Below are 109,801 nucleotides of genomic sequence, written 5' to 3'. Positions count from 1 at the left end.
TCACAACCATCCATAACGAGATCTGACTCCCTCTTCTGGAGTGTCTGAAGACAGCTACAATGTACTTCCATATAATAAATAAATAAATCTTTAAAAAAAAAAAAAGAAAAAAGAAAACAGGACTTAGCAACCCTAGCCGATCTGCCCATGAGTCCAAAATGCTTGAAAAGTATGGAGGATTCAAATTCAGTGCCCCAGTTGTGCCAAGTTCTTTCAATTTTGGAGGCCTGGCACCAGGGATAAATTGAGTTTCCACTTTCTTTCCTGCTGTGTGAGAGTCATGAAGAACTTGTGTTCCTCCCAGTAGTGGTTCCAGAACCGGTTCATGTTATCTACTAACTGATCAATAGAAGGGCAGAAACTCCAGGAGGTGGGAGCTGATTGTGTAAACCTGGCACTGGACGAGAAACTAAAGGGACTGGGGGAGGGGCTAGCTGGGGGGGGGGCTATTTTCTTAATTTTTGAAGAAAGTTAGATCCTGACCAAGAGACACTGTGGAAGCAAACTGCAAAGACCCACAACCAGACATTATGCAGAGAGAGAGTCTAAATTAGGGGTCTCCATCAGGTCCCTCCCCTCAGAGATCTGGAAACTCTGTGGAAGACAGGGAGCGAAGACTGTAGGAGAATATAGCTCACTGAATCAACCAAGCAGGGCTCACAGGGGCTCACAGACACTGAACCGGCAAGCATGGGATCTGCAGAGCTCTGCATCAGGTCCTCTGCTTGTGTGGTACAGCTGTGAGGTTGGTGTTCCTGTGGGACTCCTCACAATGGGAGCAGGAGTGTCTCGGGCTCTGCCTCCTGCTGGGTTGTCTTGTAGGCTTCACCTTGTTTTGTCCTGTCTGACTGTTGTCTCTTGGAGGCCTGCTCTTTTCTGAAGAGGAGAAGGAGGAGTGGGTCTGGGAGAGAAGGGAGGTTGAGGGGAGCTTGGAGGAGAGGAGGGAGAGGAATGTGTGGTTGAGATGTATTGTACAAGAGAAGACCCTGATCCCGGATCTCTCAAAGACCAGTCTGCGCAGGGGAACGCTGGGGCCGCAAGAGTAACACAGCTTCTTGGACAGGGTCCCTTCAGGCCTTCATCTTCAGCCAGGATATGGAGCTGAGCTCCAGATCTCTGTGCACCTTCCCTGCAAGAGGAGAGCTTTTCTGGGACTCAGGAGAGAATTGGACTCCCAGGAGTGCTGACAGAGGCCAACAGAATTACAGGAGGAATAAGCTCCATCCAGAGACAGCTAGAACATCTAACACCAGAGATTACCAGATGGCAAAAGGCAAACTTAAGAATCTTACTAACAGAAGCCAAGACCACTCGGCATCATCAGAACACAGTACTTCCACCACAGCGAGTCCTGGATACCCCAACATACCCAAAAAGCAAGATTCCAATTTAAAATCATATTTCATGATGCTGATAGAGGATTTTAAGAAGGGAATTAATAACTCACTTAAAGAAATACTGACAAAAAAGTAAAAGTCTTTAAAGAGGAAACACAAAAACCCCTTAAAGAATAACAGGAAAACACAACCAAACAGGTGATGGAATTGAACAAACCACCCAAGATCTAAAAATGGAAGCAGAAACAATTAAGAAAACCCAAAGGGAGACAACTCTGGAGATAGCAAAGAAATCAGGAACCATAGATGCGAGCATCAGCAACAGAATACAAGAAATGGAAGAGAGAATCTCAGGTGCAGAAGATTCCATAGAAAACATGGGCACAACAATCAAGGAAAATTCAAAAGCAAAAATAACCTAACTCAAAACATCCAGGAAATCTAGAACACAATGAGAAGACCAAACCTAAGGATAATAGATATAAAGGAGAAGGAAGATTTTTCAACTTAAAGGGCCAGTAAATATCTTCAACAAAATTATAGAAGAAAACTTCCCTAACCTAAAGAAAGAGATGCCCATGAATGTACAAGAAGCCTACAGAACTCCAAATAGACTGGACCAGAAAAGAAATTCCTCCCGACACATAATAATCAGAACAACAAATGCACTAAATAAGGATAGACTATTAAAAGCAGTAAGGGAAAAAGGTCAAGTAACATATAAAGGCAGGCCTATCAGAATTACACCAGACTTCTTACCAGAGACTTGAAAGCCAGAAGATCCTGGACAGATGTTATACACACCCTAAGAGAACACAAATGCCATCCCAGGCTACTATACCCAGCAAAACTTTCAATTACCATAGATGGAGAAACCAAAGTATTCCATGACAAAACCAAATTCACACAATATCTTTACATGAATCCAGCCCTTCAAAGGATAATAAATGGAAAACTCCAACACAAGGAGGGAAATTATGCCCTAGAAAAAGCAAAAAAGTAATCCTTCAACAAACCTAAAGGAAGATAGCTGCAAGAACAGAATCCCAACTCTAACAACAAAAATAACAGGAAGCAACAATTACTTTTCCTTAATATCTCTTAATATCAATGGACTCAATTCGCCAATAAAAAGACATAGACTAACAGACTGGCTACATAAACAGGATCCAACATTTTGCTGCATACAGGAAACCCACCTCAGGGACAAAGACAGAAACTACCTTAGAGTAAAAGGCTGAAAAACAATTTTCCAAGCAAATGATCTGAAGAAACAAGCTGGAGTAGCCATTCTAATATGGAATAAAATTGACTTCTAACCCAAAGTTATCAAAAAAGACAAGGAAGGGCACTCATCAAAGGTACTCATCAAAGGTAAAATCTTCCAAGATGAACTCTCAATTCTGAATATCTATGCTCCAAATGCAAGGGCATCCACATTCATTAAAGAAACTATAGTAAAGCTCAAAGCACACATTGCACCTCACACAATAATAGTGGGAGACTTCAACACCCCACTCTCATCAATGGACAGATCTTGGAAAAAGGAACTAAACTGAGACACAGTGAAACTAACAGAAGTTATGAAACAAATGGATTTAACAGATATCTACAGAACATTTTATCCTAAAACAAGAGGATATACCTTCTTCTCAGCACCTCATGGTACCTTCTCCAAAATTGTCCATATAATTGGTAACGAAACAGGCCTCAGCAAATATTGAAATTATCCCATGTATCCTATCAGATCACCATGGACTAAGGCTGATCTTCAATAACAACATAAATAATAGAAAGCACACATACACGTGGAAGCTGAACAACACTCTACTCAATGATAACTTGGTCAAGGAAGAAATAAAGAAAGAAATTAAAGACTTTTTAGAGTTTAATGAAAATGAAGCTACAACATACCCAAACTTATGGGACACAATGAAAGCAGTCCTAAAAGGAAAACTCATAGCCCTGAGTGCCTCCAAAAAAGAAACTGGAGAGAGCACATACTAGCAGCTTGACAGCATACTTAAAAGCTCTAGAACAAAAGGAAGCAAATTCACCCAAGAGGAGTAGACCATAGGAAATAATCAAACTCAGGGCTGATATCAACCAAGTGGAAACAAAAAGAACTATACAAAGAACAACCAAACCAGGAGCTGTTTTTTTGTTTGTTTGTTTGGTTGGTTGGTTTTCGATTTTGGTAGGTTTTTTTTTTTAAATCAACAAGATAGATAAATCCTTAGCTATAGTAACTAGAGGGCACAGAGACAGTATCCTAATTAACAAAATCAGAAATGAAAAGGGAGACATAACAACAGAACCTGAGGAAATCCAAAACATCATCAGATCCTACTACAAAAGGTTATGCTCAACAAAGCTGGAAAACCTGGAAGAAATGAACGATTTTCTAGATAGATACCAGGTACCAAAGTTAAATCAGGATCAGATTAACGATCTAAACAGTCCCATATCCCCTAAAGAAATAGAAGCAGTTATTAATAGTCTCCCAACCAAAAAAAGCCCATGACCAGATGGGTTTAGTGCAGAGTTCTATCAGACCTTCAAAGAAGATCTAATTCCAATTCTCCAAAAACTATTCCACAAAATAGAAACAGAAGGTTCTCTACCCAACTCATTCTATGAAGCCACAATTACTCTGATACCTAAACCACAAAAGACCCAACAAAAAAGAGAACTTCAGACCAATTTCCCTTATGAATATAGATGCAAAAATACTCAATAAAATTCTTGCAAACTGAATCCAAGAGCACATCAAAACGATCATCCATCATGATCAAGTAGGCTTCATCCCAGGGATGCAGGGATGGTTTAATATATAAAAATCCATCAACGAAATCCACTATATAAACAAACTCAACAACAAAAACCACATGATCATCTTGTTAGATGCAGAGAAAGCATTTGACAAAATCCAACACCCATTCATGATAAAAGTCTTCGAAAGATCAGGAATTCAAGGCCCATACCTAAACATGATAAAAGCAATCTACAGCAAACCAGTAGCCAACATCAAACTAAATGGAGAGAAACTTGAAGCAATCCCGCTAAAAATCACCGAGTAGAAAAGGCTGCACATTTTCTCCCTACCTATTCAATATAGTACTTGAAGTCCTAGCCAGAGCAATTACACAACAAAAGGAGATCAAGGGGATAGAAATTGGAAAGAAAGAAGTCAAAATATCACTATTTGCAGATGATATAATAGTATATATAAGTGACCCTAAAAATTCTACCAGAGAACTCCTAAACCTGATAAACAGGTTAAGTTTAGTAGCTGGATATAAAATTAACTCAAATCAGTGGCCTTTCTCTACACAAAGGATAAACAGGCTGAGAAAGAAATTAGTGAAACAACATCCTTCACAATAGTCACAGATATATCAAATACCTTGGTGTGACTCTAACTAAGGAAGTGAAAGATCTGTATGATAAGAATTTCAAGTCTCTGAAGAAAGAAATGGAAGAAGATCTCAGAAGATGGAAAGATCTCCCATGCTCATGTATTAGCAGGATTAATATAGTCAAAATGGCTATCTTGCCGAAAGCAATCTACCGATTCAATTCAATCCCCATCAAAATTCCAACTCAATTCTTCACCAAGTTAGAAAGGGCAATTTGCAAATTCATCTGGGATAACAACAAAACTAGGATAGCAAAAAATATTCTCAACAATAAAAGAACCTCTGGTGGAATGGTCACCATGCCTGACCTAAAGCTGTACTACAGAGCAATTGTGATAAAAAAACTGCATGGTACTGGTACAGTGACAGACAGGTAGATCAATGGAATAGAATTGAAGACCCAGAAATGAACCCACACACCTATGGTCACTTGATCTTTGACAAAGGAGCTAAAACCATCCAGTGGAAAAAAAGACAGCATTTTCAACAAATAGTGCTGGCTCAACTGGAGGTTATCATGTAAAAGAATGCGAATTGATCCATTCTTATTTCCTTGTACAAAGTGGATCAAGGAACTCCACATAAAACCAGAGACACTGAAACTTATAGAGGAGAAAGTGGGGAAAAGCCTTGAAGATATGGGCACAGGGGAAAAATTCCTGAACAGAACAGCAATGGCTTCTGCTGTAAGATCAAGAATTGACAAATGGGACCTCATAAAATTGCAAAGCTCCTGTAAGGCAAAAGACACTGTCAATAAGACAAAAAGGCCACCAAAGATTGGGAAAGGATTTTTACCAATCCTAAATCCCATAGGGGACTAATATCCAATATATACAAAGAACTCGAGAAGCTGGACTCCAGAAAATCAAATAACCCTATGAAAAAATGGGGTACAGAGTTAAACAAAGAATTCTCAACTGAGGAATACCAAATGGCTGAAAAGCACCTGAAAAAATGTTCAACATCCTTAATCATCAGGGAAATGCAAATCAAAACAACCCTGAGATTCCACCTCACACCAGTCAGAATGATCAGAAATTCAGGTGATAGCAGATGCTTTCGAGGATGTGGAGAAAGAGGAACACTCCACCATTGCTGGTGGGATTGCAAGCTGGTATAACCACTCTGGAAATCAGTATGGCAGTTCCTCAGAAAGTTGGACATAGTACTACCGGAGGATCCAGCAATACCTCTCCTGGGCATATGCCCAGAAGATGTTCCAACTTGTAATAAGGACACATGCTCCACTATGTTCATAGCAGCCTTACTTATAATAGCCAGAAGCTGGAAAGAATCCAGATGTCCCTCAACAGAGGAATGGACACAGAAAATGTGGTACATTTACACAATAGAGTACTATTCATCTATTAAAAACAATGAATTTATGAAATTCTTAGGCAAATGGGTGGATCTGGAGGATATCATCCTAAGTGAGTAACCCAATCACAAAAGAACAAACATGATATGTAACCACTGATAAGTGGATATTAGCCCAGAAACTTAGAATACCCAAGATACAATTTGTAAAACACATGAAACTCAAGAAGAAGGAAGACCAAAGTGTGGGCACTTCGTTCCTTCTTAGAATGGGGAACAATATACCCATGGAAGGAGTTACAGAGAAAGTTTGGAGCTGAGAAAGAAGTAAGGACCATCCAGAGACTGCCCCACCTGGGAATCCATCCCATAAACAACCACCAAACCCAGACACTATTGCATATGCCAGCAAGATTTTGCTGACAGGATCCTGATATAGCTATCTCTTGTGAGGCTATGCCAGTGCCTGGGAAATACAGAAGTGGATGCTCACAGTCATCTATTGGATGGATCACAGGACCCCCAATGGAGGAGCTAGAGAAAGAAGCCAAGGACCTAAAGGGTTCCGAAACCCTATATGAGGAACAACAATATGAACTAACCAGTACCCCCCCCCCCGAGCTTGTGTCTCTAGTTGCATATGTAGCAGAGGTTGGCCTTGTCAGCCATCAATGGGAGGAGGGGCCCTTGGAATTGCAAAGATTATATGCTCTAATACAGGGGAATGCCAGGGCCAGGAAGTGGGAGTGGGTGGGTTGGGGAGCAGGTTTGGGGGAGGGTATAGGGGACTTTCAGAGAGGAAACTAGGAAAGGGGATAACATTTGAAATGTAAATGAAGAAAATATCGAATAAAAAAATTTTTTTTAAAAAGAGAAGAACCTATTTTCAATTAAAACAGATGAAGGGATGACTTCCTCTAGGTCAGAAACCATCGTTAGTTGGCCTCTCCTGGAGCTGGGCAGAAAATGCCATAAACAGAACATCACAGTGAAAACATTTGCATACTCATAGATCTCCGTCCAGACTAGTAAAATGCCATCCCTCCCCCTCCCTCTCTTCCTCCTACTGGTCTCAGACCCACCTTCCAGAACACGGCCATATGACACCACCCCCCTCCTCCAGAACATGGCTGCATTGCGGGAATTATCTCCATTTAATTTAAAACACGCTGTTTATGTCTGGAATGTTCCCGAGCGCTCAAAAGAAATGATTTCAAAGACTTCATCTCATCATTCTAGGAAGTTATGGTATCTGCTTTTACGTTCACGTTTCTGAGAGGGATTCTCTACTCAGTCACAGGCCACAGAACTCCCTCCAAGGGAACACCTGAAAAGCCCTTCTTTTACATCAGGTTCTAACCAGCCCAGGACACTTTGAGCCAGGCTGTCCCCAGCCCAGGACCCCAGGCAACAGAGCATGGCATATCGGAAGTATCTGGGGGAAGAGGAGTCACACAGAGACATTCAATACAGGGTCTCGAATCCAAAGGGCCAGGGAAGCAGGGGATGAATCCAGAGGGCCGGGGAAGCAGGGGATGAATCCAGAGGGCCGGGGAAGCAGGGGACGAACCCAGAGGGTGGAAGCAGGGCACGAATCCGGAGGGTCTGGGAAGCAGGGGATGATTCCGAAGGGTCGGGGAAGCAGCAGGGTGAGGACCATGAACAGAGGGATGGGACCGGCCTGGGAGGAGCAACGAGGTAGGGAAATGGGAGAACGTTGAGAACCAGAGGAGAGGAAGAATAGGAAACTTCTGGTTAATGGGCATATAGTTCCAGTCCAGGATGCTGGAAATTCAATTCAGCCTAATTAGTGTGATTAATAATATTCACAGTATGCACATTTTGCCTGAAAAATAATCCCTAAGCCCCACGATCAGTCATCTCACTGTTTCGTGAACTTTGAGGCACGGTCTCAGCAGGCTGGTGTCAGAGACCTCTTCCTAGGTGCTTCACAGGGCAACATCCAGCGCTCATGTCCTCACTAGGTCTGAGACTCTAGAAACCCTAGCTTTAGAGTTTTAACTCTTGTTAGCCGTCGTCTAGAAGCCTGACAGGTCTTTGTCCTACGGGCCCTCCTCCGACCAATTCAAGACCTCTTAGCCCAAGGACCGTGAAGTCGCTCACAGACTGATGAGATCTGAACCACTGGTGTGAGCTCTACCCAGATCCATTCAAAGTCAGCTGGTTACTAAAGTAAGCACAGACACAAAATCGCGTCACCTTCCTGGTTCTTCCCGAAGTCCCGGGGAGGGTGTGGTACAGGGTGTGACTGCTAGAGAGTGATGAGATCCCTGTCAGAGTTTTACCTGTCTGTCCTGCCTTTCTTTGCCTCTGCAGGAATGGCCTCAATGAATCCAAATGTCCCCCAACTCAGCAGGTGATGGTGGGTGAGCTGACATCTATCTTTGGCTGATAGGACCTCATGAGAAAGAAGAGTCTACAGCGAGATGCAGAAGGAATAAACATGTCTGTTCCAGAGACCCCTGCCTGCTTTAAAGACCTGGGATCCTCCTTGATAAGACACACACAATGGAAAGGGCAGCATGAATCCCTACATCTCTCTGGCAAAGGAGGCTCTTGTGGCTCTCAATTAGGCAACACTTCTCAGCTTAATCGTCGGGCTGCAACTGTTCCTAGACTTGAAAGCCATAAAAGTAGGTCAAGCAAATGATTTCAGGCCTCCAGAGCAGTAACTCCTGCCAATCAGCTCGTTTTCTAGAAGCTGCCGGTGCTTTGAGGATGGGTTAAGTAACAGTTCCCCCACGATGGCTCCCTCTGAGGGACCTGAACCCCAGGTGACCAGACTTGTCACGGCAGACTCTGCAGAGTGGACCAGGTCTTCTCAAAGCGACTCAGCCTATCCTAAGGGACAGCCAAGGTGGAGAAGCAGATAATCATGTGGGGAATAATTTCTACTCGGATAAAAATCATACACGTTGATTTCGCTGAAGGAGCAGTCAGCTTATTAGAGCAAGAAGTACAGCCCTTTGGGGTGGACAAGTGCATCATGGGAGGAAACTGGGTGGATACAGCTGGGGTGGAAACGGCTCATTTCAGGACATCCAGGATCATCCGCTGAGTACTTATAGAGTGTGCCCCTCGAGGACCAGATGCTAGAGGCACAGCCAATTGCACACAAGATGGACAAGGGAACCTGCCTCCAGAAGGCTGCAGTTCCCTGGAAATGTGTTGTCTGATTGGTCCTTAAAGTGCTAAGGGCCTGGAATGTTTCTATGAAGCATAGCTTGGCCATTTTGTATTATTTTTTGGTAAGAAAATCATGCCATGGTTGTGTTAAGGCAGAGTGTTTCCTGACATCCTTTCCTCCTAGAAATTTATGAAATGAAATTGTAGAATTTTCTCTCTCTCCTTGTGTCTCGCTGTATGTCTCGTGTGTGTGTGTGTGTGTGTGTGTGTGTGTGTGTGTGTGTGTGTGTGAGAGAGAGAGAGAGAGAGAGAGAGAGAGAGAGAGGGCGATGTGACTCCCTGAAACTGGGCAGCAGCTGCAGGAGCTTCATATTCCTCTTTCTTAGGCTTAGAATTTTCCATAGTGAAAAGGAACTAACAAAATTAAATTGTAAGGCAATAAGTTAGGAGAGAAAGAAAAAACTTAGTGATCACAAGTTTAAACCTTTACCATGTTTTTATTTATTGCATGGGTGCACATATGTTGTGGCACACACTTGTGTGAGGTGGGAAGCTTGCAGGAATCATTCTTTCCTTCCACCGTGTGGGTCCCAGGGGTTTGATGTCCAGTACTCATGAAACATCTGTCTAGACCACCTCATCTAAGTCATTAGAGGTAGATTAAAAAGAAAAGGCCATCTGTGTTCAGAATGGAGTGAAGGCAGCTGCCAGACACTGAGGCCTTCAGTTAAGCAGTGTATCTGTGAACACGTACAGACAAGAGCACAGACTATTGTGAAACCCAGGTGCTGCCGAAGCCCCACCTCCCTGCAGATGGGGTGTTCATGGAGAGCAAAGCCACCAACGCTAAGCCAAGACTCATGTGCAATTCTCCGTAGAACTTACTGGGGGCGGGGTGAGAAATCGGTGGACATTTACAGAACTGAAATTGACCAACAGGAACACTTGTTCCTCTGTTCTGGAACTGTGAGAGCATCTCCAGAAGTGTGATTGCCCACACTCGGAGAGGACATAAGCATATTGAAAATCTGAAAAGAAAGCCCTTAACCACAGCAAGGAGTGGACATCAGGGGAGCCCAGACAGTCGTGGCTGTAGATGGAGTGTCAATTCTGAAGATACTGAATGGAAGAGATACGGACTATGACCATAGCGGCAAAAGATGGGCGGGACTAGACAGTACGAAGTCCAGAGTGTTATTGCCACAGGTGGAGAGGGAGTCTGCTTTCCAGTCTTTCTGAGAATACAGAATGATGCTGGGCACATAGGCATATATGTCAGAGGGAGAAAATGGAGGAAGGTTGGAGGGGGAAAGTCATTAAGGGAGGAGGTGAATGCAAGTCCCTGGACCATCGTCACTCTACACTTACCAGTACCCACTTCAGGAGGCTCACAACTGCCTGGGTCCACACCCAGGAGATGTGACACTCCTGGCCTCGCAGGCACTGCCATCTCCTGCACAAACCCATATACGTGCACAACCATAATTAAAGCAAACAAAGTAAAACTCCATAAAATGTACCATGTTGGAACATGAAGTTAATCTGAATCTATATTCTTGGGACATGGCCACTCATGTTTGGCTCCAGAACAAACTGCCTCTTTTCTCCATTCAAGTGGGAGTTGACAGGAGGGTGCTGTGTGTTCTCTACAGATCTTCAGAAGAGGACAGGAAACATCTGGGATTTGTACTAAACAAACACATGAGGTTCAAATTGGTCTTGAGAGAGAGAACTGGATCTAGAAGGCTGGAGAAGCACAGGTCAAGCCCCAAATGGCATCAAGGGTGTGTTGTGCAGTCAGTCAGCTTCCTAACTTCCCAGGGCAAGTCTCAGTGTTCATCGGGTCTCTCCAAAAGAGGCCACTAGAGCCCACATCACGAAACAGTCCTAGCATGGTCCTGAGACAGGACTTGGTGGCACAGTGCTGTGGAGGGACTGTACTACATTTCCCAAGAGGTCCCTTTCCCGTGCGGTCTCCTAATGTGGGCAATTGAAGGACGTCTTTTGAGCAATGGAGGAGACATGAGGCATAACATAGGCCTCACATGTTGGCATGGAGTGGCAGCTAGATCTGCCATGGCTGTCATGCTGTCATTCACCCCATTTCTTTGGACTTCAAGTCCAAGTTGTGTGTGTGTGTGTGTGTGTGTGCGCGCGCGTGTGTGCGTGCGTGTGCGCGTGTTTAACTCTAGTATGAAAAGCCCAAGCTTCAGCACATAGCCATCCTCTGAGAAGCTAGTATGACTGCCCTGGAATCCTGGTAAGAGACCTCAGGGCTCTTACTCCTCCTTGACAGCCTGTGCTCCCCAGGCCTGCAGGGGATCCAACTTGTTGAGCAGGTACAGATTGCTTTCTTTAGTAAGGTCACTACAATCCTGTCTTACTGCATATGGCTTCTGCTCCAAAGCTGCTAGCAGGGAGTGGAGCCAGCCCAAGAGAAAGAAGTGTGCTGCAGTCAACAAAGATGGAAGGATTGGAGATCTGGAGAGCATTTTGACAGCAGACACAGAGATGCAGACTTGGGAGACTTCCCAGCTAGGTTTTCAGTCTCACTTTAGTCCAGCCTTTCCTCACTATACTCCCATCCCTATGCTTTGGAGTGGTAATGTGTATCCCGCGCCACAATATGTAGGTATGGCCCCTTTAGATTCATGTGTTTCAATGCTTGGCCCATAGAGAGTGGCACTATTAGGAAGTGTGGCCTTGTTGGAGGGAGTGTGTCACAGTGAGGGCAAGCTTTGTGGTCTATGCTCAAGCTCTGCCCCCTGTGAAACACAGTCCCTCTCTGCTGTAGACCTGTCAAGTCTTCACTCTAGCTTAGACCTTAGCACCCAGCCTGCCCCATGGAAGCCTTTGCCGGCAGTTGGAGCCTGCTGCACTTGGTCTCTGCCTAGTCTTACCCACCAGTAACCCTCACCTCTGCATCCACAGTGGTATCCCCACAGGCTAGCCCTTGTGATACCCACTCCCTAGTTCATGCTTACTCCCCTTAGTCTCCCACTACTCACACAGGGTCCCTGCTGGAAAGTGACACCAAGACGGCAGGACTTATCCTCCTTGATCTTGTCACATGTGTGGGTGTGGCCCTGCTGGCCCCAAGGACTGTCTGCTTTGATTCATTCCGTTTTGTGACCCAGTATCTTGGCACACAGAGATTCTCTGACTGAGTAGAAGTTGGCTGTGTTCTTTCCTACACTTCTGTGGACTTGTCAGGATTCCTCCCTGGTAATAGCAGGTATCATCCAATAGGAAGTTTATCTATCACCTTGGTGGCCCCTGTGTGGATGAGAGACCAGGCTAGTCTTCCAGCCTCAGTGTGGGCCTCAGGAGAGTCAAGCAGGGGAGTGTGGGATATGGGGGGGCATCTCCTGGACTAGTCCCTTAGCAGTTGGAGAGCACTGGGAGCCCCAAAGGCTCTGGGATGCTGATGGAGCATGGTGCGTTTGAGAGGAAGCAGAGGAGAGATGGGAGCCTGGTCCCAGTAGCTGACCAGGAAAGGTAGAGGGGTTGTGCCTTTTCATCAACATGCACTTGGCCCACACAGTATGACAGGAACAAACACTTTTAACTGTGAGCACCTTCACCATAAAAATCAAGTTACAAAGGTCAAATATTTTATTTTTCAAAGGGAAGAACCAGAAGATAAAATCAATCAGATTAAAAACAAAATCCAACAGAGAAAATACCAAAATTTTGCAATTCCTTGTCTGTGACCTGAAATCAACTGGGGTTCAAAGGATGTAGACCCTCCTCCTTTCCCCTTCACTCCCCCCCCCCACCCCCGCCACATGCAAACACTGTGAGCCTCTGCCCCAGCTCTGGCACCTACAGTACACAACTTCTCTTCAGCACAGTCCATGTCTAGTCCATACCTGCAATGTTCCTTGGCGAGCAATTACTGAGTCCTTGTTCTCCTCTGAATCCTCGTGAGCTGGGTCGCAATTGCTCACTTTTCTCAGCATTACTGACTTGCAAGATCTAGTAGCCTGTTAGGTTCTGCTTTCTTTAGCCAATGTACCAAATGCTTCCACATTCTACCCACAAAACAGTTCCAGAGGCTTAGCAGCCATGGGGTAAGGTTTAATCATGGAACAATTTCTGACCTGGCTTTGTTTGTTGCTATGATAAAATACCCCAAAGGGGGCAACTTATCTTTTTATTTCAGCTCACAATTCCAGATTATAGAGCATCACTATGGAGAGGTGATAGTCTAGAACCTGGGGCTGTGAGCAGGATTGTGAAGCAGCTGATCCCATCCTCCTTCAAAAGCAGAGAGAACACAAACAACAGCTTGTGTTCAGTTAGTTTTCTCCTTTCATACAGTCCAGGGAAGGTGGGGTCTTCCTGCATCAACCATCATAAAAGGCAGGGTCTTCCTATACCAACCAGCATAAAAGGTGGGGTCTTCCTATATCAACCAGCATACTCAATACAACCCACCATGGACACCTCTCCCAGTTGAGGCTAGATTGTACCAAACTGACAGGAAACCATTATGAAGACTCACGAGACCTTCATTTCCCTTTGTGCTCACCCCAAAGGGTACATCTTTGAATGGCTTCTCTACTGGCACAATGAGCCAAATTAGGAGTATAAAGACAAGTTTATTGGGGGCAGCTCTGGTGGGTTTCCTGATCTCACAGGAGGTGGTCAGAGAAGTCTGGTGTCCGGGCCTCTTAAAGGGGAGGGAGAGGAGTGGTGACATGATGGTGAGGTACTGTGGTTAGTCTTATTCGGTGACTTTAGGGCCCTACAGAGTAATCTTAGGTCCAGTGGTCACTTTGGAATTAGGTAATATGTGCTGGCTTTGTCCAGTGTTTTGCACAGGCTATCTTCATGGGCTTTTTCAAGTGCAGGCTCCTGGACATAAGAGGACAGGGATGCTCCAGTCCAACCATCTAGGATTTTGTCCCCAAACCTCTGACCTAACAATCTTTACATTAGTTTGGTGGTTGCCTTACTCTGGGCTTCATTTAAAATTCCTCTGCAAAGCCACATTACGTCCAAAGAAAGAAGTGGCTCACCCCGTGTGACCTCCCTGTGAGGGTAGTCCCTGTGAGGCAGGCCTGGCTTAAATCCTTGCCAAGCCCTTCACAGTGCTGCAATGTGTTTGCTGAAACCAAGCCTCAGATTAGTGCTTCGAGGGACAGGACCTTTGCGGTAGGGTCAGGTAAGATGAAGGTAGTAGCTCTTTGTGAATGGAATTAGTGGCCTTACAGAAGGGTCTGGGAGAGGCTTGTGAACTTGGAAATGATGCTCATAGGTATAGCATCTGTCAGAGCCTGGACAGCACAATTCTACTCACAGAATAGTGAAGAAATGTTTGCTATTTATATACTATTAGCTTAAGCCCTTTTGTCTTACACCAGAATGGCCCAAGACAGAGCTCCACCTTAGGGTATATGCCCATGTCAAACTGAGCGATTAGGCCTTCAGCAGATGGACAGGGGCTTCCCAGCAGAGAAGGAGTTCAAGAGCTCACTGGTGCACTGGCCTGCAGCAGTTACTCCTCTGGGTTGTTCTCCTTTCGTCAATGCTGGTGAGTGACTCTTACCTGCTTCCCTCTCCCTCTACACCGGTGTGAAATAAGACTCGGTATGTATGTGCTTGCAGGCTTGTGTCTTTTGCAGTGCAGTGCCCAAAGATTTGTTTACTTTATTATCCCTTTTAATGGAATTATTGATCAGCATACCCAGCATATATTCTATTTCATGACAGTTTTTAAGCTTGTGGATGCAATCCTTCCAACAAGGCTATACCTATTCCTACAAGGCCACACCTCCTAATAGTGCAACTCCCCATGGACCAAGCATCATATGGGGACCATACCTACCAAATGCCACCCCATGGGCCCCATGGACTTGTAGCCATAACATAATAAAAAATACATTTAGTTCAACTTCAAAAGTCCCCATAGTCTATCAGTCTCAACAATGTTTAAAAATCACAAGTTTAAAGTCTCTTCTGAGATTCATGCAATATTTTAACTGTGATCCCCTATAAAGTGAAAATCAAAAAGCAGATCACACACTTCCTCATGGCACAGGATACACATTACCAGCCAGTAACATAGGGAAGACTAGTGAGGTAATACTGGACCAAAGCAAAACTGGAAAGTCAAGCTGGGCAAACTCCAAACTCTGCATCTCCATGCCTGATGTCTGTCAACTGGGCTGGCTCCTCTTGTTAGCAGCTTTCCTCAGCAGGTGCCCCAGGGCTCTGACATCTCTAACCTCTTGGGGTATTCGAAGCAATCCAGCCTTCACCCTCACAGCTTCCCACAACGGCCTCTCTGGGTTTCTGTACAAGGACATCCCGGCCACACATCTGGCCTCAGAGACTTTCTTTAGTGGTAGAGGGAAAGCCAGAACCACAGAGCCAAACCTGACAAGTTCTGCTGCTTGCTGGGGCTGGAACGTGCCCCCTTGTTCAATTACATCATCACCAGCTTTCTGTTTTCAATAGTTTCCATCACTGTCTAAGCTTGGCTGTCACGGAATTTGCTCTGTAGACCAGGCTGGCCTTGAACCCAATATGCCTCTGTCTTCTGACTTTGGGGATTAAAGGTGTATGTACCACTATGACTGGACCAAAGCTTTTCTTTAATTCCTTTTCACAAGATGGGAGGGTTGCTGGGTGGGATCTTACCTGGAGGTCACTGGTCCCTTAATTCCATTTAATAACTTTAATCCATTTATCTCTTGAACACATAGGGCCTTTCTATTTCCTGGTACCTCTTTAATCTCTGAACCATACATTTTGTATTTTTTTCCTTTCTCAGCTTGCTACCTTTGATCAAAACACCCTTAGAGTGAACCACAGAATGGGTTCTATCCTAGGCCGTTTTGAGATCTTCTTTACTAATGCAATTAATCTAAATCTTTTCACCTTAGCTTCAAGCAGACTCTTTGGACAAGGGCAAAAAGCAGCCTCCTTCTTTACCAGAATATCATTAGGAGTAATCTCTAGGTAACATACTAAAATTCTTCTCCACAGAAACCTCTCAAGTCCCCACAGTTTAAATCATGCTCAGCACCACGGCCTTCCATGCTTCTAACAGTATTATCCACTTAGAGCACTCTGCTGCTTTCAAAATCCAAAGTCCCCAAATCCACATTCCTCCAAACAAAACCATAGTCTGGCGGATCACAGCAATACCCAGTCCCTGGTACCAACTTCTTAGTTAAGGTTTCATTGCTGTGAAGAGAGAGGCGCCATGAGCAAATCAACTCTTATAAGGAGAACATCTCACTGGGGCTGGCTTACAGGTTCAGGAGTTCAGTCCAGTATCATCAAGGCAGGTTATCTGATCACAGTATGAACCCCAAGACTGTGAACAGGAAAAACCTTGTTGCAGTCTTCTATCCAAGAGCTTTGTGTACTGTAAACAAGTTATGGTACTGATTTTCCCTAACACACACCTTTAACCCAAGAGCCTTCTGTACGCAAGAGCTAGAAAAAAGTCAATGATAGGGCAGGAGCAGAGCTAACAATCAGCTGACACGGAGCAAACATTAAAAAGCAAAACCAAACCAGGAGGGAGAGAGGAGGGCTTGTGGGTTGAAGGGCGTTTAAGACAGAGTGGAGAGCAAGGAGGGGCTTTTCCTTCCTGGGATGTCAGTGGAGTAGGAGGGCTCAGCTGGGGGCTTTCTCTTTCTGCCTCTGCGAGCTAGCAGACGTCCACCTGTGTTTGGGTCCTGAGGCTTCATGTGGTTAATCGGACACTGTTTTAAAAACAAAAATCATCATGTTGGAAAGTATGGCAGCCCGCAGGCAGACATGGTGCTGGAGAAGCCAGACGTTTCTTTAGCCTCCACACCTAAGCCATGGCATGTATGTGACCACATAGAGGCTTAAACAAGCTTACAAAAATGAAAAAGTCTTCCCTTCTCACAGGGCCATATCGACCGGAAGCAACGAGTCATGAAGCCAGCACAGCTGTCTAACACAGATGCAGCAGTGCTGAGTCGGATGCTGTGACTGCTGTCCTCCTGTCTCTCACGTTCAGGTTTTGGTCTCTGTGTGCGGCACTCACTCTAACCTGGCTCTGCTTGTAACTCATCCTGATTCCCCGGAGACTGTGATAAATGAGCATTAAGCTATGAATTTCTAAATGAGGCCATGACTCCAGGAATCTTCTTGGGGCATTTACCCCTAAGCAAACTTAAGCAGTATGATTGGAACAGGGTAAACAGATAACTGACAAGATCTGACTGGCCAGAACTAGTAGCAGATTTCAAGCCTCCCTTTATATTTAGAACTCTCTCAAAATGTAGTTTTAAGATAATATGCCCCGGACTGTAACTCAGTCAATAAGATAGGCTGAAATAATCTTTTCCTACTTTCTGGCATAGATGAAGAAACGATACAGTAAAAGGAGTTAGGTACAAGTGCTGCTATTCACAAAATGACCAGTTCAGATATTTTGTTTGTCTGGAGTGCTTTAAAACTTGCAAATACTGCCAGCCTGAAGGCAGGCTGTAACGAATGTGCTTGCTCTGGCAGAGGCAAGCTTTAGTCCATTGGAGTTATACAGCTGGTAACAGTAGAGCTGTCCAATTTGTAATTCCTAATTGTGCCTGAGTCTGTAACCCTGGACATACAAGGAAAAGATCACACCCATGTTCAGATAACCACTCATCTGTCTCTGTTCTGAGAAACCTATGTAAGGAAGGGAGCAACCGACTGCTCATCAGTCAGGGCTGCAGGACTCCCCCGACCACCACGCCTGGCACTCCTCCCTCACAAACTCCTTTTCCACCATATCAAAGAACCAGGGCCGGCCCCAGGAACCCCTCCCACAACAAGTATAAAAACCTAGAAAGTGTACACAAAACTTTCCACAACACAATACAGTCAGAGCCGAAGGGCAGCTACAGCATGCTTGATGATAGAAACAACCCATGTTGGGCCTGGGACATCAGCACTCTGGACCTTTCAGCTGGTTACTGTAATTGCTAAGAACTAGCCGAAGTATTTAAAGATGTTGTTATTGGGACATATTTGTTGTTACCAAAATCCACTTGAATAAACACTGACATGCTTTTTTTTCCCCCTGACACAAGTCTTAGAAACCACTCCCCTAAGAGGGTTGACAGGCAATGGTCCTTTTTCTCAAAGTGCTGAGGGGCACTGCAGCTACTAGTGTGGCTGTGTGAATATCCCAAGGGTTAAAGATGGCTAGAGCTCTCCTTAACCCTTGGACTCTCTCGTACTTCGTAATTACTTATCTCTGGTTCAGAGTAGCCTTACAACTCCATAGTTTAATATTTAAATATTTACCTGTCCTCACTCAGTGACCAGCTCTACCCAGAGGCCAACAGTTTCTGTATTCAAGTTTTGTGAACTCTTGGGACACATGCTCACGACATGCCTACTTCTCCACCAGCAGCAGATTTCCACTTTGCTGCCTAGGTCCCATGCTGACACAGGACTTTGTGTTGTGACTTACAATGTGTGGAATGAATGCTGGTCCGCGGCATGGTTAAAGGCAAGCATCACTTTACCCAGACCTTATTGGTCATGGCCATACACTCCTAAGTTCAAAGGAAACAAGGGTTTTTCTGTTCCCTAGCCATTTTCTCTTGTTTGTTTGTTTTTTGTTTTTGTTTTTTCGAGACAGGGTTTCTCTGTATAGCCCTGGCTGTCCTCGAACTCAGAAATCCGCCTGCCTCTGCCTCCCCAGTGTTGGGATTAAAGGCGTGCGCCATCATGCCCAGCTACCCTAGCCTTTTTCTTGTAATTTGCACACAGGTGTATGTATGTCCAAGTACATGCAGACACCAGAAGAGGGCGCTTACATTTCCTGGAGATGTGAGCCACTGACATGGGTGCTGGAAACTGAACTCAGGTCCTCTGCAGAGCAAGCAAGTACTCTCAACTCCTGAGCCATCGCTCCAGCCCCAGAAGTGTTTCAAGTCTTTTACTCTACCCATAAAGATGAAATGGCTACTTTACACCCGCTCTACAAAGCCACTTCAGTGACCACTTAGGAAATACAAGCACACACAACCCTTTATGCAAGGCCAAGAAGTCCTATAGGCAAATGTCTTTACTTCCACAGAGCAGCACCTTATGGGAATCAGACAAACCGTACTGAAATTGAAAAGAAAACACACTTCACTATAAGCATTCATTGGAACCATTTAAAATATTCTGGAACCCAAGGGAAAAGCACACAGCATGAATGGCACCCAGGATTGCCACCCGGCCTGTCCTCCCAGTAGGATTTGACCAAGAATCAGAGTAAGTTTCATCTGCTAAGGGGGTCTCTACAGGACGGCATCCAAAGCTGGCATGGCAACTCATGCTGAGAAGCCCAGTACCTAGGAGGCTGAAGCAGGAGGTTCTCAGGGTCAAAACTTAACAAAATCATGTCTCAAAAAACAATGCTGATGCTGTTGAAGTCTGATGAGGAAAAAGAACCAAGTCTTAGGAGACCTCCCTGTAAGACACAAATAAGGACGAAGACAATGGCAGACACCTGCCTGCCAACAAGCAAAGCTGTCACCACGAGGTGACAACCAATGGTAACACAAGCCCTAGCTGCACTGCCTATCTGCTCTAGTTAGACTTAAAAGCCCAAAAATATTTTACAAAGTAACTAACCCGCACCCTGTAAGAGGAGGAGTCACAAGATGGAGGCAGCCTGGGTAGCACTGGCTGAGGCTGACACCCGTCTTCTTGACAGTGAGGTACTTGCAATGGCTACGGCTTATTGATCTACTCACCTCAAGGTCAGGTCCAAGTGTAAGACCTATGCCAGGAAAGACCCACTGCTGCTAAAATGCCTCCCCCGGGCAGGGAACTAAGCAAAGTCTGCCCCTCCTCCTAAGAGCCCAACAGTGTTTCATCCACACTCCACAGCTCTACCAGAATTCATTCTGGGAACCAATGAGTTTCTGGGCTTACTTGTAGAGCAGGTGAGCGCTACTTACAGAGGCTTGGGTTTCCCTACCCTGCAAAGGCAGTGCCAAAGTCTTTAACCAGCAGATGACAGCTTTCCCATAGCCACAGAGATGGAATCCCACCCTGGTCTTCTTTGGCCTGTATCCTCCGGTCCCTCCCCAAGGAAGAGTTACATACAACTTGAGGAATGGCACAGCTGGACATTTAGGTGAGGCTCCTATGACCCTCCCCAGGGCATATAAACAGTCATCAAATCCAGCTGGACTGATCGTTTATGAGCAAGGCACAGCTGAGTTCCCAGAGGTAGCCTGTTTAGCTCAGAGCACATATAGGGAGGCCGGAAGAGCATTGGTGTAACTGATGCTCAACTGTGCGGACAAAATGCATTACAGACAGAGGGAAGGAAGAGCTCCTGCAAGGACTCTGCCGGGAGAATCTGGGCGAGGGAAACACGGCTGACAGTCCAGCTTCAAGTCCTGTATGAGACACCAGAGGGCTGGCTTTTCTCTCCCATTAGCCAACTAAAAGCAAATCCAAGTCTCATGCCAAGATACATGATCATAATAGCTCTTTATTTCATGACCCAAGCAATCTCCACCCCACTTAAAACAACTCCAGGATAAGCACAAACGGTCCCCAAAACTGCTGTCATGATTCACCAGCCTTCCCTCTGAGATGGCTTATCTCACCCTTTATCACAAAGGCACAGAAGTCACCTGAGACCTCAGTGTCAGCATGACTGCACAGCACACTGGTGTGCAGTCCAGAAAGTATTAAAGCATAGATAGATAGAGCTGCTTCCCAAAGACTTGTAGACTTTTACTGTCGTTTTAGAAGACTAGGTCAATACTGGCCAACAAGGGATCTGAACTTCTGCAAAGGCTGTTAGCCTTTAACAGCAGAAACATGTATCCACTCTGCAAAAGCGACTCCTAACAGACTGTGGCCACCACTCATTTCCAGGTCCCTGGCTAAGGACATTCTAGGTTTGATCTCCAACAACGGATGGTACCAATTCATTGTGTGAAGACTCCTTCACCGGGATGGCTCAGCTGCAGCTGCATCACAGCCAGGGACGGAGTCTGGGACGCAGGGGTCTTGTGCTGTCTGCTTGGCATCCTCATCTCCAGGCTGCTCTGGGCTGGCAGCATTCTCATTGGTAAGAATGACTCCCTCTTTCTTCTTTTCTCCCAGTACCTCCAGACCCATCATCCTGAGATAATGAAGCCGCTCATTTTTGGGCACAAAAGTTCGAATAGAGGCCTTTCCCCGCCACCCACACAGCACGATGGGGCACTGGAGGGTGTCTGGATTCCTGCCAAAAAAGAAGTCCCGTGTAAGCATTAAGCATGCTATTCACTCCACCATCTTGTGATACCAACACACAACCTCTGGAAAAAGTGCTGTGCCCACTGCCCTATCCTGCATGTATGCGGTCAGAGTTGTGACCCTGCCTGCTACCCTTAGTGCCTCTGCTGCTGAGAACTTCCCAAAGAAGAGCAAGGCCCTAAAACCCCTGCAGGCTGTGGCTCCTGTTCTAGCCTTCAAGTAAGTGTTGCGGTCACACCATGAGCTGCCACGCACAGCTACTTATCCAACACGGAGGCACGCATACTTACGCAGAATCTGGCTCATACTTCAGCACAACACTTCCCTTTGCTGGAAAAAAAAAGAGAAAGACACTCGTGACAAGGCTTTCACTTGGTGACCATAACCACTGAGCAGATGTGTGTGCTGTTTCCAAGAAGGGTCAGTGAGCTCTTGGTCTCAGGGATATAGGTGGTAGAAAATCACAGGGGAGCCCAAATGACAGAGGAAGGAAGGAGGGAGGGAGGGAGGGAGGGAGGGAGGGAGGGAGGGAGGGAGGGAGGGAGGGAGGGTGGTGTATATGCAAGTGTGTATAAGTGTGTAGTATTTAGCACACTCTCTGGGGAAGAAGCATGAAGTTGAGAGTTAACTGGTCAGTTCTCAACACTCAAGGTTAAACAGTCTCAACTAGCTACAGCACAAAATAACATGAGAATTACCAAGTCCTATACTCTATCACCTCAATACAGGGTAAGGGTCAGTGGGACAGCTCAGCTAGTCCAAGTGCTTCCTGCCCAAGCCTGAAGACTGGAGCATGAGGTTAGATCCAGAACCCATGTGGGCAGGCAGAGGAAGCCAATCTCTGCAGGTTGCCTTCTGTCTTCTACATGTGTACTATGCCTCATACCCAACCAAAGATATAAAGTAAAATAAACCTTCACAGAAGAATTAAAAGAAAGGGGCTGGCGAGATGGCTCAGCGAGTAAGAGCACTGACTGTTCTGTCAAAGGTCCTAGTTCAAATCCCAGCAACCACATGGTGGCTCACAACCATCTGTACAGCTAGTGTACTCATATACATAAAATATATAAATACATCTTTAAAAAAAAAGAATTAAAAGAAAGAACTGTGAAGTCCCTGCTCCTTCTCTGCTGAAAGTGCAGGTGTGCCTCACACCAGGGCGAGGAGAGTACAGGAGACAAAGACAGAACGGATGGTACCCTAGGCTGAGCTGCACTCACAACAGATGTGTAAGGGTACAAACAGAAGAAAAGCAAACGGGACACACTTGGTGAAGATGTCGCCACGGAGAACGAACACTGGAGTTTGGGAGTTGTAAGAGGACAGTGCAACCAAGACTGCTGGTCTGATGGGCCAGCTCAGCTTAAGGGGTCAGGCCAAGTACAAGTTGGGGTTCCATGAGGGACAAGGCAAAGAACCCTCAAAAGGGCTCAGGTCTTTACCATAAATGGCACTGCACATCACTAAGCCCACCACAGTCTCTGAAAGGTTATCTCTAAGTGACTTAAAATCCCTTTGGGAGTGACTGTCCTGTCAGCAGTTATTATCCTGAACTCCATCTGATTGTGGGTGCTCTAGCAACACTTGTTATTCCGTATTACTTGCTGTGTAGCCAAGCATGACCTTGAATTGCTGATCCTGGTAAGTATTAGAACTACAGGCATGCACAGTTCACGCAGGGCTGAGCATGCTGAAGGAACCCTGTGCCAACTGAGCCCATCCCCTGCCAGATAGGACTGTTTTTCCTCTCAGTTATCCTCAATCCACGACTGGTCAAATCTGAGGGTGTGAGGCATGCAGAGGACTGAGTGAAGCATGTGCAGCTGTCATCTGCAGTCCTCATGTTAGGAATACAGGCTGGCCAGCGTCTTGGATCCCTTTACTCACCAAGGTCCTTGACTTGACTGTAGGCCTCACTGCTCAGTTTTCTAAAGAATGGGTTCTCCTGGGTCAACAGTGTCTTCACGTCTTCCATTGATACAGTGATGATTCTTGAATTGATAAATGGATACAATGTATATATTCCCTGTAAGAGCCAAGAAAGAGCACTATGATCCATGATTCCTTAAGGACAAGGGCTGCCTTGTGTGGTTCATGACTTGACTGAAGGCTCCAAAGAAACCAAGGCCCTGGAGGAATTCAGTAACTCTGAGATACTAAACTTGAGTGGCACACCAGAAGGCTCCTCTCTGGCTATTTCACATTAACCATGGCTAGAACTTTGAAACCCTTTCTAAATTACCTCCTGTGCCAAACGGAATGCACAATCGAATTCTTCACCACTGTTATTTCGACACCAGACTTTTATCCCAGTGTTAATGACCTGTAAGTTAAAAGTGAGATTTAACAAGAATTCAGGACAATCATTCACTGCTGCCCTTTCACTATAGGCAGTATGGCTGCCTCTGAGCAGCTTTAGAAAGGCATGGACAGAAAGACAAATGGTCCTTTTCTGGAGCTGGTTCTCAAGAATCAAACCACAGTTCCCATCGCTTCTATGTCCACGGCTCATGGCAACAATGAAAAGTTGAACAACGAAACACAGACTAAGTTGGACACATTATGTATGCATCCAGACAGAGGTCCCCATGTTACTGCTGACAGCCCAGAAGCCCACAGAGCTGAACAAGGCATGACAGCACTGTTAGTAAGCACAGCCACTCGGCTGGCAAACCTAAGAAAACTGTCCAGGGAAAAAACAAAGAGGAAACTCTGGGAGTCGCCCCTCCCAAGTGAAAGCAGTACGGGTATGCAAGGTCCTGCTTGTGCTTAGTCACGCCCACTCCCCAGCCACCTTCATCTTCTCGCTGTTGTTCAGCAGTACATTCCTCAGCTCCTTGGAGACCATATAAAGCTGCCGCTTCTTTCCTTCTGTGGTTCGGGTTAACAGATTCATCCTCGGGAATGAAGGATCCAAGGCATAAAACTTCCTGTCAACAAAGTAGCACTGCTTACAGCCCAGCAGGGCCCCTGGCCTCACCTGAAGCACAAGCAAGATGTGCCCAGAGGACAGCCAGGAAAAGGGCTGTTACAAGAGCTGCTCTTCTGCAAAATGCTATCCCGACGGCCAGGAGCCCAGACTCCGAACCTGGGCCAAACCTTAAAGCTTTTACAGTGTATGCTTTTCTGTGTTCCCTATGCAGGACAATTCCACTCCCACTCCTACTGGCCCCTCAATTTCCTAAATAAGAGCAGACCAGGAGCCTCTGCCACTGCCTGTTATACTGAGTGAGCTAAACCCACACTGGGTCCCAGTTGACGTGCTTCCTGTCACCTTTACATCCAGGTGGCTCTTCCTTTTTCAGCTTAATAAAGGCTGAGGTCTCTCAATTACTACCCAGCTCTAACGCATGATCAGGAGAAAGAGAGCGAAGTACCAAGTACTAATTGTATGAGATTGGTAATGCTTTTGTTTTGCTACAATGAACTTTCTTAAGTGGGATTCAAATGGCAGGATCCTTACTCAATAGGTGGAAATAAAGGATCATCTTCAGGAATGAATACAAATGGATCTTCTTTAAATCCAAACAACTTCATTTTCTTTGATGGAGGAGGGCTGAGGAGAGAATAGGGAGGTGGTAAGGTGGTCAGCAAGTGTGGCAGGAGCAGTCTATACCTGCAGCACTCATCCTGCCCTGCCCAGCACTCAACCCTGTTCTGTAGAGCTGGAAGCATCTGTGAGTGCGGTCTAACCTGTACAACATAACAAACAAGTTGTGCTGTGTCCTCATTCCCCTGAAAGTCACCATGGCTAAGGCTCTGGGACCCCATTTAGCTTAACAAGGAGGGCTATGAAGACAACAAACAGATAGTTCTGCTCAGATGGCACCTTCTTCCTCACCCACACACGCCATCTTTCTTCTCATTGCTCTCTGTGTTCTCAGTGTTGTGAGCTGTTTCTGAGTCACCAGCTCCAGTTATCATCTGACTTTCCAGCTCAGACTGGTCACTGGGATTTCCCTCTGTGGCAGCCACATGGCTGGATACCCTGGGTTCTCTGGCTTCTGCAGATTTATTCTGGACCTGTTGAAGGGAACAAATTCATTTTCACACAAAAGCAACACACTTCGCACCACTGTAAAGAAATTAAGACTACTATGTTCCTGTCAACCACTTTTATTTTTTTTAAAGCATTGAAAGATAAACATTCTTTTTAAAAAACATTGCCTTTGAAATTTGCTCTTTAAATGGAATCTGCAGGCATTGTTCAATTCAGAGCTGACTCTCCAATAGCTTCACAAAGAACATCCCAGGGGCTTGTAGAGCCTGCCTGCTCTTGGTAACCCTGTGTCCACTCTGAGTAAGGCACATGAGTCCTACAGAGTTAGGCTCAGGCCCATAACTGATAGACATCTTAACAAAAGACGGCTATGGGAACTGTTCCAGGGTGTAATTAGGAGGAGCACACACACACCCAGGGCCTCAGGAACTGAGGCAATCATGATATACAACTAACTGGCTCAGAGCAGAAGCAAGTCATATTCTAGCACACTTTGCCTACCACACAAACCCTTCTGTGGTTATAAAATGTGGCCAGGAATTGTGCATTTCAAGGTCATCTTGGATTAAGTCTAAGGCTGCTCAGCTTTAAAAAATCAGAAAAGAACTGTTCTCTCAAGGACCTCATCCTCCCCTGGCCACTGGAGGCTCAGGGTGACTATCAGTCCAGCTTCTAGCTGATCTAGTTGAGACCTAACTCTGGAGTCCAAACTCCTTGGGAGTAAAGCTTAGAGCTGCAGTCTTCTGATAGAGGTAGGATGCCAGCCATATGGCAGTGTACATTTTCTAGTAGTGTACTTTAAAAAAAAGGTAAAATTAACTTTACTAATACGTTTTACTTATGGCAGTGTGTTTGAAATACTGTTTCTTTTCTAAGTGGTCACTGGAAGTTTAATATCAGGGTACCTTGTGTTCTCTTACAATGTGTTTTAACAGCGGCAAGCATTAAGTTATTTGGGGTGGATGTTGAAACTAGAGTCCTTGCGTATGCTAAGAACGTGCTCTGCCTCCAGCCCCAGCAGAGCGTGCTCTGGGTGTGATGTATCTTAGAGTGTAACAGTGGCACTTCCTGTGCTCTGTACCTACAGCTGGTGGCTGAGCTGGTGGCAACTGTTCTGAGGCTGTTATAAGTATGCCGTAGAATGACATACACTTGAGGTGCCTTCTGGCTTCAGGCTGTTTTAACAGGGCTTTAGTCTCTCTTCCATTTTACTGTTTTGCTTTTTAAAGTATTTTGTGTCATTTGCTGGGTTCCATGTTAGCATGCCTCTCTCACTCTGACCAGTTTCAGGTATCTGGCCGGGCCTGTGCGTGAGTGAATAACATGGCCTGCTGGAGACACACTCCTATGAGGTAGTATCTTACTAGTTAGTCATGCAGAGGTGGACACCGCTCACAGTGAAAGCCAGACATAGCTGTGCTGTCTTTTCAGAGGCAGTGGGTACTGTAGACAGTGGCCTTTTTGAGATGTCTCTTGAGGCTGTGACTTGGATTTGGCTCTAACAGCTTGTGGCATGGAGATAGGGATGGCTCACAGATAGGAGGGGTGTCTTACTCCAGAGCAGGACTCAGAGTGGGCAGAAGGAACCTCATGGTGCAGGGCAGGAAATGTCAGAGGACTCCAGGCTCAGAGTCCAGAGTCCTGCCACCATCAACCTCATGTCCTTTCAACTGCTGCTAAGTAGCTGGGGATAGACAGAGAGGGAACATGGCCCCAAATACATCCTTTCTCACTGTCTCTTTTTGAGGAATGCCTATGTTTTGTAAAATCTGAAATTCAAATGAAGCCCCCTTTCTTTAAGCTCAAGAGCTTCGTAACACCCTCAGCTCTCAAAACCTTCACTTGGCTCTGCATTTGAAATGAATTAACTCTTACAGGTCTTGTCTTCTGTTAACACTTACCTTGGGCTGACGTTTGTTCCACGGCATTGGTGCTTTCTTGACCAATACTGCCACAAAGAACCCTCCAGTATTCTGATGATGGGGCAGGATTCGAAGGCTACAACAGTACAAATGCAAAGTCACGCAAATGATCCAAAACTGAGTCTGCTGAGGTCTGTTCTGCCCTTACTGCACTCAGTGCTACTCCCAGAAGAACGGCATATCCTCACTGCAAAGTTGTCAGAGGGGAAGGTAAGGAGGGATGACACAGGGTGACACAGGGATGGGGAGATGCACGTGATCATCAAGGCACACTACAGGCATTTATGGAGCTATCAAAATGAAGCAAGAGTGCTGTACAGTTACCACACATAAATGAAGAAAGGACGGACGGCACATGGCAGTTTCCAAAGTACTAACTCTGAAATTGGACACAATACCAATATTTGTAAACACTGGTACTCACAACAAAGGACAGCAACCCTATCGACTCCACAGCTCACAAACTTACCATCGCTCTAGATGCATTGCCTGTAGCTTCTCCAGGTCCGTTGGTGGGAACATGGTAGGTCGGATTTGTGTATGCCTGCCCTGGGGAACCTCATGCCAGTCTGCAAACCACTGCCCGTCTCTAGTCATGACCTGTCCAAAGGGAGGAGCAGCAGCACCTCAGTGAGGAGCACACCGGTGCTCAGGGCAAGGCGGCGGATACACATCCACCCCAAGTCCAGGAGCAATGCCATCACTCCCACGGACTCGGTTTTCATTTTGTTTTTAAAACAAATCTCAGACGATTTTGTGTGGGGAAGTCAAGGGGAAACTATTTCTATTTATAAACCAAAGTTGAACTGCAAACCACACACATTAAAAAAAATAAATAAAAGGTATCAAGGTCATATTTATGTGTGTGAGAGCAAAGCCAGGTTCCATATGGGGAACAAAAGCAGAAAAGCAACCACATGCAATTATAGCATTTGTCTTTAAATAGAATCTGCAAGTGGAATCTATACTGAACAACCATGTGACACACTGATTCACAATGCCGAAACACAAATGTTTCCCAATGTTTGTGGCTCTTTCAAGGTGTTCCTAGTCCTTAGAAATAAAGTCCCCATCACAAGATTACCTTCCACTGTGAGACTCCAGGCATCCACTTCAGTCCTGGCAACTCAGCAGACACATCAGCAAGCTCAAGAGCTCCTAGGAACATACAAAACAAAAAAAACAAGAACCCCAAAGGCTTATATATTGTCCACATTCAAAGAAACCCCAAAAGTGCATACATCAAAGTACACACGTTGCGGCTCCACTCTTTCAAGACAGGGTTTCTCTGTGTAGCCCTGGCTGTACTCAAACTCAGAAATCCACCTGACTCTGCCTCCTAAGTGCTGGGGTTAAAGACGTGCGCCACCACTGCCCTGCACACGGCTCCACTCCTAAGAATGTCCAGAGAAGGTAAGTTCATAGACAAAAAGCAGCTTAAAGTGGACAGAGAGTGAAAGCCAGTAGGTACAAAGAACCTGCTTGAGGTACAAAAATGGCCTCAAACTGGACTGTGACAGACTCAGCTAAGTGAGTTTACGAAAAGTCATTTAATTACATTCTCAACACGCAAGTTAAAACTCAATAAAGCTGCTAAAATACACAGATAATATGTTTACACTGAAGCTGTAAGCATTAACTACGGTTACTGCTGGTTCCAGAGTTACTGCCCCACAGCTGGGATTCAGAGCCAGGTACGCTCTACACACACATTGATTAGGTGAACTGTGTCTTCATACCTTTTGGTCTAACAAACACCCCAGAAATTATGTTCAATTATAAAAGATTTCCAGGGCAGCTGTGAACATGTTCTAGTCCGGTGGTCTACAACAGTGACATGGTAGGAAGCTGTACAGTGGAGTCACCAGTTAGCATTGACCAGCTACCAAAACAGACTTGAGGAAACCATCCAAGCCCCTTGGAGAGGTGAAGGGAAAGCAAGTAGCTGTAAGCAAGTCAAAAGGCCCCAAAGGCACCCTTGCTAGGGAGCCGTCCATAGACGCTCTGCTCTGCTCTTAACAATCTCCCTCCTGGCCGGGCGCGGTGGTGCACGCCTTTAATCACGGCACTTGGGAGGCAGAGGCAGTCGGATTTCTGAGTTAGAAGCCAGCCTGGTCTACAGAGTGAGTTCCAGGACAGCCAAGGCTACACAGAGAAACCCTGTCTCGAAAAAACCACAAATAAATAGATAAATAAATAAATAAAAGATTCTCCCTCCTTCAAAGCAAGCACGAAGTGTAGACACCAGTTCTTTCCAGCACTGGGCCACTGGCTGCATCAAGGAGCAAAACTCTTCCCAAGTCAGGAAGGAGCTCACCCCTTCTTCAGCTTCCATGGCTGTGAGCCATCTTTCCTCCAGTTCTCAATTGCAGCGTGTCAGCTCTGAGCATCTGGTAGTCCCTGATTTCCCCGCACCTAAGTACTCTATGCACTTTTTGTTGCTCCATTTTCTGTTTAAAGCTTGTGACTAAGACTAAATGCCAGGCCTGATACAGAAGGATAGCTCCTGTCACCATTAAGCCTGTGTTTCAGGTGAGTTTACCGGCATTAACACTATTCTAGTCAAGGGAACTGCTCACCAAGAAACCTGAGCCATGTTTTATATCAATAAAAAGCACCACGAGAGAGAGAGAGAGAGAGAGAGAGGGAGAGAGAGAGAGAGAGAGAGAGAGAGACTCCCTCAACTCCTACAACTCCAACTACCTTCAGAGGGCTCTGCTAAGGGTCGACCCCAGCTACTGTTCAGGGCAGTCAAGGACTGTCACTGAACTTCTTCCTCAAGCTAGGCTTTTGAAAAAGGGACTCCTGTGAGCCTCAAGCTGGGCTTAACTCAGCCCCTCTGCCTCCCTCTCCCTGATATTGACAGCACAAGTCCTCTAGTTGGCTTCAGTGATAGGAACTGGCTGCCAATGCTAAGTACACTGCCTGCTTTTCAGAGCTGTGGGACTACGCCATCCTTCCAGCTATCAGAATCCTCCCATCCCTGAATGTCAGCTAACACAGGCATAAATCTGGTCAAGTTCAATTCTTATCACTTGGCAGAGAGTGCCTGTGGCTATGACATCATGATAATTTCCTTCTCCTCGTGCAAAATAATTGTTCCAAAATCTCATCTTTATTAAAGCTAAAGTGTAAGAATCGAATATAGCATATCAAATGTCAACCCAAAGGACCCAGCTGAGGGCTGACTGCACAGCCCAGGCCAGCCAGGGCTGAGGCACACCTAATGCACCCATGGCAGGTGGTGGGTGCTGAGCCACAGGAAATGTGAGTGAACTTTCCATATTATATTTAACTTCCATCATGCTTGTGAGGATGGCACTCTGGTGGACTGTGTTATCAAAACATGGAAAACACCTACTGACAACTTTTTAAAACCTCCAATACAGGTTAAGTTAATGGTGGAAAGCTAACTCTTCAGCAAAAGGCTGAAAGTGAAGCACTTTAAAAGCATTGTGAAAATGCTATACTGTTAGAAAATGCTGCCTGTCTGATGTCTCAGTGTAACTCAGTGTCTAAGACTTTACAGCAGTGGGACGGGTACTAACAAGTACAGGTCAGCCAAGAACATGTTGAAACTGGGACCTTGTGAAACTGGAACCGACTGACATCACTGCAAAGATCAGCCTGGTAAATCCTTAACACAGGAAGACTCCCCTTCCAGATGCACATCCCAAAGCGTGGAAAGCAGGCCAAGAAACCTTAACACCACGTTCACATTCACAGCCCCAGGTTCACAGGAGGTCACAAGTGCCCACCCACTGAGGAACTGTACAGACAGCTGGGTAACGCTCAGCTTACACATGGAATAAAACCCTGACAGAAACTTGCACTGCTGCAAACAAGGCAGTAACCTAGAGTGACCTAGAGTCACAATTCCAGAGACAAAAGCTGAATGGTGGCAGCAGGAGACACAGAGCTTCAAGGTCAGTCTCGCAGGATGAGGAACTGAGGACCATAGTGAAAGCTTCACAGCATCAATTAGCCAAGCATCCTGCGCTGAACACTCACAGGCAAGATGCTGGGGGGGGGGGGGGGGGGGATTATTCTACCCCATTAAACTCTTACACAATCAATGTATAAGGGTCTGGCATAGTTACAAATAGTCATTTTGTTATTAGAGAAAAATGAGCACAGCTTTGTCCCTAAGCTTTCAGGTTCCAAGTAATTCACAGACTAAGTCAATCACATCTCAGAAGCCCTTTTTTTTTTAAAGTACATCTCACTTTAAAGAGTTACAGGCATTGGGTTAAACATGCATGCAAATGGTGAACCCCCGCCCTCCCTCCCGCAGCTGCCTGCTCACTGTGCACTCTTAAGAACTGGCTGCACACATGCTCACCTTCACTCTTCTCTAGCAGAGCTGCGATCACTGCTTCATCCTCCACGGGGTTCAAGGAACACGTGGAATACACCATCCTGCCACCTTCCGCCAGCTGCTCAGCACCTCGAGTTGCAATCCGAAGCTGCAGGCTAAAGGTAGATCTCAGGTTAACACATCAGCCCCAGACCAGAGGCCACAGAACACCTACTTACTCCGTTACAAACATGATTTTCATGGCACTTTTATAATAAAAACAAAGCAAACACCTCTCAGGGTTGCAAGTGAATTTAATGTAACCTTATATAAGCTGTATGTTTGTTCCAACATCTATTTTTTATTCTGTTCTGTTCTGTTTCCCAACAGTTTAACAAAAAAACTATAATGTATTTGGAGAATTTCTCTACTAAAAAAATCTCCAAATTTATTGAATTATGTAGTTTTCCTGTGAAAAATATAAAACCTTTCCTCCATTTTATAAAACTAGTAGTATTTAATAAACAAAGTACTTGCTAAATTATTTGTAGTCAGTTTATACTAGTATACTAGCCCACTCACTGAAGAGCTTGTGCTTTTCATGTTAAAAGAAAAAATGAACACTAAAGCTCTATAGAAAGAGCCAAAGAGAACGCTGTGAAGGGAGGGAGGGTCTGGAAAGATGACTTAGCAGTTACGAGCATGTACTGAGGACCTGGGTTGGCTCCCACCACCCACATGGTGGCTCGTAAACATCCAAAACTGCAGTTTTCTGACCTCCATAGGCACCAGGCACACACAAGTGTGCACATATACACGCTCAAGCAAAACATAAACAACAGGAAGAATAAGTACACCACACACCAATACTGCCTCACACAAACCATGACAGACGCTACCATGAGAAGTCCACGGTGAAATGGGCATAGAAGGCAGATAAATGTGCATCATGACAGCATAAAAAGTAGCTGTTACTATGCCTTACTTATTTTCTTATTTATTTGCTTTGTCAAGACAGAGATTCTCTGTGTAACAGCCCTGGCTGTCCTTGAACTCACTCTGTAGACCAGGCTGGCCTTGAACTCAAGAGATCTGCCTGCCTCTGCCTAAGTGCTAGGACCAAAAGAATGTGTCACCAGGCCAGTTCGAAGTTACTACACTTACTTAAATAAGACTTTTAAGGCAATTGTTTTCAACCGTCCTAATGCTGCAACCCTTTAATATAGTTCCTCATGTTTTAGTGAACCCCAACTATAATTTTTTTTTTCGAAACAGGGTTTCTCTGTATAGCCCCGGCTGTCCTGGAACTCACTTTGTAGACAAGGCTGGCCTCGAACTCAGAAATCTGCCTGCCTCTGCTTCCCGAGTGCTGGGATTAAAGGCATGCGCCACCACACCCGGCTCATAAAATTATTTTGTTGTTACTTAGTAAGTGTAATACTTTTACAGTTATGAATCATGCTGCAAACATCATGGAAACATGAATCCTAAAAGCACCATAACCCACAGGCTGAGAACCACTGCTCTAACATAACTTGTAGTGGGCAAACTTTCATGAGGCAACTATTAACTGTGTCATCCGAGGCACACCGGTAGATGGTCTACCAGGGAGCCATGCATCTTGAAGTCTGCCTGTCTCAGTCTAAGCAATTCACTTACCCATGGAGCTGCAAGCTGTTTAAGGTTGTCCATTTCTTCCAGACATCAATGTTTTTTCTCATTGTGCCATCGCCACTGAAAAGAAGATATTTAACAAGTGAGCCCTACTTAGGTCATACCCAAGCTGAACTGCAAAGCAGGTGTTATAAACACTGACTAAAGCAACTCCATCCTCATAGGAGACTTTCTACTTCAGCTTCCAGAAAACTACACTTTACATTCAAATCCAGAAAGCAAGGAACAGGAACAGAAAACCTCATTTGATTCTGAAGAGACTGCTTCCATGGAGAAGTGTTGGCTACATGTGGCCAGATCCACAGTGCTTTGCTGCAGACAAGTGCTAGGTGTCTTTGCAGAGGATGTGAGAATGAGAGTCAATTCTAAACACAAACACATTTGCTCTGTATATACCGTATACACACAGGATGAAGATAATGACGTGCCTCTCTGAATAAGCAGTGTTTTGGTTGTGACTTGTCACAAGTTAGGGTGTGGAATTGTTCTCTTGGAGATCTGCCAAGGACTCAAAATGTTTTGACTTTTGGAAAACTTTACATTTCAAATTAAGGATATTCAGACTATACCAGCAAAATTAATCTGTATATCCAGGAATTAGGCCCTTGTATAAATGCTACTTAGAAACATGGTTAATAAGACATTAAAAAATCAGTAATATATTAGCAAAGGTTTTGCCACAGTAATCATTCACTCAAGCCAATTTAATCCTTTACACTTTTTTCTATGCGTTAAATATTTCTCACTTTCTTCTCTGATTTGATAAAAATTATTATGAAGTACACTTTACAGGATAGACTTCAGCTGTCCTGTTTCATCTACCCAGCATTCCAGGGATTGTTCCTGCTCTACCTTAAGACTTCACAAAGCTTCATTTCCAGATCCTTCAGAGCAGTTCCACAAGATAGGAAACTCCTGATATATGATCTCTACTCTACTCTGGCTGGATGATAGGGCTCAGATGGTAGAAGCTCTACCATAATTTCTGGAATTTCTTCAGCCTATAATCAAGAGTTTGTAAAGTCAACTTATTTTCAGAATATAAAAAATATTTTATAAGACCATATGGGTAGAAAACATGAGACCCTCACGGTTAATCAGTTTATATTATAACTAAGGAAATAAGAGAGAATTCATGACTCATGTACTTATGATGCTTCATACAGAACATTAAAAGTTTTACTTACCATGCTGTTAAAGTAGTCCATGCTTTTAAGTTTCACGCTATTCTAAAGTATAAAATTTCCATGCGTTTAAACTCAGCCACACTCAGTACTATCAGCTACAAATCAAACTAAGTTCTACTCCAAGCTGTAAATGTTTAAGAAATGGCATCCTCTCAAAGAGTTGTCCTAGACACTTTGATAGGTTCCCTCCGGCAGACTGAGCTGGAATTTCCACCAATCCACTCTGTTCAGGCATCAATGCTTGGGTTTCACCACCTCTGAACTGATGTCAATGACAGCACAGGGTCTTTCCTTTCAAGACAGCTATTCAGTCAATTCATAGAATGTTTCTGCACATAAAATCCAATTCTCTAACATTTATGCCATTAAAATTGAAGTATCAGTACACAGTTAAAATGAGTTTCACAAAGGTTTCAACTCTTAAATTTCTTTCACTGAACTAAGTAACAAACGTTAGTAGAAAACTGACATTTTTTATATATATGCTCCAAGAAAAAAATTCTTAAGAGAGGGGTGTATGTGTGTGTGTGTGTGTATGTGTGTGTGTGTGTATATGTATGTGTGTGTGTGTGTGTGTGTGTGTGTGTGTATGTGTGTATGTGTGTGTGTGTGTGTTCCGTCTTCTGGAGCTGTTATGACTGCTCTATACCCAACACCATGCCCAACTGTTTCACAACTCCCTCATGTCTGTCTTTTTGTTAATATCCTCCTCCATCCCCCTGGCCACAGTAACCATGTGCACCATTGTGGTCATGTGGTACTTCATTTAATCTAATCCATATGTAATTGGATTTCCTGATAAGATTTTGGGCATTCTGGCCTTTTAATAATATAAATACCTGCAAGGGACATCACATAAAATTCGATCATAGAAGAGAATCTCTTTCCTTCCGTCCACATCTACTGTAAGTCTAGGTATGCTGGATGCGTCATGGTTTACCACCATGATGCAGGGACTGCTCAACCTTTTGGCCTGATGGACGAGCAGATAGCAGCGCTTGTTGTCCACGTCATTTGCGATTACAAATCCCTCTAGGAACATAAAATTGTAGTCAGGAGAGATGCAGCCGAAGCAGACTGATCCCCTGAAACACACAACCAGAGCCCCTGGGTCGGCGGGTGAGGAGGAAAGCTCTGCAAGACGTCAAGGCTCAGAACAAGAATTTATAGAAAGGGAAAAGGGGCTGGGCGTGGTGGCGCACGCCTTTAATCCCAGCAATCAGGAGGCAGAGGCAGGAGGATTTCTGAGTTCAAGGCCAGCCTGATCTACAGAGTGAGTTCCAGGTCAGCCAGGGCTACACAGAGAAACCCTGTCTCAGAAAAAAAAAAAAAGGGAAAAGGAGCTGACTGACTGTCGGCGTGTGCATTTCATAGGCACCAAAACCCTCAAATCCTCAAGACTCATCTGTTAGCAGCTGTTTACTTTGTACCAACTCCTGTGCCAATAGCTTTCCTATGATTATTATTAATTATGGGGGAGGTGTGAAAGGCACATAAAACCTGACGGAGTTAAAACCCTGCCCATGTGTCAGAGCTCTGCTCTAGAATGGATATGTGGCCTGGGGTAGGGTCTTGTCACCTAAGCCCATCATCTGGTTCTGGAACATGACACCCAAGCTCAGAACCACCCCAGGACGTTTCCGAGGTGATGCTCCTGCTCATTTCTAGCTCCTCCCATACTCTACCACAAAAGGCAGAATATGCTAACAACATTTACAACCAGGACCATGCTTCAGAACAGCGAGGGACACAAGACATCAGGAATACAGAGAAGAAACCGTTCCTGCCAGAACTGGGACTTGGGCAGCTGCTGAAGCCAGCAAACAGGACAGACCAAAGCTGACCTGACCAACACTAGAAATCCTGCTCCTGCTCTAAAGAAAGACAGGAAACCTGCAGAAATGTCTGCCACCTCATGAGCATCCTGCAGCCTCCCCACAACGCTGACCATCACATCCCACTTCACAGGGCATCCAATGCCACCACAACCTCCTTGAAGGTGGGGGATCTGAATGGAAGGGACTAACAGCGATAACCAAGCACATCATGTAACCTTCTCACCTAGTCAAGTTCAAACACAAGTCTGTACTATGTGCAGGCCCGTTTTCTATTACAGACAGACATAGGAATCTCTCATAGTCTGACTGTGCTGGTCTGAGAACTCATCATCACAGTGTGCTACCATCAGTTCATAGTTATAGGAGCAGTCACTGCCCAGGAAGCAGGAGAGGGGAGGACTTCTCCTTGACCACAACCCAAAGTAGCTCCCGTGCCCCACAGTGATTACCTGGAAAGGGCACACTCATGTCTGCATGCAACATTTCAATTAACTGTGTGGTCTTGGATCCAGGGGCTGCACACATGTCTAAGATCTATAAAAACAAGCAAACAAACATACATGTATCACCTATGAAAAGCTTTAACACTCTACATTTGACCTCAAACCGCCTTGTGAGTTGTTCTAATACACTAACTTGCATTCCAAGACCTAATCTAAACTTCTATCCGATGGAGAGAATGTTCCCTGCTCAGAAGCATGGTGTCCACAGGGCTGAGGACAGAGTGCTGCTGGGAACTGTGGAGTTACAAGTGAACAGGAGGGGCCCAGCATGACATGACAGCAAGTGTCAACTCCAAAGTGTGGGCCCACTGCACTTCTTCCTCATCTGGAAAATGCAGTGATGGGATGCATCCTCAGAGATCATGTAGGCACAGGCAAGCCATCAGGTTACTGATATCACAGAACAGTGCTTGGCACTATTGAGCACCAGAGAGCCAAGGTGGTTTAGACAAAGGATCACTCAAGGCTATCTGTATAGTTAATTTATTACAGTAAAAAACCTTGAAGAGTGGAGAAAGTTATATGCAACTGTGTGTATTGTAAGATAAGACAAACTACAAAAGCAAAAATCCTAAGGGGATAGGCTAATACTGCTAAAAGGTTTCAGCAGAGTGGACACACTGCCAATACCTACCCCAGTCTTCTCTGTGGTACGCTACCTTATGGTGTGGCTCCACGTTGAGCAGCAGTGGGGGGATCATGCTGACAGCCTCCTGGCGGCTGATGTTTCCCTTGAGGAGAAAAAAAGCAGCAACAATAAGAAAAACAGCATTTCAAATCAGGAATGTATGGAGGGTGACAGGAAAAGCCCATGTAATCTTACAAAGAATAAGCAAATCTCTACTATCACAAAATGTTCAGTGAGAGGAGAGTTTTATATCAATCGATAGTTGCTTGCTATCTTAAGATAACTGAGAACAACCCACTAGCATCAGGTTAGAAGGTCAGGTATGATACTGGGGGTTAGTACCACAGTCTCATTCCTCTTAAACACGGGGGTCGGGTGAGTGTCCTCAAGGATGGTCAGCTATCAGAGCAGACAGCCAGGAGCCAAAGCCCAGTGCAGGAAAGAAAGTGATCACTGAGCAATAATCCTCCTTCCTCACATCTCCTCTACCAGGAACCCTCCACGTCTACTTCCCAGAGCTAAGCAACTACTTGCAGAAACCAGACATCAGCTATCTTTATCTTTTGGGCAACTAATCAACACAACGCCCTCCTGTTGTTTTCACCAGAGCCAGGGCACGACAGCTGGCAGATAAGACCCGTTCAGGTGGGGACAGGGAGCAGCAGGGCAGTACTGCCTCCGTCATAACCTACCAATAATGGGGACATGTGGGCTTCTCACAAAGTACCTGCTTCTCAACCTGAAACACTTGTCAAGCATTTGACACATGACAAGTCAGGCATATGACCGTCAGACCTGACATTTTCACCTGTTATTCTCTGCCTTGAGTTTGTGATCAGCAGTGACTCTGTGGCACCTACCTAACCCTTGATTCACTCACCTAGGCACACCGACGTAAGCTTCCGGTCTATCAGTGTGACTCTGCCTCCAAAACTCTGCAGAGCTAATGAAGCTAGCTCTGCTCGGCTGCACAGCTCCCACTGCCTAGTTCCTCTAATAGTCACCTTCCCTCACAACTTGGGTCTCCATCACCACCTAGGTACCTACTGCACTGGTCGCCACCCAGCCTGTGCTCTATTCAAAGCACAAACTGGATGCTTCCTCATGGTTTGCTAACCTCTTACTCTACCACCAACCTAGATAAGGAACTGAGCAGAGCTGAGTACAGACAAGGATGTGGCAGCTTTCAATGCTTAGTTTCCATCGAGGGAAAGTCAAGCAAACTTATGTCCTCTACCTATCTGCACAGAAAGCCACAGTGGTAAAAAACAGCCAGAAACTGAAACTGAGCCAGACCCAACTTTCAAATTGGTAATGGCACCAGTAACTAGGGAAGCACAGTATTTGTAAAGCTTGGTGAACAGGAAGCCCGCTTTATCTAGTAGCACAAAACCATTCACTTCATCAGAAAGAGGTGAACAAGAAAAGGAAAGCTATAGAGTGTGCACTTCTCCAGGTCCACATGAATGGGCAGCAGCTGTACTGGGACAGTCCAGTGACTGAAGTCGCTCGAACCAACCCAGAAAGTCTGCACCTATGAGAATTACAGCTACACTCGGCTACATGTTTTTGGCAGCATTGGTAAAGGTTCAATATAGGAAAAATACATTCAGCAAGATACAGTAAGATAAAGTGTGACGTTAACAGTGCCATTACAAGTAAACTAGATAACTTCCATAGTGGCCCTAAAATCTTGGATGTATGACAGTTCAAGTGAACACACATCTAAGAAGAAAAAAGGAGGAGACTGCACAGAAGTACTATGAGTGACAGTGACAGCCTGGTCCTACACTCAGATTCGACAGCCATGTGAATCCACCAAGAGAAGGCAGTCAGACAAGCTGACAACAGAGACAGGTAAGCCTAGTCAATCACAGGAAACTAAGGCCAGGGTCTCCTCACCATGGCCACTCTCCAGGTGGGAAGCACAGTGCCAGTGCAATCACAGCACTCAGTGTTCAGGCCCCAGGGCGCTCACAGAACCCACTTACAGACTCAGTCTCGCTGACCAGGAACTGATGGAACTTTGCCAACAACGGGGACTTCCTCAAGATTTTCCGACTTAAGTTTGTATGCCAGGCAAGTTCTTCAGGGTACCTAGAGACGGAAGATGTTGACCATTTTCATACAATAAGGCATGAGTAGTAGGCAGTTACATGTTTGATAGATTCCTGATTATGATTTTGTTAGTCTATTTTGTATGTCTGTAAAAGCAATTCTATAAGGAAACAAAAGAGCTTGCGTACAAAACCCAACCCTACACCCCCTCCCATTCCTGGAAACCACAAATGCACTCAGTTTTAACAAAGTCTGTTATCAGCTATGCAGACTGAAGAATGAAGTCTCCTGTCATTTGTGTCACTCTGAGGACATTCCTTCTTTGTGAAGTCAGTGATCGGGACAGGTGTTATCTACACCTGGCCTGTATGTATTCATCTACATGCAGGAACAAGGGCTTTGATGTGACTCACGACACTCTGCTCACCAAGCCTACTCAACCCAGCATCAAACTAAGCAGGTCGGACAGTAATTAATCTCTGTGTTGGCACTGACTGTTACACCTGAGACAGGACAATGAATTCCTGTAACAAGTCACAGAGGTTCTGTGTATCTCTGTAGCCATGGTAACAAATGGGAAAATGAAATCAGGCTGACTGGAAAACAGACTCAAAGTGACAAACTTGAAACTTGGAAGTGACACAGAAAAATAGTTCTTAGACCCTGCTCAACCGTTGTGCACTAAGATACTTCTGTTAATTTCCATCTAAATTATGAAAAAGAAATTTTCTGTGGATGTTACACACAGCACTCTTTGATGTATCAGACAATTAAAAACAACTGAAATATTAACCCTGCTTCACCAGAGGCAATTCCATCGACGCCACCAGTCTGGAGTCCTAGTGAGATATTGGAGAAATCTTCTGCACACTGATTTTAGTGTCTGACATCCAGGACTCATTTAAACGGACCTGCTGTGCTTAACATGGTAAGGAAGGATATTGAAAACCCAAATAGCCAGTGAAAAATGGCAAGCGATATTCCATGATTAAAAAAAAACACAAAAGATTACCTAAAAACAAAAGACAACATCAATATACCAATAGCCAAAATGCAGACATGGTAGCATAGGCCTTCAATCTCAAAAGAAGAGGGGATTGTCTCTCTGAGTTTGAAGTTCAGCCTGTTCGACATAGAAACTTCCAGACCAGCCATGATTAAATAAGACCCTGCCTCAAAATGAAAAATCATTAAAAAAAAAATTAAAACCCATAGTTATCAGAAAAGACTCACTAAATTCACCTTTATATAGAAACTGCTTAAAATATTTTTCTTTTGTGAAAATTTTACCTAAAAATCTTAAATATGAAACCATAATTAAAAGTTTCCTTAAGTTCACTCAGGGTGTGGAGCATCTGAGCTGTTACTGAGCATTTCAGGTATTAAATATGAAATCCTACACCTTCAGAGCCAGGGATCACAGGTAATAAAAGGGCTGTCATGGGAGCAGGAGTGCCTGGCTGCTGGATACAGGGGAAGCCTGACTGAATGTGAGCCTACAGGCAGGCTGCGCTGGGAAACACTGGCACACAAGCCATAGCAACCTGTGATGAGACTGGCAAGCAGAGCTTGTCTTCCCTTCTACTCGGAAACTAGGATGTGGAAAACTGGTCATTGTAAAAAGAAGTTCAAGAAGCAACTCAGGAACATCAAGGAGGAAGCTGGACCCAAGACCAATTAACCAAACTCATTAACTCAATTAACTGCGAGTCACTGATGAACATGTGTACCCCAACCTCATGTTAATAAAAGCACTACAGGAAAGAACATTAAGATGCTTGAAAAGAGGCAGATGATGGGGGCTGGGGAGACGTCTCAGTGGTTAAGAGCACTGGCTGCTCTTCCAGACCAGAGGTCCTGCGTTGAATTCTCAGCAACCACATGGTAATGGGATCCAGTGCCCTCTTCTGATGTGCCTGAAGACAGCCTCCCTGCACTCGTATACATACATACATAAATCTAATAAGGCAGATGATGCTGGTACATGGATTTAATCCACCCAGCAGAGGCAGGTGGATCTGAGTTTGAGACTAACCTTGTCTACAGGTTTCAGAACACCCAGAAATCCTGTCTCGGAAAACAGACAAACAGATGCTTGAAAAATACATCCAGGGACTAGGTACACGGCTCAGCAGTTAAGAGTACTGTCTGCTCTCTCCCTCCCAGAGGTCCTTCCCAGCAACCACATGGTGGCTCACAACCATCTGTAATGAGTCCTGTAATGCCTTCTGGTGTGTCTGAATACAGTGTACTTATATATAATAAACACGTAAATCTTTATAAGAAGAAAAAAAAAGGAAAGTACAACCAAGCTCTTTAAGCCGACAGTGACTTTAGAGCTGAGAAGTGCATTAAAGGGGGTTGGGGACCTAAGAAACACCCAGCACGAGGAAGCATTCTGTACCCACCAGCTTAGTGGTTGTGGAACTTCAACTTTCTGTCCATCTACTTCCAGGTCCTCCAACTCCTTAAAGTACTTGTTCTTCAAGCAATGGAGAATCTCTTTGGCATGGCTATGGAAAAAAAAAAAAAAGCAAGTTTCACAGTCATCTAAGAAGGTGAGTTGGTAAGATTTAATAGCTTTAAGATTGCCAAGTGTTTTAAACGTAAAACCAGTTCTGAGAAGACGTTCCATAAGCGCTCCGGGGTGTGCAGACTTTTTAACACCTAGGCCCTGTTAACATCTAAGAAAGCAACACCATCAATTTTCTAACTCCCTCCAGTTCACTGTTCTGTTGGACACACCTTACAAATAAGGTAAAAGCAATACTGCATTTTGTCACAGCTTCAGTTTTTAATTGCCACGAGTCTTGCGGACAACGTACTTTGACGTGCAAGAGAGGCAAAGATTCCTGCTGCTCTGATGGTCCCCCATAGGACCCAAGTCTTTCCCGGGTCGCGTTTTCTATTCATATTCTAATGTCCCACCGAGGACGTTCCTGTGCACTACAGCCCCCAAGTCCACACCTCAGAAAAGACACAGCAAACGTACCTTTTGTACCCAGTGATTCTCAGTGTGGCTGGGAGAGGTTCTCGGAGTGACTCCATGAATTGGTCCCATTCTCCCTCTGGCACGATCTTGAGTTCCTGATAGTAGTGCTCGAAGAGCTTGTTCTCCTTTACGATCTCGGGATAGCCACCTTCCCAGCCCTGCCAGGAAAGCGACAGGTGAGCAAGCTCCGACCGACACCCGCGAACCCGGCCCACGAGCAAGCTCCGCACGCGCGAGCCCACCAGACACCCCTCTCGTCCCCGCGCCTACCGCCTGGCCTCGCTTTCTGCCGCCGTCGCTGGCGTCTTCCTCGCCCTCAGGCTGCGGCGGCTGCTGGAACCGCCGGCCCCGCGCCCGCCGCCCCATGGCCCACGCGGCTGCACACGCGGAGCGCACACAGCGACCCACCAAACCGCACGCACGCTGCACTTCCGGCTGCATCCCGAGGACCCCGCGGCTGGGTCCTAGCAGAGGCAGTCAAAAAATATGCCTGAAAGACACAACATGCTCCCGCCGAGAACTCACGCAAAAAAAAGGGTGGTATTCCTATAGAGAACGTGTTTCCTCAAATCAACCTTAAACGCCACTGAGCGTGAATCTCCCCGTCTTACACAGAGACTCAGGCACCTGCATGGACGACCTGATCGTAGCGCGTGCGCAGAGAGTCATGGAGTGTTGTCCGATCTGTCGCTGTCCGGGTTAGACTGTGGAGGGGCGTGGTTGCAAGTTAGGCGGGGCGGAGCGAGAGTCTGTTTCGAGCGAAGAGGCGGGGTCTTTGCTGTGTAGGCGGGACTTTGTGGGTGATGCGAGGCTCTGGTGCTCCGCTGTGGCGCTGAGGGGGCGGAGCTCCGGCAGAACTTTTCGCGAGCCAAAGGAGCTCTCAGCCAATGTGTGTAGCGCTCCAAGATCGGGCGGGGCTCTGAGGAGCGGGGCTCGAGACTAAGGCGCCCTCCCCCCGAAGAGGCGTGGCTCCCTGTGTGGGCGGGGTTTTACCCAATCGTTCTCTCGTTTGGATTACGGGCGGGAGGGTATCTTCTGGTGGTGCTAGCCTGTGCTCCTGTCTCCGCCCGAGCAGGTGGCTCGCCCCTCCCCTGGGCAGGTACACCCTGCTGGAGCGCTGGCCCTTGTGGGCTGCTCTGCGCCCTCCTCCTGAGCTTATATGTGGCTCCACTTGGACATCCGAGCATGGAGCACGCTGCTCGACCTCAGCTATGGAGTTGGATGAGTTGCGCCTACTGGATGCGCTAGTCTACCTGGAGGGTTTCCTGGCTTTCGTGGCCTTCGTGGGGCTCCAGATGGTGGGCTCTTCCTACGGCCGCTACTCCTCGCAGTGGTCCGGCCGCCGAGTGCCCGCGCGACCTGCCTGGTTCCTACAGGAGCTGCCTTCAATGGCCTGGCCGCTGTACGAGTGCATCCGTCCTGCAGCCGCCCGACTGGGCAACCTGCCTAACCGCGTCCTGCTAGCTATGTTTCTGATCCACTACGTGCAAAGGTAATGGTCTTCCCTCCTGCGCTTGCTCCCGAGGACCCGCGGCTCAGAGACTTAATTCCGAAATACAAAGGATTGTCTAGAAAGGGAGGTAGAAAGGACCGCACAGAAGCGGTGGAAGTTCGTGTCTGGTCAGGGATAGTGGCACAGTGGTCCGGATTTCTTCCCTGCCCATCTGCAGACTCCGCCCTAAGGAGTATCTGCGATGCCATCCAAGCTGCATTTCTACTGTTTCCCCCTTGGGGAATCTATCCCTGGTAGCCTGTCCCATAGCCAGGTGACCTAGCTTCAGCTTGCTAACAACCTACTCTGGAACCACTGTGGACCCCGAATGTGGACTGGAGCAATTTCAGAGATGTTTTGCTTTCTCTGTGTGAGATGGTATGAATCTTTCCCAGGAGGTGTTATGTGAAAAATGTTTTAGTGACCGCCTCAAGTCTTTGGGTTTTCTAATAAACTGGACTGGACTGTCTCTAGGTCTTATCTTTAACTGACCCAACATTTATTAATAACGTTTAAATGTTTTCATCTAGATTCTGAAAAGTGCACAATTAAAAAAAAAAAAGGATGTCTCTATATCTAAGGAAGTTGAGTTCTGTGACATTTGGGACATGGGAAAGTCTCTTATCCTCTCTGATCCTAAAGTATTCATTTCCCAGAGAGGCTGGGAGAATGCATTGTTGTGTTAATAGCCTCTGCTTTCTTAAATCCAGTGAGGAGAAAGAATGAGTTTCTAGATCTATTGCCCAAAGTCCACTGTGGCCACTATGGTACATGAGTTGATTGATCTTTTGCTGTTTTGTTTTGTTTTGTTTGTTTTTTCAAGACCGAGTTTCTCTGTGTAACAGCTTGGCTGTCCTGGAACTTACTTTATAGACCAGACTGGTCTTGAACTTTCAGAGTTCCACCTGCCTTTGCCTCATGAGTGCTGGGATTAAAGATGTGCACCGCCACCATGCAGGGCTGGGGAGTTGATTTTTGACTGATTTCTTGTCAGTATTAATGCAGGCCCTTTATATGAGGGCACAATCAACATACAAGGAAGACTGAGTTCTGTGTAACCCAAATTGTTGATAGAGTATTCCAGAAGCTGAGGAGATGGCTCAGCAGGTGCATAGCCGTTCAAGCCCAAGGACTTGAGTTTGCATCCCACACAAGATTCTGCAATACCAGTGACCCTGTAGGGAAATGAATGCAGAGATGAGAGAACCCCTAGGGCCCAGGAGCTAGGTAAGATGGTGGTATACACAGCAGCGAACAACAGGTAGAAGGTAAATACCGACAGCCGAAGGTGTCTTCTGACCCACATATATGCATCTCTTCTGTGGCATACGCGCATCTCTCTCCGTCCCTCCCTTCCTCCATCCCTCCCTCCCTCCCTCTGCCCCTCTTTTCCTTCCTCTCTCTCACACACAGACACACACAAGTACAAAAAAGATATGGCCTATGAAATAAAGCTGTTATCAAATTGCTTGGTTTATTCTTAAGAAAGGCTGGGACCTTACTGCTGTCTGAATATCCACTGAACTCCTGTTCACAGAAGTATCTCCTTAAGAACACCAGAATTTGTGTCTGTGTGTGTCTGCAATGGATAAAAGCAGGTCCTGCAAGGCAAAGTGCTAGAGGTATGTAAGTCTAAATTACAAATTCTGGAGATTCCCTTTGGACTGAGAACGTAGCACAGTGGCAGACCAATCCCTTAAGATGTGCAGTGAAGGCTCTGAGAAGGGAGGCACTCTGTCCCTAGCACTGAGAGAAGGGAGGGGACTCACAGACTATTGGAATGAGAACGTATGTGCCGTATTCGATTGTACAGCCAAAAAGATTATCAAAAGCAGCCTATGGATTACATACAGTATTTTGAAGCTAATAACTTGGCCTAAAGAGTTACGAGGAGTGGGGATAGGGTCGACAGTCTTAAGGTTAAACAGACATCCTTGCAGAAGTTATTTTTGGTGTGAGGTTGTGGTGACCATCGCTCAAGGTTCTGATGCTGGCAGAGTCTGGGGAGAGATAAGTCTTGTCAGGAACACATACGTGCAAGCCTCTCTGACTGCTCATTGGCTTTATCTGTCATTAGTACTTGACGAAAGTGATTCTTATTTGAACAGCTGTCACCTTTTCCGTCTTTGATGGAGTACTTCCTCTGAAGTCTGCCTGATCTGGTCCTATGAACGAGGGATGGTAACTGGAGATCAGTGTTCACAAGCGCCCTTATCTCAGGCACATAAATGGGAAACTTAGAAGGAGAAGGAGCAGTTTTCATGAGCCCACTGCGAGGCTCTTTTCACTGTTTCATAGGCACTAAACATCACTGTCTTATTCAAATCCATGCGTTTGCAGACGCTTATCATACAGTAGTTACAGAGTTCAGAATGAGGCACAGAGGCAAATTCAGATCTGTACCGGGATCCGTGCCTTAGAGATAAGCAATCAGATAAGTCAGAGGACCAGTGGGGTTGAGCTGAGACCAGTTGTAACCATTAAACTTGACCTCTCAATTCACGGACTGGGGTCTCAGTTTCCCCAGAGCTTCATACAAGCGTAACATGTGACATTAGTGCCAGCACTAACGTCTAGCAGTGAGAATACATGTATCCCAAACATGTGCAGCACGGGTGTTTTCCTAGCGTGCTTCACAAACCTGCTACCTGCTCAGCCCCCTGGTAGCCTGATTCATCATTAGTTCTACTTTATTTCTTTCTTCCCAGTCTGGAGCAACCCAGCTATTCAACTGGGGGAGTGGGGACAGGGAATCATTCTATCTCACAGAATTCTTTCTCATACCAAAATAACCCATTGTTCTGTTTAAGTTTTCTTACCCAAAACTCAGCCTTATAACTATCATCCTCTTCAGGGCTACCTCTTCTATTTGACGGTCCCTTTCCACCTTGCTTATATTTCCCTCTTTATCTTCGTAGCTTGTGAATAATCTTATTTGTTAAACCCTCCGAGATAGACAAAAAGCAGTCCACTTCGCACTAAAAGAACACATCTTGTGTTCTTCTCATTTTCCTACCCAGCCCCAAACCCTTCAGTTTGATTTTTTTTCTTGTGCTCTGTATATGTGACACTTAGTGACACAGAGTGGGTGAAGACAAAAGTGGCCAAGGTTGAATTCTTTCAGAGACCAGTGTTTGCTGCAGATGCATGTTCGATCACTGTGAAGTGTTTTAGGGAGGCCCTGCATATTGCTACACAATAAATAGTTCTTTGCATGGAATTTAATAAGCCCGGAGGACCTAAATTTACATTTAGCTATTGGTATTTCAGAAATTTCACTTAACTTGGAAATTACTAAATTCTGGGTGCCCTCCATGCATAAAGAATTGAATTTGATCCCCAGGAGAGGAGAAAGAGGATGAAAGTAAGTGTGAAAATGGAGAGAAATAAGTCCATCTCACTCAGACTCTATTGGAGTATTATATAATTTAGTATAACTTTACATTTTCTAACCTATATGGGTGTGATGATATACTTATTCCTTTAATCTCAGCACTCTGAACTTGAACCCAGAGACCCTGAAAAAAACATTTTTTCAACTTACAAGGAAAATTCACTTTATTTATCTATGTATACATTTACTTATTTAATTTTGGTTTTCTGAGACGGGATTTCTCTGGGTAGCCCTGCAGTCCTGGAACTTACTCTGTAGTCCAGGCCTTGAACTCAAGAGATCCACCTGCCTCTATGTCCTCCTGAGTGCTGGGATTAAAGGCCTGTGCCACCATGCCTGGCTGCACAGTTCATTAATCTTCATTAATCTATCTTAGTTAGGGTTTCCATTGCTGTGAAGACATACCTGGAACAGGGCAACTCTGATAAAGGAAACCATTTAGTTGAGGCTGGCTTACATTTTCAGGGTTCTAGTTCATTGTGGTCATGGCAGGATGCAGGCAGACATGATGCTGGAGAAGGAGGTGAGAGTCGACCCAAAGGCAGTAGAAAGAGACTGTGTCACCGGACATAGCTCAAGTATAAGAGACCTCAAAACCTGCCCCTACAGTGACACACTTTCTCCAACAAGGTTAAGAGTGCCACTCACTGTGGGGCCCATAGACTCATTCACTATTCAAGCCACTACAGTCCCATCTACAATTACCTAACTTCATTAAGTGCCATACCTCGATCACCTGTGAAAAATGAGCTATTAAACAGTCACCATCTCAAGTTCAAAGTCAACCTGGGCTGCATAGTGGGACCCTGTCTTAAGAAAACAAAGAACATACAGTGCTGTGCCGGGTGGTCCTTTTGAAACAAAACATTATTTGTAAAGTTGAGTTTATTAGTGAAAGGTCTCCTACCGGGAGCAAGGAAGTCACTGAGAAGGACTGGCCTTTTGACAGACAAGCGGAGAGCACAATGTTGTAAGCCCTGAGGGAGTTAAGGCACACAGGGCAGAGGGGGAATCCCTTCTTACCTGCCTCAGAGAGAAGGCCTGAGGACACAGGCCTGCAGCCAGGTTGTCCCTAACTTGACAATCTCTCAGCCTTCCCAGTGGCAGAAGGCTGAGAGATTGTCAAGAGGAAGAAAAGCAGGGCTCTGAGAATGTGACTGGGAACACGTCTGCTGAAGTGTCCCCGACTTACCGGTGGAGACACATGCATCTTAGCTCCCTGGTGACCCAGCCCTGGAGAAACCAGAGTGGCACCTCCTTTCTCTGGAATTCAGACACACTAGGAGGCCTTAGGTGACAAATCTGTCTCTCTGTGTAGCAAGTGAGGAGCCCAGAATCAACTATGAGGTTGGACACAGGGTAGGCAGCGGTTATTCAGGTCTGGCAGTCTTTTTTCTTCTCTAGACAGGATTCCTCTCTGTGTAGCCCTGGCTGTCCTGGAACTCACTCTGTAGACCAGGCTGACCTTGAACTCAGAGATCCACCTGCCTCTGCCCACTGAGTGCTAGGACAAAAGGCGTTCACTAACCCCAACCCCCAACCCCCGGCTAAAGCCGCCAAGCTTGGTCTGGGGTTCTAACAGTTGTTTGTTTTTAAGCTTTTATAAATAAATGCTTCCGAAATGTTTTCTTTTAAAAATATATTTGAAAAGCTAAAGCCCTTGGCAGTAGACACTGCCCTGGACTCTCAGCTGCACATTTGCTTTTAGAGGCTCACGCTTGAGATCTTCAACCCCTCACAGATGCTGAGAGTTCTTCTTGGCCAGCCAGGCAAGGGAAAGCAAGCATGCCGAGAATCCCGAGCACATCTCTCAGTTTGCCAACCAACTTCAGAACGCTTCGCTCATCAGACTTGCTTAAAACATGGAATAAAAGAGATTTGAGTTACATACTATTAAAAAATGTCATGTGTCCGAATGTTCTACCTGCACGTATGTCTTGTCCGCACCACATGGATGTAGTTCAGAAGATGTACCCCGAAATAAATGATGGAGGATTGCAAGCTTCCATGTGGATGGACCTCTGAACCACCTCTCCAGCCCCTTCATTACGGTTAACCGTGTCGGTTTGCTTGAGCCATAGTTTGTAAGTCAGCCTTAGTTGAGTTGCGTAAGGGATTTTTGCCTTAAAACACAAGTTGCAACAGGTGTGCCCCCCGTGTAACACAAAAATTCTTGTTTTAGAATATTTATTAATCGTGCATCAGAAAAACACTGATGTCAACATATCCGTTCATTTAAAGGACTGAGTCCAACCTATATTTCTGACAAAATGGGACAAGGTTCAGCTTTGGGCTTTTTATTTTCCTTAATAAGTAATCAACCAAAACAAATCATTTGGGCTAAAGCAGGTCCCATAGCAGCATGCTTTGTTTGGTCCTTTCACACAGGATCTCATTGTGAAGCCCAGGCTGGCCTTACACTTTGGATCCTCCTGTCTGCTGGGGGGTGCAAGCCCGCCTGGCTTTGCTTGCCTGCCTGCCTGCCTGCCTGCTTGTTCTCTCTTTCTTTAAATTACTGTTTTACCTTCTTTCAATGCTTACTGAGTTTAGGGATGAACACTTACTGGTTTACATTTTCGGTAGGCCTGTTGGGGAAATCCACACATAATCCTTTGGAATTCAGTAACAGAATTTCTCAGTTTCCAATGGACTAGTCAGTGCAGGTGGGAGGCATCTTAAAGTGTTGTTTGCAGAGCTTTGGGTTCCCATGACCCTTGTGGCAGACAGGTTTGTACCAGACAGAGGGAGTTTTTATTATTGTTTGAGGACAGGGATTTGACTCAGACAGGAAGGTGGTTGAAGAAAATGGCACAACTATTCCACCACCCTAAGCTATGGGTAGTGAAGCCTGACAAACTAATATACTTATTTCTCCCTTTGGAAATATAACAAGCAGAGGGTGCCCAAATGGGGAGACACACACTTTTGGGGGTTGCAGAGGACAGCAAGAAAATAGTGGCATAGTCACAGATCCTGCACATTCAAGAGAGTTGTGGTCAGTTGGGTGGGGCTTTGCAAAGGCAATTGAGGAGGGAGTCCCAGAAAGTGTTTTGTACAGCAATCCCTGACTCAGAGGATCAGTAATAAAGGTGGTATCTGCCCAAAACAAAGCACTTACCTATTTATCGCTTTTCTGTCGATTTGAGAAAGTGTGCGGGCTAGCAAGGAAGCTCATGGAAGGAAGTGACTAACAGTTAAGAGTCCATCCCAGGCACGATGGCAGACAGCTGAGAGCTCACACCTCAGATGGAAAGCAGAAAACGGAATGGCCTCCAGTGAGACACTCACTCTCTCAAAACTGTTACCAGTGAGACGCTTCCTCCAGCAAGGCCATATCTCCTAAGTCTCCCCAAACAGGAAGCCAAACCTTCACACGCTGGGCTACGGGAGACATTTTGTCATTCAAACCACCACAGCCAAGTTGTGAAAAACGTCTTTTAGAAGCGATTGTCTGTTCATTTGTTTGTTTGTTTGTTTGTTTGTTTGTTTTGTAAGGTGGCTATTGTGCAAGCCACGCTTCCAGCAGAGACTTTTGCCAAGTATTTGTTCACAGGCACACGTGCAACAGGCCTGTTCTCCCTCATTACCTTCCACATTTAGTTACCTGTACTTTCACTGCTATTTGTGTTTGGCAGTAACAAGGTCCCACTGTACGGTCCCGGACTGCTTGGAACTTGATATGAACAACAGACTCAACAGGCTGGCCTGGAACTCATAGAAATCCTCCTGCCTCTGCCTGCAGAGTGCTGAGATTAAAGGCATGTGCTGTCATACTTGGCTTTGTTTTGTTTTGTTTTGTCTGTTTGTTTTTCTTTAGTAGAGTTTGACAAGCAGTGCATTCTGAGCCTGCCTGCTATCACAGGGCTATCGAAACACCATCCTTTCCTGGGATAAATGCCTACACTGTACAGGATTTCCCACCAGTGACATGGAGCTGTTTCTTCCTGATGCCTTACCATGTAGGACTGGCATTCGTGATAAACAGTCTACGGCCTGAAGCTCACACAGTACTGGCACATCCAAGCGTTTGATCCTTGCGAGGTTCCATTTTGCCTTTCACGCATGTGGGCCTATCTGTGCGTGTCTTCTTCCAGGCTTCACGCCAGTGGTGAGCTTCTGAGCATAAGGATAGAAACAAAGGCAGCGCTTCCTAAAAAGTCCCTTAGCATTCTGGGTCCAAGCCTTTGGATTTGAAATGCCAGGATTGATCATAGGCAAGTGAGAGAGCAGAGGCAGCCCTGCAAATGCAAAGGCCACTTCCAGAGTGGCAGGGGCTAAGCAGACCCTTCGGTAGGGAGGAGAGCCTGAGAGGCTCAGCCCAGTGGCCACCTTGGGCTGCTAAGTTTGGGGACTGGTGGCACTAGAGTCCTGATATCAATGGCTACGTTCGTTTATTTGTTTTTATTCTAGTTCAGTTAGAATTTCATTAACTTTAATTCATTAATTAACTTTAACTAATTTAAATTAAGTTAGCATTCTCCCCTCCCCCTCCCCCTTCCTGCCCCTTTCCTCTTCTCAGTCTCTCCTTCTGCTTCCACGTCCCATCTGTTCTGCTGTCTTTTTATTTCATGTGTCCCATCAATATCTTTCCCCCTCCTCAAAGTCCCCACTCTAGTTTTGAGACCTGTACCAGTACAATGTGTGTGTGTGATATTTTTGTGTGTATATACATATATATACACACACATATATATAATTATTTAATGTGTATATAATTATAGATTATACACACACATATATGTATATGTCTGTGTATAATATATAATATCTTATATATAAAAGTATATATGTGATCCATCCATGAGAAAGAATATGCAGTATTTGTCTCACTGATTCTTGCTTGTTTTGCTTAACATAAGGATCTCCTGCAAAAGCCATGACTCAGTTTCTTTGTGACTGAGTGGAAAACTGCTCCAAAGCCCTTGTATTGCCAGGTGTGGTTTTTAAAACCTCTGGGAGATCCTTGTATGTGTATCAGAGGCTGTGGGGAGGGAGAGATTCATGTCACTAGACACATAGCATATTCAAGTTTTCCCAGTAGAAAAGATAAGCAGTTTCCATTCACCAGCACCCCACCGCACCCCAGGCATCTTGTTTATTTATTAAACGGTCATTCGAGCTGTATCGGCAAGTCCTGGAAGTATACCAGGGTGGAAACAGCATTTAGTGCTGCTAAGAGGCCATTGCAGCCAGTCTGGCAAACTCTCCCTTGTTGGTATAGGTTGTTGTGGGTGACACAAGACTGAACGAGAGAGCAGAAGAGAACAGGGTCCCATGAGCAGGGCCCAGAAGTGGTACTGACAGGTCCAGCCTGGCTCCTGTGTGACTGCACCATCACGATGGGAATAGGAACCTGCTGTGGTGCTGAAGACAGGAGGAGGAGGAGGAGAGAGGCAGTCGTGGCTGGGAGGTAGCAAGAGTAATGAGTGGCAAGAGCCTGCACTCTCTGGAGAGTTTCTTGGACTCCCTTGACCAACAAGTGAAGGGAGGTTGCCCATGCTTGGCAGTTGGGGCTTTATTAGGCCGTCTGTGGCTCTGGAGGCAATCAAACCATGCAGCTACCGATAGTAGTCTATAGTGTGCAGCTCCACTGGTATACTTGAAAACTTCATGTAAATCAGTTTGGTCCATTCTTTGGTATGTACATTCCATAATACGACCTTGCAGATAAATTCCTTCCCATTGAATATTGGATGGCAACTCCTGAGTACCCAAAGAGATTAAAAAAAAATGTAGATTCCAGCTTATGGAAAAACTGGCAGAGGCATAGCCTGAGTGTGGAAATTATGTCCATTGCAAGTTTACATGATAATGTAGATTTTGTGTTGAATTTTGGGCACCGTGGAAAGCAGTTAACATGACTTTAGATCCCAATAACCTTGACATTAAACTGTGGTATGTTTGCACATTGATGCAGAACATTGCCTCTGAAGTTGCTGATGAATCATGGAGATAGTTATCAAGTCTGCAGAGAAGCTGTTCCCAGAAGCCCCGCAGAGCTCACCAGTAGTCTTGAGTGTTCTTGCTCAGTGTCTGTGCCTGCTCTGAGCTCAGAACAGTGTGCGGACCCCTTTCTAAGCCATCAGACTATTGGGACAGAACATTGCAGCAAGGGCAGCCCATCCCTCGTGCTCAGAGCCAAAGGTGGTGGTGGAAGCCACGGCACACTGGATCCCTTCCCAATCTGACAGATTTGGAACGTCAGGTGCAGCAAGCAAGAGGAACACACAGACAGAGTAGCACTCCACACTCAAAAAGTCTCAGCCAGTACTTGTGACTGGTTCAGAAATTAGCACTGAACGTAAAACCAGATTGGAGAAAACTTGCTGTCTGTGATTCCGATATCCTGGAGAAGTTGCCATCCACAGAGCATTGCCCATCTCCAGAGTACCATTTACCCCTGAGAAACTCTGTGGCCTTAGCCCAGAGTGATCAGGTTGTTTATTAATCTTCTCTGTGTTTCAATCATCTTAATTTTCTTTCTTCGTTTTGAACCTTTAATCCTGGGAATTAGCCAGGCGTGGTGGCGCACACCTTTAATCCCAGCATTTGGGAGGCAGAGGCAAGTGGATTTCTGAGTTCAAGGCCAGACTGGTCTACAGAGTAAGTTCCAAGACAGCCAGGGCTACACAGAGAAACCGTGTCTCAAAAAACAAAATAAAACAAATTCTGGGGATTAAACTCAAATTCTTATGTTCATAAGACAAGTACTTTCCCAACCAAGATACCCTTCTGGCCACCAGTAAAGTGCATTTTACCAGGCATATTTTCTTTTAAAACCTTTATATTTCTAATTTATTTCCGTGACTTTAAATGATGTGTATGTGTGTCTGTGTGGGGGTGTGTGCGTGCTGACAGAGGCCGGGTTCAGGGTTATGTGTCAGGCTGCTTTGGCGGTTGTTTTAGGACACGGGGATCTGTCTAGTTTTCTCTGAGTTGGTGTATCTGTTTTATGTTCTGTTTGACTGGAATCCTGAATACTATGGCTGGTGGACATGACCGAAGCATAATTAGTCCTTCATCTAAAAACCCTGGTTTTAGCATAGAGTAAATCAACAGGCGTGTGAGCCAAGGGTGCCATCTGTACAGGACAAGCTCAAGCCATGTAAACCAGCGAAGCGACACAGAAGCAGGCTCTCCAAATCTCAAGTTTGTTTCTTCTTTTGTTTCCCAAGGACGCTGGTTTTTCCAGTTCTGATCAGGGGAGGGAAGCCCACCCTGCTGTTCACCTTTGTCTTGGCCTTCCTGTTCTGCACCTTAAATGGCTACTTGCAGAGCCGATACTTGAGCCAGTTTGCGGTGTATGCTGAAGACTGGGTAACCCATCCCTGTTTCCTGACAGGTGAGTGCACACAGGTCAGCCCATTCCTCTCTCCTGCCCCACAGGCTTCTGTCAGAAAGCCCACATTAGAGAGGGAACCACAAGTCTATAAGAAGAGGAGTTGCTTCTCTCGCTCGCTCTCTCAAATGCTTTTTTTAATGTATTTTTTTAGAATTTCATACATGTGTATTGTATTGCATTTTTTTTAAATGTTATGTATGTGAGTACACTGTTGCTGTCTTCAGACACACCAGAAGAGGGCACTGGATCCCATTACAGATGACTGTGAGCTACCATGTGGTTGCTGGGAATTGAACTCAAGACCTCTGCAAGAGCAGTCAGTGCTCTTAACCGCTGAGCCATCTCTCCAGCCCCATATATTGTATTTATAATCTTCCCACCCGTCTCTCCCCATCCTCCGACTCTCCCATGTCTCCACAACATCCTCTCAGACTCATGACCCCTTTTTCTTTAACTATTGTGACACATGTGTACACACACACACACACACACCACAGGAAACCCACTGAGCATCCATTGTGGTTCACGTGTATATGCGTTTAGGGCTGACCACTTGGGACTGGATGACCTAACATGGAGCTGATCCCTAGAGAAAAGTTGATTCTCCCTCCTCTCAGTGGCCATTGGTCACCTTCAGCTCTTCATCGTGTGAAATTTCCCCCAGACACATTGGCATGCCAGCTGGTGGTGTCACCTCGTAAGTCTTTGTTTAGGTAACCGTACCGTTGAGACTTCATGGGCACACCTTCCCTGTCATGTCTAGAAGGTACTATGTCACAGCAGATGTCCTGGTCCTCTGGCTCTTACAATCTTTATTCGTCCCCTTTCTTGATATTCTCTGAACCTTGACTGTAGTGGTTGGGTTACGTATCGGCTCAAATTGGGCAGTGTGCCCTCAGTTCTCTGCATGGTGAGAGATATAGGTTCCTGTAATGGCATCTGCTGCAAGAAGATGCTTCCTTGAACACTTAGCTAGGTTGGAGCATAGGCTACGTGACCTTAGCTAGGCCTCGGTCTCAGATGAATCAAATGAGTCATATTTATGTAAATTGTTGGGATCGTTCTGATAACATCCTTTCTGCCGGTGGGTGTAGTCACCATCTGAAGCAGCTCCTGGGACAGACACAGCACGTCACCCAGCAGCACCCTGAGCTGTCTGTCAAGTGTTTACAGACCTCTTGATTTCCCCACCATTAAACGGAAGGACCCGGATATAGCAGTGGCGCGCCCAGCAGGAAGCGAGTCAGGCCCCTCACCTGTATGTGGGTTTGGTACAGTGCTTCCCTCTGTGAAGACACTGGAAGCTGCATGGATAGGTAGTTGTCCTTCAGCTAGTTACTGCCAGAAGCAACATTATAAGGAAAAACTTCCTCTAGCCATAAGTGTGCTCAGTTTGAAAGATTTGCCCCGGCAAGTAACAGAGGAAGAGGATTCTCTGGGCCGCAGTGATGTTCAATGCAGGTGGAAGGGCTTTACCACAGAAATGCACAGCCTGTTGCAAACTGTCAGTGTGTTCAAGGAGGCTGAGGCAGAGGGAAGGTTGTAAGAGCAGAGTGAAGGGGAGTGTGGAAGGTATTTACAAAGATAGCAATGGTGGTATTGAGTTAGGGGCAGACCCCTTACAGACACATCTCCTAGAAGGTGCAGTAGCTGCTGGATAGGGCTGAGTAGGATTCTGGCAGAACCTGTGTGGTAGTTACTACATGAGTATACACATGCTCCCCCATTTATTGTTTCTACATATATACATGCTTGCTCCCCTGCTCTACTGATCGTGTATGTACACATGCATGCTCCCCTGTTCTACTGTTTCTACATGTATATATGCAATGTCCCTTGTTCTGCTGTTCCTACATGTACACATGCATGCCTCCCCACACACTCTGTTGTTCCAACATGTATATACATGCGTGCTCGTTCCTGCTTTACTCTTCCTATATGTATACATACGTGCCCCCCACTCTATTGTTTGCCCTCCCCCCACACACACACTCTATTGTTCCCACATGTACATGCGCATCTCCTCTCTGGGCTCTGCTTACGTATTTATTTCAATTAGGTTTGGCAAAAGCGGTTCCATTTTAACTCTGGTAATGTATCAGTTATTACTCTCCTTACTTTGACAAAATATGAAACAAAGGAAACAAAGTAGGAAGGAAGGGTTTATTGGGGCTCACAGTTTGAGGGTACAGCCCATCATGGCAGGGGAGGCTCAGCAGCAGGGGAGGGAGGTGGCTGGTCACATTGAATCCACAGTCGGGAAGCAGAGAGAGATGAGGGCTACAGCTCAGCTTGGGTTCTCTTTATTCAGCTCTTGACCTTAGCTGTGGAAGGAGCCACCATATTCGGGGTGGATCTTTCCACCCTAGTTAGAGTTGGAAGGGAAGGAGAGAGGGGAACAGAACTGAGCTCCAAGAACCTGCCCCAACCCCCAGAGCCCAGTGCTCTGGGAACCCTCTCAGATGCATCCCGGAGGTTTGCTTCTTCCCCACAAAATGCTACATTTTCATCCCTGTGCTACACTTGTTACTCCATATTCTGAGTAGCAAGCAGTGGCCAAGCCACAGCCTGGATACTCTTGTCTTAAGATTCCTTCCACAGAGCAAGTGAGGCCACTTCTTTTGAATTCAGCCTCATTCCAGTTCTCAAGATGTCGGCAGAATGCTGCCAGTCTTTGCCACAATGTAGCATCATAAATGGCTTCTAGCCCAGTTCCTGATATTGTGTTCCCCTCTGGGATAGCATGAAGCAGGTCTCTACTATCTATGTTTCTCTTGGGAATCTGGACTTCTGAACTCCCAACAGGATAGGCCAGTAAGTTTTGCTTACATCTTTCTCCAGCTTCTCCAGCATGAAGTTCCAACTCCCACTGTGAGCCAGTTAGGAGTGTGGCGATCAAGGTTATCTTTGCACCACTATTTTTTTTTTTTTTTAATGTTTAGGATAGTGATTTTTTGGGTTTTTTTTTTTAGATTTATTTATTTATTATTTGTAAGTACACTGTAGCTGTCTTCAGACACTCCAGAAGAGGGCGTCAGATCTTGTTACAGATGGTTGTGAGCCACCATATGATTGCTGGTATTTGAACTCCAGACCTTCAGAAGAGCAGTCAGGTGCTCTTACCCACTGAGCCATCTCACCAGCCCCGGTTTTGTTTTTTGTTTTTTTTTTTTTAAGATTTATTTATATGAGTATACTGTAGCTATTTCCAAACACACCAGAAGAAAGCATCAGATCCCTTTACAGATGGTTGTGAACCACTATGTGGTTGCTGGGAATTGAACTCAGGACCTCTGGAAGAGCAGTTAACCCTCTTAACCACTCCAGCCCGCACCGTTGCTATCTTTGTAAATGCCTTCATTTTGCTCTTATATATAGCAATGCTGTACCCCTCCTTCAAAGTAGTTTTGATTGGTTATTTTTCTCCTCCCTGTAACAAAAATCACTATTTGAGAGGACAGCACACCCTGCTAGCATGACTGGTAGTAACTGGTCATGTTGTGTCAGCAGTTGGAAGGCAAAGGGCAGTGAACTCTGCTATCAGGCTGGCTTTCTCCTTTTATTTAATCCAGGACCCCAGGCTGTGGAACAGTGCCTCTTCTAACTCCATTAACCTGTGCACACTTGTCCAAATGTTTGTCTCCTCTGTGTCTGTGGACCCTATCAAGCTGACAATCAGTTTTTAACCATCTTAGATACATTTTTTTAAAGGCTTTAAAAATTCCACAAGTTAAATTCAGTGCATGTCTTGGATGAACACACATGCTAGTTTTCTCCCAATCTCCAGCATTGAGGAAAGCTGGTCTCTCAGAAGGGAAATGAGGTAAACCCAGGGTCTGGACTTTCCTTTATGCTTTCCTTTATGACTATTTAAGAGCCAAATCATGTAGATATAATATCCAAAATCCAAATATAAGAAGAACTAGTGAGTCCACTCTAGATACAGAAAGCCTTATCACAGCATTTGATATGTTTAGGAAAAAACATGTTATTTCCAGGATAAGGAAACCTAGGAGCCTATTCTGAAGGGTCTGTTTACTATGAGAGGGCACCCTGTGGCCTGGCAAATTGAACAGTTTCCTGAGGGCACACAGCGCTGATAACAGTTGCAACACCATTTGGCCTTCACATTTTTAATATTGCAGAAAAATCAGATTTGGCTTTTGATATCGGAGTAATTTTTTTTTATTGTTGTTGCTGTTATAAAGCAGAGTTTTGGCGTTTTACTTTCCCGGTGAAAATAGCTGGTGTGACACGTACACTTTCAGTGATGACCACTTCTGAGAGCCTCTTTCCTAACCTCCATGCAGGAGCAGACGTGAATGCATCTTCATTAAAGTCTCGCACGCCGCTCCCTAAAAAAGGAACACTCTTGATGGCTCTAAGAAACATCCCAGGGAAAGAGACCTCAGAGGTGCTGGGTGGGGGCCAGCGAGAGCCGTGTAGTTTGTAACCCCTGGGGATGGAAGCTAAGGGGATGAGTGGCCAAGTGACTGAGGAGAGCTGACTCGGGGGCTGGGAGCAGGTTAATGGGGTGAAAGCCAGGGACGTGCACTACAGATCCAGAAGGAAAAGGAAAGACGAGGAGCAGAGTCAACGATCCTAACCTCCATGCCTACTCCCCAGGGGTAAGGTGTGTAGCCAGTAAGCATGTGCCTCTCCTTATATGGAGGGGAAGCCTTGAGCATTTCCTCATGCAGTTTTCCAGAGGAAAAGGGGAGATAAACCTACTTGCAGGCTAGTTCCCTGTTCAGGTCATTCGTGCAGGCTATTTCCCCCATCCAGATCATACGTGCAGGCTATTTCCCCTGTCCAGGTCATACGTGCAGACTATTTCCCCTTTCCAAGTCATACGTGCAGGCTATTTCCCTCGTCCAGGTCATACGTGCAGGCTAGTGCCCCTGTCCAGGTCATACGTGCAGGCTAGTTCCCCTGACCAGGTCATAAGTCCTGTTTTCTGTTCCTGTCATGGTAAAAACACAGGTTGAGACCACGAATTAGGTCAGAGTGTTTTGGGTAGAATGGCTGTCCATAGCATGCTCAAGGAAGCAGCCTACTGCCACTGCTCGCACTGGTACATGTGGTGTTGCTGTGAGCCACTGCTCACACTCAGGCTGACATCAGTACAAAGGATCGAGGTGTGCTGTTCAGCTGAGCATGGCTTTCTTAAGTCTTGTCAGTTATTAACTATAATCATCTTGTTTATTCTTCAGGCTTTGCCCTGTGGTTAGTGGGCATGGTGATAAATATCCACTCAGACCACATCCTGCGGAATCTGAGAAAACCAGGGGAAACTGGATACAAAATACCCAGGGGTAAGCATGGAGGGAAACTGGATACAAAATACCCAGGGGTAAGCATGGAGGGAAACTGGATACAAAATACCCAGGGGTAAGCATGGAGGGAAACTGGATACAAAATACCCAGGGGTAAGCATGGAGTTGCTACACAGTTGCTTTGCACACTGCCCACTTGCCTTCCTTTCTCAGCTCTGCAAATTCACAGCCTCACCGGGCAGCATTTCCTACTGACTGAAAGTTTACATCGTGAACCACAGTTAGATCTGGCTTTTTGGAAGATGATTAAGGGGTGAAGGCTGTCAGTGTTTACAGGCAGGACAAGGAGGAGGACGTACAGGCCACTCTGGTACTTCTGGTCCAGCACTGTGATGGAATGGCTTCTTTTATCAAATCTCCATCTTTAAAAGCTATATAAAATATTGGATGAGATTTGTTGTTGTTGTTGTTGTTGTTGTTGTTGTTGTTGTTTAGAAAAACCTTAAAAAATACATTAAGTATACTGCCTGGAAAAGCAGTCATGTGCCAACAGCATCTGAGTGTGTGGAGGAGTTTGAAGAATAGGGTGTAACCGTGAATGACTGGTACCCCTTCCTCTTCACTTATAGCCCAAATCCATGGCCCTTGGTTCATCTGAGAAGCTCAGAGCTGTGGGTTATGTTCCCTATGGTCTAGGTGTGGTGCTTCCACTGGCCGTAAAGTCCTGGAGGCACCTGCCTTCACCACATCCATACAGCCCTCACTGCAGTGTCATGCCCAGAGGAAGGGATGTTCAGAAGTTGTGGGTCCCACGAGGAACTAGAACACTGTGTATCAGAGTTCCACTGACCTGGAGGACTGGATAGGGGCAGATTTTAAAGTGGGGGTGCCATTGATGGGTAAACTAGGAAAGGTTTGTGGGTGAACCTAAAACTTTGATAAAGAAAGCATGTGAGGTTGATTAATAACAAAAATAAGATGTGCCCCCCCAAAAAAACCCCAGTAAAATAAACCACACCAAATTTCAAATTAATGCCAATTCCTAAGAGTCAGGAAGTAGAAAAGCCAACCCAAAAGTTCCAATCGTGTGATAGGATGCTCCAGTCGTGTGATAGGCTGCTGTGTGACTTTTCCTGAAGAGGTATGAGCGATGATCTATTCCCCCAAGGCAGGGCACTGAAGACTGCACAAAGAAAGGATCCCACTCCATTCTAGAGTAGTGAGCAGGTGGGTTGCTTGGTGTGGCTTACGGGAGCATGGGTGACTCAGAGGCAGCTGGGCCCCCACAGCCCACCCCAGCCTGGGGAGTGACTCACAAAAGCCACATTGCTGGAGTACCCTGCTTGACTTGCCCACTGGCAGCTTGCCGGGTCAGAAAGTCTCTCCTCCCCTGCAGTGACTATGGCCTTTCTAGTGCGAGAGGTGCCCTGTCAACCCTATCACTTTTTCAAGAGATTCCTGAACCATGTAAACATTGCGGGGTGGTTTCTCGGTCGCATGCCTTCCTCTGTGTTCGAAGGTTTCAGTTTGACGGAGACAGCAACACAACTTAGGCGTGGTAGGGGACAAGAGCTGAGGGATGGGAGAGGGTTGTTGAGGTTGTGAGCGGAGTCCAGTGCGGCTCTCCAAAGGAGAGCGTGCCTGGGCACTGCCCCTGCCTCCTGCCTCCCATTCACATCTGCGTGCTAAGTACCTGATTCCAGATGTGGGAGACTGATGCAGGGCACAGACAGAAGGATGCACAAAGTGCTCAAAGCCCAAGGAAGTGACAGGTTCAACGAGCACACCTCTCTTGTTGCTACAACCAGTTACCGATCAGAGAGTAACTTGAGGAGGAAGTTTTGGCTTGCGGTTGAGAGGGTACCAGGAAGCATGACAGAATGTCTCGGCTGGGACGCCTCACCTCAGGGATCAGGAAGCCGAGGTGAAATCAGGAATGGGCTAGAAATACTCTGAAGGTCTACCCGCCTTGACAGCCACTTTCTCCTAAAAGTCCTATAAGCTCCCCCAAATGGTGCCAGACACTGAGAACCAAGTTTACAGACACACGAGTCTATGGGGCACACTTCATATTCACTGTTGCTCAAAAAGTCCAGAGATCCCAGGGGAGGGTGGTGCCCAGGCAGAATGGTCCCATGGAAGCCCAGAGGCACTCCATATATAGCAGCCCGTCCCTCTTGCAGCAGAGATGCCATCCAGATGCTTGCCCCTTTCCCTTCTTTTTCATTCAAAATTCTCACCGTGTATTCATGGCTGGCTTAGAACTTGTTCTGTAGACCAGGCTACTCCCAAGCTCACAGTGACCCCACCCCCACCCCACCCCACCCCCATCCCCTGCTCCCACTTTCCAAGTGACTGGTATCAAAGGCGTGTGCCATCATGCCCAGCTCCTCTCATTCCTCGATGCCAGATTTATGTCCTAACCCAACATATTAAAACCCGAAGATCAAGAAAGAGAAAATGAGGAGACCGTCTCAGACACGGTTAAGGAAGCAGCCGCAAAACCTGTCTGAACAGGAATGCCTCCCAGCTAGCAGAGGAAGCTGGGGCTGACATCCCAGTGCGGTTTGTCTGGCACAGACGTGAAGGGGATGCAGCATCAGGACTAACAACTCCTTGTCTGCAGCAGCACATCCCCAGAGGCCTCCACAGCCCTGAGGGCAAGCTGAGCAGAAATGCAAAGGCTAATAATGTCTCCCAGACAACCAGAGATGCCACAGGCACCCAGGAAAGGCCAGGCAGGCAATCTCTTCTACAGTTCATCATTTCTAATCTCTTGAGTGCAGAGGAATGCCAGGAACACCAGAGACAACAGAAGAACAACCAGCAGGTCCCACCCGAAGGATATTAAAACATGTAAGTGAAAAGAGAATGAAATGAAGCCTGAGAGACTGTTCCATGATACCTGCACAAAGCAGGGGGACCTCCGGGGTGCCCTGAAAACCAAAGTCAAGAGAACATTGGTGAGGAAGCCTCATGCCTGCCATTCAGGGGAGCTCAGCACACACCACGGGTAACTGACAGAAAGCCATCAGCTGCACCGGACAGTCCTCCGCTTGGTTGGCTGCTCAGATCCTTGAGGGGACCTCCCAAGGAGGAAACACAGGCTTTTACCGTAGCGTTCCTTGCATGTACTCTGTTGGTGGTTTTGAAGACCCAGGGCACCAGGGATGGATGAGATGAGATAGCCCCAAGTCTTGAGCTTGCCCCCTCACCGCACGCTCTGGATTTCAAGAGGCTCTTTGAACGCGGCAAGGCCACATTTTCTCCTACACTAGGTCTGTGCTCAGTGACGGAGTCACACCCGGCAGAATCATTTACCAGAGTTGACAGTTACCTTGGTGTCACTGGCCAAGGCCAAGTGAGCTTGTTTGGCAGGTAGGTGGCAGAAATGGGAATAGATATGGAGATAGGATCCTATCATGTCCACACAGGCAGGTACAGAGACCCATGCAACTTGGACAAAGGGCAAGCACTGTGGGCTATAGGTAACAGGAATAACCCACTGCTTTGTTTGTTCAATTAATATATTTTTAGAGAGCAGATAAAAGCTTGACTGGCTGGTTAGAAGGCCCTGGGGATCTGCCTGCCTCTATCTCCCCAGATCTGAGATTACAAGCATGGGCTCCTTGTGGCCTTTTTATGTCTGGGGTAGGGATCAAAATCCAGTCCTTGTGCTTACAAGGCAAGTGACCGGGCCATCTGATCCGCTCTTAAGCTTCATAAAATCAGCATATTTTAATGTCCTCGGCAGTGCACTCATTCATGCCATGTTGTACAAACTTCACACACTGTCTTGTTCTGCGCAGCCTTAACGCTGCCTGTGTATTAAAGGAACAGCACTGGGCTGGTGAGATGGCTCCGTGGTTAAGAGCACCGACTGCTCTTCCAAAGGTCCTAAGTTCAAATCCCAGCAACCACATGGTGGCTCACAATCATCCGCAATGAGATCTGATGCCCTCTTCTGGTGTGTCTGAAGACAGCTACAGTGTACTTACATATAACAATAAATAAATCTAAAAAAAGGAAAAAAAAAAAAGGAACAACACCTAGCAGAGTGTCTGGGATTTTCAGTCAGCTAGCTGTATGCTCACCAGCCCCTGCCCCCACCCCTACGTGTTTCCCCACCTCTCCACACTGGGCACCAAAGAGAAAGATCACTTAGAGTCCTATTGCAGCCTCAGCTCCAGGTTGGGGTGTTGTGGCATTTGAAGCAAGGCTGTAGAGGTGCCCAGTTCGAGGATTCAGACATTTTTTTTTTCATTTTTCATTATCATTATCATCATCACCATCGCCGTTGTCATGTGAGCCTGTGTATGTATCTGCAGGGGCAGGCACATGCCATGCAGCACACGTGTGGAGGTCAGAGGACAACTGCCGGATTCAGTTCTTTCCTGCCAGCCTGTGGCTCTGAGGGTAGAGCTTAGGCCATCAAGCTTGGCATCAAGCAACCTTAGCTGCCTCTGGCCACACGCCCAAGCTCTAGCCTCTCTGGTAGACACTACCTATACCCTAAGTCCTGTGTCATATCCCCAAGACACTTGGGTTTTCATGGAGGATGCCATGTACCCTATGCCACTGCGCCAGTGTGTACCCTTGTTTCTTTCTTTTCCATGGCGACGAGTGAGACAGTATCATCCCGAGAAGTGTCTAAAGCAACAAATGATCCCCACAACCTGCTGGACTCTGACCACAGAAGCACACAGACAGGAGTTCTAAAAACAGAACCTGAGATGTGTGTGCACACACGCACGTACGCATGCACGCGCACGCACACACACACACACTCATACACACATATACATGCCTACATATACATACACACACTCATACACACACATGCATGCACACATACACACACACATACACATGCCTGCATACACACACATACACATATGCACACACACATACACATGCCTACATACACATACATACACATACACACATACATGTAAGCACACATACACACATGCTTGCATACACACATACATACATACATACACACATGCCTGCATACACAAACACACATACACACACTACAATTAAACCCCTAGAATTTGAAACCATTTCCTTTAATTGTATGTTAGGTCACAGACCCTCTTTGCTTTCTCCCTCCTCATCCCCCCCCCCCCCCGCATCTCCCCCAGGGCTGTATCTTTGCCCAACTCCACAGACTTGGACTTGACTGGGGCAGTGAGGGAATGAAGAAAACACAGGCACAGATAGTCACACAGGAGATCTAGTATCGGGACTGGACTATCTGATGGTGAAAGCACAGCCTTTGGAAGCTCATTGTGTTTATGGTATCATGTTAACCTGAGAGCTGAGGTCATCGCGGAGAACTGATTCAGAGGTGGGGGCATGTGAAATACAACTGGATCCAGGAGAGAGGTTTAGCTGGTTTTGATCGGAGGTTTCCATAAGGGAGCAGTCCAGGCTGTAAATATCTATGGGGAGAAAGCTATGGTAGACATTTTCTGCACACACTGTCAGTAACCACACACAAACCAGAGAAAGGCTTTCCCATCCCTCTGAGCCTCAGCCAGGAAAGGCGTTGCCACTTCATAGGACTGAGACCCAAGCCCTTGACTTGACCATGCCCATGACAACACACACAGTCACTCAAGACTCAAGGGGCTTCCTAGGCTCCCTACACCTTGGACAAAGAGTTAAGAAGCCTCTCTGTGCTGTGCCTTCATACCACAAGATAAATGTATAGTCCTACCCAGTACCTTGTGTCTAGACTTGGCTAAACCAGACAATATGGAACTTCCTCACCTCCCCTGAGCATCTGTAAGAGTCAGAGATTCCCACAGTATTTGGGGATTGGAAGGCTTTTTCCTTCAGGCCTCCCTTATGCTAATCGTGGTAGCTGTTTCTCCAGTGGTGGTCATGCCCCCCCAAGCCCCCCATCTCTCCACTGTTACTAGGTATTCTCTGCTACTACAGCTTATCTAGAATGGTGATCCCAGGTTGGCATCTGACCCACATTCTCCTCTTCTGAGAATTATGCCACCTCTTCCACCTCGGCTCCCCCCAGGACACTCATATACTCTGGATGCTGACTAGAGCCGGTGGTGATCGCTGGTTTCTGGCAGTGGTTTTCTGACCTGGGAGGTGGACACCTTTTTAAAACAAGTTCCACCCACAGCAGCCTCCCATGGAGCTGTGGGTGGGAACCTGGAGCAGGGCACACCGGGGCTTCTCCCCAAAGCACCTTCAGGTGTTTGACACTCTCCACAGTTACAAAGTGTCCAGCCCACCTTCGCCTCACCTGCCTCAGTTGCTTTCACAAGCTAGCCATTTTGCTCTCCCTCCATGGGGTCTTTGCTGCAGCCTCGTCTCTTGTCCAGCGCATACACAGTAACTTCTGCCAGACTGTCACCTTCTCAGAAAGGCCTACTCTCTACTATAATGAGTCCCTTGTCTCACTGCCCTTTCTCTCCCAGCCCTGTAGCCTCTTCATGTTGTGTGACATCCCTCCTTTGTTTACATTGGAGTTCATGACTCTGGATGGGGAAAGGGAGTTTGCTGAGTGCCCCATAGCGGAGTCAGGCCTGGAGCAGGGCTCCCTGTGTTTTGAAAAAGTGAGTCTGTTCTTTCTCCTCACTATCGGCCGGCCGTCAGCTCCATATCAGCTCATCACTAAGCCAGCTCCTGTTTGGCTATTATTCTGCATTCCCTGTGGCTGAGTGTGTCATCTCTGTAACTATAGACTTGTCAGAGAAGCAGACAGGCATGGATACAGGGATGCTGCCCCTTCTGAAGTTGTGCTTGAAGGAGTCCAACTTGTAGCAAAGGCATCTGTCTCAATGGATGATGGTTAACAAGGATCTAATTCTGTAAACTTCTCCATTTCGGTTGAGCTGAGACAATTCCAGTCACTACAGCACTTTGGTCCCTAGAAGTAAATTAACCTGTGTCTGCAGACTTTGTGGCTCCCCTGCCTCCGTGAACTTCCTAGAATGTAGTCATGGCTAAGAGGGTTGTTTATTGATCTGATCGTCCATTCTTTAACTCACTACTTCTGGGTTACACCTAGCAGTGGCCAACCACAGGCCAAACAGGGAAGCTCTCAACTTTCTCTCCTGCCCTCCACTCCCACCCTGTCTTGCAAACCTCAGTGTGTTAATGAGCTCTGATTCTTACTGACCCCCTCTCTAGATTTTTCTCCCAAATAAGCCTTAGGTACCATACTGTCGTAAGTTTTCCCTGCCTTGATCATCTCTCCTTCTCACTACCGCACACCTCTGCCTCTTTCTCTCCCATTCCTGTGTCCAATCCCGACTCCATTCCCCTGGAGTGCTCTCTGCCTGCCTCTTCCCCTTTGAGCTCCTTGCATCCCTGACAGCTGACTTGGCCTTGGCTGAGCATCGTTTGTCCCTTCCTCAGACACTTCTTTTCTAATCTGCCTTACACGCAGACACCCCAAAAACCATGGAGCCTATCGGAGAGCTTCCCCAGACAGAACTGTGTGTCTCCCTGAAGTAGGGCTGGGAAGCAGTCTCTGTCCTCTGGCTAAAGAGCTGTTGATTGGGGGAGGGAGGGCACATCTTCCTTTTCTATTGAGAAGATTCTCATCCCTCCTCTTGCCGGCATGGCCCAGCAACCCTCTAACTGTCTAGACACTTTTTGTCTCTTCAAAATTTTTCTGCTAAAGCATAGCCTGGCTCTCTCTCTCTCTCTCTCTCTCTCGCTCCTGCTCTCTCTCTGCCTTTCAGGTTCTCCTCCATATAAGCCCTCCTGTCAGTCTCCCAGACCCAACCTCCTTCTCCAGAAACCGCCACCTCTCCTAATGTATGCCGCTTTTCAAAATCTCCTGCTAAAATTGACTACAGAAACGGGCTGTTTCCAAATCCTGTGGGAGAGGGGACAACAGCTACCTTGACTGGCTTTCTGTCACTCCTTTCTCAACTTGACCCCCAGCTATGATCTAATCCTGCAGTCTTTATCTGACCCCTGCGTCCTTCTGCTCTGACACATGTAACAGCTTGTGGCCACTGCCCATGTCTCTTCTGACAGCCTCTGTTGCAAGCCTTCCCATTTTCTTCTTCTTCCTGCACTGCCCAACACCATTTAACACCTGGGCCACCATCCCCCTCCCCCCTGGCCAGCCTAATACCTGAGCACTATGGAGTCTATACGTTCTGCAGATAATTCCCAGAATCCTGCTAGGTGCTGTTTATAGTGACATGTCCCTTTTCTCTCTTTTCATCTAGGAGGCCTGTTTGAATATGTATCTTCAGCCAACTATTTTGGGGAGCTCGTGGAGTGGTGTGGCTTTGCACTGGCCAGCTGGTCCCTCCAGGGCGTGGTGTTTGCTCTGTTCACCCTGTGTGCACTGTTCACCAGAGCGAGGCAGCATCATCAGTAAGTCTTTTTTAACACGTCTCTGCGCTCTTAGCTCATTCTTAGACATCAGCATAACAATTTCCAGGCTATGCCGCTTTCAGAGTGGTAACATTAACTCGAATTGCTAATCCCACGGTATAAAAGCTGAGAGCCCAGGAGCAGGGCCTGCAGCTTTGGGGGATCCTCCCTCCTGCCCGCAGCTTGGTGTAAAGCAGGAAAGGACAGAAGTCAATCAGAGAGCCAGGGATGGGGCCCTTAGTCGCTGTTCTGTTGGTGAGACACCATGACCAAGGCAACACTTATGAATGCAAACATTTAACTGGGATTTTGTGTACAGATTCAAAGATGGAGGTTTATTATCATCATTGTGGGGATCACGGCAGGAGGCATGATGCTGGAGAAGTAGTTGGGAGCTATATCCCTATCTGTAGAGAGACAGAGGAGAGGGAGAGGGAGAGGGAGAAGGAGAGGTGAGAACAAAGGTAAGAGATCCGACTTGGCAAGGGCTTTTGACCAGGCCACGCCCACTCATCCTTTGACAGCTCCACTTCCTGGTGACTAAGCACTCAAATATATGAGGCTCCGTGGGAATTCTTGTTATTCACACCACCACAACCCCCTGAGAGAGATGGAGGTTGCAAAGGAAGGTCATAAAAAGGAATCACAATACCAAATGCAGTGTCCAGGAAGCCGTGGGATTGCAGAGTCCATCGACCTAACTGTAGAGAGAGAGGAGTAGCAGCCTTGTCCCATGGGGATGGGAGATTCCCAGGCTGGGAGTCTGTTCCGTGCTTTCCAGCTTGGGTATTTTATAGGGCTTCCCTTTGGTCCTGGTGATAGTTCTATGACCTTCCTGCTGTGTGACCTTGCAGTCAACACAAGAAGAATGCATTCCATTCGCTCTTCTGGTCTACTTAGACCCCTCTGGTTCCCCATCTCAGATAGGAACACCGACTCCTGTCAGGGAATAGAGCAGTGACTGCTGTAGCTGCTTCATGCTAAGAAGGGGACAAGTCTACAGGTGTTAGCATTTTGTCTAAGCTCTGCCTGCAGTTACCAAAAACAGCCAGGTGGGCCTGATTCACTATAAAAGGGGATGCTTGCCCCCTCCTCTCTCCTCCCTTCCCCCTCTCGCCCCATTCCCCTCTCCCATCTCTCCATCAGCTCATGGCTGGCCTCTACTTCTCTTCTCTTCTCTTCTCTTCTCTTCTCTTCTCTTCTCTTCTCTTCTCTTCTCTTCTCTTCTCTTCTCTTCTCTTCTCTTCTCTTCTCTTCTCTTCTCTTCTCTCTCTCTGACTTTCTCTGCCTCTATTACCCTCTCAGCTCCCTTCCTCACACCCTGAATAAACTCTATTCTATACTATACCATCCTGTGACTGGTCCCTTATAGGGAAGGGATGCCTCAGCGTAGGCCCAGGAGGCACCCCTTTCCCCCACACCTGACCACACATCCACCAAATATATCCCCTCTCCCCTAATCTTTTTATAAAACACAACATTTGGTGCCGACAGGGACATGGATCTTGAAAAAAGAAAAAACGCTTATGTGATTTTCTGGGGCTGCTCCAGGTGGCTTCGGTAGAAATTGGTCAGGCAGTGCATCTTAGACTCTCTCTCTCTCTCTCTCTCTCTCTCTCTCTCTCTCTCTCTCTCTCTCTCTCTCTCTCTGCAAGATGATCTGTAGAAGCCAAGGGCTGGAAGAAAGCTAGTGGCTATTTTGGTAGCTATTGGAGAGGCTAGGATCACAGTGAGAGGGGCCTCTAAGAGAGAGAGAGAGAGAGAGAGAGAGAGAGAGAGAGAATTTTAACCACCATTTGATTCCACCTTGCCTGCTTCATTGTTTTCTCTCAAACTCTAGTAAAACTGTCTTCCAGCCTCCTTCTGAGGCCATCGTTTAACTTTCTGTTGATAAGATTGAGAATCCTAAGAAGAGACTTTGATTTCCCCGGCAACACCAAGAATGTCTTGCGATTTTCACTCGTAGGGATTTCCTGTGGAAAACTGAATTTTTTTACTTCCCATTTCTGGTATGCTTCATAGTCAGATGCCGAGAGTGACTTTCTTGGTCCCCGTTTTGTTAAAGGAAATTCCTTCACAATGGACGCGTATTCATCCTCCCCACCCCCACCCCCCACCCCAATCCAGTTTCAGAAGTATGGTTGATTGCTCATTCGTCCAATCAGGGACGAGCTACCACTTAGTTTTCCTATCAAATACTGCCGATGTAAAGAGCAGCAGCATGCCCGGACAAGACAGCAACCACTAGAGGCCGTGGGCCCTGTGCTCAAGGAGCCAGGGGCTAAAAATGAAGCTAAATCTTGTATCCTTGGCTCTCCTGGTGCATCGATGGGCTAATGAGGAGGGGGGCCCCCCTGCCTCCTCCCTGATGCTGGCTCTGTCTAGCTCTGTGCACATAGGTGAATGAGGCTGGATTGAGTAGAGCAACTGCCCGGAGTAGACTCAGCAGATGTGGCTAATGGCTTATCTCAGAGCTGGTGTGGTTTACTAAAGGTGAAAACTAGGAGGGGGAGGGGAGGTTATAAGGTGCTGAGCCATGGGTAAGGTGTGGAGGGATCCCATTATTTAGTCTGTTGTCTCCTGGTGGCATACTAGACTGTAGTGGCTCGTCCCTGCTGACAGACTAGACATCCCCATTCAGGTAGGCTAGGGGATTCAAGTTAGCAAAAGGCAACTTTGACGTAAGAATTTCCCTATCTCTGTTCCTGTGTTTCACTTTAGATGGGAAAACTTCCAAAAATTCTCCAAGGTACTACTTGGCTGCCTTCTCTGACTTCTTAACCTGGGCCAAGTTAGACAGATGGGAAAACCCCGAGGCATGGCCCCAGTGTCCGATGGGACGTTTCCCTTGCAGGAGATAGTGGGAGACTTTGGATTTGCTGATGTTCACACAGCCTTCTCATTAGTGGAGTCTAAAGACAGCAGAAGATGTTACAGGCTTGCAAGCAGTCAGTGACCCCAAATCTAACCATAATTTTGGGGTCAGACCGTGGTGAAGATGGACACATTAGTCCACTTGCTTCTCCACAATCAAGGCTACTGACTGCAATTCACTCATGATACATGACATCTCAAGACCTGTCAATTCTTGTTCCCAATGAATGAGCTAAAAGATGATGGGCGTAATTGGGCCAAATTCATATCCCTTACAAGGAGGGCAAGTGCTCCAGGCGCAGTGAGCTGGGCGGGATTCAGTAGACTTCTGTTCAGTGTAAAACACTGGGCACCCTTTTACGGAGGAGCGCAAGCCTCTCGTATAACTGCCACGCCCACTCATTCAAAACTAAGACCACGGCTGTATGGACCGCTTAGACCGCCTTGCATTTTCCATAAGACTTGCTTAGGAGTTTATGAACCGCAGTGTGTACATAGGTCGTATTATCTTACAGTGTACCGGCGTTGTATGGACACTATCTTCCGAGCCAAACAACGGTCATGGTCTGAGCCGTGAAAACCTAACAGGTCATACAGCCAGGCTGGCTGACTGCCCCTGGGATCTCGTCATTATATATCACAACATGGCTGGATGTCTTTCCAGAATGAAAAAGAAACCTGGAAATTTAAACTAATGTTACGGGGGCCTGGAAAAGTTATATGGCCGTGCTAAAAACTTATGCTAACTCCATATAGGCGAAAATCATCTGAGAGAACCTCAGTTGAGAAAAGGCAGGCCTGTAAGGCATTTTCTTAATTAGTGATCAATAAGGGAGGGCCCAGCCCATTGTGGGTGGTGCCATCCCTGGGCTGGTGGTCCTGAATTCCATAAGAAAACAGGCTAAGTAAACCGTGAGGAGCAAGCCAGTAAGCAGCACCCTCCAGGACCTCTGTGTCAGCTCCTGCCTCCAGGTTCATGACCTGATTCAGTTCTTGTCAGAAATTTTTTGGATGATAAACAGTGACGTGGAAGACAAATAAGCCCTTTCCTTACCAAGTTGCTTTGGGCATGGTGTTTCATAACAGCGATAGTGACTCTAAAACAGTGGGGTGGGCAGAAGGTCAAAGTTCAATGCACGGACCTCAAACTCTGCTTAAATCAATGGAAGTATAGGTCAACTCCTCAAAACAATTACCTTCCAAGGTCAAGTACGTCCCAGGGATGATACTGTGAGGCATCCTGTAACTGGGAAATTGCCCGTGAACTCTAACCAGTGTCCAGTCAACACTGAGGGAACATCTCCCTCACCGTTGGTGAAAGGAGCCAGAAGCTCCTCTCAAGCCAGGGATGCCTCAGATCCACTCAGATCCCTGAGTGGCTGTGATTCCAGAAGGGGTGGTTTGAACAAAACGGCCCCCACAGGTCCGTACGGAGTGGCCCTATCAGGAGGTATGATCATGACAATAATGGACTAAACCTCTGAATGGTAAGCCAGCCCAAATTTAATGTTTTCCATTATAAGGGTTGCAGTGGTCATGGTGCCTCATCACAGCAATAAAACCCTAACTAAGACAATGGCCAGGAAAATAGGCTTAGGCTTTGACCGATGTTGAAAAGAAAGAAATGAAGAAAAGATGATGAAGAAAAGAAGACGTCACACTTTTAAACTCAGAGAAGTGGGCAGACTTGGCAGACTGCCTGTTAGTGGCAAAGCAACTGCACTGAGGTCAGGGTTCTCAGAGGGAAAGTGTGATATCTCATCAAGGGGCAATTGTTCCTCCTGTCTCTTTACCGTGACTTTAAATGAATGTGACTTCCTATGGGTCCCTTGGCCAGGTGACTAACAGCTCCAACTGGATGAACTTTTAATGAAGGAGTCAGTAGTATGATATGTTGTACTCACTGGAGTAGATCAAAATGTAAGGTCCCCACCCAAGGCCAGAGGCAGAGTCCATTCCTTTGACTAGGAGCAAATCACTTTCTTAATGGACCTTAACAGAGCAACCTTAATGCCTCACAATGGACTCTAAAGCTATGGTAACATTTCCCCCATAAAAATAAGGAGCCTAAAATCACTTAGGAGATGGGCTACTTGAGAGGCTGAGGCAGGGGGATTTCTAATTCCAGACCAGCCAAGGTAACATAACAACATCCTGCCCCCCACCCAAAGGAATAATTTCTTTGTCCTTAGCTTGCAAGGCCAATATTTCTGAACATATTCTGGGCTGGTGTGTGTGTGTGTGTATGTATGCATATATATATATGTATATATATGTGTGTGTGTGTGTATATGATATGTACACATATATATGTACATACACACACAAACACACATATATATATTTAATAACTCAATAAACCCTACAACCAAACCATCAGATAAGTTACTGATAAGAAAACCCCTAAAAGAGACAGCCCTAGCTGTGTATTCATTGCAGTGCAGTAGAACTATTCTGCCTGGCTGAGAAACTGTAGAAACATCACTGGAATCTCAGTTTATAAATGCTTGCACTGACTGCGGAGCCCTAGGACATTAGCTGTTGTAGCTTGCTAATATGTTTATAAAAAGATAAACACGGGGGGGGGGAGTGGGGGATATGTTCTATGGAGGTGTGGTCAGATATGGGAGAAGGGAGTGCCTGGGGGGGGGGGCATGCTGAGACATCCCTTCCCCCTGAGAGACCAGCCACAGGATGGTATAGTATAGAATAGAGTCTATTCAGGGCGTGGGGAGGGGAGATAAGAGGGTAATATAGGCAGAGAAAGGGAGAGAGAGAGAGAGAGAGAGAGAGAAAAGAAGTAGAGGAAAAGAGGCTGGCCATGAGGACCTGGAGATGGGGTGGGGGAAGGAAAGCAAGAGCAAGAGCAAGAGAGTGAGGAGGGGGCAAGCAGCCCCCTTTATATTGAGTCAGGCACACCTGGCTGTTGCCAGGTAACTGTGGGGTGGAGCTTAGACATTAGCTAACAGCTAATACATCTACTCTATTGAGGATAAAACTTAAAGAAATTTAAGGGGAGCTGAGCAGCCATACTTAATTAGCACAACACTGAGTGTCTGACAGGTCACAGCTCTCCATAACTTGGCAGAGCAAATACAGACACGCTTTTGTTTCTTCATAGTAAACACTTGCACCCAAACATCAGCCATAGACAAAACACTGAAACTTGAGAAACAGATTAAACTACTGTAAAGCTACCTGTTGATCAAGTTTAATGGCCCTTTAAGAACCACCTCAGGAGAGGTATTGCTGGATCCTCCGGTAGTACTATGTCCAATTTTCTGAGGAACCGCCAGACTGATTTCCAGAGTGGTTGTACAAGCCTGCACTCCCACCAACAATGGAGGAGTGTTCCTCTTTCTCCATATCCACGCCAGCATCTGCTGTCACCTGAATTTTTGATCTTAGCCATTCTGACTGGTGTGAGGTGGAATCTCAGGGTTGTTTTGATTTGCATTTCCCTGATGATTAAGGATGTTGAACATTTTTTGAGGTGCTTCTCTGCCATTCGGTATTCCTCAGGTGAGAATTCTTTGTTCAGTTCTGAGCCCCATTTTTTAATGGGGTTATTTGATTTTCTGAAGTCCACCTTCTTGAGTTCTTTATATATGTTGGATATTAGTCCCCTATCTGATTTAGGATAGGTAAAGATCCTTTCCCAATCTGTTGGTGGTCTTTTTGTCTTATTGACGGTGTCTTTTGCCTTGCAGAAACTTTGGAGTTTCATTAGGTCCCATTTGTCAATTCTCGATCTTACAGCACAAGCCATTGCTGTTCTGTTCAGGAATTTTTCCCCTGTGCCCATATCTTCAAGGCTTTTCCCCACTTTCTCCTCTATAAGTTTCAGTGTCTCTGGTTTTATGTGAAGTTCCTTGATCCACTTAGATTTGACCTTAGTACAAGGAGATAAGTATGGATCGATTCGCATTCTTCTACACGATAACAACCAGTTGTGCCAGCACCAATTGTTGAAAATGCTGTCTTTCTTCCACTGGATGGTTTTAGCTCCCTTGTCGAAGATCAAGTGACCATAGGTGTGTGGGTTCATTTCTGGGTCTGCAATTCTATTCCATTGGTCTACTTGTCTGTCTCTATACCAGTACCATGCAGTTTTTATCACAATTGCTCTGTAGTAAAGCTTTAGGTCTGGCATGGTGATTCCGCCAGAAGTTCTTTTATCCTTGAGAAGACTTTTTGCTATCCTAGGTTTTTTGTTATTCCAGACAAATTTGCAAATTGCTCCTTCCAATTCGTTGAAGAATTGAGTTGGAATTTTGATGGGGATTGCATTGAATCTGTAGATTGCTTTTGGCAAGATAGCCATTTTTACAATGTTGATCCTGCCAATCCATGAGCAGGCTTGTACAACCACTCTGGAAATCAGTCTGGCGGTTCCTCAGAAAATTGGACATAGTACTACCGGAGGATCCAGCAATACCTCTCCTGGGCATATATCCAGAAGATGCCCCAACTGGTAAGAAGGACACATGCTCCACTATGTTCATAGCAGCCTTATTTATAATAGCCAGAAGCTGGAAAGAACCTAGATGCCCCTCAACAGAGGAATGGATACAGAAAATGTGGTACATCTACACAATGGAGTACTACTCAGCTATTAAAAAGAATGAATTTATGAAATTCCTAGCCAAATGGATGGACCTGGAGGGCATCATCCTGAGTGAGGTAACACATTCACAAAGAAACTCACACAATATGTACTCACTAATAAGTGGATATTAGCCCCAAACCTAGGATACCCAAGATATAAGATATAATTTGCTAAACACATGAAACTCAAGAAGAATGAAGACTGAAGTGTGGACACTATGCCCCTCCTTAGATTTGGGAACAAAACACCCATGGAAGGAGTTACAGAGACAAAGTTTGGAGCTGAGATGAAAGGATGGACCATGTAGAGACTGCCATATCCAGGGATCCACCCCATAATCAGCATCCAAACGCTGACACCATTGCATACACTAGCAAGATTTTATCGAAAGGACCCAGATGTAGCTGTCTCTTGTGAGACTATGCCGGGGCCTAGCAAACACAGAAGTGGATGCTCACAGTCAGCTAATGGATGGATCATAGGGCTCCCAATGGAGGAGCTAGAGAAAGTAGCCAAGGAGCTAAAGGGATCTGCAACCCTATAGGTGGAACAACATTATGAACTAACCAGTACCCCGGAGCTCTTGACTCTAGCTGCATATATATCAAAAGATGGCCTAGTTGGCCATCACTGGAAAGAGAGGCCCATTGGACTTGCAAACTTTATATGTCCCAGTACAGGGGAACACCAGGGCCAAAAAGGGGGAGTGGGTGGGCAGGGGAGTGGGGGTGGGTGGATATGGGGGACTTTTGGTATAGCATTGGAAATGTAAATGAGCCAAATACCTAATAAAAAATGGAAAAAAACAAAAAAAAAACAAAACAAAACAAAAAAAAAGAACCACCTCAGTGTGTCCTCAGAATACAGTGATGGAATTTTTTGCAGAAGTGATTTAGAAAAGCAAGACAACAGAATGTGTTTCTGTTCCCACCGCCTCTCCAGCCTGAGACTCAGAAACGTGGTCTGTGTAGTTCAACATCACTCCAGCCCTCCGGACATAGAGATGAAGAACCTCTGAGGAGGACCTGCTGTGGAGAGGCTGGGAGCATAGGTATATTCGGAAGTCATACACACAATAGCTGACCGGAAAACAATTTAAAGACTGATTGGCATAGACTGTGCACAATCGAGGTAGGCAGCTAGCTTTCCCGAGGAGGAGTGGTGGGCCATGAGCTCAGCAGCATTAATACCACTGAAAAATAGGTGCCAGGCCAGTTCTTAGTCATGTAGGTGACAGCTTTAGTTCTAAGGATGGGAAACAGAACAATTACGGCTTTAAAAAAAATCATCTATACGTGTATGCAAACGTGGAAATCTTAAGATACGACATTTTGAGGCGGACTTGTGATTTCGGTAATTTATGTAGAAAGGCTTACTTTAATTGTGCAATCAGCATATCTCATCCCTGGCTATGTAATGATTTTGTCAAGCGGATCTGACAACACCTTTAGGCAAATGGCCTACCACCTCATAGTGGCCAAAGGTGTACAACGTCCCTCAGCCGTGTGCCAGGTCACATGACCAGCATGCACCCTCCACTTCACTGACTTGTGCTCGCCTGGTTGTTCTGCCCTTGCCCTTCTGGGGCATCTTCAGAAGACAGCTTCTAGAAGAACCAACCCCCTTTATACACATGGGGCTCCCCGTTCAGGTAAGCCCAGGGCATCTTAAGAAGGAGCTGCTCGAAATGGCTGAGCCCCTGGCAGGCCTGTGGGTACGTTAGCACCTGTGAGTGTCCACAGTCACATTGTGAAATGGGTCCCTTGTTTGCATTGGCAGCCATCCGTAACCTCTGGGAAAGCCTCCCATCCCTGGGTCATGCCAAAGAGGTGACAGGGGATACAGAGGCCCTGACCAGCTTCTTGTCATTTTTCTCATTGCCTAGGCAGCAGAGGACAGTGACGGTGGTGGCCAGCCGGCCCCGTAGGTTATCATTTCTGTGTTTGTGGACCACAGTTGGATCGACTGAAAGACAGCAAGCAGTCTGTCTCTGCTTCCCTTCCCATTCCTTGCCTCATATTTCTGCCACACTAGCAAATAATCATTTTCCTTTATCATCTTCACTCTGCTTAGCATCTCCCCTGCCTATGGAAGCTTTGCGTACCATTTCTGAATCTTGTAAAGGAGAAAGCGATTTTCTTCAGATGAGGTTTCATGCCCCTTTGCTCAGTCTGCCTCACCCCCCAGCTCCCCGACTCGGGCCACCCTCCAACCCAGCCTCTCACGTGGCTGCTGCTCCTCCGTTCCCATCCTTACTCCGCCTATTTGGTGGTCAGCCTCCCCGGCTGGCGGCCTTTGTTGATGTAATTACATCAAAACTGAAACTATCATTCGTTTGGAGCGAAGAGCTGAATTTTGGACACCACCAATTGTATTTTTGTTGTTGATGATGATGATGTTGAATGAGTTTATAATCCTAGCTAGCCTGTATATAAGACACACAATCCAGGTATTTTATTTGATGTGTTTATAAAAAAGATAAAGAGAGGATATGTTCTATGGATGTGTAGTCAGGTTTGGGGGAATGGAGTGTCTCAGCGGGCCCATGCTGAGGCATCCCTCCCCCATGAGGGATCAGCCACACGATGGTATAGTATAGAATAGAGTTTTTTTATTCAGGGCATGTGGGGGTCAGTTAAGAGGGTAGTAGAGGCAGGGAAAGAGAGGGGGGAGGGGAGGGGAGGGGACAGGAGAAGAGAGGAGAAGAGAGGTAGAGGCAGGCCATGAGCATGTGGGGGGGGGGGTAAGGAGGCAGAGCAGGAGCAAGAAAGGAAGAGAGGAACAAGAGAGGGAGGAGGGGGACAAGCAGACCCTTTTATAGTGGGTTGGCACACCTGGCTGTTGCCCCGTAACTGGGAGGGCGGGGGAGGAGGAAGCATACCTGGTTGTTGCCAGGTAACTGTGGGTGGAGCTTAGACAGAATGCTAACATTATTTACAAGCCGTAAACCTAAAGTGGACAGGTTTGGCGCTATCCTAACCTATTCTTCAGCTATGAAATCCCTTGTTACTCGCTGTTCCTCCTAGTCACGTGCTCACGGTCCATCCATCTCCTCTCAAGGCAGCCTCCTCCACCTCTGTCTTCTTCCTCCCTCCTCTCCCTCTACCTGTGACTCCTTCCCTGGATCCTCAAGTCCCACCTTTCTCCCTGACTGGCTCAAGCCTCTTATCGACCAGTTACACTGGGGAGCAAGGTCCGCATAGCGTCCCTTGGAGTATGTGGGGGATCGCTGGCAGGGTGGGGCGGGGCGGGGTGGGCAACCACATCTTGAGAAGCCAGTACTTAGCATTAGAAGACAAGCAGCATCCGGCCAACCTGCTACAATATTCAGGACACATCAGCAACTTTCCTTCCAAAATGAAAGATGAATTTACCTAGGTCGCTCCTGAGACACACTTCGGATACTTGAAATTGTTCAAATATGGACAAAACTACACTTAAATGTCCCTATTGTTAAAAATCAGAAACCTTAGGGCTGGCAAGGTGCTCAGTAGCCTAAGGCCTTTCCCACCAAGCCCGAGAATCTGAGTTCAGTGCCTGGTATCTATACAATGGAAAACGAGTCAATCCTTAGAAAGTTGTCTTCTGACTTCCACACACTTGCCACAGTGTGTGCATGTACACACACACATACACACATACACACACACACACACACACACACACATACACACACACACACATACACATACACACACACACACATACACACACACACACACATATACACACACATACACACACACACATACACACACACACACACACACACACACACACACTCTTTTAAACTATACAAAAGAAAACCCTTGGTATTTCTTGCATAGTCAGAAATCTTCGCCGTCTTCGCAAATGCTTAAATGGCAAAATGAATTGGTCTTTAAACCTTTTCTCTCTCATTTTAGGTGGTACCTCGAGAAGTTTGAAGATTACCCCAAAACAAGAAAAATACTAATTCCATTCCTGCTTTAGTGTGCTGTCCATGCTGTTGTCTTCCATAAGCTGAGTGTCTGTCTTCCCGGTGGCTTTGCTCTGAGCACATACAAGTGAATTGTTTTCCTTATTTCTCCTGCAGTTCCATAGTTCTCAGGAAGGGCAATGGGAGGGTGTTGTCCCCTGGTAAAGGACAAAGCCAAACAAAAACTAATCCACCATGTACAGTTAGGGGCTACAGTGCCTAGTAGGTCAGAAGCAGGGAGCAATGAGTCATGGTGCCTCTGGCTTCTGGTACCCCTTACAACAAGAATTCCACCCAGGCCAGCAGCAGTCACGTTCCTCCTTCACAGATACATGTTCTGCCTGCTCAGCCCTTGCCACAGAGGCCTGGAGCTGTGGGAGTGTGGCCCAGGGGCAACCTGCCATCCTTGACTGCAGACCCCTTTGACCCCCAGACACTGGTAAGAGAAGTGTTCCTACAACATGTCCTGTCCCTCAGAGGTGAGACTGCACAGTATCCATTCACTCCCTGAGCCCAATTTTGCTCTTCCTTTGGGCTAGAATTCATTAAAGTCCTTCAAAAATAAATAAATAAATAAAAACACTCTTAATATTATAAAACAAAATGTCAAAACAGGATTTCCTATTTTGAATGCACCCCAAGGACCAATCATGGCACATGAAGATGGAAAGCTCAGGGCTATCCTGGGCTTTGTAGGGAGACCCTCTTTGGGGGAAAAATGATAACAACCGGCTAACAATCCAAGGAATTGATGGCAGTAATAAAAGGTGCCACCCACACAAGTACTAGCTTGGTTGGGAGAAAGATGTTCACCCAGGATACTAACCCCACTGTGGCCCTGGGCAGTCTGAGGACCACTGGTGAAGAGCCATCCTCACTGGATGGATTAGCACTGCCCCGGGGCAGCAGCTGCACGTACCACTCACCCTTCGCCATCAGATGCCACCACGAGAGGAAACAGGACAGGACTGTGTGCTCTGATCCCAGTAAAGATGCTGCAGGAAGACTGGCAGGCACACCTAACGGTGTGCATAGTGCCCACCACCTGCCTTTCCTGCACGTACCACCTGCTGGTTCTTGCCCCCCACCTCCGTGTGCCCACGGCCACCTTCCCTTGGCTTCCCAGCAGGGCTTCCTCAGCTCTTTTGCTCTCAGACAGAAACAATTCTCTGTGCCTCTGATTCACAGAATGTCTAGGCTTGACCCAGGAAACTTCATGATGCGGCTACTTCATTTTAACAAAGAACAATCCTTTACCCTCCCCTTTTCTGACCAAGGAACTATTTGAAAACCTAAAGCACTAAATATTGTAGCTCTTCTCTCAAAACCTTAGTGAGGCCTACCTGGTGTGTCCTGAAAGGTTTGTGTGGGAGGATGTACACAGCTGAGACTCTGGGGTTGTTTGCTGTGAATTTGACCTCTTTTGGAGGGCATGGTGCTAAAGTTGGAACCCAGGACTTCAGGTTGCTAGGCAGATGTCCTGACACTAAGCCACATCACATATTAGCCCTGTGATGCCTCTTTGTTTATGAAGGACCAAACTGCCCACAGGCTTGTAGTTGCTCCCCGTGCTAAGTGAGAGATTAAGAGGAATCTTGTCTTAACACTATACTCTACTTCATTCCCTGAAACTCGTTATTTACTTGTGTGAACCACGCTTATTAAGGAAATAATAAAACTACAGTTATAAGTCCAGTTCTATTGTTTGTCTTCATGACTGGTTGGGACTATCACCTATTTAATATTCAGCCCGGGAAGCTCACCTCTTTTCCAAAGTTGGGTGGTCAAGTACCCTTTAATACCCTAGGTGAGGATACATAGTCATAAGACCCGTTTATGGTTTTAATTAAGGTTGTTTGATATTCAAGTGAAAATCTGTCCCAATAGGTTTTTGGTTTTGGTTTGGTTTGTTTTTTGGTTTTTTGGTTTTTTTTTTTTTTTTCGAGACAGGGTTTCTCTGTGTAGCCCAGGCTGTCCTGGAACTCACTCTGTAGACCAGGCTGGCCTTGAACTCAGAAATCCGCCTGCCTCTGCCTCCTGAGTGCTGGGATCAAAGGTGTGTGCCACCACACCCGGCCCCAATAGGTTTTTTAACTGGAATAAAATGAAGCTATGGAATGTTTCTGACTTCATTAAGTGGTCTAGCTGTTCCTGCCACCACCCTCAAATTTCCAGCTGGGCAGCATTTGAAGCTGTTACATTGCTGTCGAAATTGTTACATTGCTGCCATTTGCTGCTTGTGTCAGCAAGAATGTGGAGAAAAACTGACTCTCCTCTGGATTCCCATGTGATTTGGGCACAAATGGCTTTTTGAGTATTTTTTTATTTCCTTGTGTAGTTACTGGTGTCTTCTCTACCTTCGCCCTTTGGATAGTTTCTTTCCCCCTTTTAACAAATCATTTACTTCTTGGGCAAGCAAGATGGCTCAACCAGTGATCCATTTGCTGCCCAGACTCAGTGACACTATATAGAGATGAAAGTGGAACATCAACTCCAAAGTGTCCTCTTGGTCTACCTCACCATGTATGCCATGGCATGCGTGTGCTGCCCCAATGGTAATAAGTCAAGAGTAATTTGCTTCATTTGAGATTTTTCAGATCTACTTAATACAGAAAGAAAAGAAGAAAGGGTTCTACAGCAGGTGTGGAGAATATGGGTGGTTAGAATACACCTTCACTGATGCTGTAAATTATCTTTAAAAAAATATGAATATGGGAGTTTTGCCTGCATGTGTCTCTGTATGCCACATAGTGCAGTCCCATAGAGGACAGAAGGCCATCAGATCCCTGGGACTAGAGTTAACAGATGTTGTGAGCCACCATGTGGATGCTGGGGATCAAACGCTGGTGCTCCAGAATCCAGTGTTCTGAAAGAGCAGCCGGTGCTCTCAACCACTGAGCCATTCCTCCAGGTCCAATGTTTATCTTTTTTAAATTTTAATCTAAGCTACTTTTGTGTTGCGGGAAATACTAAAAAACAAACCCATCAACTCTCTGCGCTCCTGCCCTCTCAACCTGTCCACTCCCTGGTGGGGCCAGACGACGTTCCTGCTCTAGTGCCACATGGCCCATGCATACTTCTCTCAACTTGGCCATCTATCTGTGCTGGAGCTCCTGAGTCCCTTGGCATCCGGATCTCTGCCACCAGGCCTACATAATGACCACCCACCCCACTGTCAGCCATCTCTGCCGCCAGGCCCACATAATGACCACCCACCCCACGGTCAGCCATCTCTGCCGCCAGGCCCACATAATGACCACCCACGCGGTCAGCCATCTCTGCCGCCAGGCCCACATAATGACCACCCACCCCACGGTCAGCCATCTCTGCCGCCAGGCCCACATAATGACCACCCACCCCACTGTCAGCCATCTCAACACCCATTTACCCGGTAGAATCAAAACTTTATTTTTAAAGATTTATTTATTATTTTATGTAAATACACTGTAGCTGTCTTCACACACTCCAGAAGAGGGAATCAGATCTCCTTACGGATGGTTGTGAGCCACCATGTGGTTGCTGGGATTTGAACTCTGGACCTTCGGAAGAGCAGTCCGGTGCTCTTACCCACTGAGCCATCTCACCAGCCCCGAATCAAAACTCTTAAAGCTTATAATTAACCAATCAGATTTATGTATCAATAAGCACAAAACAAATTCAATAATTTCAGAGCCAAATGATAATGATAAAAGCTTTATCCCAATTGTTCTAACCTTACGATAATATACCTGTGGCTGGTTCAAGCCACATTGGTTCACATCCACCTCCATTCTCCTCTCTCCCTCCTACGCTCTCATCTCTGCAACTCTTAGCTCCGCCTCCACTTTCCCTGTCCAATCACAGGCCTCCTGCTTCTGTGATGGGAGAGGGAAAATCCTGCAAAATTTTTGAATTTCACTTTAGCTTGGTTTTTTTGACTCTGGGTGGGTATTTTGCTCCACTCACAACTTCCTGGGGACTGCACTGTTCTGTATGGGTTTACTTAGCATGATTTTAAGTTTTGGGACTGCGTATTTCCTATAAATGAGACCCTCTTTTCTTCATGGCAGTGTTCCTATGGGGCAGTTCCCAGCACCCTCATCAGGCAGCCCATGACCACCAGCTCCAAGCGTCCAGCCTCCACAGACAACTGTCCATATGCACACACAAACACAGTAACATAAGCAATATTTACAAACATTTTTATATAATTATGTTAACTATTCTTCAATGATAGTTCTTAGATTATTTATTATCAGAGAATTTGGGGGGTAATATACTGAGGAAGATACTTCTGACTTCTCATCAATTTGGAGTTTTTGTTACTTTGAATTGAAACAAAGTTGTACTGTGCATGTATTCCATGCTGCCCTTAAACTCCATCCTCCTGCCTCAGCCTTTTAAATGCTGAAATCACAGGCATGTGCCACCATTCCCAGCTCATTTAGGTTTTTCTATAAAAGGATTTTTCTTTTTATCCTTTATCACATGTGTAGATATAAATTATTTTCTGCAAATTTTCTTTGTGCATTTTTTGTTTTCTTGCTACCCTGAAGAAAGTTCACTTTTTATAACAGTAAGAGGACCACATCTTAAAGTGCATTCTGGTTGGCTCTGTTCTTATTAGTTCAAATATATTTTAATTGTTCTTTATAACTTGATGTATCTCCCATGCCTAACTCTCCTTGTATTTTTGATGATAGTCCTGCGTCCTATCAGGCTGTGCTTTGTAAGCCCCTACAGTTTACAAAGTTTGTCTGCACCTCCAGTTGACTGCTTCATGACTTCTGCTTTGGTAAGAACATTCTATGGTGTTTTCTTGATGGACACACATCCGGTATTAACTGGCCATTTTTATACTTGCCTTTGAACTTTTAAATGGCACTCGTTTTAGTCATCTTTAACAAATAAATAGATTTCAAAGGCAATAAAGACAGTTCTTTCTTTTTTTAAACTAATCACTACACTGAAATATTAAATGTTTTCTCTTTTTATTTCCTTAAAGATTTCTTTGTATTTTGTTTGTATGAGTGTTTTGTCAAAAATGTCTGTCTGTGCACCATGTGTGAGCAGTACCCCAGGAGGCCAGGAAATAATGTCAGCCCCTGGAATTGGAGTTATAGATGGTTACTTACCAGGTAGATGTTACAATACAACCCAGGATCCTCTGGGAAAAACAGCCAGTGTTCTTAACTGCTGAGCTTTGAATTTGTAAAGATAATAAATAGAGGGCTGGAGAGATGGCTCAGCCATTAAGACACTGACTGATCTTCCTATGGTCCTGAGTTCAAATCCCAGCAACCACATGGTGGCTCACAACCATCTGTAATGGGATCTGATGCCCTCTTCTGGTGTGTCTGAAGAGAGCAATAGTGTACTCATATGAATAAAATAAATAAATAAATCTTTAAAAAAGAAAGTGAAAAGCAGAAAGAGATTCACTTAATGTGGCCACATTGGGAAGAGGGACAAAGGTCCAGTTAACCACCCCCCTCAAGTCCATCTGAGGTAAAACCAAAGTTTAAAAAGGAGCTAGAGTTGTGCACATGTAGGCAGTCCTGTCAAGGACTGGCCCTGCTCTCCACTGACCCACCATTGTCTGAGTTGCACTCATCTCGTAAGGCACCACAACAAGCTGTTAGACCGTCAGGAACTCTTTTGGCATGACATAGCAGAACAGAAACCTGGCACAGCTGGGGAAGTTGTCATCGGTAGGCACCTCCTATGCCCCGGCCAGCCTGGCACAGGAGTCTCCTGCTGGCCGCATCCACCCAGGACTGGCTGCAAACTGTGCTCAAAGGTCTGCAGTCTCAGGGCGTGAGAAAGGACGAGTATCTCTAAAAGACTCAGCTGGATTAAACCTCCCCAATGCCCTGGCTCCTACAGTAATGCGACACAATAGTTCAAAAGTCCAAGTAAAGGGTTGCCGCATAGTTGAGTGGCAGGAAGAGTCCCTGGCATGCACAGTACAAGTCCCTGGGCTCAACCCTCAGCCCTGGAAAAGACAGAACTGAGAGGGGAAGAAAACTTGCCCAGGTATGGTGGCTCATACCTGTGATCCCACCAGTTGGGGAGCTGAGGCAGAACGGTCTGAAGTTTAAGCTAGCCTAGGCTACCTATTAAGCTCCTGGCCATCCTGTGCTACAGAGTGAATTTTTTTTTTTCAAGACAGGGTTTCTCTGTATAGCCCTGGCTGTCCTGGAACTCACCCTATAGACCAGGCTGGCTTCGAACTCAGAAATCTGCCTGCCTCTGCCTCCCCAGTGCTGGGCTTAAAGACGTGCGCCACCATGCCAGGCCAGAGTGAAATTCTAAAACAGCATCAGACTCAGCAAAGATTTCAGTATAATACAGAATAACCAGGGCCAGGGGTGGAGGGGAGAGGGGTGGACATAGACAGACACAACTGAGATAGCTGTGAGTTCACAAGATAAACTCACACACTGTCCTGGAGATGTTTGGGGGCTATTGTGAAGACTCCCAGTTTTCCCCAAGAATTTATCACACAAGAGTTGTGTACTGAGAACTTTGGTTTCTTTAAAAAAAAAAACCCAAAAACCAAAACAAACAAACATAAACCTTGTGTAGCATGAAAAAAAATTTTAACCCCAGGTGTGAGGTATGAGACTGCTTTAGTTTGTCCACAGCTGTTCAGTATGATCGTCTTGTGTGCTAGTAGAGGAATGATCTTTGTCAGCTGCAGAGAGAGCCTCTGGCATGGGAATAAATGCCAGAGCCCCCAGAGGGGTGGGTGGCACTCCAAAGAAGAAGGAGGCTGCTTCTCTCCCGCTGCTGCTCCTGGTTGCTGTTGCTGCAGTTTGATAAGAAGTTGGAGATACTCTGATGACTTCCAAGAATATTGGAATCCAATATTGATATCCAAGAAACTCAGCACCCCTAGTCAACAGGAAGTTGTCTATTATTGGCTGGAAGGAGGTCTGTGCCCTCTTTCCCCTCTCACCTTTTTTCTTTCCTATCTAGTGTTGGGGAGTTGGAAGGGATCAGGATGGAATAAGGGTAGGAAAGGTGAGAGATATAAGAACCTAGTTCAGCCAAGCCTCTGATGACTGGCCATTGCCTCTCATAGAAAGCACAGACCTCTCATTCTGTCAACGCAAACAAACAAACACCAAACAGATCTTATCCTAAAGGGAATAAGACAGAGTTTATTCTGGAGCCATTTTGAGTGACTATGGCTCAAGAACACAGGTTTAGTTTACCCCAAATCCTGTGTCCTAAAGTGGAAGTAGCTTTGTGAAATTTTATAGTTTTATAGAACAAAGAAAGTCATAAAAAAAAGCAAGTTTAAACTTCATTGGTGGGTACGTTAGAGAGGTGGTTACAGCAAGATGGTGGAGCTGTTCTCTAAGCCTAAGATGCTATCTGATGACATTCTTAAGCTTTTGAATTGGTGGAAGCTAGTGATCTTCTATGTTAATAGATTTCAAAGGGTTTTATCTATTAGTCATGGGTGTTAGTTCTGATACATAGGTGGGCAAGGAATGGTTGTTTAGGGGGGCCTAAAGCTAGCCACACATAATCAGCCTCTGGACATGTAACATTGTAACCTTTGCACATTACTATAGTCAGCCTTTGGCCCTGCAACATTGTAGCTTTTGCACACTATTGTCTTTAGTCAACCTCCCTCTCAATTATAGCTTGTTTCCCTGTTGGCCAAGCATCGTATTTTCTGCATGCAGAGGTCATATATTATTTATTAAACATTGTAAGGTTCTTCATATCCTGGAGGATCATTTTTATGATCTGGTGTAGATGTCTCCAGAGAGAGGAACACCTGGGACCAACTTAAAGAAAGAAACTCAGTAGGTAGAGAGAAACAGGAGGATCTCTGGGAGTCTGAGGCCTGCCTGCTCTACATAGCAGACTATAGGATAGACAACCAGGGCTATATTGAGAGACTCTGTCTCAAAAAACAGGAAGGAAGGAAGGAAGGAAGGAAGGAAGGAAGGAAGGAAGGAAGGAAGGAAGGAAGGAAGGAAGGAAGGAAGGACACAAGGAAAAACTGAGTTATGCTGAGGCTATCAGCCAGTGTGACTAGTATCTGACTGGCTCTCTTGTCCTCTGTTCCTGACATACAAGATTTCATGTGACAGACAATAGAACTATTAGACCTAAAACTGAATAGCCAAGAACACAGGTTGGCCTAATGGAGTAAAAGTAACAGATGGAGAGAATATGTATTTTAAATAACTGATTTTACATTTAAAAACCTAGCCTGTCTCTATGTATGCTGGCCCTGCATCTACAGTATTCATGCTCCATGGACTATCTCCATATCCATGATGCTATGTACTCTGTCACATCTAAATGGTTAAAATGGGGCTCTGGAAGGGATCACCTACTTTTGTCCTTTTTTTCTTTTCTTTTCTTTTCTTTTCTTTTCTTTTTTTTTTTTTTTTAGGTTTATTTATTATTATACCTAAGTACACTGTAGTTGTCTTCAGGTGCACCAGAAGAGGGCGTCAGATCTCATTACGGATGGTTGTGAGTCACCATGTGGTTGCTGGGATTTGAACTCAGGACCTTCGGAAGAGCAGTCGATGCTCTTAACCACTGAGCCATCCCTCCAGCCCTGTCCTTTTTTCTATAAGCAAAATACAAATATTTTTTAATGTTTTAATCCCATCCAAAAGCATTAAAGGACATCATAGATTTAAATTTATCAAGAGCCATAAGCTATAAACATCATGAATGTTATTAGAGATTAGTCTTTTGTACAATTTGGATAAGAATTAAATCTTTGATTATCTCTAGAGTAAATGGAGTTATAGTGTAATTTCAAGACTAGATTTTTTTGTTTTATCTAAATTATGCTGAGCAATAAGAAACATCTAGATAGATAGATAGATAGATAGATATCGATAGTAGGAAAAAACCACTTGAATCCTTGAAAACCAGTTTTTCATAGTATGGAGATTTAAGCAACAGTTATAAAAAAACAAAAAGAAAGAACATAATATCTTCAATTATGAATTTATTTATTTTGTTTTTGTTTTTTGTTTTTTCGAGACAGGGTTTCTCTGTGTAGCCCTGGCTGTCTTGGAACTCACTTTGTAGACCAGGCTGGCCTCGAACTCAGAAATCTGCCTGCCTCTGCCTCCCGAGTGCTGGGGTTAAAGGCGTGTGTGCTACCATGCCCGGCACCAATTATGAATTTATTAAATCCAAGACTAACATTCTTTTTTTCTTTTTTTATTAGATGTTTTCTTCATTTACATTTCAAATGCTATCCCCTTTCCTAGTTTCCTCTCTGAAAATCCCCTATACCCTCCCCCCTCCCCCTGCTCCCCAACCCACCCACTCCCACTTCCTGGCCCTGGCAGTCCCCTATATTGGGGCATAGAATATTCACAAGACCAAGGGCCTCTCCTCTCATTGATGGCTGACTAGGCCATCCTCTGCTACACATGCAGCTAGAGACACAAGCTCTGGGAGTACTGGTTAGTAACCTCCCCTCCCCAGCCTGAAGCCTGTTTGCTCAGGTTTCAGTGTTAGAGAGCATCAGAGTGGAGCTTGCCACTCCCACTGCCTCTGCCTGCCAACTAGCTGTTCTGGACCTATCACATGTTCACCTGCAACTTTACTCCAAGATGATTTGGCGGGAATAGGGTCTTTTCCCCTGCTTCATAACTGAGTGTCGGAATAGTAAAATTGAACCTTGGTTCCATCTTTTCTCTTGCGCCGCCTAGCCCCCCCCCCTCCAGGTTTCCAAGATGCCTTTCCAGACTAGAACACAGACATGTGAGCCGCTGGCTGGACACAACACTGGTTAGTTCATATTGTTGTTCCTCTTATAGGGCTGCAGACCCCTTCAGCTCCTTGGGTACTTTCTCTAGCTCCTCCATTGGGATCCTGTGTTCCATCCAATAGATGACTGTGAGCATCCATTTCTGTATTTGCCAGGCACTGGCATAGCCTCACAGCTATATAGCTATATCAGGGTTCTGTCAGCAAAATCTTGTTGGTATATGCAATAGTATCTGGGTTTGGTGTTTTTTTATGGGATGGAAACTAACATTATTTTATCACTTGGAATATTAAATGTCATAAACAACCTTTATAAGTCTAATCATAAAAATATTTTTAAAAACATAAAGTGCCAGGCGTGGTGGCACATTCCTTTAATCCCAGCACTTGGGAGGTAAAGACAGGTGGATCTCTGTGAGTTCGAGGCCACCCTGGACTACAGGGCCCATTCCAGGACAGCCAGGGCTACTCAGAGAAATCCTGTCTCAAAAGCAAACAGAGAGAAACATAGAAAGTGAGAGAAATGTTTATTGCTCTGAGTGTTCTCTTATCACCAGTATTTTTGAAGTCCATATGAATGGACTCTCAGATAAGGTGAGAAAGTTCCCCTTCCCTTCATTGAGTTTCCTAGGCTAGCAGTGAGTTAGCAGTATCTGGACACAGTCCCAATCTTTTCATAGAAATGCAGCCTTTGATATGAGGCTTTTTTTTCCTTTTAATTGAAGATATCATCTGGTTTTATCCTTTGAGAAGACTCTGTAACTAATTTAGAATTTTAATTACTATACTTAAAACTCCTTTTCAATCAGTAAAGTTGGCCAGTGTGCCAGACAGTGGTTCCTCTCCAAACACTTTTTCCTTTTTGGAAACTTTGTTGCTCCCCACCCCCATCTCACCACCCCTTTTCTCCTTCTGAATACTCACCTGTCTAGCCAGCTAGGGAATAGTGTGTGGGTCACTTGTTTTCTGTGCTGCCTTTGGGACCCACTTTCTCAGCTTTTACCCTGAGATCATCTCCTTCTGGGTCTCGGGGTTATCCTGCACATATATGGAATTTCAGAGGACTCATGTTGCAGGGTGACCAATCCCTCACATGTGTCTTCCCATGTGAGCCAATACAGTTGGGTTTCCCTATGAGTCCACTGCATTTTGTGGGGTGTTTCCCCTGACACCTCCACACTTTGAATGGAGGGGACAAGTGCATTTTGTCTTCAGAATCTTTATCACCAGGTGCTCATAAAACTCTTAAGGCTGGGCAATGTCACAGGAGAGGCAGTCTGTGTATTTGAGGAGTGTCAGGAAACAAAGTCCATGAGGTAATGAAACATATCAAAGACAAACAAAACAGAAACCAAAGGGCATTCGGAAATTTCAAGAGCAAGCAGAAACCAAGATGCCTTTAGAGATCTGAAAGCGAGCAAGCAAGCAAGCCGTCTATACAGAATGTTTTCAAACTAGATACCAAACACTTTGAAAGCAGACCAAAAAGGTACCTATCAAATTACCCCCAATTCCTTGGTCCAATGTGGAAACCGTTTCACGAAGTTTTAGAGTTTTTGCAGAACACACACAGAGAGAGAGAGAGCATAATAAATCAAGGCAAATTTAAAATACATTGAGGGACCTCACAGAGGTGGTTACAGCAAGATGGGGGTGGGGCGTCTTTCCTATAAGCCCAACATGCTATCTGATGACAGTCTTAGCTTTTGAGTTGATGGAAGCTAGTGGTCTGCTAAGCCAAAAGGTTTTATTTATTAGTCACTGGGTGTTCTGACACAGAGTTGGGGAAGGAATGGCTGTTCTAGGACCTTAAGTTAGCCCAAGATAAGGTAATTAGCCTCTGGATCTTCAGCACTGCAAAAATCCCCACAGCTCTGAGCTGTAATCATTCAATCTTTGCAGACACAACCTCCTTCAGGAATCTACATTCACAACTCACAGGAACCATGTGTTCAGGCACGCACTATGAACTCATCAGAGGCTGAGGCGCTACCCTGTCACCACTCAATTACTACCCGAACGTGTCCTTAGAGGCACAGAGCATGCAGATAAGCTCTGGTCCAAATCCTAGCCCTGCCATCTCATGTCTGTGTAGTGTTGGTGGCGATGAGGTCAGCGGCTCCCGTGGAGGGGGTAGACAGTCATTTCAGATGTGCTGACATGACCAGCAATAGCACACGCCCCACTGCTGGGATGTTCGGACTGTTATACAATGTATCACACACCATTCTGTATACTCAGACACTTTGTGTTTCACCCACTCACAACAAATGTGCTCCCCTGCTAGGTGGTTCTGGGTCACTGATTCCTTGTTTTAAGCCCACAGCCACTGTTGTTCCAGTATTTCAAGATGTAAGAATGTTTTCCTTGTGGTGTTATAGTAACATTTGTCTGCATCTATGTGAAAGGTGGGTGACCCTACAGTGGCCCCCAAGGCCCTAACACCCTGTTCTTACAGCCTATGTGGTGCCCTCATGGTAGGTGACAGGGGAACAAGATTATATTACTGCCACCTTGCCAGAAGATGATCTCTGTGTTTCCCTGGGAGGAGGGTCTGGGAGGAGCTTAGAGTTCCTCGGAAAGATGAGACCGTCACAGTTGTGATCAAGGAGCTGTGTGCTTCCAACAACCAGCTGAACCGTCTGCAAGACCAGTGCAGATTCTAAGTGGATGCTGGAAGGACCCTGTGCAGAGGACTTAGGTGAACATGCCCAGGGCCATGGCTCTCCCAAAACTGAGGTTTCCTAACACCTATGGTAGGTAGTTTTCCTTGTTTACAAATGCCAATCACCCACGTCCCGCCAGGGACTGGGACATCTTGAGCTATGGCCAAGCTGGAAAATGCAGGTCTTGGCTTGTATGCGCTGCTTGCATCTGTGGCCATTGCTACTGAAGGTGTCATGTCCATCATGCCTTGTCATAGAGACTCTGACATGGACAGAGGCGACCTCTGAGCATTGCTTTTTTCCTACTCTCTGAAGGTATAAGCCTGAAGGTGTGTGTGTGTCTTAGTAAATACGGCGTTCCCTATACTTTTGAGTTTCATAGGATGAAAAAAACCCAGCTGACTCTGCTAGTGAGATGGTGCCTTATTCTCTTTCCTAAAATCTAGCCAAACCCGTCTAAAATATACATGTGGGAGGAAGGACTGGAAAAACCAACTCGAATTAATTAGTTTCTCACAGTGGAGAGTGTGGATGGTTGCTTCCCCATTGAAAAACCACACTCTATTCTCAAAGGCTCCGTGCGGCTAAGAGACTCGTCCCTCCCCAGCTACTCTGGGAGACCGTCCATTACTCCTGATTGTTCTTAGAGCCGGTTGTGCTGCCTTATTTGAAAGCATCTAAAATAGAAACTTTTTGGCATGAGTCTCTCTTTCTCCCTATCAGCTTTCAAAGATGAGTTATAGAAATGTCTGGCTTAAACAGGCCAGGAACATATTTCTCCTGTGATAAGAAGTGACCTTTTTTTTTTGCTCTGAATCAGAAATATCTCCAATAGACCCAATGGGATAAGTACAATTTATTGGAGATAAATACAAAACTGAGCAGCGGGAGTATGCAAAGCTCCATCAGGTAACCATCAGGTAACTGCAAACCGGAACAACAGGATATCATGATACATCTTTTAAATGGTCAAACCCACAACAAAAACACACCAAATGCTGTCAGAATGCAGGCCTGGAAGAGCTTCTGAGGCAGTCAAATGGTATGACCACTTTGGAAGACAATCTGGCAATTAATTTCCAAGGAAGCTAAACATACACTAAATTCCACTAAGGACCTGGAGAAATGAGTCAGTTGTTAAGAACATTGGCTGCTCTTGCAGAGGACCTGGGATTCAGCTACCAGCACCCACACAGTAGCTGACAACCATCTGTAACTCCAGTTGCAGGGTCTGACGCTCTCTTCTGGCCTCCTTAAGTACTACATGCATATGGTAGATGGTCTCACACACAACATGCAGACAAAACACCACACACAAAAAAGAGATGGCTCAGTGGTTAAGAGCACTGACTGATCTTCCAAAGGTCCTGAGTTCAATTCCCAGCATCCGCATGGTGGCACACAACCATCTGTAATGAGATCTGATGCCCTCTTCTGGTATATCTGAAGACAGCTATAGTGTACTCATATACATAAAATAAATAAATAAATCTTTAAAAGAAAAAAAAAGGAAATACTTAAAAGCATAAATTTGAATCGGACTTGGGCTCCTACAAACCAACAAGACTTCGGAACTTATATTTACAGAACAACCAGTACGTAAATGTCTAGAGAAACTTTACTGAAAATCAGCCATGGAAGCCAGTGAGACGGCTCAGCAGGCAGAGGTGATTGACATCAGCCTGACAACCTGAGTTCCAACCCCAGGACAACACATGGCAGAAGAAGAGAACCAATTCCTACAAGTTCTCTTCTGATCTCCATATGTATACAGTGGCAACCAAGTGCCTTGTCATACCCCAACCCATGCACAATAAATAGTGAATGCAGTAAAGGAGAAGAAGAAGAAGAAGAAGAAGAAGAAGAAGAAGAAGAAGAAGAAGAAGAAGAAGAAGAAGAAGAAGAAGAAGAAGAAGAAGAAGAAGAAGAAGAGGGAGGAGGAGGAGGAGGAGGAAAGTAGAAAGGAGAATAAAGAAAACCTTAGCTTGCTTATTTATTTATTTATTTATTTATTTATTTATTTATTTATTTATTTATTTACTTAGAGACTGGGTATTGGGTCTTTCTCTGTAGTCCAGACTGGTCAATAATTTACAATTTTTCTACCTCAGCCTCCAAAGCAGCGGGGAAAACAGGCATGTGCTACCATGATCAGCTAAGAAAGCCACTTAAATGCTGTTATTATATACGTATGTCTGTATGATGTGTATGTTTCAGAACCTCTCATTTGTCAAAGTCAGATGATAGCTTTTGGAAGTCTTTTCTCTCATCCCACTGTGCATCTGGGGGTTGAATTCACATCATCAGGGTTGTGTGGTGAGCGCCTTTGCCTTCTGAACCCAGAGAAACATATTTTAAATTTAAATTTTGTTTTGAGACTGGCTCTCAATAGCCATTAAGACTAGACTGTAAATCTCTTGGTAGACAAGGCTGGCCTCCAACTCGCACATCCCTGTGCACGCAGCAAATGTCAAGTGTGCTGGTCTACAGTATCAGAGGCCACACTGGTCCTCTGCAGAGCAAGCATTTTAGTGTTTGATCCAGACTCACCATTGGAACTGAGGTACCACTTGGATTTAAGATAGAGATCATCAAGGAAAGGACAAATGATAAGTTTGGTGACAAAGGCTATGGAATGGCCAAAATGAAGTTCTGAATAGTTAGCAGCTGGTCCTACCACATTGTCATCCACTGGAGAACCCAAGAAAGAAAGCAGAACTCAGGCACTGGACGCTGTTTATGGCTGAACAGATTGCCGGTCTCCACGAGGCTTAGTACTGACTGTGTTTCTTTCCTTTCACATGCCCTGCCTGCCCTGACTTGTCCACTCATAAAGTTTCTCACTGTGCCAGGAGCACTGCTAGGATTGGAGAGTGTAAGAGGGAGCTGGGCAGATAAGCCCTGTGTGCTCCGAGCCCCGAGCACCAGGGGAGAACGCTGCCATCGAGTGTTTACACAGATAAGGGTCTTGCAAAGTGGCTACACACGCATTTTGTAAGGCCTTTCTCCCACAGGGCCAGCATGTATTTAGCAGGGCAGATGTACAGGGGACAAGAGTAATGCCCAGCCTTCTGAGAACTAGACAATGGCTTTGAAGCGAGGCTAATCTTTGGAAATAATAGTGCTACTGTTTGAGTGCTGAGAGAGAGAGAGAGAGAGAGAGAGAGAGAGAGAGAGAGAGAGAGAGAGAGAGAGAGGCTTGTGTTGTGCACGTGGAAAATGTGGATTGGCCTAAATCCCACAGTGGGTCCCGCTGGCCGCGGACTCACTGTGCGATTCTTGTTCAGAGCCTCACGATAGCAACTGGAATACACACAGCCAGCAACTGGGAGACCACACGTGCTGCTCCTGGCACTGCTGTGTGTGCTGGCTCAATGGAAAGGGACAAGTGGATGTCTTCAAATTTTTACTTCCATCTAAATTAAGAAAGCAGAAGTAATAGGGCAGTCAGGGGTGGCTTGCAGAGAATCCCGAGCATTTCTGGCGCCTTTGAGCCGCTCATTCTTTCTCTGTAACTTGAACAGAACTACATTCACATTTAACTTACCCATAGGGTCTTCTCAGAAGTCATGTGGGGGAAGGAGTTGCAGAGACAAAGTTTAGAGCTAAGACGAAAGGATGGACCATCCAGAGACTGCCTCACCTGGGGGTCCGTCCCATAATCAGCCACCAAATGCAGACACTATTGCATACGTCAGCAAGATTTTGCTGAAAGGACCCTGATATAGCTGTCTCCTGTGAGGCTTTCCCAGTGCCTGGCAAATATAGAAGGGGATGCTCACAGTCATCTATAGGATGGAACACAGGGTCCCCAATGAAGGAGCTAGAGAAAGCACCCAAGGAGCCGGAGGGTTCTGCGACGCTATAGGTGGAACAACAATATGAACTAATCAGTACCCCCAGAGCTTCTGTCTCTTGCTGCATATGTATCAGAAGATGGCCTAGTCAGCCATCATTGGGAAGAGAGGACCCTTGGTATTACAAACTTTATATGCCCCAGTACAGGGGAAAGCCAGGGCCAAGAAGTGGGAGTGAGTGGGTAGGGGAGCGGGGGAGGGGGGAGGGTATAGGGGATTTTTGGGATAGCATTTGAAATGTAAATGAAGAAAATATCCAAGAAAAGAAAAAAGAAAAAAAAAAAAAGAAGCCATGAAGTCATGTGGGGTACGGGCTTCCATAAACTCAATCATGTGGTCCCACTAGCAGCCATCTGTCCTCATTTGGCCTCATTACTGGGCATCAGTCCAGTGCCTGGTATGTGCTGTGCAGAAAACTCTCTGGAAAATGCCCTTACCGTCTCTTCTAATTTGCAAATGCCAGAGGTTTCCTCTTACCCTTGGGCCCAACAGTGCCCATTCACAGGCTCGCCTTAAAGTCCTGCTCTCTTTGCTCCTCTCTGCCCGAATCCTGCAGGTTGGATTTGGCAATCAGGAAGTGATCGGTGCTGTGCTGCTCAGAGGCAGTGACAAAGTACCACACTCCAGGCAGCTTAAACAATGGCATCTTATTTTACCCCTGTTCTGGAAGCTGTAAGTTAGGCACCAGCAGGGCTGTGTGAGGAATGGGGACTTGAGTTGCTCTGCCTGCCTGCTTTGCAATAATGGTTTCTTTTCATCCCGCTTACCCAAGGCCTCCCTGTGCTCACAGTCTCTTGTTATAAGGTACACCTGCCCTGGTCACGTGAGCCTTGACTCCATGACCTCATGTAACCCACTTACCCCTAAAACCTTCTACCTCCAATGACAGTCTTCATGGAGAATGGAGGCTTTAACATGTTCGCTAGAGGAGAATGGGGCTTCATCTACAACAGGGGCTTCATCTACATCTCAAGTTCACAGCAGGCAGAGGGTGGACTTCTGGAAGGGAATACGGGGAATTCTCACAGGCTCGTCGTCCTCTTAGTACAAAAGATGTAATCTGAGTCACAGTGGGATGATGTTTCCTAGGGAAAGCAAGGATTGCTGAGTGTCATTACACCCACAACTGGAATGATGCCCTACCCCGAGGATATCCCAGAACTTCAGAGTATGCTAGCGTCCCATATACCCCAAGCTTCTATTAGTGGGCATGGTGCTTTTCACAACACTCACTGAGTACTTCATTACTGATTGGGTGCTGGAGAGGTCAGGGGGTCTTTGGGACTCAAGTGATCCATGGAAGCGCATGGTCAGAACCATGTGTCTCTGGTGTTCTCTGAGAGGATTTCTGTCTTAGCCTTAAGGGAAGAGGATCCCCTATGCCTGTTCGCAGATGATTCCTGACACACGGGAGCAAGCTGGGATACAGAGTGCTGCATTATGCCCAAGCAGAGAGGACCCAGAACGAGCACAGGCCAAGATCACCAAGCTGAAACCCCAGTTGTCCCCCTCTCTTCCCTTTCCTGTGCTTCTGATTTGGGGGTTAATGATAATTAAGTACCTTTAGTGTGCAAAACATAGGGTCAGGGTTCTCCAAACCTCCCCAGGGTGTCCTGGGCCCCGCAGCCCTGCTTAGTCCCTTGGGCATCCAAAAAGATGACTCAAGGTCAGCCAACGTGTGCCGGCTCAGATCACAGTTCTCTAGGAAGATGCTTCCATTGTCATTTCTTCCTCTTTCTTCTCTTCTTCCTCCCCTCTTCTTCCTCTTTCTTCTCCTCTTCCCCCTGCTCCTCTTCTCTTCCTCCTCCCCATCTTTTTCCTCTTCTTCCTCCCCTCTTCCTCTTCCTTTTGTAGAATCCAAATTAAAAGCTATAAATTGCTTCATGCAATTGATTGCTCAGAATCATTCAGAAAAGCAGTGCTTTTTCCATTGCCAGGAGGGTTTACCACCATGGACAGCTCCAGGCCTTTGCTAACACTAGGTCAAAGAACAAAGGACTATAGGAAGGCTTCTCTGAAAATATACATACATGAAGCAAGCAGGTTATATTTAGGAATATACATGTAGAGTACACACACACACACACACACACACACACACTTACAAATATGCATAGCAATTAGTGAGGAAAAGAGGCCATGAATTTGAAGGACAGCAGGAGAGGTATATGGGAGGGTTTGGTGGGAGGAAATGGATGGGAGAAATGTTGTTATTGTATTATATTCTTAAAAATAAAAATAAAAAATTTTAAAGAACAAATGCAACAGCACTCTTGGTTCTACCAAGAATTTCAGCAAGCAAGGTCAGAAGCATCTAACCTCAAGAGACTTATTACTGTATATGAATTTGTTTTAAAATAGACCATACAGTCTAATACCTGAAACTAGAGATGAGGGTTAGCCTGTGTCTGTTAAAATTTAAATGCCCATCACCACAGAGGGAGTTTATGTAAGCTTGTCCAGCCAGTGCCCACTGGGGAGGCTTTTGTGGTGGGGGAAGGCTGAAGCCCAGAGGTGAGAAACAGTCTGTATGGGGCCAGGGCTGCAAAGGGGCAAGGACTGGCTTTGGGTTCACACTGTCGAAAGCTGACATTGTGAGAAGAGTCCTTTAACCTGATCCTCACGCTTGGTGCCTGTGAGCTGTGAAGGATGAGGGTGCGGACTGGGAAGGTCTCAGTGGAAAGCTGCTTACCGTTAGGACCGCCCACTTAGTCATATGACCACACCCAGTCACATGACCACCCATCTAGTCTCTTGACTACTCATGGAGACACTTGCTTCATCATTTCTGGTTCAGTTTTTTTTTTTTAAGATTTATTTATTATATGTAAGTACACTGTAGCTGTCTTCAGACACTCCAGAAGAAGGCGTCAGACCTCTTGGATGGTTGTGAGCCACCATGTGGTTGCTGGCATTTGAACTCAGGATCTTGAGAAGAGCAGTCGGTGCTCTTAACCGCTGAGCCATCTCACCAGCCCCTGGTTCAGTTTTTAATAAGCTCAGATGTTTCTTAAAGAGAATGATTTCCTTCTGTTCAACCCCAGCTCCAATGGACACACACACAAATGCACACACATGCACACATATATATGTACATACACACCTGTGCCAACACAGACATACGCTCATATTAAAACATTCCTGTCTTTGAGTACCTTCCCGTAGGCTCACATGCACACAGCTGCACACATGTTCACTCACACGCACCACAGACACAGTGAATCTAGCTTCTCAATTGCCTGCTTCTCAGAAGCCATCAAGAGCTGTGTTGGTGCGGGGAACACCTGGGGGACTGCTCTGTGCCTGCAGCCACAGCCGTATTTCTTCTCTCTTATTCCCTATCTTCCCACGTTTTCCCAGCTGTTGTCAAGTAAATAATGCTATTGTCCTAAAACCTGGACACCCGGAAACATGGCCAGAGGGACTTAGCAGACGTGAGTAAGGCTATGGCAGAGCATATTATCCCCATGTGCCCAGGGGATCCAATGATACCACGGGGTCCTTTCAAGATGGAGGCATCAGGGCCACATCTGGGAAACTGACATGAGACAGTGGATGATGGAGGGGTGACCTCTGAGGAAAGGGGAGGGGCTGCAAGCCAGGGAGACGTGCTTGGATTGTTCACCCAGTAGAAACGGAGAAACAAGGACTGGGATTCTCTCTAGAGCCCCACCCCCACCCCTGCCCCAGACCTCTAGCCCCGCCCCAGTCCTCTAGCCCCGCCCCAGACCTCTAGCCAATGAAACCAAATTTGAAATTCTGTCCTCTAGAACTGCCAAGTGACAAATCTCCATGACGTCAAATCAGTAAACTCGAGGCAGCTTCTTGTGACTGCCACAAGGAATAAAAATGTCAGTTGTTTTTATAGCAGGTGCGTGCGCCTGCGCGTGTGTTTCTTTTCCTGGCCGAATTGAATTATGGAAAATTGGTTGTTTTGTGCTGCTTGGAAATTGTTGGAATCGATCCCCAGCATAGAAACACTTTAGGAAGTATTTTCATTTGTTATTTGGAGGTTTCATGCGCGTCTCTAACGTATTTTAGTCACACCCATCTCTCACTCCCCATTGTAACTCCCCCAAGCCCCCTGAACACCTCCCCCTCCTAACTCCATGCTACTTTCTATTTTTAATATCGCACTGAGTCCAGTTGCATTGTCTATGTGTAAGTGGGTCTGAGGTCTTCCACTGGAACATGGGCAACCTAGCGGAAGCCAAACCATCACCCCCAGCAGGCCCCTGTCAACTGCCGAGAGCCTCATAGCTGGTGATGGGGCCTTGGGATCCTCTCTTCTGTCTATGCTGGCATTTGGATTGACTCGATTTTGACAGCACCGCCTTCTTAGAGGGAGTCTGTGGAATTCCTTTGCATGGGTGAACGTGTCATGTCTTCCAGTTCTCAACCCCTTCACACTTGCTCATTCCACCGGCAGACGTGGTATCTATCATAGAAGGTGGCCCCACTGCTATGAGGTCAGTACCATGCCGTCTCTGCAGGGTGGACTCTGGGGCTGGCAGCTGCCATCTGCTCTCATTCCAGCAAAGGCGAGCCCTTCTCCATGCTCACCGATTTCAGGGGCCTCATCCTCTATCACTTCCCTGTTGATAGAGGTCACCCTTCCCATCCTGTTGTATATTGATTCAACATATATATAGCTTTATTCCAAAAGATACCTCAGCGCTTTCTGTCTCACTTATTTGGCTATTTGCTCCATCATACACACCTGTTCTGTCAAAGCATCTTAAATTTACTCAACATTCCTTCAGAGGAAGTGCCCAAACAATCATTGCCCCCGCCCACTTTGTCCCTGTGTAGTAAATACGAAGGCGGCGGCCACTGCTGCTGCTGCTGCTGCTGCTGCTGCTTCTTCTTTCTTCTTTCTTCTTCTTCTTCTTCTTCTTCTTCTTCTTCTTCTTCTTCTTCTTCTTCTTCTTCTTCTTCTTCTTCTTCTTCTTCTTCTCCTCCTCCTCCTCCTCCTCCTCCTTCTTCTCCTTCTTCTCTTCCTCCTCCTCCCTCACCCTCCTCCTCCTTTGAAAAAAGATTTATTTATTAATTTTATTTGTATAAGTACACTGGAGCTGTCTTCAGACACACTAGAAGAGAGCATCAGATCCCATTGAGCCACCACGTGGTTTCTGGGAATTGAACTCAGGACCTCTGGAAAAGCAGGTGGTGCTCTTCCCCGCTGAGCCATCTCTCCATCCACAGGCTTATTTTTAAGCATGCATCACTGGTATGAATGACATAGAGATGGGCTCTCAATAGCACAGACGTTAAGTCAGAAGCTGAAACTGGTGCTTAGAAAAGATTAAGGTCACATACAGGACTATCAGGCAGGAGAATGTTAAATGCATATATATAATTGATCAGCCTTGTGATTAAGATCCAGTAAAACTAGGTTGTTGTGTATGAGACGCCAAGTTAGCCGTGAGCAGAAAGAGACAGGAGTGAAATCCATGACTTTGTGTGCAGGTGTCTGTCAAGGTTCGGTGAGATGGGCCATTGGTAGTATCAAAAGAAACCAGTAGACTTGGCAAGACTAGCTCTTAAGCTCATAATAAAATATCAATATATACGAGTGGTAGAGACAGTTCAGTAGTTAAGAGCACAGTTTGGTCTCAAGAGGACTGGAACGCCATTCCCAGCACCCATGGCAGGTATCTTCCGCCCTCTTCTGGCCGTGCTAGGTACTGCATGCATGTATTCACAAATTAAAATACCAATACAATCTTTTTGCTTGTTTTTTTTTGTTTGTTTTGTTTTGTTGTTTTGTTGTTGTTGTTGTTTTGCTTTTGTTTTTGTTTTTGTTTTTAAATACAGGACACTAACTTCAAAAGGACAGAGAATATAAAATGTTCCTACTATGCTAAATACAAGGAAGGAAGAGTAAAAAACAGGGATGTAAGATGCAAGCAGAAGTTTATCAACAAGAATTTTTAAAATGGTGTGATGCCCAGTGGTGCACAAAGTCCATGTGTGCTACCTACAAGGTACATATCTTGTACCTTGGCTGATGATGTGAAGGACCAAAGCTTCCCAATTTTGTTCTTATAACCTAAGCTTGTCATTGTCAGTGTAGTGGTTTTGCATTTCCATGGATGTTTTAGAATCAGTTTGCCAGTTTCTGCAAGAATAATCATGCTGGGCTCTTACTTAGGAATGGTTTGAAAACACAAAATCACTTGGAGAGAAGGTGGTTTTTTCTAATCCACGAGGATATGCCTCTCCTGGCTTGCCCTTTTCAGGGTAAAGACCATACACATTGCTATGTCCAGCTTTAACTCACAACTGGACAACAATCTAGACTCACTCTGACAAAAAGGTTTCAGCGAGGAACTATCTAGATAAGGTGGCCCATGGGCTTGTCTATAGGGGAGTGTCTTGACCACTTGGGGTGGCATTCCTGGGTAGGAGATCCTGGAATTTGTAAGAGGGGAGAGAGCAAACGTAGCACTAGCATGCAGTCGCTTATCGCTTTCTGTTTCTGGGCTCTAGATCTGATGTGCCACTTTCTGGAAGCTCCTGCCCCTGTAACTTGGGACTTTGAGATGATGTAAGTTCTTTCTCTCTTCCACTGCTTTTGTCCAAGTGTTATGCAACAGTAACAGAAGGGATATTCACATACTCCTAATTTTCTTCTTCTCATTTGTTCTTTGATATTGATATATCATTTCCCCTTTCCCTGGCCTCCCTCCAGAAGCCCCCACAGACCCCTCCTTGCTCCCTCTCAGATTCATGGCCTCTTTTTTCACTGTTGTCACGCGCATACATGTATATACATCCTAAATATGTGAATACAATCTGCTTAATCTATATAATGGTACCTGTATATATGTTTGTAGGATGACTACCTGGTATTGGGTAACAATTGGTATGCTCTTCCCTGGGGAAGATTATTTCTTTTGATGTCAGTATTCCTTAGTAGCCTGTAGTTCTTTGTGTAGGGCTGAGACCATTTTACACATTTTTAAAGGTTTGTTTTTAATTATGTGTATGTGAATATGGGTGCAAGTGTCCAGCCAGGGAGACCAGAGGAGTTAGATCTCTCTGAAGCAGGAGCCATGGGCATCCATCAGCCCTGGCATGGGCACTGGATCAAACTCTGGTCTTCCTTAAGAGCAATATGCATTTCCAACCACTGAGTCATACATCCAGCTGAGGTATGCATTTAGATATATCTATTTCTAGATTATATATATATTGTGTGTATATTATATATATGTATATGTATATATATATATATATATATAAAATGTATGTATGTATACTGTCTTCAGACACACCAAAAGAGGGCATCAGACCACATTGCATCTGATTGTGAGCCACCATGTCTCTGGTAGAGCAGTCAGTGCTCTTAACCGCTGAGCCCTCTCTCCAGTTCCTAAGGTCATACTTTTACAATTTTATACACATATATAATGCATTCTGGTTACTCTTTCCCCATACATCTATCTCATTTTCCACATATCCCTATAACAGCCCTCCCCCACATATATACCAGTCTCTTTTAATGACTTTAGTATTGTTACACGACCCATTTAGTATTGGACTTTCTAAACTTCACCTTCTTCATCTTTACTTTGTACATAGACATTGTGATGGTCTGTATGAGAATGCTCTCTCCTCCATAGGCTGATATATTTGAATACTTGGGCCCCAGTTGGTGGAACTTTTGGGGAAGAACTAGGAGGTGTGGCCTTGTTGAAGGAGGTGTTTCCCTGGGGGTGTGATTTGAGGGTTCAAAAGCCCAAGACATTCCCAGCTAGCCCTATCTGCCTTCTAGTTGTTGATGAGGATGTAGGCTCTCAGCTAGTGCTTTAGCACCATGTCTGCCTGCCTGCCTGCTGCCATGCTCCCCACCATGATGGCCATGAACTCTATCCCTCTGCAACTGTGAGCCCCAATTTCAACATTTTCTTTGACAAGTTGCCTTGGTCACGGAGTTTTGTTACAGCAATAGAAAAGTAACTAAGACAGAAGTTGGTACCAGGAGTAGGGCATTGCTATGCCATACCTGGCCGTGCTGTTTTCTGGAAGAATATAGAAGATCCGGAGACTTTGGACTGGAAAGGGGTTGGATGCTGTAAGCGGGTCTCAATGGATGATCCTAGTAGGAGCCAGGAAGAAACAGTACTGAGAGCAAGGTGTACAATGGAGATATATTCAAGAGGTTTCACGGGGAAACATTAGCAGCAGGGCTAGAGTCCAATGTGTTATTTTGGTAAAGAATGTGGCTGCTTTTTGCCTTTACCTTAAGAATCTGGCTGAGGCCAAACTGAAGAGTATTGGACTAATTTCATTTGGAGAGGAGATTTAGAGAGCCTAATATTGACCCTGCCCTGTGGTCACTCTTAAGCAGAAACACAATGAAAACATCAACAGCTGACTCTACCCATTAAGCCACGGTGCTGGACCTGCTCTACAATTCTTGAATCAATAATAGGCCAAGGGTAAAATGACATAGAATATGTCAATAGAAACAAAAAATATCTGATACTCATGACTATTTTTAAAAGGCTTCTAGAACAGGGCTGAGAATGTCGTTTTCTTAATAATCAAACAGATAATTAGAAATCAGAATAAAGTATATTTGACAATGGAGTACTTCCACTAAAATGGAGACGAGAAAACGTCCGCTCTCCCATCATTGACTTGAGAGTTGTGCATGACAGCATGAGATAAGAAGATGGCGCTATAGGTCAGGAAGAGGAAGAAAGATCTCTTACCTGAAAAGCCCAAGGGAATCGCCCCACGAAAACTACTTAGTAACGAACTCCAAATGCTCAGAAGCTAGTAACTTTCTAGCTAGTTAGACTGCCAGTGATAAACTCCAGCAACAACTAATGAAGCTGAAAACCATTCACAAATTTCCTCTGTTCCTGAGGCTCTAAATACAGCACAGGAATTTATTTTATACTACGTGTAATTATGTAACTTATCATTAATACCATAAATATTAACAGCAGTCACTTCTACTTTAACGTGGATAAGCACGTCAAAAGCAGCCATGTTCAGATCGCACACCATACTATACTGAGCATCGTTCCCATCCCTGACTGCAGCTCATTAGATCAGGCTATACTATACTGAGCATCATTCCCATCCCTGACTGCAGCTCACTAGATCAGGCTGGACACTCACCTCTGAGCCACGCTTTCAGGCATGCAGAAGGCAGCACTAACAGGCTCATCCGTTCTTCTCCCAGCGGTGTTAATCCAGCGATGCGGAATAAATTGTGTAAAGGACCATATCTCCTGGCCTCCCTGCCAGCCCCCCAGCCTCTTCAAGGAGACGTGAGGCCACGCCGCTTTTCTCTATCAATCTGAGGAAGCCTCCCTATTACCTGCACTGAGGCCAAGCCCAACCACAAAAAGCATGAAACTGGTAACTTCTCCTGTCTTCTATTGAGTCCACCTGAGCCAACCATTATTCGCAAAGCCACCAACCATGTAAGTCCGAATTCCCTTGATGCAACTGACTGGTTCTCATTGGCAGGAATCTTGTGTAAGAGTAGATCTACCCAGCATGAGATTCAGGGCCCAGTCTACACCGAGTCCATCATCAAAGTTCACACAGGACAAAACGAATTCAGCTACCTGTCCCACATCAAGCTTGCCTAAAAGAGCCGAAGTTGCAACTGTAGAAAATGAGGATCTTGTATCAATTTTTTTCCCAGTATCTCTGAGCTTTGAACGTAGACCACAACTTCCTTTACATCAGCAACATTAATACTATGACACAGGGTAAGAGTCTGGGTGGCACTGGGAGTGTACAGGAGATGTGGGTCTTTCCAATGCTACCATTCCCGCCCCCAGCACCTGTGTGATAAACACCAGTACTTCTCTGTCTATGAGATCCACCACTGTCAGGACCTAAAAAAAAAACACTAATTTTCAAATATTCAAACATGCACTATTTGTGAGCATTTCCCCTACCTTCCAGCCCCCCACCCCCATAGGAGAAAAAAAAAATAATGGGCACATTTCTCCAGTAACAATCTTATGCATTGTGCCCATGTCTGATCGCTAACAGCTTATAATTTTTCAATAATAAAAATTAGCAATACACCTAAGGAGAATGAGCACAGTCACTGTGAAGTAATCGCCATAATTTCAAGTCGGAATTTTTGAAATACATGAAGACAATGTTCATTTGTGTAGTAGACTTCCATTAATTCTTAGATATTCAGTTACAGTTAAATATAATTATTATAGATGCTAAAAAGTCATGTAATTCAATATATTTTAATTTATGAAACTCTTGGAATTTTGTTTTGGTTATATTAATACATTGACTTAAATTGAATTAATATTTATATAGATAAAAGTAATGTTGATTATTATGAAATTATTATGTGTTATTCTATCTGGAATAACATACCAGCTGGGAATTATAATTTTAAAAGATAATGTTCAACTCTGAGGTTTTTTTCCAGTTAATAAACATATCGATATATTTATTTAAGATGTATTTTTCTGGTCAAGAAATGAGTAAGCAAGTCACGGGAGCAGAAGAGAAACCTTAGAGAGTCACTCCCATGTTCAATGATTCATTATATCACAGCCGCAATCACAAGAAAAATGTTGGGACAATGACTGATTATTCAGAAAAATAAGATATATGTTTTCCATCCAGATAAAACTAAGATGAATCGAAGTGTTAAATGTAAGACATAAAAGCCAATGCTGGAAATGAATGTGTGTACTCAACAGGTGAGGAGATGCTAAGCACGACCCAGAATTGGAAGGACGTTTGTTCTACAGGTTGCCCCCACCCCGTCCTGCTTTGGTCAGTCCTCGTTCTTAAAATAAGTTAGAGCTGTCAGCATCAAAATAGATCCTTGTGTCGGTCCAACCAGAAAACAAATAAAGCTGGGTGCTTGTGAAAGGGCTCTTGGTGACAGCTATTATCACAAAGACTCAGACAGGCGAAAGGCCCTTGCGGACAAGCGCCCATGCCTTACCCAGAAATATCAGGGCAAAGATGTCTGCCCAGAAAGTGGGTGCACCGCCTTCAAAGATGTCTGCCCAGAAACTGGGTGCACCGCCTTCCGAGACTGATCCTTGTGCCCTAGGATGATTGAGTGTCGTGTATAATTCTCATTTTTCCTTGAAAAGCTTCCACTCCACTCGACCTCTGAACTCACAGGTCACACAGAAAGCCTCGTCACATTGCAACAGACCTCGTCAATAAACTAAGCCTGCCTTAGGAGCATGAGTCTTTGCCCTCATTTAGCTCCCAGTCCTAATCCATGCTACCTTTATGTTTCTGACCGGCAGGCTGAGAACCATGTGCACATTTATCCTCAATTCTCTGGCAAACAAACAAACAAACAAAATCATAAAAGACAAAAGAACCATATAAAGTTAAGATTTCCCCCCAGAAATAGGCTCAAGTTGATTAACTCTCTCTCTCATGGAATTGTACTGGATTTTTGACATCAAAAGAGTTGAAAGCACTTGCAACACAAATTTCACCCTGTCCAGTTTTTAAAAACATTAACTAGTGGAATATAAAGAATGTGCTAGCATTGGCAACAACTGCTCGAAGCTTGTATTCTGGATGTGTCTCTCCCGGGGCAGCGTGTTGAGCCCTCTGGGTGCTTTGGGGATGAGCAGCGTGTTGAGCCCTCTGGGCACTTTGGGGATGGATATGATTGGGGATGGATAAGATGCATGTGGAGCGGGCTCTCTCTCCCCTGAAATATTTTGAGAGCCACCCCAGGATTTCTCCTTCACTGTTTAGACTGTCACTCACCACGCCTTTATTAACTACTAGCTTGTCACAACACCTCTTTAGAAATTAGGTACAGGCAGCGAGTGTGGGCATTTACTCTCTTCCACAGCCTGTGACTTCTGGAAGACATGTGCCAGGACCAGCATCTCAGAAATGTGCTTAGAGTATTTCTCGAAAAGAAATAGCTTCTTTGAAAAACAACACAGGCAAAGTTGCTCTCTGGTAAAAGCAACTCCCAGCCAACAAATACATTGTTGCTGAACGCACGGGTCCTGCTGCACTTAAATGGTTTTGCAGATGCAGCTGGGGACAACATAAATGAAATGTGTCTTTTTACTGTTCCCTTCAAAGCTTGAAGCACATGGATCTAAAACACAGGGACATGTGTTGATTGAGTTCAGGCCCCGGAGGTGGGCTGGTGATGGGCTCAGAGTCCCAGTGGCCAGGTACTTGCTATGACAAAGCCTGGTAGTACATGTGGGATATTGAGTAAGAAAGTGAACTATTAAATATTGCAGTTTTTACTTAAGTAATTTGTGTCAGGCAGTAAGAGAGTAAGCTAATATAATTCAAGGCAGCAACTGGGGTCCTAGCACTCATTTCTAACTGAGTCAGCCACTGTCATGGTGAGCGCAGATCTCTGTCTCCATTGCTTTAGGGGCACGTAGCCAGGAGACCCTTATGAAGGTATCTCAGATGGAGCTGGGTCCAGAAGGCTTGGGCTGCACTGAGGATGGCAAAGATAAACTGAGAGGGAAGCTTCCTGAAAGTTAGGTGTTCATGTGGATTGCCTGATTCGCATGATTTGATGCCATGAAATCCCAGGCCCCAGCAAGTGGGTGAGCGCCTCTAACAAGGCCGGTCTGGAGCTTGAAAGTCAGGTAGGGAGGCTCTCAGATGCTCATTCTCATTAATTCAGCTGTTGACACAAAACATAGTTCCCTCATCAAAGGAATCAGAGGTGGTTGTTCTGAGCCAAATATGAGGGACCCCAACCTAGGAAGATGGTTTTTGGTTGATCTGAATGACACATTCTTTTCGTGGAAGAAGTTACGAGAATGTCGATAGTCACAGAACAAAAGAAAACAATAAACTAGCACACCCACCAGATACGTGGCACAGACAAGACTGCGGACTCCGGTTTTACATTTTTCAGAGGTTATCTGGTGACATTCATTCTTTGATTTTGAGTTGGTGGAAGGGAGTGATTTGGGCATGATTGGGTAAAATGTGCCCAAGTTTTACCTGAGCCACACAGATGCTAGGTCAGACAGAGAGGTTCATGCTAAGTATGAAGGGCACGGAAGATTGACTGTAATTTCCCATCTTTCCTGAATCACGATGTTCTAATCAGTCACAGTTTTCAGGACTGGGTCTAGGATTTATTTCTAGATGTGGCTTTCTCGGGAAACTTCAGATCATAGTCAGCAGTGATGCTTGGCCTGTCTCCTCCAGGCTCTTGGTTAAGTTTGAACATCCGAGGATAGGGTTGGCAGCGTTCCTGCTGCTGTCCCCAGGTACAGGCAGCCAATGTAGAAACAGAAGTGAATAAACTCAAAGAAAACTAGCCACGGGTCAGGACCAAGGACAAAGAAGATGGCTTCCCAGTGGATAGCTAGCAAGGTATTAGGTTTGTGTGAGATCAAAGAAGAGCAGCTCACAGGCAGAGAGGATATCGCCCATGCCCTGTAGTGTGGAAGCAGGATGCTGCGATGGGGCTGGAGGGGAATCAGGGTGGGTGTGGTAGTGTACCAGAGAGGTAATGGCATGTGTGCACACTGGAGAGGCATCCACAGAGGAGGAGAGGGTGGAACCTGAACAGAGAAATCCTAGGAAGGATTGTAGTCAGATTCTGGACCATGGACAGTGAGGAAGTGGCTGTGCAAGAACAAAGCCACTCTGAAAGGATGCAGTGTCCGTACAT

General features: G+C 45.7%; 2 protein-coding genes and 2 pseudogenes across 4 annotated transcripts; 2 read left to right on the top strand and 2 right to left on the bottom strand.

Moving 5' to 3' along the window:
- The window catches only part of Gm17872 (predicted gene, 17872), a 938-nt pseudogene extending 495 nt beyond the window's left edge, over positions 1-443 (top strand).
- Nsun2 (NOL1/NOP2/Sun domain family member 2) lies at positions 19,238-43,002 on the bottom strand. Its single transcript, NM_145354.5, has 19 exons — positions 42,830-43,002; positions 42,560-42,717; positions 41,976-42,080; positions 39,501-39,606; positions 37,541-37,612; positions 36,828-36,912; positions 35,380-35,572; positions 33,339-33,413; positions 31,725-31,855; positions 28,467-28,540; positions 27,852-27,982; positions 27,362-27,458; positions 25,302-25,483; positions 24,924-25,016; positions 24,255-24,390; positions 23,703-23,783; positions 23,348-23,486; positions 21,751-21,790; positions 19,238-21,446 (listed from the first exon to the last, which is right to left on the bottom strand). The coding sequence occupies exons 1-19, from the start codon at positions 42,923-42,925 to the stop codon at positions 21,167-21,169; spliced, it is 2,274 nt and encodes a 757-aa protein (NP_663329.3). The 5' UTR covers positions 42,926-43,002; the 3' UTR covers positions 19,238-21,166.
- A 530-nt stretch (positions 43,003-43,532) lies between these two features.
- On the top strand, positions 43,533-81,569 carry Srd5a1 (steroid 5 alpha-reductase 1). 3 transcript variants are annotated; one of them, NM_175283.3, is made up of 5 exons: positions 43,555-44,051; positions 54,621-54,787; positions 60,001-60,102; positions 68,283-68,433; positions 79,822-81,569. In NM_175283.3, exons 1-5 carry the CDS (start codon positions 43,771-43,773, stop codon positions 79,886-79,888), a joined length of 768 nt encoding a protein of 255 aa, NP_780492.2. In that variant the 5' UTR covers positions 43,555-43,770; the 3' UTR covers positions 79,889-81,569. The 3 variants fall into 3 exon arrangements, with proteins under 3 accessions (XP_006517536.1, XP_006517537.1, NP_780492.2); XM_006517473.4 differs by lacking the exons at positions 68,283-68,433; positions 79,822-81,569 and adding an exon at positions 60,277-60,516 and having other exon boundaries at positions 43,533-44,051; XM_006517474.4 differs by lacking the exon at positions 79,822-81,569 and having other exon boundaries at positions 43,537-44,051; positions 60,001-60,216; positions 68,283-68,366.
- Positions 105,256-106,062, bottom strand: Gm18882 (predicted gene, 18882; annotated as a pseudogene).

The sequence above is a fragment of the Mus musculus genome, chromosome 13 (genome assembly GCF_000001635.26).
Source record: "Mus musculus strain C57BL/6J chromosome 13, GRCm38.p6 C57BL/6J".
Taxonomy (NCBI): Eukaryota; Metazoa; Chordata; class Mammalia; order Rodentia; family Muridae; genus Mus; species Mus musculus.
The sequence above is the reverse complement of the archived record's forward strand: the minus strand, read 5'-3'. Positions and strand labels throughout refer to the sequence as shown.

Coding starts and splice junctions, on each gene's coding strand:
- Srd5a1 (NM_175283.3), top strand. CDS start 43,771: ATGGAGTTGGATGAGTTGCGCCTACTGGATGCGCTAGTCTACCTGGAG. Junction 44,052..54,620: donor CTGATCCACTACGTGCAAAG/GTAATGGTCTTC, acceptor TTGTTTCCCAAG/GACGCTGGTTTTTCCAGTTC. Junction 60,103..68,282: donor TGGATACAAAATACCCAGGG/GTAAGCATGGAG, acceptor CTTTTCATCTAG/GAGGCCTGTTTGAATATGTA.
- Nsun2 (NM_145354.5), bottom strand. CDS start 42,925: ATGGGGCGGCGGGCGCGGGGCCGGCGGTTCCAGCAGCCGCCGCAGCCT. Junction 36,913..37,540: donor ACGTGGAGCCACACCATAAG/GTAGCGTACCAC, acceptor TTGTTTTTATAG/ATCTTAGACATGTGTGCAGC. Junction 35,573..36,827: donor CATGAGTGTGCCCTTTCCAG/GTAATCACTGTG, acceptor TTATGTTCCTAG/AGGGATTTGTAATCGCAAAT.